This window comes from Peromyscus californicus, unplaced genomic scaffold, assembly GCF_007827085.1.
Source record: "Peromyscus californicus insignis strain IS unplaced genomic scaffold, ASM782708v3 Scaffold_12__1_contigs__length_115047231, whole genome shotgun sequence".
NCBI lineage: Eukaryota > Metazoa > Chordata > Mammalia > Rodentia > Cricetidae > Peromyscus > Peromyscus californicus.
This window is the reverse complement of record NW_026294413.1, coordinates 54966084-55099366: the sequence shown is the minus strand read 5'-3', so window position 1 is coordinate 55099366 and position 133283 is coordinate 54966084. Positions and strand designations below refer to the sequence as shown.

Here is a 133283-nt window from a genome sequence, read left to right as displayed (position 1 = left end):
TGTTAAAAATGTGTGTCTACTAAGACCTGTTCATTGGCCTTTTGATATCCAAAGATCCATCCTCAAACTTCCCATTCCCTGTGCTAATATTCTTTACTCTTCGTAACTGGTGTGTTTTTGTAAAGGCTTGTCAAATTTAATTTTCTTTTTGAGTAATATATGTTTGACTTTGTTATTGGCTTTAATATTTTATTGTAGGTAACTTTATTTTTTACTTTTAAAATAACATTTTATGTATTTATTTTAATTTGTCAATTTATGTTTACTTTTTATTATTTCAAAGTAATTGAGTTTAAACTCATGGAACATAAGTATTGGGGGTTGTATACTTCCTTGGATTATTCAGCACAGTGTTTGTTTTTTCATTTTTCTTTATTAAGAAATTTTCTACTCACTCCACATACCATCCACAGATCCCCCCTTCTCCCTCCTTCCACCCCCAGCCCTTTTTCCCAAGCTACCCACATCCCTCAAATTGAGGTCTCCCATGGGGAGTCAGCAGAGCCCAGCATACTGAGTCTAGGCAGGTCCAAGCCCCTTCCCACTACACCAAGGCTGCAGCACAGTGTTTTTTGTTATTAATCATTTAACGTTATTTCAGAATATATTTCTTTGACTCTTGAGACGTTGTATTATTTGATATCTGAAAATTTAGACCTTTCCAAGATCTCACATTTAAATGAAATTCCATTGTATTCTTGTTGTGTTCTGGGAAAATGTTTCGTAATAGTTCTGTACTATTTGATTTCTGAAAATTTAGACCTTTCCAAGATCTCATATTTAAATAAAATTCCATTGTATTTTTGTTGTGTTCTGGGAAAATGTTTCGCAATAGTTCTGTTTCTTAAGATATCTGAGGCAGGTTGATATTCATGCTATGTCCTGATGTAGGATCTATGCTCTTTCGAAAATTGTGTATTTTCTGTGGCCAACCCAGCACTGTTATGTAACAATAAACTTATATTAATTGCCTAGTCAACAGCCTTATTAAAATATTCTATAAATGTACTGTTCATATTTTTCCTTGTTAGTCTACTAATTTCTTACAGACAAAAATTAAGTTGACTACTATTACCAGGAATTTGACTATTTTCTCTCAGTTTGGTTATATTGTATTTTGAGCTAAATTACTAAGCACATAATTTGGTGATTATGACGTGTTCAAGGTGAATTGATTTATAAGAAGTGTCTGTATTTTGCTGCAGCATGCTAAAAACACTTGTACTAATATTTATCTAAACACCAGCTTTCCCATAGCGCATATTTGCATATTTTATCTTGGGTTCAAACTAGTCATTTTTCAAATCTCTGTAAAATTTGTGTACTTTCTATTTAATCTACCCATTTACAGCTTATTTAATTATTGGTGTAGTAAGGAAACATACTATTTTTCTGATGTGTGTGTGTGTGTGTGTGTGTGTGTGTGTGTGTGTGTGTGTGTGAAGAACTTGCTTCCTTTGGCATGTCTAAATATTAGTATTACATTTTGCTTCATTTATTGAATATTTGGTATACCTCATTGTAAACATTGTGTGGATTTTTGTTGTTTTTAGATAAAGCTCTATGTGAAATACAATAGGCCCAGCATGATCGGTTTATTGTTCAAGTCACTTGAAAAATTTTGTGAAATTCATAATCACGAGGATAATTGCAAAATAAGAATGAGAATACCAATTTATATTTTTTTACAAACTTGTAGAAGTATGTAAAGTCCTGTATTCATCTGTGAAAACTAGGAGTGTCCTTTGAAATTGCACAGCAGCTTTCCTCTCTGTCCCTTATTCCCTCAGGTGTAATAGCATTTTCATCCAAAAAGTAAGTCAATTTGATAATTAAATGCCTGCATTCTATTCTTCACCCTCAGTCTTGGCATGGGTTATATTTTATAAGTATTTTTTGTAAGCAATGTGTTTCTACATTTAGTTTTCCCCACAGTCTCAGTTTTGTCATTTACTGGTGTGTTTATATTTACTGTTAATACAACTATCTAGGTTTGCCTATTTTAATTGCTTTGTCTTATTTTACATTTAGGTATTTTTTCTGTGTGTGTTCTCACATGTGCATGTGTGGAGTCAGAGGACAGCTTGGGCAAAGTCAATTATCTCTTTCTTCTGTGTGGGTTTGTGAGTCATTCTCTGGTCATCATGCTTGACAGCAAGCCCCTTACCCACTGAGCAATCTCACTGGCCCAGTTTCTATATTTCCTATTTCATATCTATATACGTTCTTCATGTAATACACGATTTCACCCTGCATTCATGCCCTTGTTCTCCCTCAGCCCTTCCTTTTATTAATAACCTGTAAACTTGTACTGTACTCACAGTAGTCAATGGCCATATGTAGCTATGAAGCAAAGGGCTTAGAAACGAAATACAAATTAAAAATTTCATTCTGCAGTTATAGAAATCACAGCTTAATGCTCAGTAGCCATTGGTTAGTAGCCAGCGTGCAGCGCATTGGAGATGGAGATTGTGTAGCTCTCTGGCATCACGAGAAATCATGACACATACAACTAACCTGGGCTTTTGAATCACTGTAATTATGAATATAATTTCTGCTTTTATAATTATCCTGCTTCCTATGCCTTTTACAGTATAATATGGATTTATTATTTTTACTCGTCAATTTATATAAAAGACTTCCCGTTGTTTTAAATGACTTTATTTATAAGCACTAACACAATGTAAGCATTATGTGAACACAGAACTGAAGGAATATGAGAAAGACCAATATACAGATTCGATACTGATGCAACCCACCTGCTCTTGTCCCCTCCACCCCATTGTATCTTCCCCCTGTGTCCTGTTCCCCTTGTTTCCTGGGTCCTGCTGCTCATCCCACACGTATCCTTTAAAGACTCCTTTGCCCGTCTCATGGGTACTTTCCAAACTTGCTGAGTTCTCCTCACACTTGCTTTCACTTAAACTGACATTTTTAACCCTTTGGATCAAGGATCTGTGTTTGAGAGCCCAGGATCCCTCCCTTAATGTAAAGAGGCTTTAAGCTTTGATGAAGTTAAATTTCTTCAGCCTTAGATGCCCCCCAAATTCTTTTCAAGCAACCATCATATTCTCATGAGTTTGATTAGATATGAAACCCTAAGCTTTAAATTCTTTTCCTTCAAGCTTTAATGAACTTTCTGCCTTGCGAAATATTCACCTCTTCATTAATATTGCAACTCCCACTAGCCATATAGGTCCCTAAATACTCTTTTTAATATCTTTTCTTTATTTTGCTTCAGTTTTATACCTACAGAATTTAAATTGACTTGGTAACAATAATATCCTGCATATTGACACATTCTTTTAATAATATGCTTTTACTTAAGAGCTAACACTCATGTCTTTCAAAAACTGGTGACTATATTTTTAATATGTTCCATAATTAATATTCTATATTAAAGAAACTTAAAAATGTCTCTCAGACTAATTAGTAGTAGATAAGGAACCCTCACAAAAAATATCAAAAGCATTCAGCATCATGACAAGGATTCTTTTGAGGAAACTTACATAGCACCTTGACCCATCTCTGAATTTATTTATTTTTATGAACTACCTCTTGGAAGATTCCTCATCATGGATTCTTAACAAGTAAACATACGACTAACATCAGTTAATAACCACAGCCCCTTTGTGTGATAAGAGCTTCTCGTCCTGCACCATTTCCTGAATAGAGTTTGCAACAAGAATCCTGTGAGGCCGATTTAGAATAAAATGCCTCCATAAAAATGATTGTTCATAGGACCCTGTCCTCCAGTCATATATCCTTCATTCTTTCTGCCCAGTTCACTGACTATATTCTCCCACTTACCCATACTATACTCAGAAGAAAGTTTCATTATCTTCTCAAATGTTATGATCACATTACAACATTTCCTATCTGTACCACAGTAGTTATGAAAAAGGTCTGAGTAACCATATTTTATTTGGTTTTATCAAATATGTCTTATTTTAATCAGTTTATCATACATACATACATTATATGTATGTATGTACATATACATACATACATACATACATACATATAATGTGTACATACATACAGTGTGTGTGTGTATGTGTGTGTGTGTGAATGCGTGTGAAGATGAATTCTTTTGGTTATTGTGGACACAGTAAAGAAACTACATTGAGCCTGAATCTAGATGCCATTCTAAATTCTTACAAGAATCTTTTTCTCCTGTACATTGTAGGTATTCAGTAAAATTTGTGGTAAATCAATTAAATTACTAATACTGTCACAGAGACACTGAAATTAAAATTAGACAGCAAAATGTCTGTTCTGAGAGAAAAAAAAAGAGTGATCCCTGAAAACATAGTCTTCCTATACTTTAGAGGAGTAAAAACATCAATGTACTAAATATAGGTGCACAGTGTTTACAGCTTATATACATACATAATATAAATACGTAAAGACTAAGGGTGAATGTTTGCTATAGAAGTGTTCTGTTACTGTATGTCCTTCTTGGATTGACTGCTTCTGAAGACCAAGGCTGGTTAGGGCCTGGCTTTTTCTCTGTGTGGTATATTTCATCTTCCCAGAGGTTTGTTTACTTCCTCCGTTTCATATTTTTTTCTTACGTTTGTCTTACTGTTTCTCAAAGAGGAAATATTTTATTTCATGCTTTATTTTCCATCTCCTTTGGCTTTCCATGGTGTTTTCTTCTTTCCTTTTGTTTTTATTTTTCTTAAGTGTAGAGAATTCATCTTTCATGTTTCCTTATGTTCATTTTTTTGAAATCTCTTTTTTCTGGGTTTCCTGTTACTTGAATTTTAGCATTTGCATCCTCTATAATCTCTGTTTTCCCAAAGTTTCTTTGCATGTTTTGTTTCCTTCTGAAATTGTTCTCTATTTGCTGACTTGTTCTTCAATTTTATCTACCCATCTATGCATTCCACATACTTTATTATATATTTTTGTCATTCAAATTTCAAGAACTAACATTTTTCCTTTTTTGAAGTTTTCTTGTTAGTTCACATTTTGAACACACTCCTATGTGACTGTTATGCTCTGCTATAGTCATCACCATCAATACCATCATCATCATCATCATCACCATCATTATTATCATCATCATCACCATCATTATTATCATCATCATCATCCCCATTATTACCATCACTGGTGTAGAAGTTGTGTTATCAGTGCATTATCTTTCCTTTCATGATTCATTTTTTGTTGTTTGTTATTTTGTTATCCTAGCATGATATCTCATTTTTTTTATATGAGATTGTTTCCATTCTATTTAGCAGTGAGTGTAAGAAGGGCAGACTTTGGCTCTCAGTCAGAAAAATTTTAGTCTATAAGGAAGGCATGGATAAGCTCTCCCCAGTGTGTATGGAAACCCTAGACACATTAGAACTCTACCACTACTTCCCATCACAGAGAGCCTTCAAGTCTTCTCCTCAACTCTTGGCCTTGGAGTTGTGGCATTATGAATATAAACACTTGAGTGTTACTTGTACCATTGGGTTTAGAGGGGATGGATACCAAGCCACCTGCTATGGATCTGTTAGACACATTTCCCTAGTCACCAAACTGCAGCTGTTTCTCTATCTCACTGTTACTCCTGATCCCACCAGGCAGAGTCCCTGTTGCAGGGATTAATACACATAGTAGTGTGTGCTCAAGGCAGAGTCACCAAGCTTCCAGAGAAGCATCTGGGTGCTTTGACATCTTTTGTGTCCTCTCAGAGAGTTCCAGCTGCTCTTGTTCAAAGTCAGAGCCCAGGAAGGTCCCCATAGCTTACCCTACATTTTCAAGGTTGTCTTGGTTCTACAACAAGAATAAACTTGAGCTATGCCATACTAGCAATTTGCTAGTGACCACTAAGTGTTTTTACAATGGTGCAGTTGCCCGTGTTCTCTTCACACAGATCACACGGTTTCAGTGGTGAGACCCTGATGCATGCAACCTCATTGATCGCTGAAGCTGAGTTATTCTGTGGATTTCTGAGTCAGTCCTTAGGGAAAGATGCACAGTCTGTAGATTAACTGAAGAACTCAAAATTTCTATTTGTATATTAACTCCAGTTTCAACAAAACAGGAAGTGCCTGGGTTAGTTCAAGAGGCCATGTCTGACAAATACGCACATGAGAAATGCTTTACAGTCACATCCTTAGGAATTCCACATTGAAAGCACAGGCCCTTTCAAGGTGGTCCAGAATACTAATAATATGAAATGCTGGTGTTGTAATATTACACAGAAAATTTTTATGTCTACATTTGGTCAGGAACCATCATTATATGATAAATGCTTTCAAAGTTAATTGTTTTGGAACATGAAGGAATTTTTGTATTACTTCATTATTTAATATCACTCAAAACAAAATTAATGACAAGTAAAGTCATTATAAGGATAGGAGTACAAGTATTCTTATATCCTCAATGAGTATATGTTATCCAAAAAGCCCAATAAGTCTAAGGGTGAATAAACAAATAATTAGACATAGGCCTTTTAAGTATTTCATTATGTTTGCTTTTGGGGGGAGTGGAGATGTCATGATTTTTTATATTCCTATTATCTAAATTTCAGAATTTCTACTTCTGCTGTCCATAATTTCAGGAACCAAAATGTAGATGTTTAAGATGTTGAAAATAATGACTGTACAGTGATACAAAATGTAACCACAATCAGTAAAATCGCTATAACTGAACTTCACAGACAAGAGAAAGCATCATTTTTTATTTGCTCAATGCTATGAATATTAAAGCTACTATTTGGGTTCTCAATCCATAGAATTCAGTTCGATGGGAAACATTTATTCACTTGCCTGTCGTTCCAACACTAAAGTTGAGGCAGGGAGATCATGAGTTATTGCAGCCTGGACTACGCAGTGAAACACTGTCTCAATGAAGAAAGAAGAGAAAGGAAGGGAAGGTGAATGGCAGGGGTCTTTATTCATAGCTCATGATGAAAGGGATAGATGACATGAGGGATGCCCTACTCTAAACTCTCTGTTAGGGTGCCTTTCCAAACGGGTGTGATCCTGTGATCTAAGTGTAGATCTTATAAAGAACCACTGAATGCATTTACAGAGTGTCCATAGGCCACCAGGTGAGAATCTAGGCAAAAGATATAGACAGGTCATCTAGCTTTATCCAACAGCAAAGACGTCCTGAAAAGTTTCAAGTCTTAGAGCAGGAAGAGCCAGGCTCCCTCTGTGTGTTCCAGCCCGCTGGTCCTGCTTCCCTTCTGTGGTTTTCCTGTTTTTCATCACAGCCTTTTTTGCTCTCACTTTATGGGCACTGTGAGTCTTGCACTGGCCACATTAACTTCTCTTTCCTCTTTTATTAACACTTGTTTTCTGAGTAGTTCTGGGTAGCGAGTGTTGCTCATAAACATGTAGTACTGTGTTTGATACTTCAAGCATCTCATTTGGTCTGGCTTTAAAATTCCTGAATATTCCTCATTTTTAACTTTTTTTCCTTTGTGTTATAAAGTTGGTTTTTTTAATTTTATGTATGCATAATATATGTGTACATTTAAAGAGTGTCATATATAAATACAGAAATGCTACTTTAAACAAAACTCTTGGGTTCACTAGTAGTCTTAATGATCTGCATGCAGTACCCCGAACATGCTATACCTTTATTGGGAACATGACCATTATCAATCCTAGTGTTTCTCTGGAAGGCCATTTTCCTTTAGAAGTATATGACCAAATATAATTCCAGATTCACATGATAACTCCATTGACAAATTTCTTCTGCCCTTTTCTGGTAAACATCCCCTCTGTGCTTCCTTGTAGCCATTTATCCTTATTTAAGCAATTATTTTATCTCTATATTTATTTACATAAGGCTTAAGAACCACGATGGACAGCATGAAAAGAGGTTCAACAGTTTGGCTGTAATATCAACATGGTAAGTGGAGGCTTGTAAACATTTATGTTGGAGAACTAAGGAAAAGAACCAGATAAGCAAAACTGCAAACATGGTAAGCTTTAAAGGAAGCCTTTTGTTAGTTGACACAGTGAATATTAATCAAGAAATGTCTATAACCATTGTTATTAGAGATAAAATAGCAGAATTTGCATATTTAACATTATGGTGCTACATGTGTTTTTTGTGTAAAATAGTTTTGCAATTGGCAACATGGTGATGCAGATAGTGAATCTGGAGGAGGTGGGAAGGGTATGGCTCGAGTTCTTGCCTAGTATGCATGACCTTCAGAGTTTGATCTTTGGTACTGAAAGAAAAAGTATGGATGAAAGATAGCTAAGTTTGTGTGCTGTTTCAACACAGTAGCTACATGATGTGGGAGAAAAATCACCTATTTTCATCTTTAACTCAACTTCCTCATTTGAAATATGTGACAATTTTTATAGAAGATTGTTCTAAAGTTAAATGAACATACTACGCAAAGAAAGCATGGAGCATTTGTATGCTTGTGTCACTACATTATATTATCCTGTTTAAAGGAACAAATCTATAATCGGCTGCAATGTTTTTCTCTAAAAAGTTTTGCAAATTTATTGTTTGTTGATTCCCCATGATAGAAATCCAAAATCATTGCTCCACATAGCCTCAAAGCAAGGAGAGAATTCATTTTGATGTAGAAGTTCTAACTCAGATTTAAATTTAATTGAAAAAGTAGAAAACTGACAAGGGATATGAAGAAAATTCTAAAAGCATGCCAAGGTGGAAATAAAGGAATAGTCAAAGAATGCTTATCAATGTGAAATGTAACAGTCACTATTAAATATTCCAAGTCTACATCCTCCACAAACATGTGTGACATAAGAACATATACAGAGTGGCTCTGTGATTGACATTTAATAATACTCATCTTTTTGATAAGCCATTAATGTATATATACCTTCTACCTTTCCAAATTATCAGAATACCTCCCTATATATGTTTCCTTTTCTTTTCTTTTCCTTTTCTTTTTTCTTTTTTGTTTTGTTTTGTTTTTTGAGACAGGGTTTCTCTGTGTAGTTTTGGTTACTGTCCTGGAACTCACTCTGTAGCCCAGGCTGGCCTCAAACGCACAGAGATCCACCTGCCTCTGCCTCCCCAGTTCTGGGATTAAAGATGTGCGCCACCATACCCAGCACTTTTTATGTTCTATACTACCTATACATGATTCTTAGAAAATGCTCTGTGCTAATAAGAGGCAACTATGACAAGTCACCAGAATGATCAACTAATAAAGAGAAGATGTCTATTTGTTGGAGGTTTCAGTCAATGGTCAGTTGGCCATATTGCTTTGAGCCCATACTGAGCCCATAACTTACAGTGAAGAAAACATAGTCATTCACCACATGTCTGAGATGCAAAGGAGAGAACAAGTGGGGGGGGGGGCAGGGGCTCACAACTCCCTTCAACAGGATCCTCAATGACCTGACTACCTCCCCTCTGGCTCCACCTCTTAAAAGTTACACCCCTTCCCAAAAGCACCAAGCCTTTACTTGATCGACCTTTGGGGCCACTCAACATTCAAACCATAGAACCATCCTTGCCAGCTGAAAAAATATGAATTTTATCTCATTTAATAGATGAACAGATCTGAAGGTGTTCAGAATGTTTAAATGATTTGCATCAGGCTGAAAGCCGGCTGCTGACAGCAGAAGGATGGCTGCTGGTCCTTCCTCAGTGCTGTGTACCCTCTGCCATGGACATTCTCTTTTTCTATGTCTTCCTATTTCTTCTCTGCATTGTTCTAGAGCATTTTCCTCTCAAGTTCCCTTTTCTGCCCATTTGACCCTTCAGCTTTTTGGTGACTCTGCTCAGTCTTGCTAATAGGATGAAAGATTAAAGAAATCTTGCTTGAAGCTGGATGCTGAAGGCTCCATGCCAATTATAGGCACAAAAGACACACATGTGTCGGCAAGTTACCATGGCAGCCAAAGAGTTTAGAAGGTCAATTTAGTGGTGTGCATTGACTTACATGGGGGTAGGGGGCCAGGGGTCCCTCTGTTGAGTCATAACACTTAGCTTGAATGGATTCTCTAAGAGAAATATCACAACTTTTGCAGGTCAGTGACTGTCACTTTTAAGAAAGTTAGTGGGACATCATGGGAAACTGATAACCATAGTCATTTTTTTTTCTGTTTATTTTTTTTTTTTCACTTAAGTGAATTTGTGAACTTCCTTAAATTTTCTTTCCCATGATGGTTACAGAACTAAGATGTCAACACATGAGTGAAGACAGGCACTTGGTTATTGTTCCTCAAAGAACCTTGCATATAGTTTTTTGTTAAGAAGAGGATGTCATAAACTCAAATTTAAAATGAAGTTTGCACACTACTAGGAATAGAAAGTATAAAATCATCAGCTTAGGTTTGTCTCCAAGAAATATAAGTCAAGATGAAAAGTAGAAAACATTATTTTGGCTAAAAAAAAATGAACAGGAATGAAAGTGGTGTTGATGTGTACGAGCTCATGGAGGCATATATATAAAATCTGCAGTCTGAAGTAGGAAATAAATGCAGTAAGAGGGATTAGGTGGAAAAAGCTTAAAAAAATGATGTGGCCCAAGGTAAGTGCTGTAACAATGGGTGAAGCTTGGAAACATTGTACTAAGGGAAATGATCCAGGCATGTAAACACACACACACACACATGATCTCACACAAGTATTTGGGGTGGTAAATTCACAGAAATAGAAACTAAAATAGGGATTACTGGGGATTGAAAGAATGAGTAATGAGGAGCTGCTGTTTAATGGATAAAGACACTCTGAGAGGACAGACAAAGTCTGGAAATTTATAGCGGTCACAGTTGCATGGTATTGTGAATGCAAGCAAAGCCACTGAGTCATGTATTTTTATGCTATAGATACTTTATGAAATTAAAAAACAGTAGGAAATTAACTTAGGTAGCTGAAGCAAGAGTGTGGAGAAGGAGACTTGGTGGCTATGTAATCAATATTTCCAGCTCACCTCATGCAGAGTGGTACCCATCTCATCTCTGCCTCTGGCGTGATGGTACTGTTTGCACCAAACCAAACTTGAGCCAGCATCCAGTCCCACTGCCAGGGCTTCCTGAAGCACTCAAACTCAACATCCTGTTCTTCACCACCATACACAACTCTGCTGCTTTATCTCTAGAAGGGTGCATCTGGAGAGCAGATCCTCAGACCCATTAATCAACACAACGAGGCTGGGAATGAGTGAGCATATGGAATACATTTTAAGTGCTGTAATTGCAGAGATGCCCTGTCTCAACCAAGATGCTCAATTTGGGTCTCTTCCAATCATGGCAGGGTATCAGAGGTGGATATTAAGAAGGGAAATAGCCACTGCCATGATTTATTTTTTGCAGTGTTATGGCTCTTGTGAAACTTGGTAATTTTGATGAACTATGCTTAAGTAGAACTAACACTATTTGGGGTTTGCTCTTGTGGCATAAGCCATTAGTGAATCACATTGTCAGCTGATAGTCATCCCTGGCTACTGCCTGACAGGTAGCCACATTGAAAAATATTCATTGAAAGGCAAATCAGATATCATGAAGTTCAAGGAAATAAGTAGAAATAATAAAATTGGCTAGCATGAGTGCCAAGATACCTATCCAGCATCAAAAAATCCCCCAGTGGTTACCAGTGTTGTCCACAAAGAGTGTTTAACCTTTCTTGGAAATTGTTCCCACTTACAAAAGTCATTCTGCCTAAGGCCTCATCTCTGATGGGAGCAACTGATATTTGTGGTTGATTGACATTAGAGAAGGACTCCATGATCAGAGCTGGAGTGTGGTCTGTAGCTGGAGAATTTCTCTCCAGCTCCTGCCACGTCCTGCCAGTCCCAGAGCCCACTTATAAAATAAACACACAGACTCTTACATTATTTAAACTGCTTGGCCATTAACTCAGGCCTATCATTGTCTAGATCTTACTCTTATATTTATTCCATTTCTATTAATCTATACTTTGCCACGTGGCTCGTGGCTTATCTGTACCTTACATCTTCCTTGTCCTGGCAGCAGCTCCAGGCAAACTCCCCTTCCCTTCCTGTTTCCTTAATTCTCCTCTCTGTTAGTCCTGCCTATACTTCCTGTCTGGCTATTGGCCAATCAGTGTTTATTTATACAGAGCAATACCCACAGCAGTGGTCAGTTAAAGCCTTCACTGAGGCATATTAAGATCCCTTCCTCATGCTGCCTGCTCTTGCTTCCTCACTTCCCATCACACCAACGGTAGCACGAACACACTCCGTAATCAATTTGCTAGCAATCCTTTTCAGTCAAAGCCTACTCCTCCAGTAACCCCGACTTCAACACAAGGAACCTCTGGAAGATAATGTCTGTATTATTGTCCAGCACATAAATTTGTCCTTAACCTTAGCCAAAAGTCTGAGTGGGGATACTGCATTAATTTTAGCACTAAACATTTTTAAATTGATTATCACTGCTGAATAAACAATATGATGAACAATGACAAAACAAATTGAAATTAAGGAAGAAGACTGACAACATAAAATCAGTAATTGTGAAAACAAACTGAAGTTCTCCAAAGCCACCAAGGAGTCAGACAAAGAACAGTGAAAGATTGAGTGAGATAAATGAAGGGACTGGCTGTGGGCAATCTCAAGTAGATTGGCTGTTCCACAACATTTTCAAAAAGAGAGAAATAAAGAACAGAGAAAGAGAGAATGTAGAAGAGGCCCTCTGTGATTAGAGCCTTTTAGATGTGTTAGGTACGTTTCAACTATTTGGTTGATCAAGGAGAAAGCAACATCATTTACCAAACCACAACATGTCCAAACACTGCTCTTTGTGAGTGTATAACTTATTTCTAGCTCCACGTATGACAAATGGCTACTTGAGAGTTCTAGGTTCAAGATTTTTAATTAGCCAACCTCGTAAAAGATAGTGTGAGGGCTGGTGAGATGGTTCAGAAGGTAAAGGAGCTTGCAGAGCAAGCCTGGTGGCCTGAATCCAAAACCTAGAACCTACATAAAGATTAATTGAAGGAAATACCTGACTTTATTAAATTGTCCTCTGAGCTCCATATACATGCATGCATGGGTGTGTGAACACACACACAAACATACACACATCACATCACACATGCACACTCTACATAATGTGTGAGTCAGCAAGTTAACTCAGTGGGTAAAGGACCCACACAGTGGATGGTGGATGGAGACAACTAACTCCTGCAAGCTGTCCTCTGGCCAGCACACACATACATAGCAAATACATGAGAATAACGTAAATCTGTGGCTGGGAAGAGCTATTAATGTAAGGAAACATGCAAATAAATGAACAGAAACAATGGGGTTGGGGTTGTAAATGTTCCTACTAAGCAGATTTAGACTTCATAGGAAATAGGAATGTATATCCAGGTCAGATAAGGTGTTCTATTAAGGAGTTCTATTATAGTCTGTCTTATCCCCAAGATTCAAGCATACTTAAGTAGCTCCATACTTAAGAAACTTCCTCATGGAAAGAAGGGCTCCAATAATGAGAATTGTTTGATAGGTGGACTCTAGAATTACTGGATGTTGAACTGTGCTCTTGGATGCAGACTGAAAACAACATCGGGGGCAAATCATGTTGGCAATGAATGTAACAGGATAAATATAATAAAGGAAAATGCGACCATGGTAACAGGAGAGTAGGCACCTTGGTAATGGCAAAGCTAATTCACGAGAGAAAACCCAACTCAACATGGTTTGGACAACAAGGAAAATTTATTGATTGTACAAAATGTCCCAGCAAAAAGTGGACCCAGTTCAACAGTTGTTAATCTACGAGTTCAATAAGATCTTAGGAAGTTCAGCTGAATTCTGTTTATCTTTCTGCTCTATCTTGTCCACACCATCCTTGTCTTCAGATCACAGCACAGCTGTAGCAGTACCAGATGTCAACAACCAGAAGAAAGGATGAATGGGGAAACATTCCTCAGAAATTTTCCAACATACCCCCTCCCTCATCTCACAGGGACAAAATGGGGGGTTACCCATTCACTTACAAATCACTGGCAAGGAAATTTTGATTGTTACAAGTGGGTTAGCATAGCATGTATGGAGTTACATCCATTGTTCTAAAAATGAACAGCTAGATAAAATCAGGATTCTGAAAGCAAGGCAGGGGAGTGTTTGGTACCTAGCCAACCATATTTGTTCTACCATCTGTCCATGAAGCTGAAGATGTTATGGGTAGTGTGATTCTGTTGTTGACAGACCATCTGATTATTTTTTACAATCCAGGAATCTGGATGTTTATGCAAGATCTCACAATTTAAAAATTATTTCTTATAAATTCAAAACAAATTAAAAAAGAGCTGTGTGGTCAGGATCTTTGATTTAGACCAAATAAAACACATCTGCAATCCAAACCTTGCCTGTATGTCACCAGTTTATAATTTCTGGTTTATGTTCATTTCTTTAACTGAACCACTCTCTATTTAAAAAGAGAATCTCACTTTAACCACACCAGTAGTTAGCATACAAATAATCTGTGATTAATTGTTTTAACCAAAACATTTTACTGTATTGTAGGAAACTCCCAAAATAGCATAATTAGTTAAAACTTTACAAGAAAGGGTATCAAAGACATATAGAAGAGGAAGTGCTTACATATTTTTTCTTAACTTGATGTTCTGATTTGACAAGTTAAAAGAATTGAGGCATTGCTACTTACTTAATAATGAATGCACCCCCCCAAGTTTCTTATAATTTTGTTATGTTATGTTTTCATTAGAGGGGACATCAATCCCTTCCAAATGAGGAAGTTAAGATTATCAAAGATATTTAAAAGGTCAATGTCATAGTAAAACAAAGGAGTGGGTGATTAACTAATTAGAGTTTTATAGTTTATGTATTTCCTTAGCCATCTTCCTATGAGTATGGAAAGGCGATTATTTAAACTATGGCAAAGATTCTCAAAAGTGTATCTCTCTTGAAAATTTTAATATCTTCCAAATACAGCACAAACCAGGCAATGTTAACCTGAATGTCGAGGGCAATAGTAATAAGGAAGTGAGCATATCTCTTTTCCATCCAAAACATCCAGGCTTCCAACCTGATCATGTGATCCCCAACCCTGCCTTAGCTGTTGACTCAAACATTTGCATTTGAGTCCCTTAAAGAAAGAAAGACTTCTCAGATGATCAAAGCATCCTAAAAATTTAGGATAGATATAAGTTGAAGCTAATAAGAAAACTAAAAGAATTCCTTGAAACCCTGCTCTCTACTTTATAAACTATTTAATACATCAACAATGAAGAATTAGGAACAGCAGGTCAGGAGGGAAGGTGAGACAGCTCTCACTCTGGGATTCAAATGCTCCTGTGGGCAGTTAGCAGAAGGAGGACAGAGGCAGGAGGGATTATGGCCATAGGAAAGTAGACCATGGCAAGCAGCCTACTAAGAAGATGAGATGCAGAAGGAGTTATGGATGTAGGCGAGCTTTCTGTGGGATGTTGCATCTATTCACACAGTTCTTGTGCATTAGTATGAGAAAGTGAGGAACTGGGGTCACCACAGCTTTGCAGCTGTGATTTTTCAGTCTTCCCTTTCTTGGTTATTGAAAAACTTACAATCAAGACACTTGATGTCAGTCCCTGTCCCCGAGTAAACACCTTAGAAGACATGGTTGGGGCTTTTCTCCTTGGCACTGGGGTGATATGAGACAATCATAGTTTCATTGTAGTTCTCTTAAGTGGGTGAAGAAGTGGCTTATTTTGAAAATAGGAAAATAAAGTGATTTGTGTCACTAGGGTAAAACAGAAAAATAAGTCAGCCAGTAGAAATGGCATGTTTTCCCCATCCTAGCCAAGCTTACTTCCTTCATGAAAGTACTGCCTACCTCCTCACTGCTCACTTAGGTGCCACCCAATTTCCTGGGTCCAGTTCATTCTCCAAATACAAGGGTCAAGGGTCTTCTGCTTCACCAGCTCCATTCACATTACATCACAATGTTTTCTCAATAACATCGCACACTTTGACACAAATAACATTTGATGAGCTAGGCATACCAGGCACGTGTGACTTATTTGCTTACTAAAACTGCAAAACATCTTGACAAAAGGAACGTTGGCTCTTCCTCTTTTACTTACAACAGAGGGCTAGGCACGAGGAACTACTCATGAGTAGATGGATTCTGCCTTTTACTTAAAAAAACACTTTACTTATTCCAACTTGCCTTCACGTATCTGCTTCCCATCCTCTACCTCTTACAAAAATAACCATCGTTTCATAAATATCTAATCCGATGTCCTCCAGAATGAGCATCCAGAAACAATTCCTTGGATGACATTTACCTTATACAATAGATATACTAATTATTTCTCAACAGTTATGAAATACAAGAACTGTTTTGTCATAATAAAGATTCAGTAGCCAGGTGAAATCACTATAGAAGGAGGCCTTGCCTTTCCAGGTTCTCCAGAACAAATGTGTTATGATGAGGTTAGAGTAGCCTCAGGAGCGCTGACAGAGACTGTGGATTAGAGACAGCAGACAGAAAATCCACCAGTGACCGTCTGATACTTACAAGGAAACAGGAATTGGTGGTGGTGGGAAATCTGGCTTTGTGATTAGCTAGTAAGAAAATAAAAAGGGAAAATCAGCTTGGAGTAGGTTCTTCAAAATGTGTGCGCATACTGAAAATGTTTAACTCTTCTTCAGGGACAGAGACTCTGGAAACTTAATCATGCAAATAATTCTAAACCCACGAGTTTGACACTTTCATTTAGTTGCCTGCATATAATCTAGACATAAGCACGGTGTCAACAGCCTTGTGATGACAATAGTTACTGTGGATTAATTTCTGCATCCACACAAGCCATATGTTAATGTCCTAATCCCCAGCATGATGGTTAGGTTTGGTGGCATTCACCTCTTGCGGGGGGAGTTCTCAGAATTGGATCAATGAAGATACAAAGCGATGATTGTGTATCTCCTTTGCCTATTCTTTCTCCCCTCCCCACTTCCCTCTCCATTCCATACCCACCCCCAACTGATAGACCAGGAAGCCATCCTCACTGGACACCAGGATCTTCCAGATCCTCAATGTTAGAATTCCTAGTCTCAAGAATGGGCAGAAATAAATGTTGTTTAATCTATATTTCCTATGCTATTTTTTTTTTGCTGTATCAACCTGGACTAAAAATGGATTCTATGGAGCAGAAGAATTGTACTGATTGGTTTTTGCCAACTTAATGCAAACCTAGATATATCTGAGGAGAGAAAATCTCAATTAAGAATGTGCCTCTTTAGGATTGGACTGTAGGCAGATCTATGGAATATCATCTTGATGAATGATTGATGGGGAGGGCCCAACTCATTGTGGGTGGTGCCACCCTTGGACAGGCAGTCTTGACTTGTATAAGAAAGCAGGTTGGGCAAGCCATTGAAAGCAATCCAGACAGCAGCCTTCCTCCTTGGCTTCTGCTCCAGTTCCTGCCCTGGTTTCCCTCAGTGAAGGACATATAAGCTATAAGCTGAAACAAATCCTTTTCTCCAAGTTCTCTTTGGTCGTGATGTTTTAACTCAGCAATAGAAACCCCAGCTAAGAAATGAATATTCTACATTATCAACTTCCACGTCTAAGTTCTTAATATAGGGGATGAATTCAGAAGTAAAAACGTATATTCCTCCATTTAGCATTTTAAAAAAATTTGCAGAAGAATTTATATTTTACATTAAATGCATGCAAATCTCAACATTGTTCTGAATCAATAGTTGAGCACTGTGGGTTATGTCTTTCAGGAACATTCCCTTGAGGTTGGACTGGATGAAAGAGAAGTTGCTAACTCACGACATTTGGTGGAGGCTCATTCTCTTCCATGGGTGGATCAGACACATGGAGCTTCTTCATCTGACTCATCTAAAATAAAGAAGTCCAACTTTACACCAAAAGCACTAGGTGCCAAAGCACAGCCAGCAGAAGAGACCCCAGCAGCCCAGTTGTAGCATTTACAGGAGAATCTCCCCAGCACTTCCAGGAAAGTGTCACCCCCATCAGTACTGATGCTATGCTATCGATCTACTTCAGCTCAAAGCCCTAAACACATAAGAGATGGCAAGGACTGTAAGTGTCATGCATGTTACATGGTTGATCATACAAACATACACATCATTTTATGTATAGAGGAGTTTACCACGAGTAGTAATTAATGAGTCAAAGTGGACAGAGTGAGAGGGAGTAGGCAGCAGGATAGGTGGGGAAGAGGGACAGGGAGGGACGGGGAAGGCAGGGAGGGAGAAGCTGTCAACATTTCTCTCCTTTATTCTCTTTGTGTTTCACAAGCCCTTTCATCAAGGGCTTTTTTTGAAGATTCTTTTTTTGTGTGTTAACAAAACACGAGGGGAAGTTGACTGCGTACGTGAGCATAGAGCTCACAGTCCTTGCTATCTTCTGATGTGGGGTAGATTTCTAGGCACTGCTGTGCCCAAATGGCAGACACATGGTCAGAATAATATAACAAGGAAGTAAATTATAAACTTGTGCCATCACAAAAAAAAAAAAAAAACAGTCCAAACCTGAACTCACCTCCTGGGGTTGAACTGCCTTCACCTTTTGCGGTTTACACTTCTGCTTATGCAGCTTGGCATCTGTGGTGGACGATGGCCTGTTAAGTAAAAACAGGTCCTGTAAACTAAACAGCACCATCAACATGCTAGAAAGACTCAACAGAGGATGGACAACTTCCTCTGCCCACTGTGCCATGCTCCACTACTGGGCTTCTGTGTTCTCCCAGCATTCCGCAGCTGTTAGTTGAAAGTTATCTACCATTATTATCCTGTGATTTGTAACTACTACTAGACATTTTCTTTTTGTTTCTTGATCCCTAATGGTGATGATGTTAAGCCAACTTTTATCTAAATCATGACATTTTATTATTTTTGATTCATTAAGTATTTCCCTAAGAGTCATTCTGTATGGTGTATAAGTTCCACCAAAATAAGTCAGTCTTGGAGAAGATGGAAAATGATCTTGCTGTGTTAAGATGGTCTTTGTAAGAGAAAGGATCTGCATGCCAATCAAGCCTCAACTTCTCACTCTGGAAGAATGCAGAGAGCCCTTTGGTAACCTTTCTGTCTCCCATTAAAAGTGAGTTCCATAGCCTTAAGAGACGTAGAAGTCACGTTTCATCCAGAGAGCAGGAAGACTGCAGCTGCTGCATGAAGTTCTCTCAAAGATTAAGTGAGATGATAGAAAAGCCTCAGAGCAATCCTAGACAACTGTCAATCAATGAATGTGCTCTCTTCTATTCTTATAGCAAATGCAAAAATATTTGATAATGAGGCCCAATGTCACTGTTGTTATTAATTACAAAAATAGCCACTCCAAGGAGAAAAAGATGTGTATCTGGCTGCGGGAGATTGCCTAGTCAAAGGGACACCTAGTCTCTGATCGATGAAAAACATACCTGTGCACTTTTCTTAATATTTGAAGTAAAATAAAATTAAACCTGAAGGATTAAGTCATAGAATCCAATGTCAAATGCAGTAGAGGTTAAAGGATCCCCAAAGAACATGAAGGCTCACCTCTGAACTCTCTTCTGCTTCCTTCTGGCACTTTGGTGCCGGATCACTATAGCAACCACCACAAATATGACTGCCAGGGGGAAGAGCACGCCAACCACGATGGAGAAATCTACAAGAGAGAGCACAGGAACCCTCCTGAGGACCAAGGATCTTGTCACACTCCAGTCTGTTTCTTTCCTTCCTTCCTTCCTCCCTCCTTCCCTCCATCACTTCCTCCTTCCCTCCCTTCTTTCTTCTTTCTTCCCCTCCCTCCCTTTCTTCTTTCCTTTTCAGAAAGGATTTAACCACGTATCCCAGGCTGGCGTTGTACTCACTATGTAGCCCAGGCTGGTCTCAAACTTGCTGTGATCCTCCAGCCTCAGACTCCCATGCAACAGAATTACAATGGAATGCCATTGCATCTGGCCTGACTATTTTATTTGCCACAAATTTTATCTAGCTTTTACCATATGAACCTGTCTTCCTGGGAAGTTATATATAATGGTCAACCTTCATTGTCATCATGTCTGTAGAGGGAGAGGAGGGAACACCCACTCTGAACACAGGCTGGGTTCCCAAGCTGAATTGAAGAGGGGAATGAGCTGAAAACCCTATGGGTACTACATCCATTCATCTCTCTCTGCTTCCTGACTGCAGGGACCATGTGACCTACCACCTCTCTGTTCTCCCACTGCTATGTTTTCCCCACCATGATGAACTCTAACCTCAAAAGTGTAAGCCAAATCAAGCCTTCCTCCCTTAAGATACTTCCATCAAGTATTTTGTCAAAAGAAAGAAAGAAAGAAAGAAAGAAAGAAAGAAAGAAAGAAAGAAAGAAAGGAAGGAAGGAAGGAAGGAAGGAAGGAAGGAAGGAAGGAAGGAAGGAAGGAAGAGGACACTAACAGATTGGTAAATGCAAACAGTGTTGATCATGATTGTGGTGCTAATGTTAAAACAGCAAGTAAAATTCGATAGGAGACCTTCCATAGGAGGCGGGTCAAATATCTTACTGGAAATAAGAAGGGAAGGGAAGAGTGGGAGGGAAGAAGGGTGGAAGAGAAGAAGGGTGGCTGCAGAAACAGGAGAATGGAGGCTGGGAGACTACAGGAGGATACGGAATAAGGAGGATGTCAGAGCAGGAAAAACATTTTAAATCCAGCTTTGGAATGAAATGAGAAGAAAATTGTAGCTGTGAGATGTTATTTCCCCTGTTGACAAATAAATAGCAGAGGTATGAATAAAAACATGATAGGGGCACAGTTCATGCTTTGTCTTTGTTCTTTACCCCTGAGTCTAAGTAATAAATTCATCCTGGATCCTTTGCAATCTCAAGTGTTCATTTCTCTTCTAATCGTCTGAAACCAACAGAAGCGGGAAAGCACACACGTCTGAAGAGCAGAGGAGCCACCGCTCTTGGTACATAGTCCAGGAGCAAGACTGACAGCTCCAAAAATACAAGAAAAGCTTACATGTGTGAAGACAAAACACGCAGGCAAAGGCAGACGCCTCAGAAAGCAGGACTCAAGGTAAGAAAATGGTGTTTGTTCGAATGTATAATTCTCTTTAGCTTCCATAAAGCCATTGTTCAAGGAAATCAAAGAAAAACCAAATGCTGTGGTATTTCTGCTAGACACAGCTTAACTTCCAAATGGGGGTGAGTGGACACATTTGAACTAATGTCAGAATAATAAGTATTTTAAGAACATTATATCAGAGCATTTGGAATACTATCAGTGCTTACAAACACTCCAAATCTGAGAGGACAGAGTTGTGGCTTGGGGTAAAATAATAATAATAATAATAATAATAATAATAATAATAATAATAATATAACAATATAATAACAATAATAATAACAGACAGTAAGTGTGCAATTTCAGATAGAAATAATTGAACAGTAAATCTAGCTTCTTCTATTGCTAGTAACGGAGGTCTTCAACAGCAGATAGCATGAAGCTTTTATAGAACAACATCCTCAATCCATGAAAGTACTAAAAACTGGAAGATTTTCTTTATAGACATTGATGAGGTAGTAAGAATTTAGAAAAATATAAAGGAAGGAGAGTCAGTTTCTTTAATGGCGTGACCCTCAGTAGGTCAGCACACTCCAGGGCAGGCCCTACCTCCACTCCCAAGAGTGGACTAGATGAGGAAGAAGAGCAGAAGAAGATGATGACAATGACTGGAAGTTGGGTAGATACGGAGGTAAGAGGGGGTGACTCTGGGAGGACGGGGAGAGAGGAGTCAATGCTATCAGAATGCATTGTATGGGATTCTCAACATAGTAATACAAATGTAATTTAAGAAAAGGCAGAGATGATGGCGCATGCCTGTAATCCCAGCACTCAGGAGGCAGAGCCAGGCGGATCTCTGTGAGTTCGAGGCCAGCCTGGGCTACGGAGTGAGTTCCAGGAAAGGCACAAAGCTTTCGAGAAAAAAAAAAAAAGGCAGAGATGCAAATGACCCCAGAAAGAAGGTTCAGATGTAACTTGGTAAGAGAACGCTTGCCTAGCATGCGCGAGGTCCTGGGTGCAATCTCCAGGACTGACAACCAAAAGTGAGAGGCAGGAGGAAGGGGAGGAGGAAATGTTTAGAAACACAGAAAAGCAACCAAGAGCAAATCCTAACAGGAACTGTGCTTTGGATGATAGTGGTGTCCCAGTATATGTTTATGGACTACAGCTAATGTGCCACTCTACAGTGGGGGTGTAGGAGTGTAAGAGAACCCCTGTGCATTGTGCTCGGTGTTGCTATGTATCTAAAATCGCTCTAAAAGGAAAATCTAGTTAAACAAATTAAGAGATGTGGGAAATTTTAGGACATCTAATAAAAATGCACACCTTCCAAATTCATAAAAAGAAAAAAACAGTTAATAAAATGGCCAACTGGTTTATAATACAACACAAAACAAAATTTAAAAAAGAGTAAAAAGACACTTCAGTGAGGCAAGGGACAGAGAAACTGCACAGTATATTGAGGGCTTGTGTTCCAGTACATCAGTAATTTGTTCTCCCAAATAAATTTTGAAAAATAAAGCTAAACCCAAAGGTATATGAGATAGCAAGAATTTTTAAAATGCATGATTTTCTTAAAATATTCAAGTTTCAAGAGAATTAAAAAAGGATGAATGTAAATGTGAAGATATTATAGCAACACCAAGAGATGATGAATTGTGGTTCAGCTATCTTGGTCTCCGGGAACCGTAGACTTTAAAAGGCAAGAAGCCATAGAGACACACAGCATCAGTGCACTGTGGTGACAGTGCTAATCCACTGAGAAGATACGAGCATACTAAATATGTATACAAATAATACCATGATTTCTAATTACATAGTCATGGAGAGTGCCAAGTTATAATATCAAAATGAAGTCAAAGGTTCATTTATTTTTATTTTATTTATGTATGAATGTATGCATGTGCACATGTATGCATGTGCACCTTATGAATGTAGTACCCAAAGAGGCCAGAAGAGGGTGACAGATCCCCTAGAACTGGAGTTACAGATGGTTGTGAACTGGGAGGGCTGGGAATTAAACCATCATTGTCCATAAAAGTAGCAAGCGCTCTTAACTGCTGAGACATCTCATCAACCCCCAACTACACCTTTTAGAGTGGTTATTTTTAAGATTTCTACACGGTATTTGGTAGAACAAACAAACAAACAAATAAATAAATAAATAAATAAACTAATAGTTGGGATTATATATGAGCAACGGTATAGACCAACCTGGTACACAGAACACATGTAGTCACAGGAGGACACAAATGCAAAGTTCATGTTTACATGTTTTCTGATCATACACAGAAAATCTGCACACACGATTGTGTGCTAAGTCATAATGAATTTCAGCATATACTCCACTTAATATATTCTCTGATTACCATGTAATTATTCTAAGTATTAACTAAATAATAACTAGGAAAAACCCCAATTTTCTTGCATGTTAGGAAGCAAATGGTAGTAGGGCAGTGGTGGGGAGAGTGAGGGGTGAGTGGGATATGTAATAGTCAGCTATAAATGTCCCTGCTGTATCACACACTAGGGACAGTATAGATAGAAATTCACCACACAGTTGAAAAATTTGGAACAGGGATTTATGAGTACCTTTGACCATAAAGAAATGATGAATGTTCTTTATTGTACTTTATCTGTTAATATATGTCTGCAGCATGTTTATTTTTTTTTTTTACACACATGTTATGGCTCTTTTGATGTGGATAAGAAGTTAGTTTTGCTCATGCTTTTAGAGCCTGTGATTAAGACCCTGGGTAGTGAAATTGAAACATGACAGCCATGTTTATAGAGAAACTAGAGTCTGCGCAGAGACAAGCCTGCCCCTGACTTCTGCTAGGGTGGGTCCAATTAAAAACAGTGATTTCCTGTCATATACCTAACAACTTAAAAGCTATATGTCAAGCTGGAACAATAATTGTGCATTTATATTGGCAAATCACACTGTTTCCTACTTGTGGGCACAAATTGATTCATTAGAAAAAAAATTTGTGTGGTATGACTTTTCAAACTTCACTAAGTAAATTTTAATTATTTCAATAGAAGCCAGGAAAAGTAACAGCAGATTATAAAATAAAATTTTCTCAGCCAAAATAAAAGAAACGATAAGTGTTTGAAGATGCAGTTGTGTTTAAATTGACATCAGTATTACATGATGTAAACATGTACCAAAATATCACACAGAATCTCATAAGTACATACACTTTTATGGTTTTCCCTGACAATTAAATAAGGACAAAATAAAGCAGTGTATATTCCAATGCAGTTATGAAAGTAGAACTGACTTAAAAACCTAATCTTATTCCTGTGGGCTCCATGATAGCATCTTTATTTATTTCTATATAAATAGAGATATTTAGTGACATAAATAAGTGTTCCTAAATACAATTTAGAAAGTTGGGTAAAGACAAACTTCCTAAAAGATTACTCATAAGTTTAGCAAGTTTTGCGGTCTTAAATTGTTTATTGGGTATGAAGTCTGCTACAAATATTACTTATAATATTGGCGACAGTGGGGGCAGAGAGTGCTGTGTCTTCTCCCAGCTGGGTGGTAAGAACCACCCACTAAATGGTGGAGCTTGTGGCCCCTTCCCAAGGCCAGAGTTCTTGCAGCCTGCAGATGTCAGGCCTGTCTCTGTGCTTGTGGACTGGCTGGATGATCCGCTGGGTGTCAGTATTTCTTCTGAACTTTATGGAATGAATTAATGAGGATAATGTAAAATTTGTATGTGTAACCTTTACCAACCGAATAAGAGTTCAGAACTCCCACAGTTTAACAGATAAATAAAAATAAAGGTTTCAAGAAGAGAAAAGTCACAGTTGAAGGTTATGTTAGTGAAAATTGGAATCATCAAAGAGCTTTCTAATTAAATAGTTGATTCTGTTCTGAATGTACCCCCAAACCCCACCACAAGCATGATAAATTGCAGATAATAATATATTTGTATCATAATATCATATAACCTTAAAAGGTAAGGGAGTTTAGAATCTCCAAGAAGATAAGAAGTAAAGGAATTGAGTAAACAGAAGGAGTAAGTTGAAGCATAAACATTAAAATTAAATGTTATTCTTTTGTTTGAAATGCCTAAAAAGTATTTGAACTTGGGACAAACAGTTCATTCATCCCTAACCACATCTCCATTCCCACCCTCTGTGTACACAGAAGGGTATTGTTTCATGAACCCTGGGACAAAGCTCCAGGAATCTCTCCCTAGCGTCATTGGGACTTGGTACAGGAGTATCCAAAGCTGGTTGGATCTGGCCCCAGACACCCATCTCTAACTATGCAGAGAAAGGAGTTTAAGGAGTGCATTCAAGAAAAAGGGAAGAGAATTCCTAAAAAGCTCTCTCTCAGCTTAGAGTACTCTTCATGATGGCAACCCAAAGCAAAGGTTCCCACGCTGGCTCATTCCCTCCTTGACGGCCTACAGGGTGGCCTGCCTCCCACTCACAGTCTTATCTTCCACCCAAAGAAGTATCAGGAGGAGCAACAAAGACTCGAAATGCAAGGAAAACCCACATGGGCCAGTTTGAGTCAGTTTATTCCCTGGTCTAACAAAGACAACACATGCCAAAGAACACGAGTCAAATGAAATGTGGGCAGCATGTGAGTGAATGGGAGAGCACATGTAAGTAGTATGCGGGTGAACAGAACAGCATCTGTAGGCAGCATGTGGGTGAACAGGACAGCACCTGTAGGCAGCGTTTGAATGAATAGGATAGCATACTTCAAAATAAAGGAATATAACTCAGTGAACGGGACCCAGACCTACCATCATACTCCAAGTCATGTTCTCAGAGAGTCTTATGAATTAACATTACCTAGCACTATGTCTACTGTGGAAATGGAAAAAACATAAAGCAAACAAGAGAATATGATATATTCACGTAATGTTATAAATGAAAAGTTTGAAAATACTTTTTTATATGAAGACTGGCAATGTAAGGGTGTTGAAAATATGATTTGAATGTTGCTAAAGAGACTTTGGGATGAATTTTATGTGTCAATAGCTACAGAACAGATATTTGAGAAGATAGGAAGAAGACAATGAACCCTATATACCAGGGTAAAAGTCAATAATACTGTCAACCTGATGGATCTAGGATCATCTAGAAGACAAAGCTCTAGGAGTATCTGTGCGGAAGTTGCTAGATTAAATTAAATGAGGTAGTAAGACCTACCCTAAATGTTGGTAGGGCCAGAGACAAAGATCAGAGATCAGTCCTAAATGGGTGTCTTTTTCAAACCCCCACCTCAAGGCTCAGGGATCTATGCAGAAGAGGACACAAAAAGACTGCAGGAGCCAGAGGTGATGGGTGACTCCATGGAAACAGACCATGTACACACAACAGGACTGATACACATGAACTCACAGAGACTGTGACAGCATGCACAAGACCTACACAGGTTCAAACCAGACAAACTCCCAACAGGGAGAAGAGGGAGTGGTCACAAAGTCCCTCCCCTAACCAAGAAGCTCTTTGTAATTGATATCTGCTGGGAGAGGGAAAGTCAGTTTTCTCAAGTGGGGTCTCCCTGGGTCTAGCAATCATACTCTGGGACAAGCCCAGAGTCCAGGAGTAGTTGGCCAGCACAAGATGGACTCCATGTGTTTCTGCGCGGTTTTTGTTTTGTGTTGGTATTTTTGTCTTATTTCTGTTTTACTCTATTTTTTTTTTTTTAGTTTTGATTTTTTTTTTGAGAGAGAGAGAGAGAGAACATGAAGCTGTGTGGATAGGGTGGTGAAGAGGATCTGGGAGGAATTAGGGAAAGAGAAAGAATATATTCAAAGTACACTCTATGAAATGAATTTCAATAAAATAATATTTTTAAAAGTGAAGAGGCAGAGAGGTGAACACCAGCATTCATCTTCCTGCTTCCTGACTGTGGAAGCAATGTGAGCAGCTGCCTCATGCTTCCCCCCTGCTACCATGACTTCCCCAACATAATAAATGACATCCTCCAACTGTGGGCCCAAATAAGCCTCACATTTCTTGAGTCAGTTTTATTGGGCATTTCTTGTCCCAGCAGCAGGAAAGTGACTAACACAAACACAGAGGAAGAGGTTGGCAGAAGGGGACAGGTTCTCAGGCCAGAGATGCAGGGTTACCTACGGAAGACTGTGGCGGAATCCTCACAGTCTGGAGGGGCCCATCCTTCCTTGCATTGGCACTGCAGCTCATGGTCACACACCTAGTGGAAGAAGGATGCTGTGTCACCATGAGACTTAGTGCACCATTCAAGGCCCCACTCTCTCACAATGAAGTTGATTTTGACGTGAGAGGGACCCCTGCTCTTCTGGCTTGCATCTGCTCAGATGACGTATTAGTGGCATGCAGAGATTTCAGTAATGGGCTCTCAGAGGCTGTGCCCCATGCTATGTGCTCCTGAGTGTCAGATAAGCATAATAACTGTGATCACTGAGTGCTGAAGGTATTATTTCAGCATCATCCCAACAGAACTGAAATTGTGTAAGGCTTATCAAGTTGGGGGTATCTGCTTTCCAAACTTACTGCATGCCCCTTGCACTTCGAGGAGCAGTTGGCTGTCCTGTATGTCTTCTCCACATCTACACACTCTGCATTAATGCACACCTGAAAGGACATGGAAACATGAACTTGATGGAGCATTTCCAGTGGGTCCATCTCTGTCAATGACTGGCTAGATTTGAGTCTTCAAACTGTCATCAATGCTATGTCATCAAACTCACCTTTTTAAGGAACTTTTTATTAGTTCATTGCTCCTTGAGAATTTCCTACAACATGTTCTGATCATATTTACTGCCTCCAACTCTTCTCAAGTTCAGCCCCTACCCACCCAACTTTGTGTCTTTAAAACAAAAGAATCAGGACCAGTTTATGCTGTCCAAATATTCTTGAATGTGTGGCCTTCCACCAGAGTCTGGTCAACTTTCCAGGGAATACGTTTTTAGAGAAAATTATCTGTCTTCCACTAGCCACCAAATGCCAATAATACCTCAGCTAGGGGCGGAGCTTTGTGCCTACCTTCCTCCTATTTGTTGGGATTTTGTCTGGCTTGAGCTTACACTGGTTCTGTTCATGCTGTCACAACAGCTTTGAGTTCATATGAGCAGATGTCCTGTTGTGTTAACTTAAGATTTATTATTATTATTAATAATAATCTATATGTCTGTGAGTGAATATCATATGTATGCAGGTGGCTGCAGAGGCCAGAAAGGAGTATGGGACTCCCTGTAACTGGGGTTGTATGCAGTTGTGAGCTATATGGGTTTGGGGAACCAAACTTGGGTCTTATGGAATGGCAGCAAGTGCTGTTAACCCCTGAGTTAATAGCAGCCCAACATTTTAGGAAATAGCCCTCAACATTTTAGGAAAACACTAGCAGGTTTTGAGAGATCAAACTCTATCATTTTTAGTATATAATAAAATATGTAGAAAGCTCTGTTTAAGATGTCCTTGCTTCCTTCCTGGTAGGTATTTCTTTTCATCTAACAGCTCCTCACATTTGGAGCTATTACTGATCAAAGAACTAAGCATTGCTATAATTAACATCTGGAAGGAAGTGCTGGGATCACATTACACACAACGCTACTACTGTAACATCTGTGAGTGGAAACTAGCTGCCATTCTTCTTTTTCTTCTCTGTACCATTATCGGAGGAGCGGGTGTTGACTGAGCACCCACCAGTTTTAAAGCATGGAAATTGACAAAGTTTGTCTTTAGGAGCCTGAATTACCTTACTCCCAATAATTTGTCTTAGTTTTATCCATTTACCTGCAAATTGTGTGCTTTCATTTTTCTTTGCCACTAATATTCCATTTTGAATACATACTGTATCATCCTTATCCATTTATCTGTTGATGCACATCTAGGTTGATTCCATTTCCTCGCTATTGTGCATAGAGTGGCAATGAGCATGGGTATGTAAATGTCTTTACAGTAGGATATATATTTCCTTTGTGTTTATGTCCAGGAGTGGTATAGTTGTTTCAGTTTCCTGCACAAAGCCTACATAAGATCAAGCCAATCAACATTTCTGGCTGGATGTAGAAGATAATCTCCAGGCCCTAGCCTGTATTAAGGAGCTATTGGAAAATTGATAGATGCTGGAGAAGAAAGAATCATTCTTCTTTGAGTGTGTGACAACTGGTAGGTTTCACGATCTAGTGTATGGCCCTACACCCTTGCACATAAGAGCAATACTAATAATATTTAGTGGGTTATTAAAGGAAGGAGGATGAGGAAAATGGTGAAGGGGGGATAATAATGAAGTTATAAGAGGAAGTGTTGGAGAGGATACTAGCAGAGTTAGAGGGAGAAATGGGGGTGTATCTGATTATATTTCACTGTATACATGTCTGAAATTCTCAAGAATAAAAAAGAAAGATGCCCTACCAAAATATTTATAGAGTTCAATAATATGATCCTAAGCATGTGGTGGGCACTTATTAAACACTATTGAAGAGATGGGTGTAGGCATGCCCAAATCAAAGGCAAAAGTGTATCATGAGCATGGAACTTCATGGAACATAGCAGGTGGCCACAGGCGTTGAGTGTGGCGCTGTTCTCATTCCTTTCTTACATTTAGATTCCTTGTATGATTGTATTTGAATAAAATGCTCTGCTAAAAGCAAATGGGAAACTTTCAACAGTAAAGATCCAAATGTATTGAAGTAGAATTCAAGGGTCACTACTAATTTGAATTATTTGACACACAATGAAGATGGCTATAGACACATGACTTTATTAATGGGATGGGTATCTATGTGCTTCCTGGGCTGACCAAGGCTTTGCTTAGTCCTGTGGGTAAACTTAAACAAACATAGGTTAACTGTGGTACTTCCCTGTCCTTTTTCAGGTATGCTACAAGATATTGGGTGATAAAAGTCTAGGCAATGAAAATTCACATCATGTCAGTGGCCATAATTATGCTTCAGAGTAAAATTTCCTCTTGTTAAGAAAAGATGCACAAAGGACAGCCTGGTGTTTCCTGCTTCTGCAGCGCTGGATGGTGAGCATATATGTGAATGTGTAGAGAAGCAATACTGAAGATGGCAGGAGGCAAGGAGAGACAGTTTTGGTCCTTGGTGGTAGCATTGCATCACTGAGTTTACCGTGCAGACTCTTGTATCTCTGAACTCACTGTGTGAGTTAATAATTGTCCTAATTATTTCTGTCTCTGCTAGTTCTCCTGTTCCTCTACAGCCTATATCATCCTAGCAGCATGTGGCCTGTGATTACAGAAATCATAATAAACAGTACTTATTTAAAATCCAGGTATGTGTGGGACAACGAATTGTGGACGCACAATTTCAACTCGCCTTGTTATTTCCACACTTGGTTCCATTGGCCACCATGTCTATTCCTTGACTGGTGTCTTCGGGATCGAATAACTTACATGTCAGGAAAGATATTGTAAGTCCTTTCCATGGCAGATTACCTGACCCGCCTTCACAGAACAACTTCCCACACATGGCATCACTACAAACAACAGCAACAACAACAAAATTACAAATTGTATCCCAGGATTCAAATTTCAGTCTTATACAAATGCAAAGCAGCCTTTGCCTATCAATATTTAAAAAATAATATTTCCTGTACAGCAGTAACTTCTAGTTGTATCTATGTACAATGACCTTATTCTGCACTAATAGGACCCTCGGATAATAACAAAATGTGTTGTTTTTCAAATACAGATCACTTTACAACTAATTTTTGCCAATTACCTAATGGGGGTCAGGGCAGACTCTTAAGACTAAATTCTAGAAGGTGGCCTTGAATAAGGGAACATGCCCCATTTCTGGGCATTTTTTTTTCTCAGTTTAGATGATGGAGTGTGTGCTAGACTTAGTCAACTTGACACAAACTGCAGTCACCTAGGAAGAGAGCATCTTAATTGAGGAATTGTCCCCATCAGACTGGTTTGTGAGTGGGATAGTTTGTTGATTGAATATTGATGTAGGTGGGCCCAGCTTCGCTGTGGACAGTGCCATCCCTGGGCAGGCAGTATTGGGATGTGTGAGAAAGCAAGATAAGCAAGCCAGAAGGAGTGGAGAGAGTAATTAAAATTCCCCCAAGGCCTCTGCATCAGTTCCTGCTTCCAGGTTCCTGCCTCCAGGTTCCTGCCCCGACCTCTCTCAGTGATGGACTGTAACATCGGAGTCTAAGTCATACAAATCCTTTCTTCCAAAAGGAGCTTTTGGTCAGAGTGTTTTATCACAGAAATAGAAAGCAAACTAGGACCTAATGTCTTATTGGTGGAGTTGGGGAAGCAATCACTGACTGAGAGAAGTGTTTGGGGATGGAGCTTGAGGATACACAAAGGGCAGATCCCTGACCTTACAAAGGTGACTGGATAGCCATTTATTTTTATTATTTACTTCAATCAGATAAACTCTAAAAGATAAAAGCCTCATTTTCCACAACAAAGTGGTCTACACAAAGCCAGAGGTCGCTTACATCTCGAAGTACTAAATGTGGCCCTCAGAGATCTCCCTCTGGGTCTGTAGGTTAAACTGCTCAACACTCAGGGAAGCCATTACTGACCACCAGAAAATTCCAGAAAAGTCAAAGCCCAATAAGGTCACAGTTAAGAGCTTTATGTGTTATTCAGAGGAAGCTTGTGAACAAGTAGTCTAGAAAGGAGAGAACAGGACTTTTCTGTGATTGCTTGTGGTTAGAGAAAATGTGGATGGTAAACTTAGGAAGCCACAGCTTTCCCAAACTCCACTGGGTATTCTTCAAGAACCAGAGGATGATTCATGGCAAACCTGTAAGCCCGGTGCTGGGCACAGGAAATGTGGAGATAACTGCCCACCACAGGCAATGACTACTAAGTGACTAGGTGGTGTTTGGAAGAGGATCAAGTGTCTGAGCATCATGTTACACTCATGATCCGCTGCTAGCACAGCTGTAAAAACTAATATACTCACTGGCCATAGAGGAGGGAGGAACCAGCCCTACTCCCTTCCCACCCCACGTATTGCTTTGCTGAACCCTGTATATTGCCTTTTCCACAGCTGTTTCATTTTTCAATCTGCTCTGAATTCCTATGAAGAAAAGGTCATCCTTCATAGTCTGTCCTTTAGGCCCAGATCCCTCCAATGGGTCTGTACAACCCGACTAATTTGTTAATATTGTCTACCAATATCAGTGTTCAGTAGAAAAACTCCCAAAAAATGCTCCTGCTGTTCAACCTTTTGTTATGAGTTATATCTACAAAATTTGGACCAGGCGTAAACATTTGATCCACTATTATACCCCTTAGAAGGCAGGAGAGACACTTGTCTGTGAAGTGTAATTGCTGTTCCCTCACAGGATCAGAGGTATGTTTCCAGCAGCACCCTTTTAACTCCAGCTGCAGGGGAAATGATGCCCTCTTCTGGCCTCTGTGGGCACTGGCACACCTGTGGCATTCACGCACAAACACATCCTAATATACATAACTAAAAATGAATTAAAAACAACATATTTAAGTTGAATTTTAAAGGTCCTCTTAAAGTGGCAGAATAAAAACATATACAAAAATCTCAAGTTCATTTGGTGTGATTTTTACCTATCTTTGAGGATATCAATACTGAAATTAAAATGAGTGTTTCAGGTGAATTGTTGGCCATTTTTCTTAGTATAGTCTTTCTCATGCAAATGTCAAGACAAATTTAAATACAATTATATATATGTATATGTATAAATATATTATTTATTATATATCCTATAGTATATATAATACATATATACATACATATGCACACACATATATTATAGTGGCTGTTTCTCTGGGTAGATAAAAATTTCTACCCTGAAACTCATAATGAAAAGCACTAGATTGAAAAAGTACCTAAAGCATATCCACTTTCTTTTAAAATATTTTTCTAGATGTATTTATTTTATGTGTGTGTGTGTGTGTGTGTGTGTGAGAGAGAGAGAGAGAGAGAGAGAGAGAGAGAGACAGAGACAGAGAGAGACAGAGACAGAGAGAGAGAGAGAGAGAGAGAGAGAGAGAGAGAGAGAGAGAGAGAGAGAGAGAGAGAGAGAGAGAGACTGTTTGGCCTGCCTGTGTATATGTGTACCACTCGCATGAGGAAGTCAGAAGAGGGCTTCAGTTCCCCTGGAACTATAGCTACAGATGGTTGGAAGCCTCCATGTGGGTGCTGGGAATTGAACCCAGGTCTTCTGTGACAGCAGAAAGTGCTCTTAACTTTTGAACTATCTCTCTAGCCCAGAAGTCACTTTCTCTTGAACTAGAATAAGCCAACAAACATGGGAGGAAATGTGCCATTGTCCCAGTGGAGACTGTGGGGAGAAGATTCAAACAATACTGCCACTTACTTTGCTTTGCAGGGCATGTGTGTGCCGTTCTCTATGTGACAGTATCCGTACTTTGACCCACCTTCATTATGCTGGTAACATGACTTATTTGCAACCTTGGTTCCTGGGATCAGGCACAGATGAAAGTGACATATTTGGAGAGAAAATAGATAGGAAATGTAATATTATAGAGTACAAAATATAAAGTTAGAGTACAAAATATAAAGTTAGCATTAAAAGTACAGATTGAATATCCCTTATCCAAAATCCTTGCAACTGGAAATATTTTGGATTGCAAATTTTTTATACTTTGAGGTATTTTCATATATACCTTGAGATAGCTACAGAATAGGACCCACCCCAAAAGTAAAATTCATTTACTGTTTTATACATATTTTAAACACATAACTACTGGTTGTTTTACTCATTTTTAGAGTACCTGAACTTTAACCTATTACATGAGGATCATAAACAGATGTTGACATTTAAAATAATTCTGTATTTTGGAGCATCTAGTGTTCAGATTTTTGAGATCAGGGATATATTGTGTTTGTGCTATTTTGGCATACTTCTACTGAGAATTTGCAGATACACAAGCCTCAATAATCTAATGTCAGAGGAGTAAGGTAGAATTTAAAATGGTCTTTTAAATATTCTGTTATAATTTCTATTTAGGTATTTGAAAATATCTATATGAGTTGCTGAAGGTTAAAAATTTCACCCACATAGAAGACGTAGCCAGAGAGCTGCTGTCGTTGCATCATTCTGTTCAAGACCAACAAGCATCAATAGTCAGATATGAAACGCAGCCACAACAACTAGCAGTTAAGTTTAACCAAATGTCTCCTGTGTGCCAAGTACAGTGCAAGAATCAGACCTTCCATTTCCCATGTAATTGGCCTCAGACAGCCATCAGATGGGCACAAAGCTCCAAGGTTCAGAACTCAGGCTTTAAGCACAATTTAGCAAGAGCTTGAACTTGGGCAAGTATCTTACTTAAGCACTGAGCTTGCTCACCTATATAATGAGAGTGTGTGGTGTAGTTCATTAACTCAGGTTTGATGAGATAATTAGCTGAGTGGATCTGTGTAAGCCACCATGAACAGGGCCTGTTCAGTAGTATGTGGGTTCTTACTGCTATTCTCAGGTTATCCAGGAGGAAGTGGAGACCCACCCCAAGTTACACAGGAAGACAGGAAGCCAGCTTCACCCACCTCTCCCCAAGCCACAGACTCAGGCCCTGACTCAAGTTACCCCACTCTGTGATGAACAACTCGTAAACTCTGGCAATCTGGATATAAACTTTTGAGGGATAATCAAAAAAAGTAAAATGAGCAAAAGCTTATGAAGAATTTGTTCTGTTTTCAAGAAAAAAAAGAACATATTGATTTATAAACTTGAAGTATTTTTAATGAATTTTATGTTTTGCTATTCAAGATGATAAAAACCTTTGTAACTATATTTCTTGGATTATTTGGGCCTTAGCAACATATTAATTCCTTATTATAACAATATGGATATATTCTGGGAACAAATAATCCAACATATAAACAAAGGAAATGTCATAGTAAAAATCCCTAACTTCTGAGTTACAGATTCTAATATTTTTGAAAGTATCATTCATGTACCCGCAATCAGGTACCTTTGTAGCTAACTTTTGCCAGCCAGTAACATCCTTATGCTTTTCCTAGACTTTAAACATTTTACAGTACAACAAAAACATGGGGCTGGAGAGATGGCTCAATGGTTAAGAGCACTGGCTCCTCTTCCACAGGTCTTGAGTTCAATTCTCAACACCCACATGGTAGCTCACAACCATCTATAGTGGGATCTGATGCCTTCTTCTGGCGTAAGGTCGTACATGAGGATAGAGCACATATATATATATATATATAATCTTTAAAAGAAGAAGAATCAGTGTTAGATTAATGCACTACCATTTGTTTGATCCATCTTTATTCTTGGATTTTAAATTCCTCTTCAATTACTCATTGCCATAAAAGACAACGTTGGAGGAAAACTTTTCATTGATAAATATTTCAGAGTTCAGCTGCTGGGGAAAAGGAAGGCAATGCAGTGTCTTTGGCTGTGTGTGTAGTTTTCCAAATCTTCATCTCTAAACATTTCCCTAATCCACATTTTGCCAGTAGTGTGTGGTAGTAAGTGAACATTCTGTGCCATCTTTTCTAACACCTGTAGCCAGTCTTTAGTGCCTTATAAATTCAGAAGGTTAAAGGTTAGCTTATGTTCATTAATACCCTTTATAGAGCTATGGAGTAAAGGCAGTTTTAGTCTTTATTGGTTGGGCATTTTCATTTCCTTACTATAACAAAGTACTTATTATAGCATGATCACATTTTCACTACTTTGAGTTTTGATTCCCAGGAATATCTTGAGGCTAAAAGTGTGACTTTCATTATGAATTCATGTTACAAACTTTTTCAGATTAATTTAAAATAAATATGATCTTTTATGAATCACAAAATTTGGAATTTGAAGACAAATCTAGCATTTCATGGTGGCTACCTTTGAATGAACAATTTAATGGTCTTCTCCATCAAATAGCCAATAAATATGTTCCATATTAATGCAATAGATAATTTTGATACCAACTTAAGTCAGGCACTGAAAAAAAAACTATGGAGAAAATATTCTGGATCTCTGGATGAGGAGGTAACAAGACTTGGGATGGAGCCAGACAATAGAGTCATACAGAAAAAGTTAATACTCATTTATTACTAAGTAATAAAGAGGACATGCTGAGCTTCACTTATGCACGTAGGGTTTTCTTTCCTTGGGTTTCTGTCTCCTGAGGACACTAGTCAAGGATATCTGAGAGTAACCAGCAGAAGCAGTTTTGCTGTTACCTTTAGTTCAGAATACCAGCTCCCAGGAAGTGTAATGAGAATTGCTGAGACCAGTCTCCAGCACATCTAGGCACCTCTCAATGGTTTAAAGGCATTGCTCCTCAGATTGTTTCTTAGTCTATCCTTGCTGAGTATAGAGGGGCTTATCTAGGATTTTTTAGAAGATCTTAAGGTGTGTTGATTTTCTGTTTTTTTTTTTTTATAGACAACAGATTATTTTTTTGTTCTATTGTCAGTTTTGGTTGAAGTTTATTTTCAGAAATTGTGAGAAGTTTCTAGCATGCAATGACACTATTGAAGAAGTATTAGGAATATGTAGCTTCATTCCTTTTTGAATAAATATTCCTTGTGTCATTTATGTAGGAATCTGGAAGAATGCAGGCTGTGACAATTCAATACATGGCACCATGCACATGCCATCCAGGAAGAACAAATAATTGCTTTCTTGTTAAATGTTTTTCTTTCATTTTGTAGAATTTTGTAATCTTTGACCAGTGGCTCTCTATTTCTTCCCCACAGCCTCATAAGCAGTTTGCTCTTTTCTTCCAGGACTTCAACATCTTTATAGACTTCACATAGAAATGAACACACTTGGGTACTCTAATTAGAAATTTGAATTTATAATCAAGCTTTTTCATCCAGTTTAAATTTGGATTAAGTTTAAATTTTCAGCTATCTCTACATCACATTTTATTTTAAAGCCTGGGCTATGATTTCCTTAGTGTGGACACTAAACTTGGAGTCAACAAAAATGGTCATTGAATTGTTCTCATGTTTCCTCACTGCTGTTCTGCATTCCATGGGTTTTTATTTACTTGTTTCCTACATGAGCTCATGGCCTATCTACCAACACTACAGTCACTCCTGTGTGCACGGATGTATTATCTGAGATTAAAAAAAAATGACTTTTGAAAAGCTTGTCTCATACACGGTATGATCAGACAGATATTGAAACAAAAAAGTGTTGAAATAAAAGTAGAATTTCAATAGAACAGCCTTCTTATTAGCTACCTTTAAACTTTTGGTCTTAACAACAATGCCCTCATTCAGCTTGATTCCTCCACTTCCTGTGTCTGAAGTCCATGGTGTCCTCAGCAATAGGCTCTTACCTTCAAGTTCTAGGAGGCAACCAAGGGCAGTGGCAAAGCATGGAATATTTAAGGGGGATCTATGGGATACACCCTGAGCTACAGCTCCAATGGGGGGGGGGTGCTGTGGGATGTTCTCTATGGCAAATGTGTTGCTCTGAATGGTCAATAAATAAAACACTGATTGGCCATTGGCTAGGCAGGAAGTATAGGTGGGACAAGGAGGAGAATAAAGCTGGGAAGTGGAAGGCTGAGTCAGAGACACCACCAGCCGCCACGATGACAAACAGCATGTAAAGATGCCAGTAAGCCACAGGCCACGTGGCAAGGTATAGATTTATAGAAATGGATTAATTTAAGCTGTAAGAAAAGTTAGCAAGAAGCCTGCCACGGCCATACAGTTTGTAGCCAATATAAGTCTCTGTGTTTACTTGGTTGGGTCTGAGTGGCTGTGGGACTGGCAGGTGAGAGAGACTGTGGACCAGGCAGGACAACTCTTGCTACAGGGGGGTTTGCATTGCCTGTCAGTGGGGTACTTGTTAGATAGTCTATGGCTCTTGGGGGCAAGTGTTACCACTCACTGTGACACAATCACACACACACACACACACACACACACACACACACACACACACAAGTTACATTATACAGCACATATCTCTATAATCTAGTATCCTTTTCTCATTGCAAACTGCCAAGGGAGACTAGTTCTACACAGCTGCTGTGCCTTTGACCACAACAATGACCAGCCCAACAAGATTTCTCCAATGGTGCAATAGTGGTACTTAAATCTTGGAGATAATCAAAATCTATCTAATTAGACTTAATAGCTAGTTTAATACAAGGGATCTCATGCCTGTTTCTACCAACAATCCATGGCTAGCGAGGTCATAGACACTAAAAGAGAAATTACTATTGCCATTTTTTCTAAGTCAATACAACTTGTACTTTTATTTTAAATATTGATCCTTATACCCATAAACGACTGTAGCTCTCATCCCCTTATCAGTGAAGCTTTTTAAATTTTATTTTATGTTTTGCATCAGGCAGAGCCTATTACAGAAATCCAAATATAATCAAACACAGAGAATACATGACTATGGGGTCCCCATCCCTAGTTAGCACATCTACAACACAACCCCTACACCTCAGGCTCTGGGAACAGTATGGAAAAGAGGGAAGGAAGATGGCAAGAGTCAGAGGACCAAGATGTTTGCTGCAGGATAGTGTCTTCTAGATATGGCCCTATGAAATCTCAATAATGCCATTGCCTAAACAAGACCTGGATAATGACCACATCATTCAACACACAAAGGGAATAGGAGAATCCAATAGATTCCAACCTAGATGAAAATTTACAGGAACCAATGGATGTGGAGGAAGTGAAAATACGTTTTCTTTACCTATGAGTGCCCTATATACAATCCCAAGTGGTCAGCTCTAAACACTTGTGTATGTATGAACAACCCTAAATGGAGCCTGTAGTTTCTCTCTGTATGTGTTTAGCAATAATAATGGTAAAAGAAGAAAAAGATCATGAGTCTGAGAGAGGGTTGATGGGGGGGGGGAGTTAATGGAAGGGATGGAACTGATGTAAAATACAGTGTACTCGTGTGTGAAACTGTCCAATTAAAAATTTTAAATATACTTATTTATGATTTTGAAAAGTGACACCATTTCTAGGAAGAATGAGATTGGTCCTTTGACCAAGGCCACACACCATCACTGGGATGATGTTGACATGGAGAGGAATTACCGCTGTGATACTAATGTTCATTGCCAACCTGATGTGTGTTAGATTCACCATGGAAACACACTTCTGGGTATATCTGTGAGCGTGTTTCCAGAAATGCTTGTCTAAGGAGGAAAAGTCCACCTTGAGTGACATCATCCCATGAGCTATAATCCTAAACTGCATAAAAAGGAAAATTGAACTGAGCACAGGCATTCATCTTCTGATTCCCAATTAGGGATACAATATAATTAACTGCTTCAAACTCCTGCAGCCTGGGCTTCCCTAGCATGAAGGACTTCCCCTGGAACTAAGAGACAAAATCAACCCCCCTTTTCTTAAGTGTCTTTCTTTAGGTATTTTGTCACAGTAGCAAAAAAAGGAACTAATTCAGTCAGTACCTTACCTGGGCCCCACATCTCCATGCACTGCTGTTGTAGGGTGGGACAGCTGCCCATCAAGCAATAGCCACGCCCATTTTGGCAAGGGTAACCATTGACTCTGAATCTGTCAACTGGGCAGTGGCTGGATTTACCATCACACATCTCGGGCAGATCACAGTCATCTTTTGCTGTTCTGCACACAGCCCCAGCCTTTTTAAGCTGCAAGAAAACAAAAACCAGAAAATGTATGTCACCCTGCCCCTTGCTCTGACACCTCAGATTAACACAAATAATCCATTTGGTCTTCGGGGCTATGGAATAATTTTACTGTAATTTCACTTGGACTACATACATGTCATATCACTAGTGTTGATATTGGCCAATACTCTTGAGTCTTTAAGCAATTCATAGTTTGAATTTGCAATACAAAAACTAAAGAAACATATAATAACAAAAGAGGCATGCCAGGCAATGTATCAGATAGAGAGCAGAGAATTATATATCTCCTTTTGTTGAATTTATAAGCTTTAAGTCTGCAACTTTAGGATTTGCTAGTTAAGTGAACCTTCTGGAAAAAGGAGACAGCTTTGCAAGTGCCAGCTCCGCATACCTCAAGATTTTCCCAGGCATCGAGTTTCCTCGGTTCTTTTCATTGCAGATTTGGGTAGTTCTTGTCAACTCTTGTTATGGAATGTTGCATTGTAAAGAAAGAAATAACCAAGTACCCTCTTCCTATATGAACTCTGTTGCAACAGTACTGTACATTTTGCCCTTACTTCTTCAGAGAAACCTTGATAAATACCAACTACTCTGCCACTTCAGCAAATTAGAGGAGGCTCATCCTTTGCTGACTGTGTGAGTAGGCACAGTTCATCTCATGGACCAAACAATTTCCACTGTTTTAATACCAGTTACAGGATCAGACCAAAACTGCAGCCAGAGTTCACCAACCCTCCAAACATAATTCCCACTGCTCCAACCAGCCTGGATCTCTTACACCAAACCGCACCAAGTCCCTTCTTTGCGCCCTTTCTTATCATTTAGACGTTCTTTCTTCTGATGTCTAAATCTAAATCTGAAATCAACTCATTTCTGTTTCCTGGTCATCGGAAATACTCCTTTCATGTGAAGTGTCCTCTGAGCTCTCCAATATAGATTTCTGCTCTTTTTATCCTCTATGCAGTGAGGGTGAGCCCTTGGATTTAGATTTAAATAATGTGGTTTTGAATTTGGGTCCTGATTTAAGATACGAGAAGCCCCATTCAATTCAAAATACTTTTCTAACAGATCCATCAGTACAGGTAGGTTTGATCAGTTCATGTGATGCCGTCTAGGGAGGCCCTGCAGTATGAGAAGAAGCCAAAGGGGAAACTCCCAATGGTCTTGGAGCTGGCCATGTTTGCCCATGTTGGTTTGCCTACTGAATAATGATCGTGTTTTTATTTTTCAAAAATTATACTGTATGGATTTAAGATGAGCAATGTGATATTTTGGTGTGTGTGTGTGTGTGTGTGTGTGTGTGTGTGTGTGTGTGTGTGTGTGTGTGTGTAATCCACATGTTCCAGACTGGCCTTGAATCCTTCATGCAGCCAATGATAATTTTGAGCTTCTGATCCTGCTACTCCACCTCCTGAATGCTGAGATTAGAGATGTGAGCCACCATACCTGATTCATACTCTACTGGGGATTGAACCTGGGGCTTCATGCTTGTTAGGCGAGAACTCTGCCAGCTGAATTACATGCCCAGTCCTAAAGTCAGCATTTTTAGAGTCTGGATTTACAAGAGAGTATACAGCCCTTGTCTCTCCGAGTCTGTTTTCTTTCACTTGGTATAATGCCCTCCTGGATTATCCTGGTTGTCACAGATAGGAGACATACTATTTTTTCATAATTTCCTCCCTAAGCCTCCTTTCATTCAAAAGAAAAATGAGATAATATCTCCTTTGCATTATTGGGAAACTAGTCGAATTTGAAAAGTACCCAAGGCGTGATTGAGTCATTATTTTCTAGGAAGAAAAACATTGCTCTGCCTGTTTGACTTAACATAATCACTGAAACATTAAAATAGAAAAATAATCACAATTGTAAAAATTGGAACAAATGAATCTTACTTGGCACTTCTCACAGCATTCTCCCAGGGCACACTGGAAACCTGCTTTGATCTTACAGGTCTTTGCATCACAGCATTTGTTGGTACATTCCTAGAAAATGTCAGCCACAGATGAAAGTGGTACATTATTCTAGTACAATTCATAATATAGCTTATTTACCACATATACACATTACTTGGTAGCACTTAAAATTTTCCTTAGGAAAATAAAGACAAACAAAGTCATTAGAAAGAGTCTGAGCAGCTGGTGCCTTGTGTTTATCTGACTTTAACTTACATAGATTTTAACGGACATATACTGTCTATCCTTTTGAACAAATATATTTCCCACAAGTCTTTCATATGAATATTATTAAGTTCTATTGATAAAATATGAAGGAAAACAAAAGGAAAGGATAGTTTTTAGAACAATCCAACTTGATTAATCCTACTCATTAGTTATGTTTCTATCTCATCTTCAATTCAATTCTGTCTTCAACATAGATACTGGATATTATTAAATTAATCTTCAACATACATACTCTGGCCATAAATTTAATTCTAGCACATATCCCAGAATAACTACTAATGTGGCTCAACACATTTGTAAGTGACATCATATTGCAATGACAAATGCCTGGACACCCATGAAAGCAATATAATTTCTTTTGATCTTGATTTTTTGTTTCTGAGAGCTCCAAATCCTTATTTACATGTACTGGAGAATCTGGAGCCTCAGGAGATTCCTATTGTACCTGTCAAGAATCCTACTGAAAAATCTAGACTTCAAGAATTACAATACTTTTAGAGTTAAAACTACTTCCCTAAGTTTAAATCAAAACATCATCAGAGAAAGACTATCCCTGTAGATAGAAGAAATAAATATTTAATTTTATTCTGAAGACATTGCAAAGCCAGTCCCTAGAGAGAACGATACATCACTCCTGTTAAGTGCTAAAAAAACGGGGGTGGGGCAGAACCCTATTTAGGATTTTGGCCGGCCTGTGAATAGGATGAGATCAGGCTGGGGTTTGGATTGTGATGACAATGATTTCTGAGTCTTAACAGATATGGGATATGTGATCCATTCTGGAAGTGGGGATGAGAGTCAATAAACAAGACCTGGGTCTAGAGCTTGACTCTTGCTCTGGCCAGGTCTGTGAGCTTGGGAAAGCAAATGATTTACACTCTCTAAATACTGCTTATAGTGTTACACCTAAGGTTGATGCTCACTGATCCACAGTTGCTTGAGCTACCTGAAGAATTTCAACCAGAATGCGAGGGTTGAAGACATTGTTTGGGGGCGGGAAGTGGGGGGTGGAGCTACAAAGTCAGGATGGAAAGGGATCTAGTGAAAAAGATAATGACATATTAAGATCTGCACATTCCTTAGCAGACTAGCCTGAAAAATACCTACCTATCTGAAGTCCCAAGAAACGTTCAGTTTTATGATGGGCTATATAATCATACACTTTATGTTCTTAGCAACTGATAAATGAACCAGTTTATTTTAGAAAGGGTTAGAAGTACCTTGGGGGTGCCACAGTCACAGTCCTCATTCATTTCTACCAACTGGTTCCCACAGACTGGGATGGATATGATATCTGAAGGCAACGGGGGTGTTATAGAGGCAATGGGATAATAATTTGTTTTCAAGAAACTTCCCATAGTTGACACGGCTGCAGGAGCTGAAGTCTGTGGGCATATGGAACCTATGTAGATAAAGAAAGAGAAAAAGCAGTACAATCATGCTTTAAATGTGGGAAGTAATGGCTGACATCAACTACAATGATACTTACAAATTACCACAGTAATCAACTACAACACACTGACTAGGTACTAAGTTATGAGAACATCTACATTTCTAAATTCACCCACTTGTATGGATTTGAATATCTCAGCTTAGTGGGTAAACATGACCATTTGCAAAGTGTAGCATGCTGACCACTTTTAATGATAACAAAAATGCTTCTTGGCCAACTCATGTCATCTCTCTCATCCCTGGATCATTTGGGGGAAACAATTGTATTTCATGCATGTATCTAACATCTATGCACATTTTATGCATAGATCTTATTCCTTTAGATAAGTACCAACTGACATTCTTTTCATCTTATAAATGAAGGTAAGGCTTAAACAGGCAATAATATCTGGGAGAAAGGACACTAACTGTGGAACTGGGGAGAAGCCAGGTCCTTTTGGGGGAAGGAGCAAGAAAAAAATTAATGGAGTTAGCAGTAAAGGTAAGAACAGAAAAAAGGATATATATATATATATATATATATATATATATATATTCATAGATAGATAAATAGATAGATGGATAGATAGATAGATAGATAGATAGATAGATAGATAGATAGATAATGTAAAAATCCTTCAAAATAAGATTGCCTGGAAAATTTTCCAGCAAGACAGGGATATAAATATCTTTTCCAATTTTTTTCTGTGAGAAGTTTTTTTTTCTGTTTTTGAAAATTTGTCTTTTTCTTCACATAATATATCTGATTATGTTTTCTCCTCTGTCTACTCCTCCCAGTTCCTCTTCACCTCCCTTCCCATCCAGATTCACTCCCTTTCCGTTTCTCGTTTTTTAAAAAAGGCTTCCTTGAGATAATGCTAAAATATAACAAAATATAATATATAATATGACAAAGCAAAAACTATCACATCGAAGTTGGGCAAAACAAACCAACAGAAGGAAAAGACCCCAAGAGAAGGCACAAGAACCAAAGACCCACTTGTTCACACACTCAGGAGTTCCACAAAAACGCCAAACTGGAAGCCACAGTATCTATGCAGAGGGTCTGGTGCAGACCCGTGCAGGCCCTGTGAGCGCTGCCTAAGTCTGTGAATTCATAGGTGCTTTGCTCATGTTGATTTACAATGTTTTGTTTTCTTGGTTTCCTCCACCCGCTCTTGCTCTAACACTGTTTCCACTCCATCTTTCCTGAGCTCTGAGAGGAGGAAGAGCATGAAGGAGACATCCAATTTAAGGCTGAATGTTCCAAGGTTTCTCACCCTCTGTTTAATGTTTGCATATGTTCCCATCTGCTGCAGGAAGCTTCTCTGATGATGATTGATCATATTTGTTTTTTATGGGTGTAGGTTATCTCACTCAGGATGATTTTTTTCTAGTTTCATCCATTTGCCTGCAAATTTCATGATGTCATTTTTTTTTTGTTTTTTTTTTTGTTGTTGTTTTTTTCGAGACAGGGTTTCTCTGTGTAGCTTTGCACCTTTCCTGGCACTCACTTGGTAGCCCAGGCTGGCCTCGAACTCACAGAGATCCGCCTGGCTCTGCCTCCCGAGTGCTGGGATTAAAGGCGTGCGCCACCACCGCCCAGCTAATGATGTCGTTTTTTAACAGCTGAGTAATACTCCATTATGTAAATGTACCACTTGTTCTTTATTTATTCTTCTGTTGAGGGACATTATCAGATTTTCCTTCAAAAACTCTTTCCCTATAATCACCCATTCTGAGTTTATGAAATATTTGACAAAATTTTTACAAAAATTTGGCAAAAATAAATTTTTTGTTGCATGAGCCATGTAGATAACACAAGAATAAAATGATGAGCTGCCCCAACCCCAAAGAGAGAATGTGTCTCTAGTATGAACAGTTTTTGAAAATTAGGTTTAGGGTCTGGAGAGATGGCTCAGAAGTTAAGATCACCCACTGGCTCATCCTTTCAGAGGACCCTGGTTTGATTATAAACACCTACATGGCAGCTCACAACTGTCTGTAACTCCAGTCTTAGGGGACAGGATGCCCTCTTCTGTCTTCCAAAGGTATAGGTGGTACACAGACACACATGCAGGCAAAACAACCATCCATGTCTAAATAAATAATTTTAAAAATTCATAGAGGTGCAGATAAGTTGATATGGCACAGATTCACCAGTGAAGGATTCAAATATCAAATTACTAATGAATTAAATGGAATTAAATGAAATAAATAATTTTTAGTATTTGCAGCAATATTTGGTGGTCAATATGATTTAGCTTTATGATTTATTTATTTATTTATCTGCTGTTGCCTATGCAGAATTCACATAGAAGTGTCACCAAGGCTGTGGGCATTGTGTCTGAGTCCTGAGCTGAGAGGCTCCTTGAGCTATGAGTGTTACTCCAGGAACACAGCCAGTGCCTTAGAGGATCACACTGGTCAATAGTGGCTCATGCAAACTTGGGTTATCCCTTGCTTTCAGATTATTCTCCATACAACCCTTTGTCCCTATGACATTTTCCTTTGCTTATTATTGGGTGTTATATATATCCAAGATATAAAAATGTAAGCTTCCTGATTTTATTAAAATTCTTCTAATTCTAAGACATACATAAAGTCTTTAACAAGGTGTTGACTATGAGCTTGAGTCTAGTACCAACCACTGGACATCAAAACCAGGGACACACAGTGTGTCTCCAACACCCTCACCTTAGAGACTGCTCCATTACACAGACTTCAGATGGGCACTTGCAGCTCAAGTAGTCATGGATCATGCCGAGGTTGTGGCCCATTTCATGGGCCATTGTCCCTGCAACTCGAAGATGGTAGTTACTGTAGTCCTAAGGGTAATAACATGAAAAATGGCATGTACCTCTCATGGTAACATACTCTTACTGGTGTTGAGTTCAGCTGAAGATCTCTCTTTCTCTCCCTCTCTCTCTTACACACACACACACACACACACACACACACACACACACACACACACACACACAAATACCAAAAACACACAAATAAGGAAAGGGATTTATCACTCAAACAGTAATCCCAAAATGTTGGTGTAACCATTTCAACATTAGACAAAGTGGACACCAGAATAATTAGTACATTTGTGAGGATTGTGAGACAATAAAAGGTAGGTCATCTCTTCAGGGAGACAATGACTAGACTTATATAAAAAACACCTAACAACAGAGCTTCAAAACCCATGAAGCAAAACTATGCAGTTGAAAGATATAAACATGGACCAACTAGTAACTATGTTTATGTATTTCAATGCCCACTTTTCATTAAGACTGAACAGTTCCAAACAACACCAAAATTACTTGGATACTATTGACAATTCTAGAACACTAATAGAAGACCCTTTCATGTCAGTTCATGTGGAGACATCAACAAAAGACAAATATCAAAAATCAAAATTCTACAGAGTACACCCCAGTGCATAAAAATAATAAACAATTTTACATAACACTTATAAATAATACATGAATTAGGTCTAAAAAGAAAAATTATGAAGTATTTAAAGTGAAAGAAACAAAATATATTCAATGTATCAATGCAGCTAAAATACATAGTGGGGCACTGATTGCATTAAAGAAGAACAAATTAAATACAATATAAATAAAGGACAGAGAATTACTAAGACAAGGCCATAAGTCAATGAAGTTTAGAGGAAAAACTACTGAAAGAATCAATGATTGCTGTGGAATAATACTTTTATACATTCTAAAGATTTGTCACTTGAATTGGATTATTAAAACACTGATTGGCCAGTAACCAGGCAGGAAGTATAGGCGGGGCAACCAACTAAGGTTGATGAGAAGGAAAAGGGTGGAGTCAGAGAGTCACCAGCAGATGCAGAGGGAGCAGGAGATGAATGTGCCATACTAATAAAGGTACTACCACACGGCAGAGGGCAAATAAGGAATATGGGCTAAATTGTTAAATTAAAATGTAACAGTTAGCTAATAATAAGCCTGAGCTATTGACCTAGCATTTATAAGTAATATTAAGCCTCTAAATCAATTATTTGGGAAGCAGCTGCCAGGTATTTGGGAACAGGTGGGCAGGAGAGAAACATCCAATTACAAATTACCTTTGCAAAGGTCAAAGAAATTGATAAATACCTAATGAAACTGGCCACAACAAAAAAGAAAAGGCACATATGATCAATATCATGAATAAGAAAGAGGATAAGGTTGTAAGTTAGCTCCATATAGAAAAGATTGTAAGGGATATAATCAATCAGTTTTTGCCCACTTAAATAAATGGATATCTTTTTCCCCTGAAAGATGAAACTACAAAGGTTGCTTAAATACAGATAATCTGAACCATCCAAAATTGACTGAATCATTGAAATTTGATTTCAAAACTCTTTCCAAAAGAAAAGAAAACTACACTCCTACACAGTTTTCCTGGTAAATTGTGTTAAAGATTTTAGAAGATACAGTAGCAAATCTACTCCAATTGTGCAGAAAATCAGAGTTGGAAATATATTCCAATTCCTTGAATGTGGCCAAATTTACTATAACAACAAAACCTTTAAAAATCATATTATATGAAAATAAAACTGTAGGCTGATAGTACACTTGAGTCTAGAGGCAGGGATCCTAAAGATGTATCAAAATTGTTCATTAAGACAATATTTTATGAATTTGTGAGATGCATAGAACCAACATTTGAACTTCAAACAGACCTGAATGATGCCAACAGAATGGTAAGGAGAACACATTGAAGACATGAACGCTAGGCCTACTGTTGATCCAGAAAAGTCTGTTGATCTACAAGGAAGAAAAGAAAGAATGTATAAATAAGGAAACTGTCCTTCTTATAAACAATTTATTTAGAACTCTAAACAAGTACTGGAGAAATTTAAATTGCCAGCCATCACTTAAGTATTTTGGGGGGTTTTGAAATCATAAAAGGGACTTTTTTCTAATACTGCCTTCCACAGAATTTGAAAGTCAAGCATTTGAATGTAAGAACATCCAATGTTTATGACATGTTCATGACTATTACAATTTTTATAATTTTCCATTTAAATTTATTCCTTGTCAAGGAAAGAAACTGATTTTTGTTTGTTTGGTTTTGGTTTTTGTGGGATTTGTTTTGTTTTGTTTTCCTTTAGTCCTAACAAATGTTCCCTTGTATATAATTTTTTGGTTATAAGCTAAATTTCATGTTTTGTTTTAATTTATATCTTTCTCATACTTTATTTTAACCACTTATTCTTATGTTGTATTTATAATGTTTTTTGTTATAGTAAGATTTGAAAAGTATTTGTGATATTTTTGCTACTGAATGCAAACAGGTTTAGACCAATTGCATTTATTTGCTAATGGTTTTTAGCAAATTTAATTTTGCTTTTGGAGTATCTTTATTTCTAATTAGCATTGGTCACAGTGCCTTCCTTTGCCTATGTTCTTTTCCTATCTGCACAAGGTGTGGACCCTTGTTTACTTAGTGGAATCTTAAGCACTTGTCAAACCTTTAATTCCCCGGTTGATTCAACTTGTGTCCTTCCACTAAACAATATCAAAGGAATAAAATATTGATTCTGACATGAAAGATTAGAAAATTAATAGAATTTCTCCCTCACTGTTTATTCCCTGTATATTTTATCTTTTGACCTCATCTGATTTTACATACATATTATTTGGAAATTATACTTCTGCACTTTGGCATATTTAAAGATTTATCATATCAGTAACCAATTTAACTTTATATCATAGAAGATTTGGTACTTGATTCTACATTTGTATGGCATCAATTCTCACCATTGATAACATTAATAAAAGTAACACCTTCCTCCACTCTGTAATTATCTATTTTGACTTCTCTTCTCCATAAATAGAGTATATTTGGACTTTAATATTCTTAGCCGGTTATCCCTGCATTATAGGTATCTTATTAATTTGTCTAGTAAATGGTAAGACTTAAAATTTATAAATGGAACAGTAAATCTCCCATCTAGGAAATTAGAGAGTTTTTTTCCTGTTTGCTCTGATCTCTTCAAGAGATATCTTCTTAGCATTCCATTAAAATTTATCTACACATTTAAGTCTTGTCTATGATTTCCATTTCTCTGCCATTGCTCTGTAGTATATAAATATACAGCAGTTCAACTGACTTGGGAGCCACTCTGGAAAGAGTTCAAATCACTTAGGTTCTCCAGCAACTGAGATCATAGCTCAGGAACTCATTAAGTTCTTCCTTAGGGAAGAGACTCCACCCAAAAGAGTGTCTCAATCTAGAAGTCACTCTTCCAAGCTAAGTAGCTGTGTCTGCCTGCTCTTCTCCAGCCATGTGGTTCAATAAATCATTCCTGTAGTGTTTACAGCCCAATGAGCACCTTTATCTTGGAAATAGATGGGCCCTGGGGTATTGTAGAATATTATTTTAAGGTGTGTTACTTTTGTTTATGCTCTGAAACATTTGTTTAATGACTCAAAGATGTGTTTGATTAAATAAAATTCACCTGCCCTCAGGAGACTGAGTCAGCAACTAGCTGACAGGAAGTGGTAGGGAGGAGCCAGGTGGAGAAAGGTCTTTCAGGAGGGGTGAGGAGAAGCACCGGGGGCGATTTGAAGGACAGGATCCCCATCAGACATTCATTCTGAGAACTGTGTTCAACCTTCCTAGAGTTCTAAACTTAGTTTTTTGTTCCTACTTAACCTACTAGCTGCTCAAGGGCTTACTGACCAGCAGAAACTGTCTGGCAGAAAGTTATAGGAGCCATGTTTTTTTTTTTCTTTTGAACTTTCTCGGGCCCTAGGGATATTCAAGCGCCACATTGGTATGCCAAAATGTTGTTGGTTGTTTTCGCTCTTTTGGGGGGCCTGCCACCCAGCTCCCAAATAAATCACACACAGAGTCTTATTCTTTCTTATGAGTGCTGGGCCTTAGCTTGTTTTGTTTCTTGCCAGCTTTTATCTTTAAATGATCCCATCTACCTTTTGCCTCTGGGCTTTTTCCTTTTCTTCTGCATATCTTACTTTCCTTCTTACTCCGTGACTGGCGGGATCGCTGATGTCCTCCTCCTTCTCTGGCTACTTCTTCTTTCCTCCCAGATTTCTCTTCCTATAGATTCTCGCTGCCTGCCAGCCCTGTCTATCCTTTCTCCTGCCTCGCTACTGGCCGTTCAGTTCTTTATTAGACCATCAGGTGTTTTAGACAGGCACAATAATACAGTTTCACAGAGTTAAACAAATGCAACAAAAACAAAAGTAACACACCTTAAAATAATATTCCCCAACACTGGGGTGTGGGATTTTGGTCAAGATTATATAATCATTGTGGTTAAAAGCATATATCCATTGTTGTTAAGAACATACATCCATGTGGTTCATATCATACATCCATTGTAGTGTTATGCGAACTTTAAGGCTAGACTTCATGGAATGGTGATGTGAGAGAAGCCAACACTTTTAAAAAATTCTGCTACATTGAGATGGCTATACTGGAGGAAGTCTATGCTGGCCACATGAAAGATTGCATATGGAGGAATACAGCCTGGCTAGTTCCAGTCATACTAGCCCACATGGTGTGTGTGTATGTGTGTGTGTGTGTGTGTGTGTGTGTGTGTGTGTGTGTGTGTATGTGTGTGTACATATATATGGGAATTAAGCTTATATTAAACTCGTAAGCTTTAAATTGGTTTGTTATTATCAATATAAAACATAAATTGTATATTATATATGTAAATAATAAATTATATAAATGTGTGTACATATATATGGGAATTACGCTCATATTAAACCCATATTCTGAATTAATTTGTTATGATCACTACAAAGTATAAATTAATTCTACACAATGTAAGCTGCCCATTTCCATGTCATGCACTGTTCCCTGAGGAAGCTGACATCACTGAAACTATGCACCTGTTCAGAGGCACATTCTTGATCTCATACATCAAAATTCAATGCAACTTTCATCCATTATATCTATTTTAGCTCTTGTTTTTAAATGGCCCTTCAGCAGAATAGTCTAGGTGTGGGGTTTTAATATAACACTCAATCTTACTTTGTTTCTAGAAGTTTCTCCTAACTCATGGCTAAAGTGAATCAGTTCTTCTAAACACAGTCTAAATCCCTCTTTTCATGATATATTTGTCCTTCTTTTGTGTAGACACAATAAAACAGAATTCTGATAAATGACAGATTGTTTTATCTTTATAATTTAAAAAAAGCCAATACTTGGACCCAAAGTAAAACATATCCAACAAGTACCCATCTGAGTATTTTTTTAAAGCCTTTCAATTTCCCTCTGTGTAGCTCCTTCCATCTTACACATGCTCCAAGATATCACTTTCATTGCTGAGGCTCTGACAATAGAGTCTATGGTACATACCATCTAGACTGCAAAGAGGAAGTCATACATACGAGATCAACTGGGCAATATCATGATGCTTTCGCTTTAGCAGATCCTTCCCTCTCCACTTAGAGAAGTTGTTCAGGGTGGTGTTGGCATCTGGAGTTATCTTTATTTTATCCTCATCAGTCCAGATTTCCATTCCAACTAAGGCCACATGGGCATCAAGCTTTTTGTAAAGCTGTCCAAAGAGAATACATTGAAAAGCAATGGGTTATAATACTGAGATTACTTTTTGATATTTCTGCTGCACTTTATCTTTCAAAAGCAATCATGTGTGAATGTCCTTCATCAATATGACCATTGCTATACTTTTCCAGACAAAATGCTCATCTGAAAATTACATTTAGGTAACATCTTGAGGGTTGTTTTCAAGATTGAATGAGATAATACAAGTAAGAAAGGTACTTTAGTTCCAGACATGATGAATCTATTTTGTTTCTTTTTTTCTTCAACTCCCTGAAATAATTTTCTATTGGAATTTGGTTATCAGTACATGCTTAAGTTAATTTTGGGAAACAAAATCCTACTAAACAAAGCTTGATTTGTTATTTTATTTTTGTCCTTAGAACAGGGTGGTATTAATATGCTGGTGGCCATGTCAGAGGAGCTGAAGTCAGCAATGGCACTTATGGAATACAGCCCAGTGGAGAGAAAAGCTATGCTGGGTACATCCTGGAGAGGCAAAGCCCCAGGAGGATTGTTTCCAGGACGCCCCCTGTTCTTCCTGCCTGCTACTGCCTGCCTTGTTCCTGCTGTTCCTGCCATGGTGTGATTCCTACACAAAAGGATCCCGCTATATCTAGTATACTGTGGTTGTTTCTTGGGACAATCCCACTCTCCACTGGGTAATTTACTTGCAGATTATAATGGAGATGATTCTTATAAGAACAATGATGACTAGTTAGCTCCGTGGTTTAATTGGACTTTCTGAGTTAGCTTAAAAGATGCAGGCAGTTAGGACAGTAAAGATGGTGAGGGCAATGGTTGAGGTATTCTGCCAATTGCTCCAATAAAAGATACAAAAAGGGCAAAACTAGGCTAAAAGCCACCTCCCCCTTTGCTAGCTATGAGATTTGCAGAGGATGGAAAATAAGAATAAGAAAGTTTCATGCATTATAGACCTATGAGTTCTGCCTGTGGAAAAACAGGCTGATAATTAAAAAAATTATGTCCCTACACCCAAGGTTAGGTCTGAGTTCCTTGGTCATGTAATTTACAGAATTAATCACAGGCACCGGTACGTACCTTCAAAAAAAAATTGTGACAGGAAATTAAATTACTCTATTGTGTGGAAAGAAAAGTAAGTGACCACTTGTTTAAACTTTCTCGGGAGTAGAATTAAGGATAGAAATCTGCTACAGTGAAATAGCTAACAGCTGCCCACCAGTACAAAAGGAACTTGCTGAAATATACTTAGCTTGCTTAAAACTTTGTTAATCACTCATAAAAGAACCATTGCTTTGGGGTGAAGATGTTATGGTGGGAAAATTAATACAAAGAAAAATATTTAACTACTTATGGACTTCTAAGGAAACCATGTAACTTGTGATCATAATGTGATTTCTTCTTCTGTAAAGATTTTAGTTTGTTTTTTGGAAAATAAGTAACTTGTGGTTATGAGTCAATCTTTCCTTGCAGAGAAATCTTTGTCTTAGGTGGTATAAAAGGGATAAGGGGAAAACGTAGAACAGAACAAGCTACAGAAAGAAAACTATAATGAAGAATTAAGCCTTGGTCCTCAGAGAAGTCTCCTGTGTATGGAGGCAGTTGTACCATCCCTACACCTCTCCTCTTGTCTCTCTGGCCTGCTGAGCGCTGCCTTTCAGAAGCATTAATATCTACTGAAATAGCAAAATTCATAATCATTCCTTGGACCCCCTTTCAGCCTTAGCCTCAGGAGACTTGGCTTGCCTTCCTAGATTCATGTTCATTCAGAGAAACACTCAAGAACATCTTTTAACAAAGTGTTTAAAGTTAGTACAGTTAATGAAAATATCATACCATGTTGACATAATTGGCCATCTCAAGCACTCTCTTTCTTATTTCAGCAAGATTTTTATTGTACTTCTTAAACTGAAAGGCAATGAAATGACAGAAATAGGGGCTGATAGAAATTAAAATGAAAGATTAAAAAAGACAATTTAACTTATTTTATAGTGATGCTAATTATCAGTTATTAATATTCAAAACATAAAAGCAAATCAACACATTTTTAATGAAAATTAAAACATTTTGGGAATAACATTATGTTTTCTTCCTTGAAATAGGATAGCATACAGCTCTTAGAAATTTAGCCATGCATGGCAGCATACCTGTAATCTCAACAGTGGAAGGCCAAACCAAGAGGACCGACCATGGTCTTGACAGCCTTGGCTACATACCAAGACTCTGTCTCAAGCAAAACCATGACACAATAGAATGAAGGATTTATTCTAAATGTGTTTTAATTTAAATTTCTTGATTTTCTAACTGTGCAGAATCAGAACAAAGCATAGCTTACCATTTTCTAAACATGTGCATCATAGATGTATCCAACAAAATGAGACCAGATATTTGGGTTCTGGGCTAACAAATTTCCCAATAGTTTTGATATTCAAGTATTTTCTTTTTGGCATTAAAAACAGCACTTGTTTAGAAGCTCACAATTAAAAAAATAAATTAAAGAAAATAAATTAAATGGTATCTATCACCAAAGGTTGCCTTTCTCCAAAGAGCCCCTCCACTGCGCCTTTGTATTTATGACTGCTCCCTCCAGAGCATAAATCCTACATTACAAATTAACTGCTTTACCAATAACAACACGATGAAGGAGTTTAAATGGAAACTAAATTGGATCTCTAAAGACAGTAAGAAAAGAGACTTATAGGCCAACAATGAGATTTATGTATATTTGTCAGTAGCTTCTTTCTGAGAAGAAGAAACATCTGTAAATTTTGTTATAAATATCAATTTTATAGTCTTAGAATAATTTCTCTGTATGTCTCATGTTCTTGATTTCTTTTTTTTTCTTTTTTTCTTTTTTTTTTTTTTTTTTTTTGATTTTTCAAGACAGGGTTTCTCTGTGTAGCTTTGCGCCTTTCCTGGAACTCGCTTGGTAGCCCAGGCTGGCCTCGAACTCACAGAGATCCGCCTGCCTCTGCCTCCCGAGTGCTGGGATTAAAGGCGTGCGCCACCACCACCCGGCCTATGTTCTTGATTTCTAAATGGATCTAAACATTTCTATTTCACACAATAAGTTATGCACACGAGAATTTTGTGAGATGCATTTATCTGATGTAATTACCTCACCATTATCCAGGACCAAATAATATTCAATGTATTTCTTAGGTTCTTGAACAATCCTGTCATCCAACTTCTGAAATAAAAGGAAGACCATGATTAAGACAATGTTTCTTTGTTGATCTCTTATTGCATGCATCATCTTAGAAGAGGTTAGATTGTATCTGACAATCAAGACAAGACAGTTTTACTATTTTAACTCTACCACAACATTCAGGCCTGCATAAGACAAAGCTCAGAAACGCTTGTGTTTTATGCATCCATCATCAGAAACAGAAAATTGCTGAAGAAATTGCTCTTATGTATTGTCTATTGAGATGTATACTTATCTCCCATTGTCCATGGGAACAGGGTACTTACTAGCACCTTCTACACAGCTACAGCGCTCTGGGGACTGGATAGGTAAGTCTACTTAGTCCAGCAGCTTAGTAACTCACAAGACACACACACACACACACACACACACACACACATACACACACACACACACACACACACACACACACACACACACACACGCACGCATGTACACATATCAAGTAAGTATTGTGGGGTGGATGCAATGAGTGATTGAAGCTGGGTGATTAGATAACGATTTCAAAATAGAGAGTTAGAAGTTACCCTTTTAAAGACTTGGACTATAAGGCATACTCATCAAAACCGGAACCCAAGAAATGAAAACAATTGGAATGTAATCCAGAAAAGAAAATGTAAAACCCCAACCTCTATGGTTAATTGACAAAGATATTTTAAAAAACATAAAAAAGATTTTTTTGTCAGAATAAATGGAATGGAAAATTGATAGGGGAGACATACAAAATAGGGGATACTAGACAGAATCAAGCAGATATCTATAACTCATGGCAGTGGTTTGAATTTTATGCTAAACGTGATGAATGGAAAGCTATCCAAGGACTTTAACATGATGCAATTTATAATGAAACATCACTCAACCTAAGCCAGGGAGAGTAGAGTCTGCTAAGGTGGGAGCAGACATAGAAAGGACAGATACAAGTTGTTGTCATGGTGACCTTGGGACACTACCTGAGAGCCCAGTGAGGAGCTGAAATAAGTGGAGGGAAGCTGAGAGATGGATACATGTGAAGAAAGGAAAGAGAAATCAACAATAATCCCCAGATATGGGCCATAACAAATAATGAACAGTGGGTGGAACAGTGTTTAACTGGGGTGGAAAAAAAATGAGAAAGAAGTATATTGTGCTTGGCACATAAAAAAGAGTAGTTCTATTTTGCGTATTAACATTGTATCAGATATTTACATGACTACAAGACTGAATATACATTTTTAATAATAGTACCTAGATCCTTTTAAAGAAAAAAAGCAAGATTCCATATAAGAATATTCTATGGGGCTGGAGAGATAGCTCAGCAGATAAGAGCACTGGCTGCTCTTCCAGAGGTCCTGAGTTCAATTCCCAGAAACCACATGTGGCTCACAACCATCTTGCATGGCGTCTGACACTTATACATAAAATACATAAATAAATCTTTTTTAAACGTCTTATTCTCCGCAAAGCTACACAGAGAAACCCTGTCTCGAAAAACCAAAAAAAAAAAAAAAAGTCTTATTCTCCAGAAAAAAAGAATATTCTGTGCTCCTAGAGATAGATCGTGTGTTTATATTCCTTGCTACTGGATTTCCAGTACAGTGAATATCTTTGAGGACAAATTTTTCATATTTCCACCTCAAAAGAAAAGTCTTCACACGTTTGTTCATTGTTGTGAGCTTCAGAAGGTACTGTGAGTGTTGTCTGTACCTAGCTGTCATGTATCAGATTTCAGATTTCTTTTTAGCCTTTGCATATGGTTGATGATAATAGTTTATGCAGATTCCTACTAAGTAAATTATTACTGTACGGCAATGTTTTACCATTAGTAAAACCATAAATTATTAGTTTCATTAGTGGCTATAAAATGTGAACCAAGAACACTGCTGAGATTAGAACCAAGGACTAGAAAGGTGTCTGAGCAGATAAAACCCTCCCTGTGAAAATGTGAGCGCTGGAATTCAGATCCCCAAACCCACTGTGAAAGATCTGAAGGTGTGGCGGCCTGTCTTTAATCCAACAACAGAAAGAGCAGAGACGGGGAATTCCTAGAACAAGCTGGCTAGGCAGACTATCGAAAATGGCAGGCTCTGAGCTCATCAAGAAACTGTGACTCAGTATGTAAGTTGGGGATCATTTGAGGAAAACACTTGACATCAACTTGGGGTCTCCACAGACACATATAGGGTCATGTATACACGTATGCATGCACATACAACATACATACATATGAAAAAAAGGAAAAAGATTAGAGCCCAGGTTAGGAAACAAAACAAAAGTACCAATTAACAATCAAACTCTACATACAATCAGCCTGGAGGCAGGCAGGACCACTCTCTGATGCAGCCCTTGTTGCCATAACACATCATCCACGCCACAGCTGCTATTAGCCTGGTCTTCGTTGGGATCATCCTTGAAGACTGCATGTGCGTGCTCATCCAGGCTCACAGAGCTCAAAGGTTCGATAAAATACCGTTCATCTCCTTGACTGAAGTAGCCCCTGAGAAACATGAGCATTCAGGCTTCTTAACAAAATGATATTCTTTTGGAGTTGCACTTCCTAGCCAATGCCAAAAAAAGTTTAGTTTTTTGGTAACAAAGCAACCCAACTTATCTGTTTCTGACTCTAGAGATGCTTCCTGACTCAGTCCCCAGTTGTCATCCTGTTCTGACACTACAGCGGCCTTGAAAGGGAAGAACGTTTCAGAGTCTTGTAAGGGATTAAAATTCTAGGCCTGTCTCTGATTAACTAAGAACCCAGAGAAACATTATTTAATTAAGCAGCCTCATGTTTTAGTCTATAAAATAGAAAAAGAGAACAGCTATGAGGAGGATGGTATGGGTGGGAAGAGCAAGCAGGTGAAGCATGTGGTCAGGGCAGATTTCCAACTTCTTCACAAACTCTCGTACTGGAGTCTGAGCTGAGTCATTGACCACCCCACTCGATTCTTCCCTTTAGTGGCTGACTGCTAACTAGATTAATTTTTAAGGCTTATAAGCTATTGTGTGAATAATGAGTAATTGCTGTTGTATTTTTATTTCTTAATTCATCTATAGTTCCAATGGTTTAAAATTGAGCTGCATCATATTTAATGAGACTATTAAGCACTGTACTAAATGCAAGGGATAAAAGAGGTCCACAGCCTCTTCCTTCGTGAACCTTATATTCAAAAATGAGGAAAATGTGGAGAAATAATAAAAAAGTAGATGTAATTTTGCAAAGATATATATGCAACTATATCTAATTAGTATGAAGTAGGAATGCAAGAGTATACAGTGTCTCGAACTGGGAGAGAGCAAGAGTGGCTGTTTTAAATGGTTTAGTTGAAGTACATGGTAGTTAATGTAGAATGTTTCAGTAGAGACAGATACAGTGGACAAACAAGAAACAAGTAGACATAATCCTTGGAGCTTGATAAGAAAATGGGAGCTGGAGGGATGAGGAATGGAATCTTCAAAGACTTCATGATGCCTGACTAGCTAAGTTATTACTTGATTATTTCATCCATGAGGTCAACAACACAGGAAAAATCATGATTTGTGAGACAATTGATTTGCTTGGTTTAGAACACATTGAGACTTGATTCTTTACAGTATCCAACTCGAAGTACAGAAAAGGAAATTGGTCAGTTCTTGGTACTGATGAGATACCATAGGGTAGACAGATACATGGAGAGTCACTAACAGGCTGAAAAATACAGATGTTCTTAAGAATAAAAACTAGAGAGAAATAAAAGTGAGGAGAGAAAGCAGAGGAGACCCTACACTCTCAAAGAGTCTGACTGTAAAATCGAATCTCAAATTCTTCACTTTTACATGAGCAGAGGAATAAAAACAAAATGGAAGGCAGTTCCGATGTACAATTTTCATGCTTTAAAAAGAAACAGTGTTTTGATAAAAAATTTCAAAATTTTGTAGCCGTTATGAATCACACTTAACTATATTATATAACTAGTTATACTTGAGGTTTAGCGAACATGAGCTCTATATCAGTGGGATGTGGAAACACTCCTGAAGTCTTACCGTAGACCTTGACATGTGCTGATGCTGGCTTCGGATACTTTCTCATTTATGATGTGTCCTTGGTAGTAACAGCTATCCTAAGGGAAATGAAAAGTATTCTGTAAAGAAAAGTCTTCAGAGGTCTTAGACCTCATGATCAATTGGAGCTTTAAATCCTGGAATGGGAACAACTTTCTGCTGCACAGTTGTTAAGTTAGAGACTTTAAAAAAATTAAACATAAGCATTTTAAATAAATGTTAAATCTTTTATGATAGTTGATGACTTCCCAAATGTTTATATTATGCAGTCTGTATATTATATATAGTACTGTAAATAAAGTGTAATATATAACATTATATACTATATAGCATATTCTACATATTATTATAATGTATCGGTGATGCTGAAAGAGTACAAAGTAGTTGAGCACTATTTAGGAAAAAATGGATTTAGTTATCTAAATTTAAAATCTGAGTCTCCAAAAATCTGACTTTTACTTTCCTTCTTCAAAAATGTATTGCTCTTTGTACTTTTTCCTATTTGGAGTGACCCCCCACCCCCAATTTCCCCTTTTTAAACCTATGGGTTCCTCGGGTTGTTTGTCCAAAGAGTCAAACTAGATTAAAACGAACCTGCACAACATACCATGGTTCTATTTGGAAAAAAGTGTCCGAGTTATTTCTCCATGTGGCCACTCCATGCCAGACCCTTCTATCTTGGAAGAGATGTGGCATTGGCCTACATGATCCCAGGACGTTTGAAGGCTCACAACATCTAAAGAAGACCTGAGGAGGATGCTGCCATACAGTTACGTGTTCCACGTGTCAAGCTCCATATGGGAGCTCAGGAGACAGATCAAGGGTGGAATTACTTATGGCGATATGGAGTCCTACAGTTGCTGTGGAAGAAGTAGTCTTGAGTATAACCGAGCATGTAATTTGGAGGTTTTGATAGCAAATGGCTAAAAATAGCCAGCATGCTTATCTATTCATTATCACATTACAGAGTCCCTTGCAGAAAACAACTCTAATGAAAATATACACTCCTACTGCCTGCCTCCTAAGAAAATTGGAAAAGGTTACTGGGGTCATCCTTTATCACTCTTAGGAAAATATAATAATCTGAGAAGATCAATTAAGTAATTACTGCTGTTGGAGAAAAAAACAAAACAAAACAGCACCAAGCCTGTAAAAGCAGTTACAGTCCTATTTGCCTGGTGAGGACACTGTATGTAGGCCTGCAGGGCATACTCCGTTACCAAGGGACCTGGGAGGCTGTTTTACCATGATTTGTGGACTCGTGGTGACCTCGTTTCCACTGGAGTTATAGTATGTTTCCGAGTAGCCTGGCGCTAGGAGTTCTCTGGAGAAAGAAAAAGGAAGAGCGTGGTTACACATGTCAGCTCACAGCAAATGAAGACTTCCCCGGCTGCGCAGACAAGTTTCAACTCCTCAGCTTCTCCTTTGTGCCAGACAAGTCTACACAGGAAAGCATTGCTCACAATGGCCAGGCCGAGAGATGGGGGGGGTGGGGGGGGGGCGGGGAAGGAGGGGGTAGGGACATTGCAGAAGTCTGTGGAACAAGCCGCTCTTCACTTGGGACTTGGTTGCTATTGCCAGGGGAAACTTGAGAAGAAGCAGAACCGAGGTCAAAGGTGACAGAAATAAAGTGCTTGTAACCAGTTTGGCACAAAGGCGTAGCATTACCCCCACCCCAGTCCTTTCCAAGGGACAGTTGCCAGTGGCGTGAGGCCTTCTCACAAGCACACAAACAAGCAAAACTTAAAGCAAATTCTATTGGAACCACTCCAGCACTTGGTAAAATAATCAAATCTGTCTTCTGGTGCCCCATTGATTGTGTTTTATTTATAGTTAAAAAAGCCTAGTAAACTATTATTTACCTAGTGCATTTCTACTACTTTAAGAGAAAAGAGTATGCACTGACTCCTTGGGCTCATTAGGAGTGGAGACCGGCGGGTCACATGTTGGAAGCATGAAAGCTGGTAACGGTCTCTGCCAGCACACTTTCCCCACTTCGCCTGTTGTTGGGGAGGACGATAGCAGCTGGACACATACTCACTTGTTCTTCTTCAGATAAAGCACAGCCACCTTCCCGTCCACTGTCATTTTGTACTTTAGCTCAGTTTCAAAGGCGTCCTGCAGAAATACACCAAGATTTACTTACAATCAAAAAGCGGCAATTTCTGTGGACTTAACCCCCAGCAAGTAATGCTTGCTTTTCTCTAGCAGCAGACTGTGAGACAAGCTGTCTTTCTAGACCAGCAGTTCTCAACCTGTCGGTCATGACCCCTTTGAGGGGGGCCACATATCAGATATCCTGTATATCAGATTTTTACATTATGATTCATAACAGTAGCAAAATTACAACTAGGAAGTAGCAATGAAAATAATTTTATGGTTGAGGGTCACCACAGCATGAGGAACTGTATTAAAGGATCACAGCATTAGGAAGGTTGAAAACCACTGGCCTTTACCCTGTGCAACAGAGCAATTCACCAACTAAATGGACAAATTAGTTCTGCGGTGTGTGCGTGTGTGTGTGTGTGTGTGTGTGTGTGTGTGTGTGTGTGTGTGTGTGTATGTGTGTGTGTCTGTGTGTGTGTGTGTCTCTGTGTGTGTGTGTGTGTGTGTGTGTGTGTGTGTGTGTGTGTATACACGAGCGTGTGTGCACGTGTACTGGGAATTGACCCAAGGGCCTTGAAAATGCTGACTAACTAGCTGGCCAAAATTAACCATAGAGGTTTCGGAGGACTAGGGACAAGACAGGAGACAGGAAGTAGTAATGTGGGGAAGAGAGAGGATCTCAGCCCTTTTGGATGGGGGAATAGAAGAAATAGGAGGTCACTGGTGGATTTGCCACCGCTTCTCTGATCATCCAGGTTCTTACCCTGATATCTGACTCCTGATTCTTTATTGATAAAGAATAACTAGATAAACACTTCAAATATCTATATTCCAGAACACAGGTTTAAGCTACCCAAGTAGACAGCATCAAACTAGAAGGGAAGGCTGCATAGACACACACACTCTCATAGACACACACACACACACACACACACACACACACACACACACACACACACACATCCAATAGGTGCACACTGCCCATATTTGTAAAATGAGCATTTTTAGATTCAAGAACCAAATTGTGTAAGACAAGCCATGAAGTGTGATTTCAGGAAATGATTCTGTTCATCTGCACATAAATATGCCACAATAGTTTCATAGAAAACATAAGGTGATCAAGAGGGAGAGGGAGGGAGACAGAAATACAGGTGTGTGTGTGTGTGTGTGTGTGTGTGTTTGTGTGTGTGTGTGTGTGTGTGTGTGTGTGTAAACATTTAAAGTAGCAGAGAATCCATAAGAAAGAGTCAGAAATTGGTGAGGAGAGAAAAAGACACCACCAGCAGATTATCAAATAGCCAATGTTGCAAAGAAGTGAAATAAGCCCATTCACAGAAAGCAGGAAACCCACGAAAATGAGTCATAAGGCATGTGACACAATGGGCACCACAGGCAGGGGCAGCATAGCCTTGAACACGGAGCACTTATTTTCAGCCTACTTCTCTTTGCATAGTTAAATCTGCCATCTTCCATATAGTATACTCATCACCATTATTATGTGCACTTGAAGGCAAAGGAATGTTTAAAGCTAGAGCTTTCAACAGGAGAATTAGCAAAGCTGAATGTGAACACACATTCACCCTTTCCATTAGGTCACCAGGTATCAGGCAAATGTGAGTGTGGTTGTGTAGAGGTAACCTAGACAAGCAATATATCTGCAGTAAAACCAAGCACACCACATCAAACACATCTCTCTGCAAAATCACTCTAAAAATCAATATTGCGAGGCAGGAGAAATAGCTCATTCCTTTAGAGCACTTGCTGCTCTTTCAGAGGACTCTATTTGGGCTCCTAACACCCAAGAAGTGTGGCTCACAAGCATCTGTAACTCCGTCTCCAAGGGAACTGATGGCCTCTTTTGGCCTTTACAGGTAACTACCTGCACATGTACATACATACACACAGACACATGGCACATACACATAACTAATTCTAGAACTAATTGACCATCTATCATAGCCAGTAACTAATCTATGGTTTCATACCAAAATGCAAATTTCAAATAAAAGTTTGATTTGTAAGGAAATCACTTCATAGCTGTGATAAACTCACTTTACCTATATTTAAATTTTCCTCAAAACACTCAGAAAAAATGTACCTGATATTTTTGATACTGAAACAAATTATTTAAAGAAAAATTTCTTGGAGATGACTCTGGTACAGATGGATTCCATAAGAGTTAGTGGGATATTTTCCTGATAAAGCTATTTTGAGAAACAGACTTGTGACAATTACTTTAACAATGTAAAGATGTGTTACATTTGTTTATACTGTGGAATATTACTTTAACTGTGTAAAGGTGTGTTACATTTGTTTCTGCTGCATTTGTTTAATTATGAAAAGATGTGTTGCTGTTTCACCTTGCCTGCCTAAGGCACCTGATTGGTCTAATAAAAAGCTGAATAGCCAATAACTAGCCAGAGAAAGAATAAGCAGAGCTGGAGGGCAGAGAGAATAAGTAGGAGAAATCTAGGCATGAGAGAAAGAGAGGAGAAGAAGAAGAAGAAGAAGAAGAAGAAGAAGAAGAAGAAGAAGAAGAAGAAGAAGAAGAAGAGAATGAAAGAGAAAGAGAGAGACATGCCCAGGGCCAGAAGCCAGGCAGACAGACACTGGAGGAAGCAGGAAAATAAAATATATATATATATATATATATATATATATATATATATATATATATATATACATATACATATATATGTGTGTGTATATACATATACATATAGAGATAGATAGATATAGATAGATAGATAGATAGATAGAGATAGAGATAGAGATAGAGATAGATAGATAGATAGATAGATAGATAGATAGATAGATAGATAGAAAAGAAAGAAAGAAAGATAAAAAGCCCGAGACAAAAGGTAGAGAAAGAGAAACCGGTTAATTTAAGTTAAAAGATCTAGCCAGAAATGAGCCTAAGCTAGGCCAGGCATTCAAAACTAATAATAAGTCTCTGTGTCATGATTTGGGAGCTGGTTGGTGGCCCAAAAGAAAAATCCTGGTACACAGACTCTTCTAAGAGTTCTGCTAGCACCAATTGGCATTGGAAGAAATGTAACGAAGACATTTTCTAGTAGGGGGGCACGCACTCCTGGCTAGTTGCATTTTCAGTTATTCCAGTTATTAGTCACATCTCATTTATCTCTGTGTTTCTGACTTCCATCAAATATTGCAGAATGTAGGTAAGTAGACTACCGCTGTTGAATGGAACATTCAATTTTAATTTGCAGATAGGCCCTCTAATTATAGCCCAGGATGGCCTAAAATTCACTATGTAGCCCAGGCCAGCATCTAACTCACAAACATAAAGAAAACCCTCAGAAATTCAAGTGTGCACTACCATGCCCACATCTGGAGATCATGTTTTATCTTTCCTCTTGTGACTAATTAAAAATATGAGCTAGTGTTGGCTGACAATGTGTTAATTCATTATAATGTAGGAATTACACAAATTATGATGCTATCTACATAGAAAAGATTCAAATTTCAGATAAAATGCTAATTTACATTCTTTTGCAAGGTTTTATTTTCTGATTCTAATTTAAGGCAACAATTATATGTGTGTGGATAGATGGTAGATAGGTAAATAATAGATCAGGTAAGATATACAGTTATTTGGAAGCATACAGCATAAATTATTATTAAATATCAAAATCTACACTCTGTCCAGGGATCATGCATGTCACTTCTCAGAACCTTGATGTATAAAATGAAGCTAGTAGAACTTTGGGCTGTAGTGAAGAATAAAAGCTTGGAAAACAAACTACTAAAATCACTAATATTGTTAGTATCCAAAGGAATATCTATATTATATTCAGGAGTCACTGAAAAACCAGAGGAGTTCCCTGGGAGATGACTCAGGTGGTAAAGTACTTGATGTGTAAGCATGAGGACTTAATTTCTATGTCCCAAACCCACCTATTTAAAAAGCCTGGCATGATGGTCCATGCTTCTAATCCCAGCCAAGAAGACATGGAGAACGGTAGATCCCAGGACTCCCTGGCCAACCTAGTTATGAACGAGAGTGTTCCAGTCCACTGAGAGACTCAGTTTCGACAATCAAAGTGGATACCATGACAAACAACGTAAGAATGACTATGGCCTCCCCCTACATGTTCTCTCATGTATACACATGTGCACAGGCATACACATAGGCTGCATGTACAAGAAAGAAGACAATCACAGACGTACCAACCTTTTGCTCTGGCTCTTTAGCCTCCCTTTTACGCAATGGATGAAGTCTTACAGGATAAACTACTTCATATTTCTTGGCCTTGGGGAGTTCCTTTACTGTGCTTGCTGGGGTAGAAAAAAGAAAGAGAAGATAAAGCTGTGGGACAGAATCAGCTGCTCAGCAGTGACCATTACGATGGGTGATGCCACACAGAGCCCTTCGATGATTTATGTCCTGACACAAGGGGAGCTGAACAACACTGGAAACCCATCCCCCCAGTCTTTAATCTCTATCTTTTAATATTTCTCAGGGAGGTACTTCCGAGTGTCTCTCTGATGACAATATTTCTTGTTAATTTTCCCTCTTCTTTGCTCTGCTGGATCCAGGCAGTGACTCCTTAGCAGGGGAATGAGACAAGGTAAAAGTTAAGAAGAATCCGGTTCTCCTGGAAGCCGATCACTCCCGTGATAAAGAAGTAGAAACACTCCAAGACCTCACTGCTATGAAATGGAATCAGATGCACACCATTTCTGGTCGAAATACATGTTCCTTGGAATTTTCAACAGCAATATGTAAATAGTCCCAGTAAAAAGAAGCTCTGATGCTAGGCCCATAGAAAGGGCTGGCATGAGCAATCCTGACAAGCCTTCATTTTGGGCATAGAAAAATATGGAAATTAGAGTAGTAGAGAATCTGAAGAGAGGCATCAATCAGGGCAGGGTTGCTTGGAGGCAAGATTCACACTGCGAGGAAAGTGGAGAGTCACCTCAAACAACCAATTCCCATCTCAGAGGTTCATGCTCAAGCCTTTTCTGGAAATTAGGCTAAAGAGAAATCCAGAGCTTTCTAATATTTCTCATTGGATTTTTAATTTTTCTTTTTGTTCTCCGCATGGTCTGGACCCTGCTCTCTGTGGGTAGCTCTGAAGGAAACGTGAATGGTCCCACTCTTGCTCCTGCAGGGGCTAAAGGTCCACTTGGGATGAAGACCCAGGGGAACTAAGAGGACAGACGCAGGAAGTTGGCAGCAGGGTCTAGAAAAAGCTTTCCTTTCTCTGTGCCATGATTTGGAGCTTCTCTGAAGGTAATACTAGCTCTCACACCAAGCACTTATGATTACATAAACCTTTACTACGGTGATCTACCCAATAGCAGACATAACCGAGGGGGCTTAACAAGCACTTGACAGCTTAGCCCAGTGACTTTCCAGAGAATATAATATTAACTCCTTTTTATTTTATTTTTCTGAGAATTGAAGCAAAAAACTTAAAAAAAAATCTAGTGATGTCAGTTTTGGGATGGTTTTAATTCATGTGATCACATAAAAACAATTTAACCTGGGAGGTTAGAAAAACTCATTAAGCTCTAAGGATGCACTCAGAGTCAAAATGGCAATTAAGATAATGAAGGAAAGAACCTTCCTCTCCATGGCTTAGGGTTTAGTCTCAGAAAACATTTCAAAAACAAAGCTAAGGCTGAAGAGATGGCTCAGCAGTTAAGAGCACTGGCTGCTCTTGCAGAAGACCCAGGTTCTATTCTCAGCATGAGAAAAGCAGCTTATAAATGTGGGTAACTCCGGTTAAGGGAATCTGATGCTTCTTCTGGCTTCTTTGGCCACCAGGCATGCAAGTGGACTACAGACATACATACAGGCAAAAATATTATACACAAAAATTTATAATATATGAATAAAAAACCCACTTAAAGCCAGGTGCAGATACCACAATCTCTTAATTTTAGACTTGGAAATTTTTAACTACTTGAAAAGTGGGGGCAGATTAAGATATGTCCAAGTAGTCTATAATATTATACAAACACAAAACACTACAGTGTCTTCAAAAGGGCCATCGTCATTAAGATACATTCTCATCAGCTGTGACAAATAAGTCATTGTCACACTTCTGTAGTAAAAGGACAGTTTTTCTTTTTCTTTTCATTTCTTTCTTTTTGTTTTTTGTTTGTTTGTTTGTTTGTTCTTCATTTCACCAAAGCTCCACTGGCCTAGCCTCAAATCCAAGATCTTTTTACTTCCAAATCCCAGAGTGGCCTTGTCTGCATGCATCCCTAAGTCCAGGACAAAATTCTCAAGTTACTCATTTCTTGCAGTCATAGGGAAATCACTGTACTCCTTATTTCTATGGAATTTAATATAAACTTTTATTAAATGCAATTCATTTTAATGTTGGTAAAGAAAAGTAGTAGTATTGGTTACAAAATACTGTTTTAATGTTCTAAAATGTGGGACAGTCATTCTTGCCTGTTAAAATGTTGTGATTACCAAAGCACAAGGACACATGCTCAACTATGTTCATAGCAGCATTATTCATAACAGCCAGAACCTGGAAGGAACCTAGATGCCCCTCAACTAAAGAACAGATAAAGAAAATTTGGTACATGAACACAATGGAGTACTACTCAGCTGTAAAAAACAATGACATCATGAAATTTGCAGGCAAATGGATGAAACTAGAAAATATCATCCTGAGTGAGGTAACCCAGACTCAGAAGGACAAACATGGTATATGCTCACTCATAAGTGGATACTAAATGTAAGGCAAAGGATAATCAGACTACAACCCACAGCTACAAAGAAGCTAGGAAACAGGGAGGACCCTAAGAGGGATCTACGGATCACCTTGGGAAGGGGAAACAGAGGAGATCCCCATAAGTAAACTGAGGATGGGGGAAGCAATAGAGGGTAATGGATGGGGAATGAGAACATGAGGGAATGGGATGGTTGAGCTGGGGGAGCAATGAAAGCTATATCTTGATAGAGGGAGACATAATGGAGTAAGGGAGAAACTTGGTGCTAGAGAAATTCCTAGGAATCCACAAGGATGACCCCAGGTAAGACTACTAACAATAGTGGTGAGGGTGCCTGGACTGGCCTACCCTGGTAATCAGGTTGGTGAATACCCTAACTGTCATCATAGAGCCTTCATCCAGTAACTGGTGGAAGCAGATGTAGAGATCCACAACCAAGCTCCAGGAGTCCAGTATAAGAGAGGGAAGAAGGATTACATGAGCAAGGTGCATCAAGATCATGATGGGGAAATCTGCAGAGATAACTGAACCAGGCTCAAAGGAACTCATGAACTTTAGACTGACGGCTGTAGAACCTGCATGGGACTGGATTTGACTCCCTGCATACAGAAGAAAGTTGTGTAGCTGGGTCTGTTTGAGGGGCCCCTGGCAGTGTGATCAGGATCTATCCCTGGTGCATGAGCCGACTTTCTGGATCCCATTACCTATGGTCAGGCACCTTGCTTACCCCGATGAAGTGGGGAGGGGCTTGGTCCTGCCTCAACTGAATGTACCAGGCTTAATTGTTCCCTGTATGGGAGAACTTATCCTGCTGGAAGAGGGGATGAGGGGTAGGTCGGGGTCACGGCAAAGTGGGGGTGGGGGTAGTGGGAGGAAGGATGAGAGGAGGATCTGTGGTTGGTATATAAAATAAATTAAAAAAAGAAAATAAAAGTTAAAAAGAAAATAAAACTTAAAACAACCAATTGAGGGACATATTTTAAAACATTAAAGGCTGCACATTTGGAAAGTGAAAAAAAAATTGTGATTACTACAGAGCAGTGAGATGCCAAGAGGTAAGAAACAGCTCTTGCCAGAAATAAGCTCATGGCATGGGCGCAATTCCCCGATGCCTCCTTTAATTCACTGACACAGAACAAGCTCACCATACGGTGCCAGTATGTTACCTGGTGCATTATGGTGCCTAATCATCACAATTAGCCACATAGACATTGAGTTATGAAGCCATCTCTCACTAACATTGTAACTTCAACAATTCTTTTCTTTAAATGCCATACCAGGGGAGGGGTGGGGCTGTGGAGATGGCTCAGTGGTTATGAGTGCTTCCTGCTCTTCCAGAGGACCCAAAATTCACTTCCTAGCACACATCTTGGGTGACTCACAACTGCCTGAAACTCCAGCTCTGGGGCATCTGATGCCCTCTTCTGGTCTACACAGATACCTGCACTCAGCGCATATGGACACACTCAGACGCACTCACACACTCACAATTAAAAAGTAGAAAGAATTTTTTAAATGCCATTTTGGAGGCATGGGGAAATGGCTCAGTGTTTAAGTTACTCTTCCGAAGGATCCAGGTTCTATTCCCAACACCCACCTGGTGATATACAACTGTCTCTAAGATCCAACACCTTCTTCTGGCTTCTGCAAGCAGATATACATGAACTTTTTTTAGGTTTTTTTTAATGACAAAAAGCCATATCAGTGGGGTTCAACCACAACGTGTGTGATTCTAACAGGAAATGAGGTGAAGTTTCCTTTGAGTCGTAAAGTGATGACAACACCCACCCGATCCTTCCAATAAAGAAAGAACATAATAACAGCCCTATGGTGATATTTTATTTGTATTAAAATGTTATTTGTATGTTAATAAATAAAGTTGCCCGGGGGTCAGAGCTATTAGCAAGCCAGGGCAGTGGTAGCGTACGCTTGTAATTCCAGCACATGGTAGGCAGAGATGGTTAAGTCTCTGTGTGTTCAGGGATACAGCCATTATTGGATACACATGCCTTTAATCTTAATACCAATCATGGAAAACCTGGAGGCCTATACAGACAGGCTGTGAGGAGGCGGTCATGTGGTTGGGTTTACAACCAATGAGAAGGCAGGACAGGGAACTCTATATAAAGACTTTAACACAGGGGTTGCTCTGGTTCGGAGAGGTAGGACCACCGCAGGAGGAAGGGTAAGGTTTTAGCTCTTAGCTCTGACCTCTTGGCTTTCTTCTTTGCATTGGTTCTGTGTTTCTTATTTAATAAGAAGGTTGGATACATCTACACAGCCCCACTTCTCTTTAAGGAGAACGTGAATAGCAAACTAGGTCACCCCATCCAACAGCAAGCAGTTTTCTGTGCTGTACGTGCTGAATCTGCACTTCCAGTTAGTCTGAAGCCTAATATTTCATGAAACCAAAAGTCACCAACTAGTTCTTAACTATGGAGTCAAAACATACTAACACTACTTACAAAATTTATTTCCAACTCACTCTTTGGTGGGGAAGCACTTCCAAATAGAAACAAAAACAAACACAAATACTCCTTTTTAAAGTCTTTAGCAACTTCTCTTAGCTATATGAAATAAGTAAGTTTCCAGTTCATTCCAAACTCTCACAACAGTCAGTTCTCTAAAGAAAACAGATAGGATTTCTCTTAAAAGGCTCCGATTCTCCTGAAAGTTAGAAGGCCCTAGAAATGGGATATCTGAGACGTATGGATTTCCACAGCATAAAAAAGGATGGAGTAGACACAAGTACTGTTTGTCTCATGCATCCTTTCGTTTGATGGAGATGGGGCAGCCTCCTCCCAGGTGAATAAAATCAAGTTAATTATTTAGAAGCCAGTGGCACAAACAGCGCTAACTGCCATCCAGGGATTGCACAAACCCAAGGCGTAACACAATATGTTTCTATTAATTTGTTTTAATGCTTGTTTGCTTTCTCTCTCCCACAGAACTCATGTGTTGGATTAGTTTTGACTAGCAAAACTGGATCTAGAGAGAGGAGACAGTTATTTTGGTTTGAGTTAGAGAGGTATGTGAGTGTGTGGTTGTGGTTCAGATTTTTCTTTAACTGTTCATTAGTTTAAAATAAAACAAAGCTCATTAATGAGACTGGTGTAGCTGACCTCAGTCTAGAATACTGTTCTTTCTGGATCCATTTTGGGACATTTATGCATAATCCTGGCATCTACATTTTGCTCCAAATCAGTTAGAAATTGTTTCAGGGTTGTCTTTCCAAAGGAGGTATCAAGCCTTTAATGCAAGTTTATACAATGATATTGACTCTCTGTCCCCTCAGACTCTTCTACTTTTAAACATTATTCAGTAAAAATAAGTATTGAGGGAAACTGGAACCCATATTCTGATGAAGTCTATTATTTGGCTTTATAGGTTCAGTTGTGTATAATGGCTTACTTTTTCCAGTCACTTTATAAAGGGCAAAAATAACTGCTAGCTTGAAATGAACGTATTTTTAAAGGCACTGCATCCCTGGGCATACTCCTGAAACAGGGTGGAGACTTGTCTTTTGTCAATGCACTGATTTATTTCCTCTTCCCCCCAAACACCTTCTGTGTCCTTTTAAATATTTGTTTTCACTTTTCCTATGATGAAATCCCATGTCACTTTTCTCAGGGGATGGTGAAGCTCATTATGAGAATCATGTCCTATTTTATATATTCTTCTTTTATTTCTAGTGGAACCAGGTAAAGTTTATGGCCAGAGGGTACATGCCTAGGGTACCAATGATGCAGAGGGAGAAATGAAGAAGAGGAGTTAAGAAAACAAATGTTTTGTTCCATGCATTCTGGCTGGAAAACCAATCCCTATGGGGAGTCTACCAAGGGTACGGTATGTAGGGGGTTATGCCTTTGAAAGGGCAACGTGGATGGTAAAGAAAGGCAGGGTGTGGCGTTCTATTCAAGATGAATGCCCCCTCACTGGAGAGCAATCAGAACCTCTGTTAGCACATTCTTGAGATGATGTCACACTTCTAGGCTTTAGATCTCCTGCTTCCATATCCTGGTGTAGAGTTGGGGCAGCAGGAACAGTTTGGTTTCTGCTGATTTCTACCTGATTTTACTGAAATGACAGTAGCATGCATATGTCCCACCATTAACCATGAGACTCTGTCACTGGATCTGCGTGATCTTTCTCCCCTTGAACAGAGCTGGTTCCCAAGCAGTTCCTCTGTTTCTACTGAGAGTGATGTCCCCAACAGTACTGGGGACAGTGTTTTCAGGAAATGTGAGGAAAGAATTCCTACAAACTTTTTAATACCTGAGAATCAAAACTAGGAATTTGAAGTCAAGTGTATTTAAGGATATATTAGTATCCTAAATTTTAATGGTGTTAAGTGCAATTTTTACGAGTCTGAAAAACAAAGGAGAAGCCCTTTTCAGTAGGAAGGTGCAGAGAGGATTAGGGAGTCATTTCGTGCTCGATGTTCTCACTTTTGTTCATAATTCATCCATTCTTGGGTCCCAGCAAACATTCTATGGTCCAAGAAAATTTGCCAGCTTGGGTGCAGATTCAAACTCCAGACATAGACAAAGACATGCTGGAGAAATGTGTCATCAGATCTCAGTCATATGAAACTAAGCCGAGAATTTATAAAATGGAGCAACCTACTTGCTCTAACATGTTAGGAAGTAGTATTCACTCCGTCTAAATTCTTAGATGTTTGCTATAACCCGCAAAAGGGAAGTGTGTCATCAACACACACACCGAACTGAAACTCCTCCTCACCAATAACATCGCAATGCTTTATAATTATGAACATGAGCATGGCATCCTGCCAATTAACTGTATCTGTTATCACTTAGCATAAAAATGTGCAATCCAAAGTAACGTAAGTTGCTAAACTGGCACCAAGTATAAGAGCAGATACTTTCTCCAATCTTTGGTGGTCATAACCAGTCAAATTTGCTGTTTTATTGAACTAAAAATTGACACAATTAATTTTGATAGATTTCATTTTTTGACTCAAGGATTACATTCATGGTTTAAATGTTTGAGAGCTTCCTTTTCTCTTTTAAAGGTACCAGAGCTGATACATAAATGTTTCAAGCAAACCTCTAATTGCTCTCCTTCATGTCTATCATAGCCCCCAAACTACAGATTAAAACCAGCCCAAATGCCTAGTAAAACTGGTTAAAGGGGAAGAAACAGCTAGTCAATGTATTATATACCATAAGACTAGGATCAGATGGATAGCATGCAGTCCTGTGACGTGCTGAATAGAACCCAGAGAAGGATTAGTGCCTACCTGGAACTGGAGAAAGGAGGAAAGAGACTACCAGAAGACTCCATTGCAACATGCTGTGGTCCCAGGAGCAGTGCCTGCCTCCGCTCACACCTGTAAGGTTGCTTCTGCCCCAGCCGCCTCTTAAGGGAGACAGAATGAAACTCCCTGCTTCATTGTGTACGCTTGAGCAAGTGTTTACTGAAGGTGTTGCACAACTTGGGATCTGTGGTCCTGCCGCAATGGCATGGCAGGCGGAAGTCCTGAACGCCTCTTGGCTGGCTCTAAAATTTCCTGTATTAGCAGCTATTGTCTCCCTCTCTTTATTCTCTATGTCCCCCATTCAAGAGTAAAATAGCAAGTTTCCAATGTATTGTTATAGCTCAGTAGTTCACAAGAAGGTAACTGCCTTGACATATCTTGATATGTGTATCAGGTTATATATCATATACATAATTATATTTGGAATATGTACATGCTATATACATACACACATGCATATTATGTATACATGTATTATTATATTTAAATATATGGATTTATCATTTTATTATGGAGACTATTATTCTTCTACACATATATATTTGTTTTATATCTAATTTCTAATTCCTTCTGATATCTATGTGAAATTCTTATTTCCAATTACTCTACACTGTATTCTCACACAATGATATTCACAAGAAGCTTTGACTATTTTGAAATAAGATGTTTTTAAAGACAGAATTTCACAAATCCTAAGCTAGGCTCCAACATACTGTGCAGCACAGGATGAACTTGAACTCTCTGCTCTCCTGCCTCTAACCCCTGAGTGCTGGGATTGCAGGGCATACCTCCACACTCAGTTTTTATGGAGCGCTACAGATCAAATACAGGGTTCCATGCATGCCTGGCAAGCGTTTTGCCAACTGAGCTACACCTCTTCTCCTGAATAAGAATTCTGACAACACAAGTACAAGGCTCTCCAGATCACCATGGGGTCTGTACCCTAACTAAGGACCTGGGTGAGATGGGGGGACAACTTAAGGATGGAGGAGGAGCAGTCTCGGGGCCTGTCACCTCTGTTGTGAGGCTAAATTGGATATATACAGAAATCATACTCTAAAACTAAAAAATAAATGTATTCGGTTGCTTATTAAATTTTTGGTACCCTCGTAGTCTATTATTCTTGTTATGTTAGTCCTACTGACACGTTTGTTTTCAAGTACCATTTTACCTCCATTTTATATGTGAAAAATGGAGTTTAAAAACATAAAAGGGTCCACAAGATTAAAATTCCCTTGTCTCCATTGTGTAGGTTAAGAGGATTAGATGTTTACTCACATTACTCATGCAGGAATAGAAGGGGTGGAATTTGAACTCCATGCTGTCTGAGCTCTTGGTCACACACCTTCATGATTCTTAGTTATCTGACTCACACACACAGTCTTATTTCTAATGATAAGAACCCTATGGAGTAGAAACAGCCCTGAGAACAAATTGTGAATACACATCCTGTAGCTAGGACACATAAGTTATACATCATCTTAATACAAAACACATTTGGGGCTAGAGAAGTGTTAGTAAAAAGGACTTATTTTTGGTGGCTGTTCTACACTACACTTCTAGCACCACACAACCACAAGAGGGTGGTAGATCTGCTGGCACAGCATTTCAAAATGGAGGTTGAGCATCTACTAGTAGGGAGAAGTTCTCTTCAACCCATGCTCTACAGCTTTCCCTTTTCCAACAGGGGGTCTATATTCACTTTTTAAATTAGTTCTTTGAGAATTTCATACAATGAGTTTTGACCATATTCACCCCTCCCTCAACTACTTCCAGACCACTCCCTCCCAGTCCATCTAAACGTTTGTGTCCTCTTTTATTTATTATTTATTTATTTATTTATTTATTCATTTATTCATTTATTTATTTATTTATTTATTTATTTATTTATCTATGTATCTATCTATGTATTTATCTATCTATTTATTTATCTATCTATCTATTTATTTATTTATTTTGTTTGTTTGTTTGTTTGTTTTTCGAGACAGGGTTTCTCTGTGTAGCTTTGCGCCTTTTCTGGAACTCACTCTGTAACCCAGGCTGGCCTTGAACTCACAGAGACTCGCCTGCCTCTGCCTCCCCAGTGCTGGGATTAAAGGCATATGCCACCACCACCACCCAGCTATTTATTTATTTTTTGACTCATCAAGTCCAGTATGTATGTGACCATATCATCTTGGGTGTGTGGCCTTCCACTAGAGTGTGGTTGATTTACCATGAGCTACACTCTCAAAGAAAATTGGCTCCCTTTCCCAGCAGCTATCACCTGCCAATGACTCATCAGCTAGGGTAAGACTTCCTGGTCACCTCCATTCTCCATTTTGGGATTTGGCCTGACTTGAGCTTGCACAGGTCTTGTGCCTGCTGCCACAGTCACTAGGAGTTCACATGCACCCTGCTGTGTCTGCAGGACATGGTTTCACTATAGTCATTCACCACCTCTGGCTCTTGTACTTTCCTCTGTCTCTTCCAAATTGATCCCTGAGCCTGGAAGTAGGGGGTGTCATTTAGAGCTGAGAATTCTTCAGTCTCTTGTCCTCTTGGCATTGGTCAGTTGTGGTCTCTCTTGATCACAATTTACAGCAAACTAAAACTTACGTAATGAGACTTGAGAGATGCATTGATATATGGGTATAATAATAAATCATTAGGATTTAGTTCAATGCTAGGTTCATTTTATTTTATTATTTTTCTCCATTCATTTCACTACACATTAATTAGTATATAGCATGTGTCACACATTGAGGACACAATTAAAAGACCCAATCCTGTTTTTAAATGTTTCCAGTCTGGTTAGAGAGACAAACAAGATCACTTCCATGGAATTACAGAAAGTAAATGTAACTATGTACCCTGTATCATTGTAAAGTCTCTTGTTTAGTTCTAGGATAAAGCCATAGATAGAGGTCAGAGGTCTTCATCAGCTGTGCAAGAGGAACTTCCTGGAGTCTAGAACAATATGGTCAGTGAAGACTTAACTGTAAGAAACTCTGAAATGTGCATATTACAATGTATTATTTTAGGATTGGTCATTTTTTAGCAGTTGGAGCAATGAGGACCTGGAACAGGGATCCTACTAAGAATAAAATGGCTCACATCGGACTTTGTCCCTGTAGAGAATAAAGACCAGATGGATTAGCTTGTGCATCTGCTTGGTTGTGTTGGAGGAACACCCTAGAGAAACATGGTGATGCGTAGCCATTTAAACTGTCAATTATTCTTCAGTACTCTTCAGACTTCCTATGATCATACATGCTTTTGACCAGACTTCTTTCCAGCTATAATTTTCACAGTTTTGGATTAGTCTTCAGAGCTAGCTATATTTACAAAGCCCATCAATAGCAAAGAATTTTACCAAATAAGTTTTATTCTCCACTTTGCTGTTACTTGCTAGAAGATGTGCCAAGTAAGCATAATGAATGATGAGTGGATAAGTTTTGATGGCCAGCTTAGCTTTCCCTTTCTCTTTTTGCTAATGGAAATATTGGTTATTACTTATATATTTTATCTTCGTTGGTTAAATTCTGGGAGAATATAAAATAAGTGGTAGGAGGAAGAGGACATTTAGAGCAGAGAAATATTTATATGGTAAACACAAAACACTACAGTAGAGTAAGGAAAAGCTAAGTTAGCATCCAAGTTTTGAACATAAAAACAACCAGTTTGCATCAGTACAGAATGGCTGGAGGTAGACTACAGCAAAAAGAGGGAACTAGCTGCAAGTCAAAATGAGAGAAGCATGGATATGGGCAAAAGAGATGGAAGGAAGCAGAGGAATTTGAAAAGTACTTAGAGAACAAATGTAGTGAGAGTTAGCAACTAGGTGTAGTAGAGCAGAAATTAAAGAGACAGATTTCTCACTCAATACTTATTTAGTGTCTACTGTGAACTAACTGCCGCAATCGGCCTTAGCTATAACATTTTGAACATAGAGGCAAAAACCTCTGAAAGCACAAAAGCTTACTATCTTGTTGGAGCAAGAGAGCAGGCAAAAGAAATACTCCCTCGGAAAAAAAAAAATAAGATAAGGCGATGCACTCAGGGACCACTTAGAATGTTCCTTTCAAGGGAAGGATACAAGGAGTACACATCTTCCCGGGCTCTTTTTGCCTCCAGTGGCAACAGGGAAAATGGAGACCAGGGTTTTCCACGCCACTGTTAGCTATCTTTGTTCTCGTAGACACTGCCACTTCTACTTTCACATCTTACATTGAATGGGCTGTCTTGAGATATTATTTTATACACAAAGAGGTGTTACTTCAGTTGGAGTTCAACATCCCTGACTGGGATCAATACCCATCATCTCTTGTGAGCTGGACAATGCTTTATTTACTAAACATTTTTTTAAAAAATTTCCATCTACCTATAACACCAGCACTCAGGAGCTTAAGGCAGAAAGATGGTTTGAAGCCAGCTTGGGTTCCATGGTGAGTTCTTGGTCATCCTGAGCTAAAGAATAATGATGATGATGATGATAAGGAGAAGAAAGACAAGAAGGAGAAAGGAGAATGATGAAGAAGAGAAACAAAAAAATTAATCATATATTTTTATGAAATTTTCTTCCATACAACTACTTCATTGACTGTAACTCTTATATGAACAAGAATATGAAGTCACCCATAAGTATGGGGGATTGGGAACTATTGTTTTCTTGGCTCAGTACACAGACCTCTGATATGAAATCAAAGTCATGTTCTTTTTTTTAATTAAAGAATTTTTTATTCATTTTACATACCAACCACAGATCCCCCTCTCTTCCCTCCTCCCACCCCTCCAGCCTTCCCCGCCAACCCACCCCCAATTCCCTCCTCCAACAAGGTAAGGTCTCCCATGGTGAGTCAGTAGAGCCTGGTACATTCAGTTGAGGCAGGTCCAAGCCCCTCCCCCTGCATCAAGGCTGTGCAAGGTGTCCCACCATATGTAGTGGCTCCAAAAGCCAGCTCATGCACCAGGGATGGATTCCAATTTCACTACCAGGGGGCCCCTCAAGCAAATCAGGCTACACAACTGTCTCAGTTATGCAGAGGGCCTAGTCCAGTACCATGGAGGCTCCACAGCTGTCGGTCCAAAGTTCATGAGTTCCCACAAGTTTGGTTTGATTGTCTTAAAGGAGTCAAGCCATACACAGAAGTAACATTCCCCAGCATTTCTCTGATATAGAACAAATTAGCTTTACTCAGAACAATGATTAAGTGTTCCACAGTCCAGTGTAAGATGTTGTCAGAGCAGAGTTCCAGACCGAGCTAAACTTACCATTTTATGAAAATTTAGTGATGGATAAAAGAGAGGGGCGAAGAATAAGGATAGAAATTGTCAAAGTGGACCTTTGGGAGAGTTAAGAAGTGCCAGAGCCCTGCATGGTGTTGCAAATGCACATTCTTCACACCTCCCCAGAAGCCAGAGAGGTGCAAAAGCTGATTCAGCAGCAGGAGGAGAAGGAACATAAGCTCTCCGAAAATGAATATGGGGTTCAATTCCTCACTGTATCACTTTCCATGTTTCCCTGAATTACTTTGTCTTCAATCTCAATAGGTAATAGTGAGTTCTAATCTTGCACAATACGTCCAATGAGAAGTTGATTCAAAAGACTTTATGGGGAACAATGGCAGTGTACATTGGACAAGTATTTATAAAATGACTCTGTTATTCCCTGTAAATACCAGCTTCTCTGAGCTAAAGGTCATCTGAACAAAGATCCCTGCAAGATGACCCATTTTCATGAATCACTTTAAAAAACAGTGGAATGAAACTGGACCTGGATGTAAAGGTCATCAGGGCTTCAAACTACTGATGCAATAGTGCAGCTTCTTGTCTGCTGTAGTTTGTGGAGGTAATGCTGGGAAAGCCACCTCCTTCAACACATGCCTAATGCCATTTGGAGTACATTTTGTAATTTCACTAACTCTTTTATATTATTTTTTGTTTATATGTATGTATGTATGCCAGGTGTGTGCAGTGACCACTGAGGCCAGAAGGGGGCATTAGATGTCCTGGGGGTAGAGTTAAAGGAGGTTGTGTGTGTCCAGGGGTAGGTGTTCTGAACTAAACTCAGGTCCTCTTGAAAGAATAATAAACACTTTTAACAGTGGAGCTGTCTCTCCAGTCCCATACCACATGCTTATGAAAGCTTTCGGATATTGGAAACCTCGGTGACATATGGAGAAATGAGTTCCAGTGGTACTGTAGGAGTTTGAGGTACTTACCAGAGGGTCTATCCATCTCATGTTCCCCTCACTGAAGAGGTACAGTTCATTGGGAGGTCATTGTGAGACAGTCCTCCAGGGATCCTGGCTGGGATATTCATGCTAGAGAAATTACCCTACTAACACCAAAAGGGAGAGAGAAATTGAGGCTGGGGAGTCATTCTGTGCATACCTGACCTGAGAAACTGCATTTTGTTGGGTTTTGAAAAGCAGGCTTGAAGCACAATATCTGCCGTAGGATACAAGGCCCCTTTAGCCCTCCTCCCCCCTTTCTGGTGCCCATCTCAAGAAGCAAATTGCTGGAGAAAGACCCAGAGAAGTGAAGAAAGGGTATTCAAGGTCTGCATTGTTTACTATTCCTGTTGTGGTGTCAAAATCCCTGACAGAAACAACCGAAGGAAGGGACATTTATTGTGGTTCATAGTTCAGAGCGTCCGGTTCAATCCTAGTGGGAAAGGCATCGTGACTGGAGTAGCCACGGCAAGGAGAAACTATGGTGTGCTTTGTTCGCATCTTATTGACCCACGTAGTAGAGGGAACTCAGGCTGGCCGTGGGACTAGGCTAGACCCCTCGAACATCCACTTTGGGGCCCTATGTCCTAAAGTTCTCCCAAATTTGCAAAGCAAAGGCACAAGCCTATGACCTTGCAATCACACACATGAACCTGTAGGGGGCACTTCCCTGCCAAACCAAACCAAAATTAAATGCATTGTATTTGTGACGATTCCCCAAACCGGAAGTGGGAAGATAACGGCGAAGGAAAAACTGGCCCCGTTTGGGTTGACTTTCTCAAGACTTGCAGATTAGCTCTGGGTCAATAAGCATATTGCTGTGCTGTGTTCTCTGTGTGTTTACTTTAAGAGCTTAAAGATACTTATCAAAGTCAATTATTTAAGTGCTAAGATCAGTGGTTCTCAACCTGTGGGTTGCAACCCCTGGGGTCAAAGGACCCTTTCACAGGGGTCGCATATCAGATATCCTATATATTATATGTTAACTTCACAATTCATAACAGTAGCAAAATTACAGTTGTGAAGTGGCAACAAAAATAATTTTATGGTGGGGGGGGGTCACCACAACATGAGGAATTGTATTAAAGGGTCTCAGCATTAGGAAGGTTGAGAACCACTGGTTTAGATGAATGACAGTTCTTGACTTCTGACCAACAGCTTCACGTCCTGAACCAGAAGAGCTGACCCCATTTTTTCCCTGAGGCAGACGACAGGTGATTGCACAGTACAGGATAACACCCCATGTGTTTGGTGTGTCCTGTTGGTGAGGACGAGATTAAGGAGGCAACTGAACACAGGACATTCTAGGGACTGGCAGACGAGATCCACACAGTCCATGTCCCGTAGTCTCACCTTCTAGGGAGTAGGACACCATACGCCATGCAGGGCCACCCAGCCTACTTGGAAATGCTGAACAATCAGAGCTGTGGGAAGAAGACTTTGAGCATCAGAGAGGGAGGTGAAGCCTCGTTCCTGTGACTGACTTACCTGAGTGGTTCTGTAGCTGGCATGGAACTGAACCACAGCGTTCATGAATGAGCAGGAACTGAGAAGGGGAGTTCTTTGACCAGAGAGCCACATCTGTGGGAACAGAGTGGGGATCGAGTACAACTTGTGGTTAGGCCATCTTGCTCCCTTCCGGATTCAAAAGCACCAACATGCTCATAATATTGGGCCTAATTGTGTCTTTCTACCACCTGAGAATGAAGGAAGAGAGCACAAATGTATCACAGCTCTGTGGATGGGCAACATCTGCCCTCACTCTAGGTAGCAGTGTTCTGCCAAGATGTAAGTGATGTGTCAGCTTGATCACATACAGAGCATCTCTGCTGATCAGCTACCAGCTACCGAGATTTAACCAACAGAGTATAATCAGAGAAGTCGTGTCTTACTCCAGGAGACCCAATGGAACATGGCATGGCTAAATACTTAGCTTTGTAATCCAGGGCTTGAGGGCTTGTTGGCCAATCATAAAATTAGAGCCTAAGCAAGAAAGTATCAGCTTGTGCAAATATAGGTACCTGAAAGCTGATAACAAAGTCTCATGGCTTTCTTTTGTAAAAATGTATTTACTAAGCTGAAAATCAAATAGTTTCAGCTTACCACAGGTAGAACCTATATTTGAACAAGAAACAGTAAGGCTCTAAATTGCTTTTGCTAATAAAAGCCTCACAGTCCCTTTCCTGCATTTCTTCTGAGAATCAACAGCTCTTGACTTGGGGTCTTTTGGTTCTAATTTTTTTCCAATTATCCTTCTTTTAATCATAAACCCAGCATGTAAATGTTCCACAAGTACTGCATAAATGCATCCTCTTCTTACCTCTTTGTGTGTCATGTGTGTCTAGGTAGGAACAGGGCTGGCAGTAAGTTGTAGAGAGAATTCAAATAGAAGAGTGGATCATCCCTTCTGTTCTGTCTCTGTTTTCTCCAAAGTTGTCCACATGCTCTCCTGTCAGTATGTGATATTTATGCAAGCATCTTGTATGGATGACAGATATTGACATATTCAAAAATTCTATTCATTTTGAATTGAGCAACAATAAAGCCGTTTCTGAAAGTGGTTCAGTAACAGAGAAAATAAATGCAACTGAAAGCTTCTGAGTCCTCACCCAAATGGATCTCAGCTGAACTGCTACTAAAAACCTAAAAGCTTAAAAACCTCTAGTTCCTGGTCCTCACGCCTTATATACCCTTCTGTTTCCTACCATCACTTCCTGGGATTATAGGTGTCTATCACCATGCTTGGCTGTTTCCAGTGTGGCCTGGAACTCACAGATATCTGGATGGATCTCTGCCACCCAAGAGATAGGATTAAAGATGTGTGTGCCACCACTTTCTGGCCTTTATGTCTATCTAGTGGCTGTTCTGTTCTCTGACCCCAGATAAGATTATTAGGGTGCACAATATATTGGGGGACACAATATCACCACAGTCTAGTTTCTTGAGTTCTTTATATATTTTGGAGATCAGCCCTCTATCAGATGTGGGGTTGGCAAAGATCTTTTCCCATTCTGTAGGCTATTGTTTTGTCTTATTGTCTGTGCCCTTTGCTCTACAAAAGCTTCTCAGTTTCAGGTGGTCCCATTTATTAATTGTTGCTCTCAGTGTCTGAGCTACTGGTGTTATATTTAGGAAGCGGTCTCCTGTATCAATGCATTAAAGACTACTTCCTACTTTCTCTTCTATCAAGTTCAGTATAACTGGATTTATGTTGAGGTCTTTGAACCACTTGAACTTGAGTTCTGTGCATGGTGACAGATATGGATCTATTTGCAATCTTTTACATGTTGACATCCAGTTATGCCAGCACATTTTTTGAAGATGCTTTCTTTTCTCCATTGTACAGCTTTGACTTCTTTGTCAAAAATCAGGTGTTCATAGGTGTATGGATTAACGTCAAGGTGTTCAATTTAATTCCATTGGTCCACATGTCAGTTTTTATGCTAAGCTGTTTTTATTACTATAGCTGTACAGTAGAGCTTGAGGTCAGGGATCATGACGCCTCCAGAGGTTGCTTTATTGTACAGGATTGTTTTAGCTATCCTGGTTTTTTTGTTTTTCCATATGAAGTTGAGTATTATTCTTTCCAGGTCTGTGAAGAATTGTGTTGAGATTTTGATAGGGATTGCATTGAATCTGTAGATTTCTTTTGGTAAGATTACCATTTTTACTATGTTAATCCTACCTTTCCATTTTCTGATATCTTCTTCAATTTCTTTCTTCAGAGACTTAAAGTTCTTGTCATACAGGTCTTTTGCCTGCTTAGTTAGTTACCCCAAGGTATTTTATATAACTTATGACTATTTTAAAGGGTGATGCTTCTCTGATTTCTTTCTCAGCCAGTTTATCATTTGTATATAGGAGAGCTACTGATTTTTTTTTAGTTAATCTTGTATCCTGCCACATTACTGAAAGTGTTTATCAGCTGTAGGAGTTCTCTGGTAGAACTTTTGGGGTCACTTATATATACTATCATATTGTCTGCAAATAGGGAAAGTTTGACTTCTTCCTTTCTAATTTGTATCTACTTGATCTCCTTTAGTTGTCTTATTGTTCTAGCTAGGACTTCAAGTACTATATTGAATAGATATGGGGAGAGTGGACAACCTTGTCTTGTTCCTGATTTTAGTGGAATCACTTTGAATTTCTCTCCATTTAATTTGATGTTGGCTGTTGGCTTGCTGTAAATTGCCTTCATTATGTTTAAGTATGTTCCTTGTATTCCTGATCTCTTCAAGATCTTTATCATGAAGCGGTGTTGGATTTTGTCAAATGCCTTTTCAGCATCTAATGAGATGATCATGTGGTTTTTTTTTCTTTCAGTTTGTTTATATGGTGTATTACATTGACAGATTTTCATATGTTGAACCATCCTTGCATCTCTGGGTTGAAGCCTACTTGGTCATGGATAATTTTTTTAATGTGTTCTTGGATTCGGTTTGCCAATATTTTATTGAGTATTTTTGCATCAGTGTTCATGAGAGAGATTGGTCTATAATTCTCTTTCTTTGTTGCATCTTTGTATGGTTTGGGTACCAGGGTAACTGTAGACTCAAAAATAAGAGTTTGGTAATGTTCCTTCTGTTTCTATTGGGTGGATCAATTTGAAGAGTATTGGTATTAGCTCTTCTTTGAAATTATGGTAGAATTCTGCACTGAAGCCATCTGGTCTTGGGTTTTTTTTTTTTTTTTTGGTTGGGAGACTTTTAATGACTGTTTCTATTTCCTTAGGGGTTATAGGTCTATTTAAATTGTTTATCTGGTCTTTATTTATTTTTGGTATGTGGTATCTATCCAGAAAATTGTCTGTTTCTTTTAGATTTTCCAATTTTGTGGAGTACAGGTTTTCGAAGAATAATCTGATGATTCTCTGAATTTCCTCATTGTCTATTGTTATGTCTCCCTTTTCATTTCTGGTTTTGTTAATTTGGATGTTCTCTCTCTGCCTTTTGGTTAGTTTGGATAAGGGCTTATCTATTTTGTTGATTTTTCTCAAAGAACCAACTCTTTGTTTCATTGATTCTTTGTATTGTTCTCTTTGTTTCTATTTTATTGATTTCAGCCTTCTTGACATCTATTCCTACTGGGTGAGTTTGCTTCTTTTTGTTCTAGAGCTTTTAGGTGTGCTGTTAAATTGCTAGTGTGAGATTTCTCCACCTTCTTTATGTGGGCGTTTAGTGATATGATTGTTCCTCTTAGCGCTGCTTTCATAGTGTTCCATATTCATTGAATTCTAGGAAATCTTTAATTTCTTTATTTCTTCCTTGACCCATTGGTGTTTCAGGTGGGCATTATTCAGTTTCCATGAGACTGTAGGCTTTCTGTAATTTTTGTTGTTGTTGAAATCTAACTTTAAGCCATGGTGGTCCGATAAAATACAGGAGGTTATTCAATTTTTGGGGGGAGGGGGAGGGTATCTGTTGAGATTTGCTTTGTGATTGAGTGTGTGGTCGATTTTAGGGAAGGTCCCATGGGGTGCTGATAAGAAGGTATATTCTACCAACTCAAGGGCACAGAAAATATATTCAACAAGATCATAGAAGAAAACTTTCCCAACTTAAAGAAGGAAATGCCTATGAAGATACAAGAAGCTTATAGAACACCAAACAGACTAGACCCCCAAAAAAAGTCCCCTCGCCACATAATAGTTAAACAACTAAACATACAGAATAAAGAAAGAATATTAAGAGCAGCAAAGGAAAAAGGCCAAGTGACATATAAAGGCAAACCCATCAGAATAACACCCGATTTCTCAATGGAGACTTTGAAAGCCAGAAGAACCTGGACAGATGTAATGCAGACACTAAGAGACCATGGATGTCAGCCTAGACTAATATACCCAGCAAAACTTTCAATCACCATAGATGGAGTGAACAAGACATTCCATGACAAAGCCAGATTTAAACAATACTTATCCACAAACCCAGCCCTACAGAAAGCACTAGAAGGAAAATTCCAACCTAAGGAAGTCAGATACACCCTCGAAAACACAGGCAACAGATAAAGCCACACCAGTAAACCCCAACGTATAGAAGTACCCACACATCACCACCAAAAAATAACAGGAATGAACAATCACTGGTCATTAATTTCCCTCAATATCAATGGACTTAATTCACCTATAAAAAGACATAGGCTTACAGAATGGATACGAAAGCAGGACCCATCTTTCTGCTGCATACAAGAAACACATCTCAAATTCGAAGATAGACACTACCTAAAAATAAAAGGCTGGGAAAAGACTTTCCAATCAAACGGTCTTAAGAAACAAGCGGGTGTAGCCATCCTGATATCCAGCAAAATAGTCTTCAAACTAAAATCAATCAAAAGAGATCAAGAAGGGCATTACATACTCATCACAGGAAAGATCCACCAAGATGAAGTCTCAATTCTGAATATTTATGCCCCAAACACAAGGGCACCCACATATGTAAAAGAAACATTACTAAAGCTTAAATCACATATAAAACCCCACACATTAATAGTGGGAGACCTCAACACCCCACTTTCACCCCTGGACAGATCTCCCAAATTGAAACTTAACAGAGAAATAAAGGACTTGACTGATGTCATGACTCAAATGGACTTAATCGATATCTACAGAACATTCCATCCTAACAAAAAAGAATATACCTTCTTCTCAGCACCCCATGGAACCTTCTCTAAAATTGACCACATACTTGGCCACAAAACAAATCTAAACAGATACAAAACAATTGGAATAACCTCCTGTGTTCTATCAGACCACCATGGTCTAAAGTTGGATTTCAACAACAACAAAAACTACAGAAAACCTGCAATCTCATGGAAACTGAATAATACCCAACTGAATCACCAATGGGTTAAGGAAGAAATAAAGAAAGAAATTAAAGACTTCCTAGAGATCAATGAAAATGAAGACACCACATACCCAAATTTATGGGACACTATGAAAGCAGTACTAAGAGGGAAATTCATAGCACTAAATGCCCACATAAATAAGTTGGAGAAATCTCACACTAGAGACTTAACAGCATACCTGAAAGCTCTAGAACAAGAAGAAGCACAGTCTCCCAGGAAAAATAGACGCCAGGAAATTATCAAAGTGAGAGCTGAAATCAATAAAATAGAAACAAAGAGAACAATACAAAAAATTAATGAAACAAAGAGTTGGTTCTTTGAGAAAATCAACAAGATAGACAAGCCCTTATCCAAACTAACCAAAAGACAGAGAGAGAGCATCCAAATCAACAAAATCAGAAATGAAAAGGGGGACATAACAACAGACATTGAGGAAATCCAGAGAATCATCAGGTCATACTTCAAAAACCTCTATTCGACAAAACTGGAAAACCTAAAAGAAATGGATAACTTTCTGGATAGGTACCACATACCTAAGTTAAATCAAGACCAGATAAACTATTTAAATAGTCCAATAACCCCTAACGAAATAGAAACAGTCATTAAAAGTCTCCCAACCAAAAAAAGCCCAGGACCAGATGGTTTCAGCGCAGAATTCTACCAGATCTTCAAAGAAGAGTTAATACCAATACTCTCTAAATTGTTCCACACAATAGAAACAGAAGGAACATTACCAAACTCCTTCTACGAGGCTACAATTACCCTAATTCCTAAACCAAACAAGGATACAACAAAGAAAGAGAACTACAGACCGATCTCCCTCATGAACATTGATGCAAAAATACTCAATAAAATACTGGCAAACAGACTCCAAGAACACATCAAAACAATTATCCACCATGATCAAGTAGGATTCATTCCAGGGATGCAAGGGTGGTTCAACATACGAAAGTCCGTCAATATAATACACCATATAAACAAACTCAAAGAAAAAAACCATATGATCATCTCACTGGATGCAGAAAAGGCATTTGACAAAATCCAACACCCCTTCATGATAAAGGTATTAGAGCGATCAGGAATACAGGGAACATACCTAAACATAATAAAGGCAATTTACAGCAAGCCAACAGCCAACATCAAATTAAATGAAGAGAAACTCAAAGCGATTCCACTAAAATCAGGAACGAGGCAAGGCTGTCCACTCTCCCCATACTTATTCAATATAGTACTTGAAGTTCTAGCCAGAGCAATAAGACAACATAAGGAGATTAAGGGGATACAAATTGGAAAGGAAGAAGTCAAGCTTTCCCTATTTGCAGATGACATGATAGTATACTTGAGCGACCCCAAAGATTCCACCAAGGAACTGATACAGCTTATAAACACCTTCAGCAACATAGCAGGATACAAGATCAACTCAAAAAAATCAGTAGCCCTCCTATATACAATGGACAAAGAAGTGGAGAAGGAAATCAGAGATACATCACCCTTTACTATAGCCACAAATGACATAAAATACCTTGGGGTAACACTAACCAAGCAAGTGAAGGACCTATATGACAAGAACTTTAAGTCCCTGAAAAAAGAAATTGAAGAAGATGTCAGAAAATGGAAAGATCTCCCATGCTCATGGATAGGCAGGACTAACATAGTAAAAATGGCAATCTTACCAAAAGCAATCTACAGATTCAATGCAATCCCCATCAAAATACCAACACAATTCTTCACAGACCTGGAAAGAATAATACTCAAATTCATATGGAAAAACAAAAAACCCAGGATAGCCAAAGGAATCCTGTACAATAACACAACTTCTGGAGGCATCACGATCCCTGACTTCAAGCTCTACTATAGAGCTACAGTAATAAAAACAGCTTGGTACTGGCATAGAAACCGACATGTGGACCAATGGAATCGAATTGAAGACCCTGACATTAATCCGCACACCTATGAACATATAATTTTTGACAAAGAAGCCAAAAGTGCACAATGGAAAAAAGAAAGCATCTTCAACAAATGGTGCTGGCAAAACTGGATATCAACATGTAGAAGGCTGCAAATAGATCCATATCTATCACCGTGCACAAAACTTAAGTCCAAGTGGATCAAGGACCTCAACATAAATCCAGCTACTCTGAACCTGCTAGAAGAGAAAGTAGGAAGTAGTCTTGAACGCATTGGCATTGGAGACTACTTCCTAAATAGAACACCAGTAGCACAGACTCTGAGAGAAACAATCAATCAATGGGACCTTTTGAAACTGAGAAGCTTTTGTAGAGCAAAGGATACGGTCAACAAGGCAAAGCGACAGCCTACAGAATGGGAAAAGATCTTCACCAACCCCACATCTGACAGAGGACTGATATCCAGAATATATAAGGAACTCAAGAAATTAGACATCAAAATGCCCAACAGTCCAATTAAGAAATGGGCTATAGAACTAAACAGAGAATTCTCAACAGAGGAAACTCAAATGGCCGAAAGACATTTAAGGAATTGCTCATCATCCCTAATCATCAGGGAAATGCAAATCAAAACAACTCTGAGATACCACCTTACGCCTGTCAGAATGGCTAAGATCAAAAACACTGAAGACACCTTATGCTGGAGAGGATGTGGAGCTAGGGGAACTCTCCTCCACTGCTGGTGGGAATGCAAGCTTGTACAACCACTTTGGAAATCAATATGGCGCTTTCTTAGAAAATTGGGAATCAATCTCCCCCAAGATCCAGCTATACCACTCTTGGGCATATACCCAAGAAATGCTCAACCACACCATAAGAGCACTTGTTCAGCTATGTTCATATCAGCATTGTTTGTAATAGCCAGAACATGGAAACAACCCAGATGCCCTTCATCTGAAGAATGGATAAACAAAATGTGGTACATATACACAATGGAATACTACTCAGCAGAAAAAAACAATGGCATCATGAGGTTTGCAGACAAATGGATGGATCTAGAAAAAATCATCCTGAGTGAGGTAACCCAGACTCAGAAAGACAAACATGGTATGTACTCACTCATAGCAGGATACTAGACATGAAACAAGGATGAATTGTCTGCTACTCACATCACCAGGGAGGCTACCCGGAAAACAGGACCCCAAGAAAGACACAGGGATCGCCCAATGACAGAGAAATGGAATGAGATCTACATGAACAGCCTGGACATGAGTGGGGGTAATGAAAGGCGAGGGTCGAGGGAAAGAGAGCTTGGGGGAGCGGGAGATCCCAGCTGGATCAACAACAGAGAGGGAGAACAAGGAATAGGAGACCATGGTAAATGAAGACCACATGAGAACAGGAAGAAGCAAAGTGCTAGAGAGGCCCACAGAAATCCACAAAGATACCCACACAACAGACTGCCGGCAATGGTCGAGATACAGCCCGAACTGACCTACTCTGGTGATGGGATGGCCAAACACCCTGATTGTTGTGCTAGAAACCTCATCCAACTACTGAGGGATCTGGATGCAGAGATCCATGACTAGGCCCTGGGTGGATCTCTGGGAGTCCAATTAACGAGAATGAGGAGGGTTTATATGAGCGAGAATTGTTGAGACCAAGGTTGGATAAAGCACAGGGACAAATAGCCAAATGAATGGAAACACATGAACTATGAACCAATGGCTGAGGGGTCCCCACTGGATCAGGCCCTCCGAATGGGTGAGACAGTTGATTGGCTTGATCTGTTTGGGAGGCATCCAGGCAGTGGGACCAGATCTTGTGCTCATTGCATGAGTTGGCTGTTTGAAACCTGGGGCCTATGCAGGATTGTTTGGCTCGGCCTGGGAGGAGGGGACTAGACCTACCTGGACTGAGTCTACCAGGTTGACCTCAGTCTGTGGGGAAGGCTTTGCTCTGGAGGAGATGGGAATGGGGGGGGGCGTTGGGGGGAAGGTGAGGGGGACGGGAGGGGGGAGAACAAGGGAATCCGTGACCGATATGTAGAACTGAATCGTATTGCAAAATAAATTAAAATAAATTAAAAAAAAAAGAAGGTATATTCTTTTGTGTTAGGGTGGAATGTTCTGTAGATATCTATTAAGTCCATTTGAGTCATAATGTCTGTTAGTTCCCTTATTTCTCTGTTAAGTTTCTGTCTGGCAGACCTGTCCTTTGGTGAGAGTGGGGTGTTGAAGTCTCCCACTACTAGTGTGTGGGTTTTGATGTGTGATTTAAGCTTTAGTAATGTTTCTTTCACATATGTGGGTGCCCTTGTGTTTGGGGAATAAATGTTCAGAATTGAGACTTCATCTTGGTAGATTTTTCCTGTGATGATTTTGTAATGTCTTTTCTGATCTCTTTTGATTGATTCTAGTTTGAAATCTATTTTGTCAACTATTAGGATAGCTACACCAGCTTGCTTCTTAAGTCCATTTGATTGGAAAGTCTTTTCCCAGACTTTTACTCTGAGGTAGTGTCTGTCTTTGAAGTTGAGTTGTGTTTCTTGTATGCAGCAAAAGGATGGATCCTGTTTTTGTATCTATTCTGTTAGCCTGTGTCTTTTTATAGACAAATTGAATCCATTGATATTAAGGGATATTAATGACCAGTGATTGTTAATTCCTATTATTTCTTGATGGTGGTGTGTGTGTATTCCCCTTTTTTGGGATTTGCTGCTGTGGGATTATCTATTGCCTGTGTTTCTGTGGGTGCATCTAATTTCTTTAGGTTGGAGTTTTCCTTCTAGTGCTTTCTGAAGGGCTAGATTTATGGATAGGTATTGTTTTAATATGGTTTTGTCTTGGAATGTCTTGTTCATTCTGTCTATGGTGATTGAAAGTTTTGCTGGGTATAGTAGTCTGGCCTGGCATTCATGGTCTCTTAGTGTCTGCATTATGTCTGTCCAGGACCTTCTGGCTTTTAGAGTCTTCATTGATAAGTTGGGTGTATTTTAATGGGTCTGCCTTTATAAGTCACTTGGCTTTTTCCTTTGCTGCTCTTAATATTCTTTCTTTATTCTGCATGTTTTGTGGTCTAATTATTATGTGGCGAAGAGACTTTTTGGGAGGGTCTAGTCTAATTGGTGTTCTATAAGCTTCTTGTATCTTCATAGGTATTTCCTTTTTCAAGTTGGGAAAGTTTTCTTCTATAATTTTGTTGAATATATTTTCTGTGCCTTTGTGTTGATATTCTTCTCCTTCTTTAATCCCTATTATTCTTATGTTTGGCCATTTCATGGTGTCCCAGATTTCCTAGATGCTTTGTGTGATGATTTTTTGGGCTTTAGTGTTTTCTTTGACTGATGAGTCTATTTCCTCTATTGTATCCTCCATACCAGAGATTCTCTCTTGCATCTCTTGTATTCTGTTGGTTATGCTTGCATCTGTAGTTCCTGTTCGTTTACTCAGATTTTCTATTTCCAGCATTCCCTCAGTTTGTGTCTTCTTCATTGCTTCTATTTCAATTTTCAGGTCTTGAATTGTTTCCTTCACCTGTTTAATTGCCTTTTCACGGTTTTCTTGGCTTTCTTTAAGGGATTTATTGATTTCTTCCAATTTCTTGTTTGTCTTTTCCTCAGTTTCTTTAAAAGCCTCTATCATCTTCATAAAGTTATTTTTAAGGTCACTTTCTTCTGCTTCTTCTACATTGTGATGTTTGTTCACATCTTACTGTTGTAAAACAGCTAGGGTCCAGTGGTGCCATATTGCTCTTTATGTTGTTGTATGTATTTTTGCACCGGCATTTACCCATCTCTTCCTCCAGTAGGTGCTGAGAGGTGCCTGTGCATGAGCAAGCTGCTCTTGGTCCAATCTGTGCTTGCTGTGTCTGTGTCTCAGGGGGTCACTCTGGGTCCAATTGTAGCTCTTGGTCTAATTGGAGCTAGCGGGTTCTGTGTCTCAGGGAGTCGCTCTTGGCCCATTAGAGCTGGCAGATTCTGTGTCTCAGGAAGCCAGTGAGGTTGCAGTTGGATAGGTAGTTTTGGGGTAAGGAGTGGGTCTTATAGATTGCAGGGTCTGATGGGGGATGGGGTTTGGTGGGGAAGCCTGTCACAGGAGTCTTTCCTGCTGGCCAGCAACTGGGGCAACAATGGGTGGGGGTTCTGGGGCATGGATTGTGCCCCAGGGCCTAGGTCATAGAGACAGGACTCTCTGGGTGGGAGAAGCTTGTGAAGATGTTTTAACATGTAATAGAGCAGATTACTATCCTCGTTGTGAGTGAGCCTTGTCTAATTAGCTGAAAGCCTTAGCAAAACAAAACTGACTTTCTTGAATCAGGACCTCCTGTGGACCTAAACTTAGCCTTTCTTGATTTTCCAGTCTTCTGCTAACTGAAATATTTTGCATTTAAGTATCTGTAATTATTATATATATGGAGATCCATGTATTGCCCCAAATAGTTGATTTTCTTTCTTTGAAGTATTTATTGATATAGAGTATATCATGAATATAATACTCTCCTTATAAGTGGACAGACTTCTTTTTTTACCATTTAAGATAAAAACCAGAAAAGATGTACATAATATCTTCACAAATATTCTTCCACCCATCACATTCAGAAGTTTGTTGGGTGTGAAAATGAGCATGCTATAACAATACTCATGACAGCATCCAACAACTGCATTCACTTAAAGAATACAATGAGGGGAAACTGAGCCTTGAACAAACCCCTAAAGAATAAATAAGTCAAAGTAATAAGAAGTTAGGGAGAGGATTTGCAGAAGATATTTCCTACACAAATAAAGTGTTCAGCAACACAAGAAATCTCCCAACACATTAACTATAGAACCAGAAACTGAGCATGAGATTGCCACAGATGTCTTTCTCAAAGACAGTTTCCATGGAGAGGCACATTGAGCAGAGACTGTTCATAAATGCATATTGTTCGTAAAGCTATGCTTTAAAAGGTGAGAGAAATATCAGGCTAACATTTCCCTCTAATTGAACATTATTATAGCCTAAAAGAATCCAAGAAAGAAAGAGAGAAGAGATAATGAGAGTATGAAATGAAGGAAGGGAGGGAGGGAGAAAGAAAGGGAGGAAGGGAGGAAGGGAAGGAGGGAAGGAGGGAGAGAGGGAGGGAGGGTTCTAGAATGGAAAGTTACAGTTCATCTTACTGGGTTTGAGATGAACTGGGTAAAATTCTGTCATAAATGAGCTTTCTCTAGCCCTCTGAGGAAATTAAAAATTCTTGTTTTATAGAATAGTTATTTAATAAGTAATACATATGACATAAAACACTACATTTTAAAGGTAACTCTCCCTCTAACATTTGCCTAGTACCTCAGTTAACCCCTGAGAATAATTATTCCCTAGCTTCTTAAAGAACATTTCAGAGACAATTCATAAAAAATAAAATATATTTAACTGAATTCTTTTCATATAATCATGCTCTTAGATTTGATTATAACAGTGTTTGATCCATATTAAATTTACTGTGTTTTTGTTTTTTACTATATTGTTCTTTACATTATAATTTAAGTTCTGCTGAGATATTTCTCCAACTTTTCAGAAAGATTTTCAGTTGTGCAAATGGCTAGAAGAAGTTTGCCTGCCCAATTCAGAGACTTGAGCATTAACATTTCTCTCCAAATATCTGACCACACATATCCCCATCCTTCCATCATCAAGACGATATTAAGGTCAAATTCACTTCCTGTGGTGGTATTTTACTTGTACTGAAATGTGATTTTAATTGTATGTTAATAAATAAAGTTGTCTGGGGGTCAGAGCTATTAGAGCCATAGCAAGTGCATGGCGGCGGTGGCGCACGCCTTTAAGGACCTGGAGGGCGGTACATTCAGGCAGTGACGAGGCAGTCACATGTTTGGGTTTACAACCAATGAGAAGGCAGGACCTGGAGGGCGGTACATTCAGGCAGTGACGAGGCAGTCACATGTTTGGGTTTACAACCAATGAGAAGGCAGAACAGCTAGACTATATAAAGACACACACAGGAAGTAGGTCCCCTTTTCGGAGAGCTCTCTTGGCTGAAGAGGATCCTTGAATCAGAAAGGGTGAGGCTCTTAGCTCTGACCTCTTGGCTTTCTTCTCTGAATCAGCTCTGTGTTTCTTATTTAATAAGACCGTTGGTTACATCTACAACTTCCCTAATAGATGAGATATCTACAATCAATTTTATATTATGCATCGTTTAATGTATTATAAAGCCATGGATAAAGCTTTTGCTAGGACAGACTTCCGAACAATTTGGAAGAAATTGGCCTCCTATAGGACAAATGTGAAAATGGGTGTTGACTTCTGAGAGGAGCTGACAGCTGGAGAGTGATGATGTCTCCTGGTGTCACCCCACACTCCTGACGGGGGCCCTGCCCACTGGGAGGAACTCATGTCACTGCTGCTGCTGCTGTGTCATGGTTGGAGTCTCTCGTCTCCATCACAGTACCTACCTTCCATTGGGAACATTTTTCTGAGACTGGACTTTACCTTTCTGTGTTCTACTCCCACCCCCTGGAGCTGAGATCCTGGCCCTGTCTTCTTAGCCCCTATTAATACTGTATTTGCTGACTCCTTCAATTTTTTCCTTACTCTTGATGCCTCTCATGACTCCTTTCCAGCACCTGAGGTTATTTCTATAAAATCACAATGCTCCCTAGACTGTGGATCTTGTTTCCTCAGATCTACTGAATAACCTGCTCCATTCTTCTGTGTTTCCTACTAAATTGATCCGCGAGGCCTGTCGCAATGAACTTTGTTTCTGGCTTCCAGGGGGATATCCAAGGGAGGCACTGGTAGAAGATAGGAAGATGGTATGAGAGTGTGGCCAGGGGATTTTCCATTGCACCTTCCATGCAGGGCCTCTGTGAGCTGGTTGCAGCCCTTTACTGGAGACTCCACCTCTGTGGGAAACTTTTCATCAGCCTTCTCTGTGGGTTCCTGCAGTGAACCCTTCTTCTTCCTCATTGAGCTTGTTGCAGAAAAGCTTCCCTACTTTTACCAAACTCATGCATAGACTTTAGTTACCTTAACCTCTGTCTGTGCCTTTGTCTACACTTCCCTTGGTAAACTCTTCAAATTTCCAAGTACCACCATGTGTTGCTTTTTCCCTAGAACTTTAACAGACATATCTGTTTCCTCTGGATTCTCTGTTTGTCTGTTTTCATGTGTGTAAAACAAACATCGAACTTCTTTCTTGTCTCCCAATAATATATAAGATTAATGCATAAATACTGGAAGAGGCTAAGCCCCCTTTACAGGGCTTAAAGTTGTTCTCAAGAAGAAGCGGCAAAGAGACAAGGCATATGGAGGACATTTTCTCATTACGAAAGCAGGAAGCTGATGGTTTGCCTCTGACCTCCTGCTTAACTCTGCAGGGAAGAGTAGATAGGGAATTATAGATGCTAATGGACATCTATATCTCAGGTGGAAATGCAGAATTTTAATGATTTTTTTTCTTCTTGAGATGAGTTCTGAGAAGGATGAGACACACTATGACAAATGCTGAGAATTTGAAATTGAATGGGGTTAAGGAAGAGGGTACCACATTGACACAGATAAAATACCATTGAGAGATCAGGAAATCAGAAGATGACAGTTTGAACTTCAGTTCTGTAACACAACTCAGTTTCCCTTGATGTCTGGGTAAGTAACAGTGAATCTCCTTTGGTTCAGAAAACACTTAGAAAATTAGAACAATGCTGTGGACATTATCCCATATAAATGCAAACCTAAAAAATAACAGCCTGCTTCATAGACTTCCATGTGGGGAGGGCTGCGTTCATGAAGTCTATCTGTGGACACATCTCAAAATCAGCATTCTGGGGACTGGTAAGGTAGATTCATGGTGAAGAGCACATGAAGCTTTTCCTGAAAACCTGATCTCAATTCCCAGCACTCACATCAGGTGGCTCATAACTGCCTGTAACCCCAGCTCCGGGGGATCCCACACCTCTGACCTCTGTGGGCACATTACCCCCCCCCCCCCCCGCCCCACACACGCATACACATAATTAAAATAAGAAAAATAAATCTTTTTAAAAGAAATCAGCGTTCTGGAACACACTCTCTGGGTATCAAAGCAAACACAGGAGGCTGCTGCAACCAGCTTGTAGTTAATGTCCTCACCCCTGCAAACCAGCCAGGCAGGACAGAGTGAGGGCTGACTTCCAAAGAGACTCCCACTCAGCTTCCTGTCAGGAGATTTGCTAGGCCTTGGGGGACTGGTCTTGGATCATTTCGCCCATTTCCTAGGACATCCTCTTTCTTAACTGCAATTACTCAGTCATTTTCAAAAACCAGGTAGCTCTGTACAGACCGAGAGGAAGTCAAGATCTTTATAACATCAAATTTCAACTTGATATGGATTCTGCTTCAGGGCAGTGACCATATGACTTTAGATCTACTCTACCTAACCTGTTTGTCTTAAAATTCTTTCTGGACATGAATACATCCCGATGAAATGATTTTAAATCAGGGCTTTTGTTTTGTTTTGGTTTTAGATGTATTTATTTTATTGTGTATGATTGTTTTGTCTGTATGTATGTCTGTGTGCCACATGTATGCCTGGTGCCCACTAAGGTCAGATGAGGGTATCAGATTGTCTAGAACTGGAGTTACAGGCAATTGTGAGCTACCGTATGGGTGCTCAGAATTGAACCCAGGTCCTCTGCATAAACAACAAATGATCTTAAATGCTGAGTTGTCTCCAGCCTTAAGATGACTTTAAATTTCCCTTTTTGAATTGTGAATGACTCCAGAAGATGCCAGTCCTAAGTGTAGATAGTCTCATAGAATTAACCAACAGGAGAGGTAGTCAAGTGTACATTTTTGTGAGCTTTTGTTATGTTTCAAAAGTGAGTTAGAAGTTGGTATTAAATATTTTCCAAAACAGAAACAGCAATGGACACACTTACCTGTCACTCTTAAGGTGATAACAAACTTAATGACAGTCCTTTTTTATAAGATATACACACATATATTATATGCATATATGTGTATCTAGTAGGTATGTGTACACACACAAATGAGCACTTACAATACGTCAGCTCCATGTCTTGGAGCCAGTGGCACAAGGATAAAATATGTTACCTCCTGAAAATGAAACAAAGCATCCCTCCAGGCACCAAGAAGGTGGCTGTCTGTCTGTATTAGAATTAACTTGTGCCCTGAGCTGATCCATATCACCAATATTTCTGTAAATTATACCTATTATAAGGACCCTAAGAATTAGACAGCCATATGTAATCTTACAAAGCTTTATTGACAGTTTTTCCAAGTTGACTTAAGTTTGTAGAATGCATCCTTGATAGTTAATTCTACATTTTACTCCCCCAGTGTAAGCTAAAAGACCATGAAAATCAGAAAAAAAATCCTCATCCTTGGTCACTTTGTTTCTTTGACTGTTTACTTCTTTGTAACTTTATTTCTTACCTGATAAAGTATTTCATGTGTCCTGTGTAATAAATAAATAGATAAGAAATAAAAATTCAAAGTATCAATTCAAAAACTTCTACAAGCTTTACATTAAAATGAAAATTTAATTTTTTACATTTATTTATTTATTGTGTGTGTGGAAGTCAGAGAAAACTTATGGGATCTGGTTCTCTCTTTCCACCACAAGGGTCTGGATGTCAAACTCACTTAGGTCACCAGCAGTAAGCATACCTGCACACTTGTGTCCAGCAAGTTGAAAAAGCACATGTGAGTCTTCCTCTCACAGTGAGAGAAGAATGTCTGTTTATTGATGGGGCAGGCAGTTCGTGTGCTTGTAGCATCACTGACATTAAAAGAAGAGACTGCATTTGCTGGACATTTTTAAGCAGGTCTTCAGAGCTAGTGTCAAGAAAACCCATGAAAACTGTGGAAAGCCAACCACGAAAACCACATGATTCAACAGGAACCCAGTTCCAAAATCAAATTGTAAGTACCGGAATTTTCTCTTAAAAAATTCTCAGTAGTTAATTCTGGAACCTCATAAGGAAATTTGCAATGCCGGGTATTAGTCTCCCTGTAGCTGGAGAGCTTCTCTCCAGCTCCCGCCAAGCCCCTGCAGTCCTGCAGCCCACTTATAAAATAAACACACAAACTCTTATGTTATTTAAACTGTTTGGCCTAATGGCTCAGATTTCTTGCTATCTAGTTCTCATATCTTAAATCAACCCATTTCTATTAATCTATAAGTTGCCACGTAGCTCGTGGCTTACCAGTACCTTACATCTCGCTTTTCATGGCAGTGGCTGGCAGAATCTCCCTGACTCAGCCTTCCACTTCCCAGAATTCTCCTCTCTCCTTGTCCCGCCTGTACTTCCTGCCTGGCTACTGGCCAATCAGCATTTTATTTATACAGAGCGATATCCACAACATCTCCTTAAGGCTTACTTGGCCTAAATAGCTTTAAAGTGTCTGAACTCTATTATTCCCAGGCTCTTTCAGGACCATCTCCCATCACATTCCAAACAGCACATGATGCCATGGAGCTACTCAACCTGTTTTGATGCTTCTCTTTATTAACTAGTTGTTCTCAGGACTAGCGATAATTGTGGAGTAGAAATACTCAAGTTTCAGAAAGAAACTTATCTCATGGTATTTTTGGAAGAAGGAATAATTAAATCAAAAGTAGAACTTTCCAATAATGAGGAAAATGGATAGAATACTAGAAATACATAATAGAAACACACAGTAGAACTTATATCTTGTATTAACTTCATTTTCTTCTTGATAAAGACATCACTGTTGTGTCTCAGCTTGGCAATAATGAGTAAGTAAACAAAATCATTTTTGAACTCATTTATTCTGTTAATAACTCTGCCTCTAGCCTTTCAATTTGGGGGAAATTATTTTTCTTATTCTTTCTCAGTCAATAAATGTCTCTGTAACTTCAGACTGTTTACTAGACTATCTGTAGTCAATGTGCTAGAGACTTTAGCTGAACTAGAAATAAACACACCAGAGTTCTCATTGAGGCTTCAAATTTAAAATAAAATCAAAATATACAGGAAAGACTGGGTATGATAGCACTGTGAGAGAAATATATACTGTATTAAATAGTCCACCTACTTAGTTCCTTGCCAATTGTATGCCAGACTGTAGTCAATTCATGCCTTTCTTCCAATGAATATAGTGCAAGTGAATGAAATCATTCCTTGTTATTTATTTCATACTAATATTTACACCATATTTATATTATTCTCAAAATACTTTTCTATTAAATATATGTACACACACACACACACACACACACACACACACACACACTATGAGTTTCAGGTACCTTCTAATGTGTTGTTGGAAACAGTGTTGATCCATTCCCATCTAAAAAATTACATTCAATGAATTTCTTAAAGAAATGATAGAATAGTGTTATGATACTAGAACATTTATATATGTATATATACACACACATATATATGTACATACATATATGTATATATATAACATTTATAATTGTAAGGAATAAATGATTATTAAAAGAAATATTTGAAAATTTGAGGCATTAGACCCCAACATCTTGCTTATCATACTGAACCCCACAACTCTAATCCTACTTTTCCACTTCTCCTCTACTCTGCTGTTAACAGACTCGTTTCCCAGGACCCTGCAACCACACCTGGCTCCCACTACTTTGAGCTACAGCACTTTCCCAGTGGGGAGGGCAGATGGGAGCTGCACCTCACCCCCTTGCTCACTTCCACTTTTCATGTCACCGCTGAACCTTCAAGAAGAAATGAGGAATAGGACACTGACAGCCTGTGCTAAAAGAATTGCCAATTCCTATCTGTAGCCCCCCGGCCAAGGACTTGGACTACTGTCTGATTTTGAAAGAACACTCTTGCAGTCCTATGCTTATCAAAGGCCAGTGGTTATTACTGAAATAACTGTTCCCTCATGGAGAATTTGAGCAACCGCCCTTAAAGACCCTGCTAAGGATCAAATGCTCTGCATTTATCTAGAGCCCAGAATCATCCCAGAATTTTATTGTGTTTGTGTATTTAAAGGACATCATTTACTGGAAATGAAGGAAGTTAAGGAGCAATTAATCTGAACTTCCAGTAAAAACTCAAATAAAGAGCAGTGGGAGTATATCACATGGTTATTTCACATGAGCAATTGAGACAGTTACCAAGGCCAGTAATTCTCACTCCTGACTGCACATTCTATTTGTCTGGATGGCTCTTAAAAATACCAGTGCCCAGACATCACTCACATCAACTGAATCAGAAACCCCAGGGGTGAGGGCTAAATTTTTGTATGCATTTAAACCTCCCCGAATAAGTTAAGCACGCAGCCCAATTTTGGGGTCCTTAATCTCAGCCTTTTGGTCGATCAGTGTACTTGGCCAAAGTATTCAGATTTTGAAAAATGTAGGATGATGGTTTTGCTTCTCTGCTTCTTCATCTCACTTTGCAAACACCCACTGCTGGTGCAATCCATTGCTCTTGCTTCCCTGGTTCACACTGTCACTCCTTCCCAGAGTATGCTGTGGACTACACAGAGACGTGACTCAGAGGGTGAAATCGAATGAAAGCCTGCTCCTTCAACTTCCCTGGGAAAGTCTCCCAGGTGGAAACTGAAAACCGATGTGTAAAAACACACGTCCTCGAGTACACAAAGACCAGGCTGTTTCACAAGAACCGTTTACTAGCATTTTAAGAATTTAGAAAGCCCCAAGTCCTGCCTTCTGTCACTGATGTGACTATCCAGGTCACAGGCTGGAGGCTACAGGCTCAAGAGAGAAGAGCACAAATGAGCCATCTAGGTATGGACTTCATAGTTCCTGCAATGCACAGCCCACCATGGACTTCCTCACTTTCAGAAATGCCAGTCCTTCTCAAAGGAGTAGGAACAATCGGAGATGTGTATGTAATCTTACTGAAAACAAAAGAAGCAAAACTAATTTGATTCTTAAACAGCATTCTCTCATATTTATTTCTAGTCTACCCTGCTTCCCGTTTAATGTTTTATGTTTTATCCTTACCAATGTCTCCCACAATTATGAGACAACACACACACTCATAAAAGCACATCCTAGACCCCAAGGAGCAAAAAGGGGGGAGAAAAGAAAGAACCCTCTAGAAATTTGTGCTAATGATTATTCATTAGTGTATTCCTTAATTATTTACATAAAGTTAGAAGACTTTTAAAAATCAACTGGATATCTTGGTATCAAAACAAGATTTAACCAAAACTCACCAAAAATCTTCTACCAGATTGGAGTCAATTGCTCACTTTCTTCTATAAGAAGCTTCTATCAAAAGCCTATGCATATGTGTGTACATGTTTGTGGAAATCAGAAGATGACCTTGGTTGTCAGGGCCTCTCACTGGAGCCTGAAGCCTGACAATTCAGCTAAGCTGGCTGGCCAGTGAGACCAGGGATCCTTCTGTCTGCCTCCCAGTGCTGGGATTATGAGTGCGTGCCACCACATCTGGCTTTTTAATGTATCATGCTGAAGACTGAACTCAAGACCCTCTGCTCGCACTGCAGGCGTTTTGCTGATGGAAACATTGACTCAGCACTCAAGAAAATATATTTTACTAGTGATCCAATTAACAGTGCATAGAAGTAGGAAGATACTTCTCCTGTTTTGTTTTGCTTTAGGAAATAGAGATCCTACTCAGGACTTCACATCAGTCAGGCGAGTACTCAGGAGCAAAGCGGAGGCTTCAGCTCCAAGCCCTCGCTTCAGAGTTGATTCTTTTTCTTCCAGATGGTCTATGATGAGTTTGTGTTTGTTGTTTTGTGGTAAAATATGTAAGTGTCTTTCTTCTTTCTACGTTTAAGAATAGAGTTCTGAGAGGGCAACAGCTTATGTAAATGCCAAGTTGCTCTCGGACAACTAGGAGCAGAAAAGCTAGCTTCACAACACTTAGGAAAATTACAAAAGGTTGGAAAGTTCCACCTCTGTAATTGTCAGGGGATGGAGAGGAGTCAGGAAGGTTTTGTGGCTGTTGACGCACAAGGCACAATGTCCAGATGCTTTGGCATCTTATGCTATAACAAGTCTGGAATTGGAAGCCAGATTTCTTTCCAGCTTGGAAAGGTAACATTACGGAATAGATATCTAGTTGTGATGGGAGACAAGAACACATTAGGAGTATAAAAAAAATGTGGAAGGAACCACCCCAGGGACAGACTCTGTTCCTTCTCTTCCCTGACCCCACCTGGAACACTCAGCACATTTCCCTACGGCCACCTCAACCTCTTATCTCACCTACTTGACAAACATGTTTCTCTGACTCTTGGCTGCAGGAGAAAACAAACATGGCTGTGCTACGCTTCATCACAACTCCGGAAGTGCTTCACTATTACCCTTTCATCAAGAAACTCCAGGAAGCATACTGATTGTTTTCCTTGTAAACTTGAGTTCCTAAAGTGGCATCGACATTGAGAGCTATTTCTAGCCTGGACTACCATGTAACACCTTTGAAGACAGTAACTGAATAAAACTCCACTATGCATTTTTGTCACTTTTTTTTAATTTTTGAGGTTATAATATAATAACATCATTTCCCTCTTCCTATTTCTCAAAGCCTGCCATATACCCCTTCTTGCTCTCTTTCAGATTCATGGCCTCTTTTTCATTACTTGTTGTAACATGTGTTGGATAATCAACTATGCTCTCCCCTGGACAAGACTGTTTCTCCCACTCTCAGTATTTCTTAATTGCCTGTAGTTCTGTAATGCTCAGACCTCTTGAGCTTTCCCGGTCCATTTTGGCATGTCTATTGTTGGCCTTGTTCTTCTCATGTTTAGACAGCCATGTTGATGAGACATCATTGATGTAGCTTATGACATCACTAGGAGACAATCTCACAGCAAATTCCCTGATTCTCTGGCTCTTATAGTTTTTCTATGTTCCCTGAGCCCGAGGTACAGGAATTATTTTGTATCTGTTGGGACAGAGTTCCACAACTCTGTATTTGGCTTGGTTGTGGTTTTCTGTTATAGTCTCCATCTGCTGCAAAGATCAGTTTCCTTGAGGAGGGGTCCACATTTTCTGTATTGATGGACACCTAGGCCAGTTCCATACCTTGGATATTACACATACTCTCTAGTAAAGACATATATGCAAATATCTCTGTAGTGTGTAGACTTGGAGTCCTTCAGGTATGTACCCTGGACCTGAGCTATATGGAAGTCCAAATTTGAGCTTTCCTGAGGAACCTCCATACTAATTCCATAGCAGCTGGACTAATTTATGTTCTCAACAGAAGTACATAAGGGTTCCCTTTTCCCCACCTCCCCACTCACATGTTCTGTTCTGTTTGCTTTGTGATAGCCATTCTGACTATGGTGAGTTGGGATCTCAATGTAGCTCTAGTTTTATATAGATATATAAAAGCTGTGTGTGTGTTGTTGGGGGGTGTGGTGAGAAGGAGAGTCACCTAGTGGAAGAGGACAAAGCTCAGGAGGAAGATGAAAGGGGAGGGGAGGACAAAATCCACCAAAGTCTGTCTTTTCTAAGTAAACAGTTTGTCAGGTTACTTACAGGGGTGTGAGTGAAGGTATACTTACAGGAGCATGGACAACTCCGAGGCAATCCTAAGAAGGGGCAATTGTGTTTTCTGTCTCATTATCTACAACTGTGAACTTCTTTGTTGGATGGAGATGCGGTGTTTTGTAGACTATTTACCTGCGCCTCTTGACTTTAACCTCTAGATGTCAGCACTACCATCATTGTCTATTTATAGATTCTCCACATTGTCCATAAGGGAACATTCTCCCACTTGGGGAATATTACTGAAGACTTAGGACCTTATGAACAGTGGTTTTGGCTGTTAGCCTTCATATCTTAGGTCTCAGAAATCCCCTTTCCCAGACTTGAAATTACCAAGATATAAAGCCAATACCGAGCAGTAAGGCTTTCAGTGGGTTCTCTCTTAGTACCTGAGATACTTGGAACTATCTCTTGGAAGGGCTGAAGTGAGGCCCTAGCTATTTTGTTTGATCTGGGGAGGAAACCGGCGGTGACTTCATTCCCGGTGAGTGAATGTCTATGTGGAGGAAGGAAGCTGTAATAATTAGTTCAAAGCACAGAGAAAAGTGAATCCCAAGATTTGCTTACTTCCTCCCTGAAAAGGGACTCTGTCCACCTCTAAATAATCCACTGAGCACTGACATGATGAAAGGAGAGATTGGAACTGTGTTAAAGCAAAGACAAGAGGCAGAAATAACTTCTCCTGTCAGAGAGGAAGATGCCCACACTGCACACAGTAGTGGAGACCATTCAGACTGAGCTTCTTCTGAAACTTTATTTAGGAGCCATCATAGTTTCATTAATGTGAAAGCCAGGGTGGCCCAGATTTTCAGTACAACTTTTTGTGATAGAGAGTATGGCAAGGGTATGCTATGAAGGTCAGATGGGTATAAGTTCTTCATTTGTGGAAACTTTACAAGGTTTTTTTGTTTGTTTATTTTTTGTTTTTTTTTTTAAAACGAAGGGATGATCCCTGACAAAACAAATGGAGACATTTTAGTCAAAACAGAAAAAGACACAGTAATCCCAGCTCATGGGAGGCAGGAAGACTGTGAGTTGAGTTTACGGGGCTTCATGGAAAATACTGTCTCAAAAATGTAAATAAAAACCTATAAGAAACATCCCCATTAAAAGCTTATGATACAGCTACAAAAATATAAGTCAACAATGGACAAGCTTGCCATGTCAAATAGAAGTGCCCCAAGTGTCCTGTGTGACAATATGTGCCACTGAAAACATCTGAAATTCCCAATGGCATGCTGACACTGCTGTGGAAGCGTTAGAAAGACTCTGAGAGCATCTGCCAGGAAGTGCATTCTCACTGACAGGAAGTACTGGGGTCTATAGCAAAGATTGGGAGATTGGGAGAGTGACAACCTGACTGCTTAAATAGAAGCGGCCACCTCCCCAGCACCAGTCAGATCTTCTACATGTTGCTGCCACCTAGTGTGCAAATATTTATGAGAAGCACCAAGATAAGGGAAATCTAAGAACTGCTAAATTATCTTCACTTTTAAGCTTATGTGAACGCTCCAAGTGGGCAAGGGGTATAATGTGTTGAGTAACTACTTACATAAATCACACATCTGGTTCTTTGGAACATGCATAGATGCTACCCAAATAAAGTTTGTAGTATATTAATTCAAAAAAGTTAAAGTGTGCAGTATTAATAGCACACAAATTCTCATGCTTTCACCTTACTTTGGTAGTTTTCATATCAATACATGTAGGAATGACTCCCAATCTGTGCATTCTCTATTGTGGGTTGCAGTCAGCTTTGTGCTTAAGACAAATTACACTTGTAATCCTCAAATCTCATACATACTCTGGCTATGCACATACACAAACAAACACACACACACACACACACACACACACACACACACACACACACACACTATAATAAAAATGACTGTCCTAAGCTTGAAGAGAACCAAGTAATTGTTTACAAATAAGCAAAGAACATCAATAAAATGACATATATAGGGAAATATAGAAATAGAATCGATGACAGAGGTAGGCCATGTTCATTCCCACATGAGATTCCCTGGACAAAGCTGGAGCTGAAAAAGATTAATTTTTGAAAAGAGATTATAATTGCCAAGACACCTTCCCCTACCACACCCTTCAACTATCCTTGTTTTCTGACATAAACTCTTCAGTCCTTTGCTTAGAATGTTTTCTTGGATATCCAGTGTTATAAATTGGATAGTCAAGATTACAACTAAACTAATACATAAGTTACCCCTGGAAATGATTGCAACCAAGAACTTTCCCACCAAGGAAGTTGATAAAGTTTAATATTTATTGCATGACATTTTCAATACTGTTGATGCTTTAAAATAAAAATAAAAATATTCACACAATTAAAGGCTGAGTGCTATGCATGGGCTGATAAGGTCCTCTGTGACCTTGGTCCCATGGAAGACCAAGTTTTAGAGGTGGAGCACCTGTGGATTTGAGGAAGCAAAAGCTAGAAATTCTTGGGCATTTTAAGGTAAACTACTTACTTCTGATAGTGGATAATCTGAACAGGTGGTAACTACTGAAAAGCCTCAAATTCAGCTCAAGGTGGAGAGTTTTTGATAGCTACTGAAATATTTTTATAATCTGTACCCCCAAATGTGAGGGAACAAGTTTTCCAGGTTAGAGGTGTGGTTCCACAAGTATATTTTCCTTACTAATTTTGTCCTTTGAAATGATTTTCTCTAAGATAAGATCCAGTTATTAAATAGTTTTCTAAGCTATATTTCACAGGATATTTCCCCCTTCACATTTTGTTGCTGTTGTTGCTTTTCCATAAGGAATACCTGCCAATTCTTATGTACAAGTGTTATCATCAAATCAGTTCTAAATAGTCACCAAATTTCTTTTTGGTTGACATTGTTTAGTTTTACATTCGTTTGTTTGTTTTTTGTTGGTGACAGGATCTCACTTTGTAACCCAGGCTAGCCCTGTATGTACTATGTAGCTTAGGCTATCCTTGAGCTACTGGCAATCCTCCGGTGTCAGCCTCCTGAGTACTGAGATTGCAGGCATGCAATTAGGCTCCAGTAATTTCTTGATTAAATTCTTGCTAGATACTTAATCTGTGTTGAATTTCTCCTTTTAAATATTTCTATATCATTTTCTCTTGGAAAAAATGTTTATTTGAATATATTTTAATTCCAAGGGTACTAAAATATTTTTCAAATGTGGACACTGAGATCTTGTTTTCAGATAACTTTCTAGCGTCTTTGGGATTCCCCTATTTGTGTTTCCTTTGACCTAACTATAGTGATATATGTGAACTGATGACCTCTGCCACTGTTTTTTTTCCCCCTTGGTTGGGAGCACAGTATTTTTCCAAGGTAAGTCAGGGGACTAAACTGATGTAAGCAAATATCAGGAGCTGACTTGAATCGACACCTTCATGTCCTCAGCACTTCCTAGTGCTGAGCTGGGAGGAAACAGGGTGGGCAGAACTGTGTTTCCTGTCCTCAGTCCACTCCCATCCAGAGCCAGAGGCCTGTGAGCCAGGGCACGGAATGAAACATGTAACCATGGCAACTAAAGCTGAGCAAGCCATTGAAATTGACTGTGTTACCTGGGAACGAGATTTTTTTGTGCTCCCTCACTAAAGAAAATAGATCTATGGTTCTGTCACAGGGATTAATTCTCCTTCCATGTTGCCTCTTAGGTGTCTGAGTGAGCTTTGTCTCTGAAGGTGACACATGAACAGAAACACAGGAAGAACTCTTTCTGAAGTTGCTTTTCCATCGTATACTTGAAAGTTTGGATTTTGCTTCTTGGGTGCCTGTTAGCTGGTAACTGATGCTGTCTGTGTAGAGTGGTGCTGGCCTGGAACACACAGTGCCGTACGCATGTGTAACTGGCAGGGAGAAGGTATTCATAGAATAAACTCACTCGCATTTGAATATAATATAACAACTCTTCCCACTGGATAGCCAAGAGTAAAACAGAACTATCTTCCAAAAAGTATATACTCATAGTAAAGCTTGAAACTTAAATGACAACAAATATAACCTTCCATCTTTCTCCTGTTAAAAATAATATGAGTGGATTTATTTTCCTTGATATCATCATTTAGGGGAAGAAATGATTGGGTTTGGGCACCTGATAGTCTGTGTCTGAACATTCTCCCTCTGACTCTTCATGAGAGTCCATAGTCCCAAAGTTGCTGTTTCTCCTCTCTATACACAGCCCCACAAAAAAAAGTCTGGCCCAGTCCTGCTCTGGGCTTGTTAAATGGCTTTATCAGACTCCAGTACTCGCTGTCCATTCAAAGTCTTTAAGGCTCAGGTCAAACCCGCCATTCTCCACCCTCTAAACAGCTGTAAAACTCCAAGTAGCTGAATCTCAGCACTCAGGTGCACATTGGTGTCGTCTGGTTTTTGGTGTATACTGGATGCTGCATGGCCTTGTTTCGACTAGCTACTTCAAGAGTCTGCTCTATCAGCACAAGTGTGCACAGTCAGAAAGTATCAAAAGAAGGAGCAAAGAGGGGACTCGGGTTCCTTTTTTTTTTCTTTTTCTTTTCTTTTTTTTTTTTTTTTTTTTTTGCTTCATTACCTGCATCACTGATGATTGTAGTGAAATCAATTTACTAAAGAATAATAGAAAAGTGTTATAGAAGATCTCAGTACCCGCAGGCACATTTATGGGAAGCATTTTAATTGGGTCTTTGGTGAAAAACAAAGCTAACTAGGCCAGTGGACTTTAGGCTGTTTTCCGTGAAGCTCTAGCGTTCTCCGAAGAGGTACCAGGACCTTTGGGACAAAGCGGTGCAGACGGACAGGGCCAGGCTCGGCCTCTGGAGCCCTGAGTCACAATGGCTGCACTGTCCTTTGAAAAAAAAAAAAAAAAAAAAGCCTTGCCTGTTGAAAGCAGTGAATAGCTTTGAAACCCCATTCATCTCAGAGCTTTCCTTTTAAGAGTTTAATGATCTCTGGGGTCGGTGGGGACCAGTAGCTTGTCTTGTTAGGTCTCACGCAGCTGGATTGTGGTGCATCAGAGATAAGATGGAACTCCAGGAAACATGCAGAAAACATTATTTCTCTAACAAGTACCTCATGTCCCCTAAAACTGTCTGCAACACAGATTCTCATTTAAGGACCAAAACATTTGCCTTAACAACCTGAGTGGTTGGATGACTAAGAAAAACGCCCGTACCTTCACCGCTCAGAAGAAGGCTAGCACTCTATTTAAATAATTGCGAGCGTTGTGCGGCATTTTCACAGAGAAAAATAATTTTGTTTTAAAATATTAACCTAGGGGATTGAAGAGATAGATCAGCGGTAAAAGTGCATGTAGCTTTTGCGGGGACTCAAGTTTGGGAACTGAAGTCACGGGGTTCATGACTGTCCTCACCTATAGCTCCAGGGCCTGGCTCCTTTTGACTTCATCCGGCACTTACACTCATGTGCACATTCCCAGACACATACACGGAAGTAAAGTTAAAAACTAAACCTTAAAAAATAAAAGCATTAATCTAGGGCTAAGGATTTAACTCAGTTGTTAGTTGCCTATCACATGTGAAGCTCTAAATTGAGTCTCTAGCGTCACTTAAACCTGGTGCTTTGGCACACTCCTATATGCGTCCAGTGTCCCAGGAGGTCGGAGGAGGAGAAGGTAGGAAATGGACATCTAAAAAACAATCTAGACAGTTTTTAATGTGTTTTTCCTCCTCAAAATTAGCATGTTTTAGAAGAATTTGTCAGACTCCAGCGACATAACGGAAACCACCAGGGGGCAGCAGAGGGACTGCTCTCACTCTTGTGTCCACAAGGACCAGGCTGTGGTGCCAGTCACTGTAGAGGAAGTGGGTGGGAAGCCCAAGGTCTGGGAAAATGACCATAATAACAGTATCTAATGTTTACATAGCACCTTTCTTCAATTAGCTCAGCGTGTTTGGATATGATTATTCAGCTGGGAGCTTCCAGTTGTGGGAAATGAGGCACAAGGCAAACACGTGGCCTAGGTGGGACAGTGGAAGACTAATTCTTACTCATTCCGAATGCCCATTCATTATTCTTACTCGGAAACGCTGATGTATGATCCTTCCTGGTCATTTCCTTAGAGGCAATAAGGTTAGAAGTCAAGAGCCCCAAACTGAAATAGGTTAAATTGAAAGATTTCTAAATTCTACTCATTGAGGGAGGGATCACATATATCAGAGTCAAGGAAAGACTAAAATAGAACTGTATAAATTGTGTGTCTGGCTATAAGCTGTCAAGCTGAACATATCACTTTCCAACGTACATCATAAAAAAATGTAAATAATCCTTATTTTTAAACAAATTTTTATTTTTAAGCAAATCTTTTTTAAAATTTAATGTAAAGTACTCCTTGTTCATCCACACTCTGCCAAAACGGACCCCCAAAAATAATTAACAACACACAAAGAAAATGAACTCGTATTTTAAAAGCTAAATAAATTTTTACTGCACAGAGAAAATGCTACGTGGCAACATAGTTTAGTAGAGAAACATTGGTAGAGGTAACCCAGATTTGATTAATACACAAATAGGTCTGTGCTTGGTCACCGTGGGCATATTGCCTAGTGAATGCTTCCAGTGAGAACATCTGCGAGGAATGGTGGGTGATGCATGACTAAGATGTCTCCTTTCCTCCCGAGTCACTTAGGGCAACATCTACTGTATGACACTTGTCTCTATAGTAGGAAAAGCCTGCTGAAAGCAGCTTAGGAGGGAAGGCTTGATTTGAGCTCACAGGTATGGGACAGCGGGAGAGACAGGTGGTCACCCTGTGTCCACAGTCATGAAGCAGAGAAAAGAACGTTGGTGCTCAGCTCACTTTCTCTTTTTCTGCGGTCTGGGTCCCCAGCTCATGGACAGGCAACACCCACATTTAGGGCAGGTTTCTCCACATCAATTAACCTGGAATTAATCTGGAAACTCCCTCACAGTTATACTCAGAGTCTTATCTCCCTAGATCCTAGATTCTGTAAAGTTGACAATATTAGCCATCACACCTGCTAATAGAAAGTCTACAGTCTTCCCCCCCCACACCCTTTCTTAAAGCCCTACCTGTGTTTTGTCTACCTCACAACTGGGATGTCAGATGTTGACTATCCCTTTATAGATGTAGCCCCAATAGATTTACTCTCTGATTACACCAATACTTTCTTTTCTTTAAGTTTCAGAAGGTTCCTTAATATGGTTCCTAAACAGTTCATAGGTTCCTCATATAGGTCTGCTCTAAAAGGGGTTGTCCAAAAATGATAGACAATCCATTTTCGAGGTGAACTGAGCTTTGCTTCATGAAATTACACAATTCGAAGACTCCGTGTCCTCAAGTAGGAAGCATATGTCGCTCTTTATGAGTAATCTTTTTTCCTCCTCCATGTTTACTGAATTTCAGGAATTCCAAAGATTTCTTGGGTTTTATTTTATTTATCTGGGTGCTTACCTCAGAGGTCTGGTCTGATTTAGGTGAAGTCTGACTCCAACTTAAACAGCCTGCAGTAATTGCTCCCACTCTCCCTCTCTCTCCTCTGTCCCTCATCTCTCCCTCCCTCCTTCCTTTTGTGTCCCCCCTCCTTTCTGTACACAGACCTATATGAAGGATTTGACTCGGAAGAACAGGATTGTTATGTTAGACCCTGACAGCTAAAGAAACAAGTGCCACCATGTCAGCATCTCTTTGTCACCCAAACATGACTTCAAATCACCTACCCCACCAATGCTAATGCTGGAAAACCAAGTGACAGCAAGGCAAAGTTGTCCTGACACAGCCAGTAACAGATCCAGATCTCTCATCAAAGTCTCTCACTTCTTAAAGACTATGGAATTATGGGTATGTGTGTCTGTGTGGGCATATGTGCATGGGAGTGCAGTTGCCCACGGAGACCGGAACAGAACATTAGAGCCCCTGAAACTGGAGTTACCAGGTTGTTGGAAGCACTCTGGCCCTGGACTTTGTTTCTAGGAAACAAACCAGAATCTTCTGTAAAATCAGTGATAGCTCCAACCTAACCACTGAGCCACCTTTCCAGCCTGCGAGTCTCTTTAAATAATGCTTATTCGTCTTATTTATATTCTATGTTGACTTCATTTCTAAAATAATTCTTTAAAGTATTTTAAATAGATAAGGTCTCACTATTTAGCTTCGGCTGGCCTGGAACTTGCTATGTAGACCAGAATGACATCAGACTCAGTCCTCTATACTGCCTCCAATGTTCTGGGCTTAAAGGCATGTACCATCACACATGGCTTCCAAATGGATTTTTCTTAATTTTTAACTGATACATTACAATATATACATTAGCTATGTCTATAGAGTACCATAAAATGGTTTGATAAGTGTGAAGACTGACTGTGTAATGTTTTAATCCAGTTCAACACATCTACCGTCTGAAAGAAAATTATTATCATAGAAATGAATTGAGAGTTTTTAACACACAATAACTCAGAACAAATTGTTACATTTTTAATCAATTTAGAAAAAAATAAGAAAAGCTAAACTTTGACATCTGTCATTTCAGATTTGAATTTTTTTTTTCCTCAGCTGGGAAATATTTCACATGTTATTTAAATCAAAATAAAAATGTCCAGCTCCTTGGTTCTCCCTCTTTGTAATGGTTCTCCCCCAGAGTTCTGATGTACAAACATCTGTAGAACAAATGTCACCAGAAAGTGACCACACAAAAGATTTCATTCAAGCTTTGAGAGCTATCACCATCATCATCTTTTTTTTTTTTTTTTTTTTTTTTTGGTTTTTCGAGACAGGGTTTCTCTGTGTAGCTTTGCGCCTTTCCTGGGACTCACTTGGTAGCCCAGGCTGGCCTCGAACTCACAGAGATCCACCTGGCTCTGCCTCCCGAGTGCTGGGATTAAAGGCGTGCGCCACCACCGCCCGGCGTCATCATCATCTTAAGTAGAGTTTTATAAGAATAATTTTGAATTGATCAGATTTCAAAGTTTTGGCTTATTGAACGCATTGGAATTTTAGATTTTGGGGGAGGACACGGTCTTACTCCGTAGCTCAGGCTGACGGCAGACTCCCAGCGATGTCCCTGCTTCAGCTTCCTGGGTATTACAAAGCTGTCTGTCATGTAACACATAAGGTAGAACATGCAGCTCATTTTGCTAAAACTGTCTGACCTTCATCTTTCCAGCTAATCTGGGACTTCCCTGGAGGTAGGAATGTTCTTATTCACAAGTTCCATTGAACAAGTCCGTCACGTGATGCACAGTCCACAAATGATGACTGGGAGGGTATGTCGCTAGCCGAGTATCATCATAGGGTCATGCGAGGGCAGAGAGAAAAGACGAAATGAAATATGAACCAGGATGGGCACTTAAAAATCTACTGCACTTAAGTCATGGCAAAAAAGAGCGAGCTTGGGGGAAAATACAATAAAACAATCAGTGAGCTAGAAAGAGAAGCCATTGGCATTTTGTGTTGTGGAAAAGAAAGAAAATCTTTAGAGGTTTGGTTTGGCGTGATTGCAAAGGTTAAAAAGGATAGGGAATGTGGTAGCTATTAAGACAGTCCGCAAATACTCAAGCTAACTCCTCCTGCTCTGTGGCACACTACAGATCGCATCTCCCTGACTTGGTTAGCATAATGAAATGCAATTGGAAGTCATGTGTGTCGTTTCCTGCCGAAAACTTCGAGGGCCGGTGAAAATGTCTCCTTTTCAAAAGCCCTGTGCCATGCTGACTAAAGGTTGAGCGTGTGGTTTAGAACTAAAGACTAATTGTGACACACTGTGGGACCCAGTCTCTGCTGCCACCCACACGAGGGCAGGCCCAGCGAATAAAATATATACTGCAGCTGCGCCACTCATCGGCTGCCTTGTCGATGACTGAAGCGTAAACGTGCTTATTCTGACACAGGAACTAAGTGAATAACTTTGGTGTTAGACTGGAATTGGACTCCAAAATCATTAATTAGAAATTAAAAAAAAAAAAAGACCACCAGCGAATAACATTTAAAAATATTTAATGTAAGATGGAAAGAATCGTGTCTTACCTGTTGCCGTCAAACTCCTTTGGGGGGGGTGGGATTATCCCAGTGAATAAAATTGAGTGAAAATGTGTGCTGACACTCAAAACTAAGGAGTCGTTCCATTCACAAGCGAGCCCTGCGTGGCACTGAAGGAGACTGGAAATAAGCTCACAGCTGAGTTAGAAAGGATAGAAGCATCTAGTCTCGTTGCTGTTCACCTTCACCTCATAACAGAAAAAGTGATAAAACAACACTCGCTGCCTAGCAACCACAACAACATCTTCCATTCAGGCAATAAAGCAGCAGAAGGGAAGATGTCTGTGAGGGCAACTGTTAGAGGCCGACTTTAGTCTCACTTAGGGGACGAAGAAACTCATATTTTCAATTTACTCCTGGAGCTGCTCGGTAAAGCTGGAGCGATACCCCAGTAGGCCGCTGGTGAGGTTAGTCAGTTAGAGAAGAATATGGCCAGCAAGGTCACCTTCAGGGCAGCATAATAGCTATGTAAAAAATAAATAAATGAAAAGATGTGTTAGCACAGGAGAAAACCTGCCTACAGAGAATGCTCCCCCTCTGCATCCACCAAAAGTTTAGGATGCATGGCCTGGCAAAGCTAAACTGTAATAATTTAATTTTCTCCACTTGCTGTAGAGCTGTGGTAACTTAAATTGGGACCTAAGTGATGTCTAGAAGCCTGCACCGAAGGGTCTAGTAGGAAAATGTGATCTCGGTGAAAAGTTACTCAGTGGAAACACTCAGTATCTGTGGAAAGCGGAAGACATTCTTAGAAACCCTATAAACCTTGAAATAGCTCTTATGGGTCATCGCATCTATGAACTCAGGAAAGGAGAAATTTACAATGGAAGGTAAATCATAGGGATAATTAGTAAACAAAATAAAAGTCCTCCTCACCCCTTGTCCACCAGGAAGGAGAGGGAGAGAGAGAGATTGTACACAACCTATCTTACAATCTTTCTTCCTCTAGACTCCATCTCCTAAAGGTTCGCCCACCTCGGCTGGGACTAAGCCTACTGAGCACATGGGCCTTTGGAGGACACTCGAGCTCCGAACTGTAGCACAAAATGACCCCTCCTTATTATGGCAACCAGATCATTTCTAAATCTTAACTGAAGGCTTCAGTTTGTTGCCACGACAGACATGGTCAAGCCAATCGCATCGTTCCTATGAGAACCTGGGAGCACTTACCTTTCTGTTCCTCAAGGGCTGCTACCCCCCACCCCTGCTTGTTCACTATGCTCCACATATTAACCATGGCACTCACACATTCCCACACCAAATAAATGTCTTTATGAGCAATAATTGCTAAAGGAAAGGAAAGAATGTCCCGTGATTGGCTCAGTCCAGCCACGGCGTTAAGTCTGAGACTGAACATTGTGTTGCATGAATAAAAGTGGTCTTTGTGAGCAGAGAACCAAAGAGGACTTGTTCAAGGCAAATAACTCAGGGACTGGTCAAGAGAGTATGGGTAAGTCTTGGAACAACACCCGTAGGTAAGGCATGGGGATCCCTAAGATGTGAGTGGAAAGATCACCGGACAAATGTCAATGCCACAGGCAAAATGTGCGTAAAAGAATGATGGCCTGCATGTGAGACTGTCTTTGACAACTGAAAACAGAAATCACATAGAAATCACAATTAAATTGCGTATAGGGTGGAGAGAGAGAGAGAGAGAGAGAGAGAGAGAGAGAGAGAGAGAGAGAGAGAGAGAGAGAGAGAGAGCGCATTCAAGGACAAGATGTGGAGGGGCTGATGTTGGGATCCAGAGATAAATAATAGCGCAGATGATGACAGAGATGGTGTGTGTTTAAATCACCCTGAATGGCCCGATCTCAGTCAACCTCAGGGACGGAGCAGTCCAAGCCTGGCCATTACTTCCATAGCAGAAGGGAACAGTAACAGTAGCAGCTGGCTACCAGTCACAAAAATAATTAAAATTCCTTTTCCTATGGGCGCTGAACTGATGAATTAGCGTTTAAGAGTGCTTACTGCTCTCGAAGTAAAAGCCCAAGTTAGATTCTCAGCCCTTACCCTGGGAGGCTAACACGCACCTGTGCCTCCATCTCCAAAAGATCTCACAGTCTTCTCAGGCCTCTGCTGGCACCTACAATCAGTACACATAGCCGCCACTCCCCCCTACACACATAATTTAAAATAAATTATGTCTTTGAAAACACACAACTGTGTTCTGGGAATCTGGATGTCAAATGAAAAAGGAATGAAACATGCCAGTGACAAAGAGAAAATTTATTTTAGCAGAGAGCAGGGTCCAAGTCACTGGCCTATGACACTGTTTTACCTTGAAGTTGGGTGTGGTGTAGAGTCTAAAAACTGGAATGTACAGGTGAAAGGGGTTGTGAACATGAGGAGGCTGACTCTTTCTGTAGGGAAATGGCAGGAATAATTCTTTCCTCTCTCTACTCACTCCCATCCCCTTCTCTTCCATCTTCTCCTACTTCCTGCTCTTTCTCTCTCTCTCTCTCTCTCTCTCTCTCTCTCTCTCTCTCTCTCTCTCTCTCTCTCTCTCTCTCTCTCTCCCCCCTTTCCATCTCCCTTTCTCTCCCTCCATCCTTCCTCTTCTCCTATACCTTCATTTTCAGCATAAGATTTAGAGATCTAAATTACAATTCAATCAAGTCAGAATCTCAGGTAAAGGTCACCTCAATCTCTCCCTAGTCTCTGTCCTTTGCTCATCAGGAGCCCTATGCTTCCTCAACCTCAGTTTTTCTCCATGTTTCCTGGATTATCTGGTAAAATGCCCTCTGCACTAGGTCAGGATGATTGGGATTTCCAAAGGTTGCTCATATTAAACCAGCCCAGCCAATCCCAGCTGAAGTTTGTTAGGTTTTGGTAGAGGACTCGGTGGAAAGTAGACGCAAAGGAGTTTGGGGGTTGAAGGTCAGCTTCCCCAGGAGATGCATTTGAATACCTGAAGCTTTTGTGAGGACTGTCCACTGGGACTTCACTATTAGCTGTTCAGAACAGCTATGCAAGTGGGAATAACCATCCTCAGGACCAGCAGAGGCCACTGAAGGTTCTATCCCAAGATGGGGATGTTGCCACTGGCTGGCAGGTTGTTCATGCCAGTGTCAATGGCTTCCTGCCCATGTGTATATGATCAGCACTAACGAGACTCAGGGAGTTATTACTACTAGTAATAAAATGAGGATATGGGGTTGGGAGGGAGCTGGGCTGGGTGTTGTGGGAGCAGTTGGAGAAAGGAGATTGGGAGGTAGATATGGTAAAAATAATATTTTGTATACACATATGCAATTCCCAAAAATAAATGTAAAATATTGTTGTTAAAATGCAGCCACGCCTGGCTTCTTTGGGGGGGATTTTCCCTCAGGTCCTCATGCTTACAAAGCAGGCACCTTGGCCCACAGAACCATTTGCTCAGCAGAATCGACACTCTGTAGTTGATGGATTTGCTTTTTTATATCCAGTTTTAATCGCATCAAGGCTGTTGGAATCACGTAATTGAATATCAATTGACAGATCTTTTTATCTTCTCAGGAACATACTCTAATCCTGTCACCATGGTGATGCTTTTGTACTTTTTCTGTAATTCTGTCATCTTTTCTTTGTACAGGTTGAAGTTTTATTCTTAGTTACAAACAAATTTGCATCTTGCTAAGTTGACCTTTCTAAGATGTACGGACTTTTTCTGGGGATCTGGAAACATAGCTACTCACCCCTGAGACTGTACCAACAACAGAGACGAACTCTTCCACATAACTGCAGCTTGGAGAACCAGTGAGGTTAACTGGGGTTGCTTACAGGAACATGGACTGCACATGAGCAGCCATACCGCTGAAGGAAAGAGCTCTCCCTAGCAACCACTAGCTGCATATAAATCCCCCAGAAGGGGTCCTTTCTGCTCCATGTTAACGGGCCCAATCTTGTGCAGGTCTCCAGAAGGGTAATCAAAAGGATAATGGCCACATAACCATGAAGGACAATGCATGGTTTTTAGATGATGGTTTTATGGTCTTAAAATATCTCTCCTAATAGAGGTACAACTTTCCTAGCTTCCTACGATTTGTCCAGGGTGAATCTCTTTATTTGCTTTGTTTGGGGTGTGCTTTTCAAGAGGCATTCTCTCACGTCTTCCTATCAAATTTGCCAGGTGTTTAGCTAACATTATTTTGTGTGTTTGCATATGATGATGTTTCCAGGGGAGCTTTTTTTATTATTGTTTTCTATGTCAGTAAATCCAACATCTATGCCTTCTATTTTTGTTGCTAGCTAATTGTCCCACATTTATAGCATGAATATCCTAAACCAGGCTGATGTCGCTAATAAGCTCTACTCATTTCCCCAACCATCGAAGAGTCTTAGATTGCTTTTCTTGCAGTTATCTACACTTTACTTTATACCAAGTTATTGGCTAATGTATATTATCTATTAAAATTATAACTCTGTACAGCTAATGCTCATTTATATTTTCCTTATGTTTACCCACTCCCGTGGTCACCATAGTGCATATTCCCATCCTCCCAAAAGGGAGTCTCTTATTTTCATCTCAGAAATAAATCTCTCTCTCCCTCCCATATGCTAATGGTAAGTATTTTTTTTCAGGAAATTTGTTTTTCCTTTCTGGGTGTTTAAAAAACCTTTTTCCTTCTGATGTCCTGAAGCTCATTATAACACATGGACCTAAATATAGTTTTGTCTACCCTTCACTGGGCTCCGAAGACTTTCTGAATCTGACATGCTCATGCCTTCTTTCATTTCTGAGAAAATTCCATGCACTTAGTAGAGCATTTCTCCATTCTCTCCATCCTGTTCTTCCATCGCTCTAATCACCAGCATAGCTGAAAACACAGTCACAAGAAGCTCCGGATTTGAATTCGGTGCTTTAGCAAGTCCTGTGTATCAACCTACACACCACACACACACACACACACACACACACACACACACACACACACACACACACACCACACATACACACACACACACACTCACACACATACACACACACTCACACACACACAGGAGCACATGAGTACATTTAAGAATTACTGTCACTAGGGATTCCATATTCAATGCCAACATGGTATAATCTATAATTACATATCTGATCTTAAAATTAATGTCATTCAGTCATGAAGAAGCCTTTATGCATCCTTAGGGAAAAAAAGCAGTTTGCCTAGAACCACATCTGGATCCATGGTCCTATCACAGCTGGGATCTGTATTGATGTCCATGGCCCATGTTGCCACCAAAGACCACACAGATGCCCAAGGTCTGGGCTGCAACCTATGGTCCTGAGGGTGTCCAAGGAACATGGTGTCATCTGGGCCACCCCTGCTGCCAAGGGCCATGTCTGAGTTCATGGCCCTGCAGCAGCCAGGGTCTGAGTTGATGTCCATGGCTCCTGTTACCACCAAGGGCCGTGGGGATGACTGGGGTCTGGTCAGCCACCTGAGATCAGGTCGGTGTCTGAGGACCATGACATTGCTGGGGCCATACTGATCTGGGTGACCTGAGGCCATAGAGGCATCCAGGCCCAGCTGCTGCCTAGAGCCATATCTGGGTCCTGCAGTGACCAGGGTCTGGGGTGATATCCATGGATCCTGTTACTACTTAGGGCTCTGCAGACGCCCAGGGTCTGGTCAGCCACCTGAGACCATGCTGGTGCCTGAGGACCTTGCTGCCACTGGGGCCATGGTGACATCTGGACCCAAGCTACTTCTGAGGGCCATGTCTGGGTCCCTGGTCTTACTGCAGCTGTGGGCTGTGATGATGTCTGTGGCTATATTAGCACAGGGAATCATGGGAACCATGCCGTGAGCCAGTCCCACCCTTCACTGGCCCTAGGATAGCTGGTCCAGCAGCAGGAGAGCTGGTTTTGCCAGGCAGGGAAGAGCCTCACCCTCCAACCTCCCCCATTCCCCAACCCCACCACCCCTTCATCCCTCACCCTCCCACACTGGAGAAAGATATCCCCACCCCTCACCACAGGCATGCACCTCACCTGGGTAACACTCTAGAGCTGACCCTGTAGTTGGGACGCAGATGAAAGGGCTCTGAGGGTGTGAGAGCACAAAAGCTGACCCCATCCCCCCCCAGTACCACGTGGTGATATGAGTGAGAGACAGATGCCCTCCCCCTCCCCCATAACCACCTGCTGCAGGTGAGAGAGCTGACCCTGGAGTCACAGGAGTGGGCAAGCTAGCCCTGATGCTCACTGCAGTACACAGTGACCCTGAGGTCATGGGAGCAGGAGAGGTGACTCCACCACCACCTCCTGAATACCCTCTACAGCAGTTGGAAGAGAGGCCCTGCACCTTGTCTGGGCAAAACAGTAGAGCTGGCCCTGGTGGTGTGAGTGTGGGAGACCTGGATCTGAGAACCCGAGAGCAGGAGAACCGGCCCCGCCCTTGCTTTAGGCTGCTTTGGGTGAGCTAGCTGAGGCAGTGCTGGAGAGCTCACCCAGGTAGTAACAATGAGGGAAAGCTGGTGGACTGACCAAACCCAGCTGTTACCCAGGCCCAGAACCAAGGCTATGAGTTGGCCCACCCCAACATCCACCTCATCTGTTAACTGTTGGGGTAGGTGAAGGAAACAAATCTACAGATCCAAAACAGCAGGATCTCCACAACACAGGGCAACAACAGGATATCCAAGAGGAGTCCCAGTAAGAACCCTTTATCAGTGGCCCAGCAGAAGCCAGAAACCCCAAGCCAGACCAATAATTTGTGACAATGAACACTTGCAAGGAAAGAGGAATGGACTGAAGGGTAAACTGTGTGACTCTACCACCCACAGCACAGCTTCCACAAGATTATTCTCTTGTTCCTTTGTTGTTTGTTTGGTTGGTTTTTCTTTTAGATTTGGTTTTGTTTCAGGGGCGAGGTTGCAAGGGCAGAGGGCAGATGCGAGGGTATAAGGAGATAAGTGGGAATGGAATGCATGATGTGAAATCTACAAAGAATCAATAAAACTTTAAGAAAGAAAGAAAGAGAGGAGGAAGAAAAGAAAGAAAGGAGAGAAAGAAAAGAGAGAAAAGGAAAGAAAAAAACAATTAAGTTGAACTGTCATGAGTTTCTGTGGGTTGCATAGCAGCCATGATCAACACTATGTGGTACAGGCTAGTACACAGGGTTTGAGTGTGGAAGACAGAGGAGACAGAAAACGTACACGATTTTCCATGCCCCTTTCCTCCAAGAATGGATACAAAGGTTTCTTTCATTGCACAGCTCATTCCCAGTTAACACCTTAGGACTGTTCTCTCTTGTTCCGGACATGGCTTCTGCGTGCCTAGCAGTGCCTGGGCAGTACCATTTACACACAGTGGTGGAAGGACACCTACGAACAGTTTCGTGTATGGATGTTAATTTTATGTAGTGTCTTGACTGGGATAAAGAATACTCAGATAACTGGTCAAGCAGTATTCTGTGTGTATCTGTCAAAGTTTAGAAATTACACCAGTTCCCCTCTGCTCCGGCTCATGGCTGCCAAGACTCTCAGGCCTCTGGCCTTGAACAAATTATACCATTGTTTTTTCTTTTTTTTTTTTTTCCAACTAATAAACAGCATGTCATGGGACTCAGAGACTTCACAATCCCAGCCAAAGAGGTTAGTAAATCTTTTTTATGTATACTTCTGTTTAGGCTTCTACCACTTTCTATGGATTCTTGTCTATTGGGAACTCTGACTAATCAATATATTATTCTTCATTTATACCTATATGTGTAGATAGACCAGCCCTTTATATCACTTTACTGTTTAAAAAATCACTCTAAGGAGGGAGGGGGGATTATATAAACAAGGGGGAGGGGATCAAGATCATGATAGGTAAATCTACAGAGACAGCTGACCCGAACTCCTGGGAGCTCAGGGACTCTAGACAGACAACCTGGGAGCCTGCGTGGGACGGACCTTAAGTCCTCTGCATGTGGGTGACAGTTGTGTAGCTTGGTCTGTTTGTGGACCCTAGCAGTGGGACCAAAATCTGTCCCTGGAACATGAGCTGGCTGTTTGGAACCTATTCCCTATGGTGGGATGCCTCGTTCAGCCTTGATGCAGCAGGGAGGAGCTTGTCCTGCCTCAATTTGATATGCCATGCTTTGTTGACTCCCATGCCTTACCCTTTCTGAGGAGTGGATGTGGGGGGCAGGTAAGAAAGGAGATAGAGGAGCGAATGGGATAAGAGGAGAGAAAGGAAACTGTGCTTGGTATGTGAAGTAAATAAAAAATAATAATATCACCTAAGAAATAATGAATCTCATTAGTGAAAAAAATCATCAGACTTAGTTAAAATGTTTAAACATTATTTATCTACAATAACAGTAAATAATCACATATGACCTTATTTATATGTCTAAATATATTGTAAGCTTAATAATAGCTCAAGATGGGGAGTTTTCTATTTCCAAATTTTATAATCATTTCCAGACTTTATAATTTCTCAAGATGGAGAGTTGCCTAAGGACAAATTTTATGTCTTATTTTTATTAATAAACTTGTAAACCTTTGAAATAAATAAAAGAGAAATAATTTTGTGGACCTATTACAATTCATAGACTATGTATACATTTGTATATCATGCATCCAAAGTATTTAGCTCATAAACAAAAACTCAAGACAAAGTAATAATTTATTTTCATCATGCTTGATAATCTGCCAACATCTAGTCCTATGAAAGTCATTGCTTCACATATTTTTGTGTTGCTATAAAGATGCTTTCTGTGCAAAAATCAAGGCACATATTGTTTAATAATAAGCCTGTTAGCTTTCTTAAGAAATTTAATATACTTTTGGGGCCACACAAATGTATGTTAGATAAGGTAATTATTTGGTGTTCTTCCAAAGCAGTGTTTTTTAACTTCTTCAGCTGATAGAAGGGAAGATTATTTTCTGAAGTGGTAATAAGTACGTTTATGACCTCCTTCATGGCTCTAACAACACCCTTCTATTAATTCTAGAGTCTCTTTTTAATCTAGAAGTTCTATTTGACTTCAAGTCTGTTATTCATTTTGATCCTGATTTTTGACTAGGTGGGAGAATTCCCCCTGCCAAAAAATAAGATTGAAAACATAATGGAGTCATGTTATTTGGTGGCCCATGGTAGCATGTAGTATAAAGCACCCAAGTGTTACACCTCCTTAATCTGTACCACTGCATTGGTTTTCTTACCTTGCTTTAACCAAAATAACCCAAAGACTTAAGGAAAGGCTAACTTGTGGTTTCAGAGGGCTTCAGTCTGTCATGGGGAAGGGATAGCAGAGCAGCACAGCTCATGGTATAGAAGGTGTGATGATGTGACCAAATGTTCACATCATTGGAGACCAGGAACCAGAAAGTAAGATAAGAACTTGTGGCCTGCCATTAAAGCCCACCCCTGCTGACCTACTTCCATCTTCTGGGACCCATCCCCTCCAAAGTTCTCATAACTATCCAAAATGGAACTGTTCATAACTGTTCCAGTTCGGGAACAAGAATTGAACAAGTGTTCATGAGTCTGTGGGGCCATGTTATATTCAAATCATAACAGTCATCTTTTTGTTTTGATTCCTTAAAAAAAGTGTTCTTGTTGACTGGCTGTCTTGTGTGATATTGAAGACCTAATTTTATTATTGTCTCTCAACCAAGGCAATTTGCTCCCTGGTGCTTTGTCTCAGGCCATGCCCTCTTTGTTCTGGGGGATTTGTTGCTGGGATCTGATAGGCTTTAAACTGGTTTCTACCAGATGCTTCTGCATCCCTCCCTGCCATTTTGCCATAAATATGCTGGGATTATAAAGATGCTTTCACATCTGGCTTTATGTGGACACTGAAGGTCTGCTATCAAGTCCTTATGCATGCTGGGCAAGAGCTGAGCCATCTCCTGAGCCCCCATATACTTCTTCTCCATGATGGATTTGTATGTGCTGGTATTCATTGCATGAAATAATGAGTTTCTTTTTTGCATTTAAAAAAATCTATATTTTTATTTTGTATATGCGTTAGTATACAAAATAATGAGTTTCCCTATATTTTCATATATATGTATACACATATGTATATTATTGTACTTTACATATATTTGCTCCATTCATATTGCCTCTCTGTCCAGTGTGTGTATGTGTGTGTGTGTGTGTGTGTGTGTGTGTGTGTGTGTGTGTGTGTGTGTGTGTTTCACTCTGTGTTTTGCACATGAGAGACAATGTTTGATATTTATCTCTCTACCCCATTACTCTCTCTTATCCTCCTTTGTAACATACTCATTCCACTCTATGTTTGGGGCTTCAATCTAGTTTCTGCATTGAGAGAAAGCATGCAATAATTGTCTGAGTCTGCCTTATTCACTCATGTTGCCCGCCCCCGTTTCAACTATTTCCCTGCCCCTTTCATAATTTTCTTCTTTGCAGCTGAATCGAAATTTCAGTGTGGTATGTCGTACTTGCTTCAATCCGACCCTGTTGATGAGCATCTAGGCTACTTCCACACTTCGGCTTTGTGACCAGTGCTCCAATACACAGAGACACATGTTTGTTTATGGGTTACATACGTGGATCTCTGTGGTATGTTGACTCAGATTCCCTCAGGTATATACCCAGAAGAGGGATAGTTGGATAGTTGGACCATATGGTAGCTCTACTTTCATTTTATGAGGCACTACCAAACTGCTTCCTGTAGTCCCTCCCATTACCAGTGCCCAAGGCTTCTCTTCCCCCACATTCTTACCAGCATTTCTCATTTGTTTTTACCAATGATAGCCATCGGGACTGTAGTAAGATGAAATGCCAGTGTCATTTAACTTTGCATTTCCCTGAGGACTAGGGATGTTCAAATGGTTTTCATGTATTTATGTCTATTTGTATTCTTTTTTTTTTTTTTTAGAATTTTACTTACAATTCAGATTTGATGCTTTGGCTTTTGTTGTTAAATTATTTCTTCTTGTTTTCTAGATATGTGTTCCCCATCCCATGTAGACTTGGCCAAGATTTCTCCCATTCTGCAGGCTGATTTCATTCTTCTGTTTTCTTGCTTCCTTTGGGAATATCACACAAACCTGCTTGTCCATTCTAGCAACTGGGGTTCCTTTCAGAAAGCCCCTCTCTGTGCCTACATCTAGAAGTGCTTTCCCACAGGTTTAGAGGGTCAGGTCTTAAGCTTTTTGATACATTTTCAATTGAGTTTTATACAGGGGCTTAGCATCATACATGGTTAGCCAGTTTTCCCAGTACCACTTGTTAAAGAAGCTTGCTTTAGTTGTGTTGGTCAAATTTGCTAAAATCAGGTTGCTGTAGGTGCCTGTGCTTAGTAGTGTGATAGTTCCAACATTGCTCTTTTTAACTATAATTGATTTGGCTCTTTGGGAAGTCTTTCTGTGTTTCCATGCAAATTTTAGGATTACTTTTTCTATCGTGGTGAAGAATGTCATGTGAGCATTTGTGGGGATTCATTGAATTTGTATTGCTTCGGATAATCTAGCCATTTTCATGTTAATTTTGTCAGTGCGGGAGCATGGGAGGTCTTCCAGTCTTCTGGTGTCTCCTTCAATTCCTTTCTTCAATGTTTTGAAGTTTTCATTGTTCAGATCTCTCACTTCCCAGTTCGGTTTATGTGTAGGCATGTTTGTTGGATCTATTATGGATGAGATTTTTCTTTTCTGACTTTCTTCACAGCAATATAACTATTGGGCATAGAAAAGGTACTAAGTTTTATGCTAATTTTATATCATGGGATTGCTGACCTTGAGATTGCTGTCCCCTTACCCACCGAGTCCTCTCCTTAGCCCTCATGTTTTCACTGCTGTTAGAAACATCACCTCCATAACTAAATATGTGCCATACGTGTCTCTCACTGGGATCACCCTGTTTCTTATAGACTGTGTATGCTTCCAAAAATATTCTATGCACTTACATACTCATGTGCATAATTCCATTGATCTAGAGGCATGTGAAGCATACTCTAGCATATTTTTTTCTTATGAAAATATCACTTTGGGGGGTAATTCCCTCTCCCTCGCCAACAAAAAGCTTTCAATTTTTGTTGTAATGAGATACACCATTCCATCATATAGACATGTTGTCTGCTATTCACTATATTTTCTTTAAATGTTCTTGATCTTTTGATTTTATATATATAATCAAATATATATATGTATATACTTAATTGGATTCTTGTATGAAATCTCCTTACACATGGAAGTATACTGTAGCCCCTAGAAGTGAAATCATGATTCAAAAAATAAATACAATTCAATACCTAGATTGTTTTGTTTTGTTTTGTTTGCTACATATACTTTCCCAACTTAAATATGTATCACAAATACAACAAGTTTAGTATTTTCTTACTCTCAAAGAATGATCATAGTATTTGAATTTCTAGCAACAGGTTAAATTAATGATTCTTTGAAATTTTAACTTCCTTTTTATAAATGAAGTTGAGTTTTTTTTTTTTTTTGGTTTTTCGAGACAGGGTTTCTCTGTGTAGCCTTGCGCCTTTCCTGGAACTCACTTGGCAGTCCAGGCTGGCCTCGAACTCACAGAGATCCGCCTGGCTCTGCCTCCCGAGTGCTGGGATCAAAGGCGTGCGCCACCACCGCCCGGCTATGAAGTTGAGTTTTAATACCTAAGTGGGAAGTTAATTCTGTTTCTTTTTCTGCTGACTTTGGGTTTATAGACTTTGGTTATTTTTACAGTAGTCATTGGTCCTCTGCAGAATCAGAGAAGATATACCCCAGCCTATGAACCTGTGTGTACAAGGGAAGTTCTGGCATCTTACCCAGATCCACCCTGTCCGTGACTTTACATCCATTGATCTACATCACATTTACCGTTTCTTCAACAGCATTGCGCTGCTTGACAGTCACTGTACGTGTCACATTACTTTCCCTTTCCTGTGTCCTAACTCTAAGTTGCATGCCCCCCTTTCCTCTTCCAGCCAAACCTCCGTGACTATGAGTATACCATTCTCATAGTCTTGTCATAACTAATTGCACTCAACCTGTTAATTGCAGTTAAGCCACCACTTTTTCTGGTGTATATACTCGCGAATGACTAAAGTCAGAGTGAGATGCCCTCTTGTGTACTCAACATTGAGTAGAACTGTTGAAGGTCTGTAGCTGTGTAGCAGCCCTTGTGAGTAGGCTGAGAATTTATTGCCAATCACTCCCTTAACTCTTTTTTTTCTTTTCTTTTATTTTTATTTATTTATTTATTTATTTGGTTTTTCGAGACAGGGTTTCTCTGTGTAACTTTGCACCTTTCCTGGAAATTACTCTGTAGCCCAGGTTGGCCTTAAACTCACAGAGATCCGCCTGGCTCTGCCTCCCAAGTGCTGGGATTAACTGCATTCGCCACCACCGCCCGACTCCCTTAACTCTTGAATGACTAGAGTCTAGCTTAGCATCTAATATAAAACAAACACTTTAGAGTTTGTTTTTATTTTTTAGTTATTATTTTTAAAGTTAGTTTTATTGCATAGGCAAAGATAGTATGTCAAATTATCCACTTCAGGGCCATTGTGATTTTTGTAGGTACATGTACTAGCTGCCTAACAACCAGCGTTAGATCCCAGAGTTCTTTTTCAAATAAATGAGTATATATCTGCTAGAGAAATCAAACCATCCATTGGATAGAAAATCAGAACACGGTGACAAAATGATGTTATTTTCTCTGCAGTTACACTAAGAAACATGGAGACTGGTTCAAAAAGGGAGGGAATATACACAGGTGTACTCCACATAAAACACAGACATGTGCAGTTAAAATGATCACGTGTTGTTTTAGAATGTGACAAATGTCTTAGGACTTTAGAGAATGCATAATTTTAAAGAAATGACCAACATTCTCATCCAAGATGCACTAATCTAATAAGTGTTGATTAGACACTCGCTACCACCCTTACCACACAGTAATTGCGATTTTGAGCAATATTTAAAAAAACCATTTCCAGCCTTGAGGTGACTCAGATGTTAAGAAACAGAAAAGTCCAAATGAGTGAGTGTGCCCTGAGAGACCTCAGCTGATGATGCCAGCTGCAGCCACTTTAGTCATTTACACAATTCCACCCGCCCTTCATGCATGCTGGGCTGTGAACAGCCTGCCAGCAGGACTCGAGGTCTCTGGGGGCGCTTTCCTTAAGCTGAGAACCCCAAAGGGGAGAAGCGTCGTGGTTCTGGACATTCCAGTCTCAGGAAATAGTTTATATTATGGTTACAGTAACAGAGAGTGATGGGCCACCGTCCGGGCCTGAGCCTCTGATGCTGTTAAACTCAAACCCTAGTGGGTACTTTTCTTATAGTGTGCATAGGGTGGGCTTCTCGATGTTACCCTGCAAAATCACTGCAAACTGAGCAAGTATTTCTTAATAAGAGAACTTAAGAGGCAGAAATACCATAAAAAAATAGACCTTAGGAAAAAAGAGAGAGTGGAGGAGGTAAGTTTGGTTTGGTTTTGAGACAGCCTAGGGCTTCTGTGCTGAAAGGGTTAAAACAGTGAACACAGGAAAACAGGATTTAACACTGCTCTGGTCCTCAGGCATGAGAACCCAGGGTCCGATGTAGGCGGCACACTCCCTGCCCTTCCTCTCTTATCTATGTTGCTCTTGGCCTATTGGTTTTATTCTTCCTTATGATAAGCCAATGTCTTCACACTGAAGACTCTGACAGCAAAGGGTTCACAACCTCACAGTTTCATACCAGAGAAGGTGGGTGTATCCCCCGGCCCCCAGCTCCAAGTCCCTGTAACTTAATCTACCTGCTCAGTACTTACTAAATCATTGTCACCGAGGGAGAACTATCACGATTGCCCCAACTTGAACTGAGTGCATTCCTTTGGCCAGTCACTGAACTTGGTGAAACAGCTGAGGTCAGGGATACAGAGGCAAGCAACGGGAAACACAGGACGGGAGGCAGAGAAGTAGGCATGGTCTGCAGCAGAAAAAGGGAGGGGTTGAGGCAGAAGAAAAAGTCATCACCAACCTTAGTAACCACCAGCACAACACTGATTTCATGGGACGTTATGTTCTGAGTTCTTGATGAATGAACTTGGTGAACTTACAAGCTGGGGACCGCCTATATCTGAATAATACACAAGGGGGAAAAAAGACGGACAATGGCCATGGGAGAAGGTCCATCATGTCATTCACCATCTGTTTTTCCCTTGGAGAACAGGCGTGTCTTTCCTCTGGGTTTCTGCTTGTCCTAACTGAGGCTGCTTCCTTAGTTGATTGGCCAAAGCTCCTGCCCTCTAGCTCAAAGCCCAAAGTCAACATAAGCATCTGCAGTACTGGGGGATAGGTAGCGCAGGGCCTCCAATGTTCAGAGAATTGAATGAAAATAGCATTTACTTTTAACAGAACATAAGATGTTTGTGTTCTCTTATTCACAACTCAAAGATTACCACGTATAATATCAAAGCTTAAATTAATGCTATATACATGTATATATGACATGCCTATTACACAACACACACACACACACACACACACACACACACACACACACACACACACACACGTATTCTAGGATCCTTGGTCCCAGGCTCATATTAGGGCATTCTCTATGATGAAATATCTGTGTGTAATTATCCCTATATTATATAGATATCTTTTGTAGGAGAATAGCTATATAGAAACAACGTAGTATATTGTTTATCTATTTTTAGGTCAATGCCAAATTTACATAGACAAACACATCTCAGAAGTCTTTTTACATTTGCCTGGACACATGGCCCTGCCATGGGGCAACTGAGGAAGTCTGTCAGCTCTGAAGAAAGACCTTTAGAACAACAGTGGGAAAAGTTGCTTGGAGATTCTTGGCAGAGGTGTCTGGAAATATTTTTTAAAGCTATTTTGTGCAATTATTTCACAAATGTTAAACAAGAACTATCAAGCACCAAACAAGGATTGTTTCTTAAAACGCACACCCCACCAAACCTATTATCACAACTGAAATAGAGTTCCTCACAGCTGCAGAGTCCCAGCTATTTCTTAAGGAAAAATGTTTGCAGAAGAAGGAAAAATTAGTATTTTTGTTTGTTTATAAAATTTTAAAATGTCCTTCCTTCTTGCTTTATTTTCGTTTGTTCTCCCACTGTGGAAGAATGTTAGGATTTCATAACAACAGACAATCAGCTCGCTTTCGATTGAGTCACTTTTATGCAGATATTTCACTATGCAGGAAAAAGGGAGTTGGGAAAGAGAATTACTCTTTCTATCCCTGGCAGTGTTCAGACGCTCCCTGGAGCATCTGAGGTGACAGCACGCTGACACAGACTGGCATGCTCTTTGATTCACACGCAGCCATCTACTTTCAAGCTGCAGAACGGAAGAGTTTTGCTTGGGAACACTTTTTGCACCATTGTTAAACAAGTCAGATTTCTTCAAGGAACAGTCAGCATTTACTGGAACTGGTCTCAGCCCTTAGCTGAGAGGAAACAGGTCACCAGCCTCACCCTGTCTTCAACCTTTTTTAATGCTGCTGTGGGATGCAGATGTTTTGTTATTTTCTTAGCTGCCGGTGAGAACCCCACTGAGATTTACATCTGCTTTGTTGCAAAGCTAAATTTAGCTTCATTTTGACAGTTTACTTTGGCCCCAAATCATTTCCGTTAGTCAGATACCTTTAACCGTCCAACTCATCTCATTGGCATGGACGGGAGCCATGGATGGAATTAAAAAGGTTCATAGACCCATGTGACTATCATTTGAACCCAAAGACATGACCTCTGGAAACACCAAATGGGCTGAGTCTGTAGAGAAAGTAAGGGATAACACTTTACATTTTCAGTAATTGTCTAAGGTCTATATATGTCTTCCCTTTTGGGCAGTGTCTCTTTAAATCATCAGTTAGAGAACATATTGAGATGATCAGCACCAAGTGCCCAAAGGAATTACTGCCTTGCAATTCAGAAATTATGAAATGGAGAGAAGCAGTAACTGAGTGAAATTACTATATATCAAATAACCCAGTGGTAGTTTCGTACATTTAAACCCTTTGTTTTATTTCTAGCTAGCTGAGACAAGAGTGGGAAAGGTATACTAAACATAAAAGACATTAAATTAGGGACCATGAGCTTGTAGCTTTAGTCTTGGCATGAGGTCACAATTTGGAATAGGTTATTTCCACGATCTGCAATTTCTTTCTCAATAATTTCTTAAATTACTGTAAATTTAACAATAGCTTCAGCAACAGCCTTAACACCTAGAGAGTTCACCTAATAACAGTTGTGTTGCGATATACAAAGTCCTGGGGATTTTCTCCAACTCGTGGTTCATAAATTTGCACTCTTCCAGGAAATCATCCTGGAGCCAATCCCCTTCAGCACTGTGGTAATGGTTTCCTTGTATAAGCCTTGTGGCTTTAGTTTCACAGACCAGAAGATGAAGAGCAAGGAAAGTCTTCCAGAATGAACTAGGAGCTAGATCCAGAAATAATCTGCAGCTACTGTTCTTTTGAGAGAGACAACGTGACCCCCAATTCCTCACACAGCCAAGGCTAGCCCTGACCTCCAGAGCCTTCTGCAATCACTTCCCTACTGCTGGGAGGAAATGATTCTTTCATTTTTTTTCATTCACACTCTATATTACTGGGCTAGAATCCAGTCATAGCGGATAACTTCTTGTTTTAGCCAGGCTTTTCGCTGCAATGACCAAACACACAAGAAAAAACAAATGAAAGGGAGGCCTAATTGGACTCTCAGTTTTAGTGGTCACCACCTGTAGTTCACTGTCTTGAGAAGAACATCACTGCAGCAGACATCTGTGGAGGTTGCTGAAATGAAGAGAAATGACAGGAAGGGCCAGGGTCAAGTTATTCCAGTGTAGGGCATGCCCACAGCAATCGATTTCCTCCAACAAGGTCCCACTTGTCACAGATTTGGAAAGTATCACGACATGAAACTAATGATTAGGTCAGAGAGCCCTTATGATCTCATCCCTGGAGATGCTCTCACAGATACCCTCAGAGGTGCATTTTAATAATGTGAGAAATGGGCTCATAATGTGACCAATTTGACATTGAATATTGACCATGTCATACCTCCATTTACTCTGAATATTAGCAAACAATTGTAGTTCATAGACGTAACATGAACCTTTCGCAGTTTTCCACGTACCTAGGAGCAGTTATGAGATTTTGTTACTGAGTAGGCTAACAGCTACAGAACTGAAGACTCAACAGAACCCACAAGGAAAGCACTGAAGACCAGGCCCCATGAAGACAAACTTAAACCTCACACTTGATTTTAGGCAGTCCTGGATGGACAAAAACGCCAGTATGGAACCGTTCAGTTCAGAACCCTGAACTCTCCAGCCTTCCTTCACAGGATATCGCCATTGCTCCTCAAGGACCTGGATCTTGTTCCCAGTCATAGTGATACAGTTGTGTTTAATCATAGCAATGAGGAGGACGGGCCGCCAAAGTGCCTCAAAATTTTTACTTTGCAGTTCTGTGTTGGTCTGTCTTACTTTCAATTTTTTATGTTGGTGATCATGTTGTCTTTGTTTTGTTTTTAAAATGAAAAACAAACACATGCGGATCAAAGTCATATTTTTATGGGGAGTTTTCCAGAATCTATAAACTATCCATGAAGATAATTCTACAAACGCAAAATAATTCCAACAGCATAAAACAAAGCTTTGGACTTTTGCCCGTGTTGTCAGGGACAAAGGCGTGTCCCTTAGAAAACTCATTTCTATAGCCTGGCCTCCTGACTTGAAAGTGCCTGGTGACTTATATCAGCTGCCAATCTTCCTGGACTCTAAATTCTGAAGCAAGAACTCTTAAACACATACTCATACTCTTACACCAAGGAAGAAACATGCACACATCTCTGGGAAATTAAAAGCAATCAATATTCATTAAGAATTTCTTTTTGTGAGGCAATGTTTTATTTATATGTAGTACATGTAACTGATCTTCTGTATATGTGATCCTCCCTTCCAGATAAAAGTTACCTTATTTACAGGTGGAGACCTAAAGAAAGGCCAGGTGAAACATTCTGTCCCACACATCAAGAAAAATACACCATTCTTGAAACCCTTCTATTTTGGCTATAGAGCCAAATGGTAGCATAAATAGCACTGTCAGCCACCTGCAAACAAAAGGAAAAACTGGGAGGAAGCATTTGTAAAGAGAATAAAGCATTTACCCTGGACATTAGAGAATACAGAGCCGCACAGTGGTAGTCTACATGTCAAGATGTCTCTTCCAGATTCTCTGACATGAAGTCCTCATTTTATCTTTATAATAAGAAAAGGCTGCACTAAAAATTGACAGTTTTTCTTGGAACAGTCAGAAACCTGAAAGCTTTGGTTTCTGCGAGCATCTGTCGAAGGTTAGGAATTGAAGGCTCATTGCCCTGGTTATGAAATTCGGAGGTGGTAGTCTTTAGGAGGAGAGTAGTCTTTAGGAGTCCAGTCACTGGAGGCATGCCCTCAAGAGGGATGGTGGAATTCTAATATTTTATTCTTCTTCTCTGGCTTTGCTTCTTGGGTCATGAGGCTAACATCTTTCTTCTATCATAATGTGCTGCCCTGCAGATGTGAAAATCGATGGGACCCCTTCACCATGGACCAGAACCTCTAAAATGTGAGCTAAAACAAACCTTCCCTTTTTGTAAGTCAATTGCTTCGGGTATTGCATTATACTGATGAAAAGCTGACTAATACATTGAGTTTGCAGAGAAAATTAGCAACTATAAAACCAGTCAAGTAAGTGGTTTCTGAGAAAGATAGCTGAGATCTGCTTATTACTACTGGAACTATAAACTGTAGCAGCATGTGAATAGCAATTTTGATAATCTTGTAGAGACTCATCTGCACAGACTGTAGGAGAGGGACTTTTGGTGGCAGTCATCCTGTAGGCCTTCCCTGGGTTTACTTCCTAACAACTCACATTGTTCTGGTGGTAAGAGCTAAGAAAGCTCTCTT

At 39.6% G+C, this 133283-nt stretch overlaps 1 protein-coding gene across 1 annotated transcript; it reads right to left on the bottom strand.

The window, feature by feature from the left end:
• Nucleotides 1-13626: 13626 nt before the first annotated feature.
• Nucleotides 13627-119201, bottom strand: Adam28 (ADAM metallopeptidase domain 28). The gene is given in 24 exon segments (XM_052734247.1): nucleotides 13627-16486; nucleotides 17706-17774; nucleotides 18441-18519; nucleotides 19439-19547; nucleotides 27046-27124; nucleotides 27445-27525; nucleotides 30234-30393; nucleotides 33241-33343; nucleotides 39313-39508; nucleotides 41401-41490; nucleotides 42909-42995; nucleotides 42997-43090; nucleotides 45817-45947; nucleotides 47807-47891; nucleotides 51495-51664; nucleotides 53488-53559; nucleotides 54770-54841; nucleotides 57140-57332; nucleotides 58856-58932; nucleotides 60119-60197; nucleotides 60915-60991; nucleotides 65175-65278; nucleotides 80681-80773; nucleotides 119039-119201. Coding segments are annotated over 24 exon segments (2514 nt in total). The 3' UTR covers nucleotides 13627-16435.
• Between the last annotated feature and the right edge of the window lie 14082 nt (nucleotides 119202-133283).